Source organism: Silurus aristotelis (assembly GCF_946808225.1).
Source record: "Silurus aristotelis genome assembly, chromosome: 14".
In the NCBI taxonomy this organism is placed as follows: Eukaryota; Metazoa; Chordata; class Actinopteri; order Siluriformes; family Siluridae; genus Silurus; species Silurus aristotelis.
The window spans coordinates 13,383,914-13,519,824 of record NC_139587.1 but is presented as its reverse complement, the minus strand read 5'-3'; the positions used below and the strand labels follow the sequence as shown (position 1 = coordinate 13,519,824).

General features: G+C 38.3%; 8 protein-coding genes across 20 annotated transcripts; 5 read left to right on the top strand and 3 right to left on the bottom strand.

The window, feature by feature from the left end:
* The first annotated feature begins 6,087 nt into the window (after window positions 1-6,087).
* Window positions 6,088-10,960, top strand: tspan6 (tetraspanin 6). The gene is made up of 8 exons (XM_083560427.1): window positions 6,088-6,447; window positions 7,683-7,871; window positions 8,078-8,152; window positions 8,231-8,326; window positions 8,746-8,901; window positions 9,019-9,102; window positions 9,729-9,806; window positions 9,965-10,960. Exons 1-7 carry the CDS (start codon window positions 6,157-6,159, stop codon window positions 9,795-9,797), a joined length of 960 nt encoding a protein of 319 aa, XP_083416553.1. The 5' UTR covers window positions 6,088-6,156; the 3' UTR covers window positions 9,798-9,806; window positions 9,965-10,960.
* Window positions 10,961-11,334: 374 nt separating this feature from the next.
* mid1ip1l (MID1 interacting protein 1, like) lies at window positions 11,335-13,590 on the top strand. Its single transcript, XM_083560484.1, has 2 exons — window positions 11,335-12,007; window positions 12,392-13,590. Exon 2 carries the CDS (start codon window positions 12,450-12,452, stop codon window positions 12,930-12,932), a length of 483 nt encoding a protein of 160 aa, XP_083416610.1. The 5' UTR covers window positions 11,335-12,007; window positions 12,392-12,449; the 3' UTR covers window positions 12,933-13,590.
* An 11,362-nt stretch (window positions 13,591-24,952) lies between these two features.
* bcorl1 (BCL6 corepressor-like 1) lies at window positions 24,953-67,242 on the bottom strand. 8 transcript variants are annotated; one of them, XM_083560175.1, is made up of 13 exons: window positions 63,190-63,559; window positions 59,228-59,309; window positions 56,511-59,129; window positions 55,637-55,672; window positions 55,429-55,591; window positions 49,552-50,028; window positions 34,587-34,783; window positions 34,080-34,343; window positions 33,139-33,305; window positions 32,115-32,260; window positions 28,129-28,206; window positions 27,730-27,898; window positions 24,953-27,647 (listed from the first exon to the last, which is right to left on the bottom strand). In XM_083560175.1, exons 2-13 carry the CDS (start codon window positions 59,231-59,233, stop codon window positions 27,326-27,328), a joined length of 4,644 nt encoding a protein of 1,547 aa, XP_083416301.1. In that variant the 5' UTR covers window positions 59,234-59,309; window positions 63,190-63,559; the 3' UTR covers window positions 24,953-27,325. The 8 variants fall into 8 exon arrangements, with proteins under 8 accessions (XP_083416301.1, XP_083416297.1, XP_083416294.1 ...); XM_083560171.1 differs by lacking the exon at window positions 63,190-63,559 and adding an exon at window positions 67,110-67,242 and having other exon boundaries at window positions 55,429-55,672; XM_083560168.1 differs by lacking the exon at window positions 63,190-63,559 and adding an exon at window positions 67,119-67,240 and having other exon boundaries at window positions 55,429-55,672.
* On the top strand, window positions 66,386-84,131 carry cstf2 (cleavage stimulation factor, 3' pre-RNA, subunit 2). 4 transcript variants are annotated; one of them, XM_083560371.1, is made up of 14 exons: window positions 66,386-67,362; window positions 77,015-77,125; window positions 77,207-77,376; window positions 77,469-77,605; window positions 78,068-78,187; window positions 78,530-78,652; window positions 78,911-79,049; window positions 79,146-79,208; window positions 80,053-80,112; window positions 80,709-80,850; window positions 81,401-81,558; window positions 81,650-81,789; window positions 81,891-81,929; window positions 83,485-84,131. In XM_083560371.1, exons 3-14 carry the CDS (start codon window positions 77,289-77,291, stop codon window positions 83,605-83,607), a joined length of 1,332 nt encoding a protein of 443 aa, XP_083416497.1. In that variant the 5' UTR covers window positions 66,386-67,362; window positions 77,015-77,125; window positions 77,207-77,288; the 3' UTR covers window positions 83,608-84,131. The 4 variants fall into 4 exon arrangements, with proteins under 4 accessions (XP_083416497.1, XP_083416495.1, XP_083416496.1 ...); XM_083560369.1 differs by lacking the exon at window positions 66,386-67,362 and adding an exon at window positions 75,302-75,787 and having other exon boundaries at window positions 77,047-77,125; XM_083560370.1 differs by lacking the exons at window positions 66,386-67,362; window positions 80,053-80,112 and adding an exon at window positions 75,342-75,787 and having other exon boundaries at window positions 77,047-77,125.
* Window positions 84,132-84,504: 373 nt separating this feature from the next.
* Window positions 84,505-90,797, bottom strand: nox1 (NADPH oxidase 1). Its single transcript, XM_083560356.1, has 13 exons — window positions 90,671-90,797; window positions 89,694-89,789; window positions 88,951-89,061; window positions 88,086-88,170; window positions 87,174-87,325; window positions 86,836-87,017; window positions 86,623-86,746; window positions 86,418-86,510; window positions 86,092-86,333; window positions 85,763-85,925; window positions 85,300-85,446; window positions 85,080-85,204; window positions 84,505-84,997 (listed from the first exon to the last, which is right to left on the bottom strand). Exons 1-13 carry the CDS (start codon window positions 90,713-90,715, stop codon window positions 84,871-84,873), a joined length of 1,692 nt encoding a protein of 563 aa, XP_083416482.1. The 5' UTR covers window positions 90,716-90,797; the 3' UTR covers window positions 84,505-84,870.
* Window positions 90,798-91,443: 646 nt separating this feature from the next.
* On the bottom strand, window positions 91,444-107,868 carry xkrx (XK related X-linked). Its single transcript, XM_083560381.1, has 3 exons — window positions 105,397-107,868; window positions 94,920-95,188; window positions 91,444-93,023 (listed from the first exon to the last, which is right to left on the bottom strand). Exons 1-3 carry the CDS (start codon window positions 105,780-105,782, stop codon window positions 92,245-92,247), a joined length of 1,434 nt encoding a protein of 477 aa, XP_083416507.1. The 5' UTR covers window positions 105,783-107,868; the 3' UTR covers window positions 91,444-92,244.
* A 4,161-nt stretch (window positions 107,869-112,029) lies between these two features.
* Window positions 112,030-118,456, top strand: arl13a (ADP-ribosylation factor-like 13A). 2 transcript variants are annotated; one of them, XM_083559883.1, is made up of 10 exons: window positions 112,030-113,020; window positions 113,537-113,635; window positions 113,835-113,905; window positions 114,748-114,997; window positions 115,123-115,228; window positions 115,389-115,594; window positions 116,505-116,601; window positions 116,740-116,992; window positions 117,082-117,186; window positions 117,889-118,456. In XM_083559883.1, exons 1-10 carry the CDS (start codon window positions 112,995-112,997, stop codon window positions 117,954-117,956), a joined length of 1,281 nt encoding a protein of 426 aa, XP_083416009.1. In that variant the 5' UTR covers window positions 112,030-112,994; the 3' UTR covers window positions 117,957-118,456. The 2 variants fall into 2 exon arrangements, with proteins under 2 accessions (XP_083416009.1, XP_083416008.1); XM_083559882.1 differs by having other exon boundaries at window positions 117,079-117,186.
* Window positions 118,457-125,632: 7,176 nt separating this feature from the next.
* Window positions 125,633-129,431, top strand: tmem35 (transmembrane protein 35). 2 transcript variants are annotated; one of them, XR_014536569.1, is made up of 3 exons: window positions 125,633-125,836; window positions 126,947-128,206; window positions 128,277-129,431. XR_014536569.1 is itself a non-coding variant. In XM_083560045.1 (2 exons), the coding sequence occupies exons 1-2, from the start codon at window positions 125,717-125,719 to the stop codon at window positions 127,307-127,309; spliced, it is 483 nt and encodes a 160-aa protein (XP_083416171.1). In that variant the 5' UTR covers window positions 125,633-125,716; the 3' UTR covers window positions 127,310-129,431. The 2 variants fall into 2 exon arrangements, 1 of the variants encoding a protein (XP_083416171.1); XM_083560045.1 differs by having other exon boundaries at window positions 126,947-129,431.
* The last annotated feature ends 6,480 nt before the right edge of the window (window positions 129,432-135,911 follow it).

Genomic DNA, 135,911 nt, shown 5'->3' with positions numbered 1-135,911 from the left:
AAATCTTTAGACTTTTCAATACACTTAAATATGATTTCTCAGCCCTCTGTCCACCACTCCATCTTTTGTTATACACAGAAAAGCAGTTTTGTTGTGCCGTGTTATACAGTTTGAGTCATTTTTCTTATTTGAGATCATTCTATTTTTATGTCTTGTAATGGACATACATAATCTTCTCCCCTTTGTGAATCAACTATATCAAAACTATTGAAACTTTTTTTTTTTTTTGTCATATGGAGATATAAAAACAGACTTATTGAATATTAAGACGTTGTAATGAGCTCATCTTTGTAATGCGAATGCTAACACTGAGAGCACTAAATTATACATTAAGTTGCCTCAAGTTTCTACTTTTAGGTCATGTCCGTGCTTATTTTTTCTGCATTGAAAAATGATACTTGAGTCAAGTCAAGTCAAGTCAAGTTTATTCTATAGTGCTTTTTACAACAGACATTGTCTCAAAGCCTCTTTACAGAAATCAACAGTCAAGGTGAATGGTGTGCATTTATCCCTGATGAGCAAGCCATGGCGACTGTGGCAAGAAAAAAACTCCCTTAGATGTCATGAGGAAGAAACCTTGAGAGGAACCAGACTCAAAAGGGGAACCCATCCTCATTTGGGTGACATCAAGAGTGTGATTATAGTCTTTAAACAATACAGAACACTGGAGAGTGAGAACTAACATGAGCACTGGAGTGTAAGATTATAAGTAATGTTCTTTCTACAGTCTTATACAGTCATTGTGGTTATAAAACTAGACGCTACTGAGCAACTCGTAAAATAGCTCAACATTTGCGATCATCACATTTGAAGTTATGTGCATGCAGAATGCTTCTCTGTTCACCGTGACTGTAAAGTTAAATTCTTCAAGTGACATAGGTCCTGTTTTCAATCTTTTGGCAGAAGTACCTTTTCTGTGTTTAAACTATAACCCCTTTCTGCATTTATCACTAATTTAGCTTTTGGTGTTATATTTTTCACTTTCTGCTTTTGACTGCTGTCTGAGACTGCAGAGGCCATACAAGTTGGATCGGTCTAAAATAATCTCAACAAACCTTCGATTAAAGTACACTTAACACTCAACATGGCAAACATTAGGATTCCTCAGTGTGTTTAGTGCAGGATGTTTAGTCATTCTTTAGTCAGTCCTCTGTCATTAGTAACAGCTTTATTTGTGAAATGTGTATGTATATCAATTAGCGGAAAAGATGGAAAAGATTACAACATTAAAAGTATATATATATCCAAATGCTATAGAGGGTTAGCAAAAACTGCATAGTTTCTGTAGGGCAAAGCCTTGGGCAGAGATTCAGCAACTATGAAATAAGCCCTCATAGCGGCGTGAATGGGTGACGAGTCTGTGAGCCAATTTGCAAAAGGAAAGCTAAAACTAAGGTTTGCCCAAGATATAACCAATCCTTCCTGCTTCATGTGGCTCCATTTTATGGACTAAGCTAAGCCTTTAGGGCCACAAGCAGTTCTAGTTAGATCTATAGTGGCAGCCAGTGCAACATAAGAAGGTAATCTTAGGGTTTTATTTTATCATAGGTTTTCCTATGCAGGAGCTCGTTTTACTATGCAGGAGCTAAGGAATACCCCTTTCTCATTCACTGGTTACTAAGAGTAACATTGTAGGTGCATAAATGGGCTCTTGATAAATGGGCTCTTGATAGAGAATTAGAAGATATGACCACATCACCTCTATCTTTGCTAATGCAGTGTGGGGCTGTGTACCTGCAGACCCACTGCCATATTTACATTTATGGCATTTGGCAGATGCCCTTTTTAAGAGTGACTTACAACTGAGCAGGGGAGGGTTAAGGGTCTTGCTCAAGGGCCCAGCAGTGGCAGCTTGATGGTGGTGGGATTTGAATTTGTGATCCTCTAATCCAAAGTCCAATGCCTTAACCACTGAGCTACCACTTCCCACATATAAGTATTCCTGGCACTGTGATGCTCTTGAAAATGTTTTACCGGGAATCCATGGGTCCTGGCATTCATGTGGATAGTACTGTGACACATACTATCTTCCTAAACATTAACGCAAACCAAGTACACCCCTTCATGGAAATAGTACAGCAGATAATGTGAGGCTCATCACTTGGCCAAATTCCCCAGATTTTAACACAAATGAGTATTGAGCTGGTAACTCTAATTATTCTGCCTGTTTTCATCTGACCTCTCTTGTCAAGCTATTTTGTGTGTAAACTCCAGACTGTGAATTTTCATCACATGGAAGAACCATGCCATGGTTTAAGTCAGAGAGATCACACTTTTCCACCATACTGATGTTTTATCTGAAGCTTTTGTACAGTGTCCGTACTATATTGTGCATTATTCTGATGTCATCAATAGCGTTTTGGAAAGATGCATAAATACATAAACGAATAAATGAGTTTCAAATACAGTGTCCAGCTAATGTAAAGTGTAAACGTAAGATTGCCTCGTGTTCCATTCACTAACATGGGGTGGGGCTTTCGAAGATTTGTACCGCAGTCAGCCACTAGCGGGCCTCAGAGACATTTTGGCTTCACTCTCAAAAACCTTTGTTACAATGTCCACCTCAAGGGACAGCCATGGGTTTGAGGGTTTGCCTGCATCAAATACACCTTATTTCGACTTTTTTGTGTTGTACAATAGAAAAATATAAAAAATCAAATAGATAAACCCATATGCAAAGCCGTGTGCACAAGTTCCGTGATCATGCAAAGGGTTCAAATAGATTTCATATTTTGTCAATGCAAAGCAGTCATTATTAGCCCATTTCCAAATGAGCTCAAAATTGGCCCTAATCATGGACTTGAGAATTCGAACCAAGTGTGAAAATGCCATTGATCTTGCCATCTAAAATGCATATAACTTCAACTGCAACAATATTATATATTAGTGTATATGTACATAAAGGTGAGAGCAAATCTCTGAATAACAAAAGTGTACATAGTAAAAATAATTGAAATTACAGTATATTCTTAAGTGCAAATATTGGTTATGTCTTTGGCACTTACTCTTTTCTGCATTAAAATATTTGATTGGATGATTTTAACTGAATTGTGCACATCCTCACAACTTTTTACAATGGGATCAGCGAGAGCATCCTGAACAGCTGCATCACTGCCTGGTTCGGAAATTTAATTGAAATAAAATTGAATAGACACAAGTCTATATCGGGCTCACTCTTCCCTCCATCGTAAACATTTACACTACACACTGCATCTGCTAAGCCATAGGCATTGCAGCTGACCATACACTTTCCTCTCACACTCTTCATTCTCCTGAAATGTGTAAAAATGTAGCAAATCATTTGGGGACTCACATCCAGATTGTGCCAAAGTTTTTTTTTGCAAACCAATCGACTACTCAATACAAGTCAAGTCAAGAAGCTTTTATTGACATTTTAACCATATATAGCTGACGCAGTACACGGTTAAATGAAACAATGTTTCTCCAGAACTCTGGTGCTACATAAAACAACATAAAGCTACATAACAAAAAAAAACAAAAAAACAACAACACAGAGCTAAGGACTAGTAAGTGCACTCGCCACATAAAGTGCATCGTGTGCAGCCTGTTGCAAACAGTGCAAGACAGACAGTGCAAAGACAACACAAAACAGTGTAGGATAAATACACAAAACACAAAATAGCGCCGACAGTAAACCTGCTGTATATTACACAGTGCGGTGTGTAAAATAGTACTGAGTACAGGAGTGAACATTGTAATTAAACAAAATCTAAACAAAATGGTTTGTGCAATATTTATATTTATTTGTACATATAATATGGGTATGGATTTGTGAAGTAAGTATGGTTGTGTGTTTAAATCTGGGTTGTACAGATCAGTCACACAGTTGTGTGTGTGTGTGTGTGTGTGTGTGTGTGTGTGTGTGTGTGTGTGTGTGTGTGTGTGTGTGTGTGTGTGTGTGTGTGTGCGTGAGTTTTAGTTTAGTTCCATGGTGAGAAGCCTGATGGCTTGAGGTAAGAAACTGTTACACAGTCTGGATGTGAGGCCCAAAAGCTTCGGAACCGCTTCCCTGAGGGCAGGAGGGTAAAAAGTGTGTGTGAGGGGTGTGTAGTTAAAATGTCCATGATAGAGAGGAGAGAGATCCTGATGATCTTCTCAGCTGTCCTCAGCTGTCCTCTGTAGGGTCTTGTGCTCAGAGACCAAACCAGGGAGTGATGCAGTTGCTCAAGATGCTCTCAATGGTCTCTCTGTAGAACGTGGTCAGGATGGGGGAGGGTGATAGGCTTTCCTTAGCCTTCTCAGAAAATAGATGCTGCTGGGCTTTCTTGGTGATGGAGCGGGTGTTGAGTGACCAAGTGAAGTTCTCTGCCAGATGAACACCAAGAAATTTAGTCACGAAGGATACATCGATGTTCAGTGGAGAATGGTCCCTCTGTGCTCTCCTGTAGTCAACAACCATCTCTTTCGTTTTATGAACGTTCAGACACAGGTTGTTGGCTCTACACCAGGCTGTTAACTGTTGCACCTCCTCTCTGCATGCTGACTCATCGTTCTTGCTGATGAGACCCACCACGGTCGTGTCATCGGCGACCTTGATGAAGTGATTCAAGTTGTACATTGCTACACAGTCATAAGTCAGCAGAGTGAACAGCAGTGGACTAAGCACACAGCCCTGAGGTGCCCCAGTGCTCAGTGTGGTGGTGGTGGATATTCTGTTTATGATCTGGACTGACTGAGGTCTCCCAGTCAGGAAGTCCAGGATCCAGTTACAGAGGGAGTTGTTCAGACCCAGTAGGCTCAGCACCTGAATCAAGGAACTGGATCGGCACTCTCACACGCTTACACGCTCACACGCTCACACACACACACACACACACACACACACACACACACACACACACACACACACACGTACGCACACACACAAATTAACAAAATCATAAGCTGTAAAATTCTGTTTGCACAAAATTGCTGTTTTGCATAATTGTTGCTAAAACAATTCAGTGTTTCATATACAGTATTTTCTGATCAAATGAAGAAATCATTTGAACTATTACAAATCTTCAGTTCTGTTGTGTCCTTGGGTCTTACTGTGTCTTACTGTTGTTTGTTTGCACGAAATGTTGCACACATGCACATTATCTAATGACCTTGTTAGTTTTGCATTACTTTTTGTTAATTTGTGTCGTTTTATGTAGCACCTCGGTCCTTTTGTTTCACTGCATATTATATGCACTATTTATGGTTGGAATGACAATAAAGCCTACGTGACTTGATCTGGGATTTTTCTTATGAAGGGCCAAATATCAAATTTGATTGAGGACCATGGGCCGAAACATTATACAAAACTGTAAATTTGTCATAGTTCTCCTCATTTATGATTTCATAATAATTTGAAATAAATAGAAGACCTTATTCTGTGATCTGCTTAACTAATGCTGTTTTATAAATTACATAGGACAAAAAAAATCTAGAAATCTAGAAATGTATAGTACATACCTAATACAGTTCATATAAATAAAGCTATTCAAGCTATATTCCATATGCTTGAAATATCTTCTAATGAAAGACATAAATCTGGTCCATAGTTTTTATTTAATTTTTTGCCCAAATTGGGATACGACATATTGGCTTCTATTCTCTACATTTAATTTAAATTGATTTTTTGCAGCTTAAAAATGAAACAATTCCATTCAGATTTATTTGTATAGCGCTTTGCACAATGGACATTGTCTTTTCCCAAAGCAGCTTTACAGAGATAAATAATGTAATAACTGAAAAAGTAAAAAAATAAAAAATTTCAAATAAAGATCTGTGTTATTGTTTTTTCTATTTTATTCCTCAGCTCATGGCATGATGTGTCGAATCAAAACTCATCACAGTCCAACATTATGACAGACCCTCTTTTTGGGCATCTATGGTCTAATAATGGAGTTGTAGTTTCCTTGAACACAGGTATTCAATACGAATATTATTTTTAGAGTATAAATATTACCCAAATAATGCCTAGTAATAAATGATAGTTACTGGAGTATTTTTGGGGATGTTTTCAAAATGCCTGTTGAGGTGTGTTTCGGTGACCCCCAATAGCATACAAAACATAACATGTACTGTGAGTGTTGGCCAACAGAGAAATCAGGCTCCACTCTACTAATTCCGAAATGTCCTTCATGTTCCACATGTTCTTCCTTTCATATGTTCTTGAAGGAGTCTGTGTTCTGCATTGCTCTCTCTTCACCCCGGAGCAAGAGCACTTCACACACTCTTAGGACATTTCCTTCCCTCTCGACCCCCACACACACACACACACACACACACACCTTTCCAGGGGGAACAATCTTAGTTTTTCCTCCCCCTTCTTACTATCCGCTAAATCAGCAACACGACTTTAAACTCGAAATGTCTCCTCCATCTCGAAGACTGCAAACCAAACCCGTTATAACATGTCTGAAAACCTTTCTGATTTCCTACAGCCTTATATTTTGGGTAAGTTGTTTATTTTGTTTAGTTCGCAACTTGGATGAACGGAGCTGGAAATGTAGCCTGTTTAGCTTAGCGTAGCTTAGCTCCGGTGTGTAGCACACAATAAGCCTGCACGCTCACTGCAGACGGATAGAACCAGAAAAGCTGTTGTTGTTGTTTTTTTTTTTTTTTTTTTGCAAAACTTTTTATTATTATTATTATTATTATTTTATTTTTTATCTTAGCCAAAATATAGTTTTAGTGCAGTTTCCCCTTTCGAGCTCAAAAGTTTGAAGGGACATGTCTCTTATTTAAATGCTCTTAAAGAGCTAGCTAACTACAGCACATTCTCCACATACAGTTTTTCTAATCAACAGGTTGTGTTTCATCGTGTGATTCATTAAACTACTGATTTAACCCCGTAAAACTAAAACACAGACACAATGGAGATGCTTTAAGGATAGAACGAGATAATTGGAGAAACAGGCGTCCTTTTGTTTGCTGTAAACTCGTACCCGCACTAATCAGCATTTATTTTGTATGGTAAAGTTTACTAAATAGCAACACACGTACTTTAACAATTAAAAATAAGTTATTTTTAAATTGTAAACGTGGCATTAATGAGTTCAGAGTCCGCGACCGTGTTATTTATTACTCTGAATAATTTCACCTTCCTTGCCAGATGGCCTGGAGACGACAAAGAGAAACAAAAAAGCTGAGATGTTCCCACAAACTGTTTTTGTCAGACACCATCAGAAACTAGTGCTTTAATCATAAAAGTGTCAGAAATATATTATGAAACACTGCATTGTCAGATAAAGTTTTCAAGATTTAAGAGTTTATCATATGTGCATCAAACAGTGTTACGTCATACAATAAAAGTAACTCTGTGAATCCTGACATGCATCAGAGACTCAAAGGAAGCAAAACAAAAAGTTGATGCAAGAACAGAAGTGTGTGCAGTGTCCTGTAGATTGGATCCATGTTGGTATTCCCATTGTAAAGGGTGTTTTGGTGTGTAAACATAAAAACAGTAGTCAATGTTGGTGTTAATATTTGCATCAACTAAAATGTTTCTGTCTCTGTGCCTCGTCAATCATTTTTTCTCTCTTTGGTTCTTACTGTTTTTCTTTTACATTTATCTATGTCTCCAGTTCTTATTGTTCTTGTCTCACCCCCTTCTTCATAATATCCCTGTCCCTGTTCTTGCTATATTTGTCTCTGTCCCCAGTTCTTACTGTATTTGTTTCTGTCCCCAGTTCACAGGGGTGATCCTGTTAGCAGTGGGGGTCTGGGGGAAGGTTAGTCTGGAGTCCTATCTCTTGCTAGAGTCAGACATGAGCACCAATGCACCATATGTCCTTATTGGCACTGGTGCAATCATCGTCATCTTTGGCCTGTTCGGTTGCTTCGCCACCTGTCGCGGCAGTCCGTGGATGCTGAAACTGGTCAGTTCCAAAATTCCTTAGACATGTTAAGAAATGACGTTTTTTAATGTATGTGCTTCAATAAAAGAAATGTCAAGTTAGTTTGTGGAAAGTTCCCCAGTATTCTACCATTAACCAAATATTAGCTCAACTGTTGTATTTGCTGTTAAAGGATAGAATGATTTGAGAGATTTTTGGTCCATGTGTTTCTTATATTTGTTTTACAGTATGCCATGTTCCTGACTCTGGTGTTCATGGCCGAACTTGTGGCAGGCATTTCTGGCTTTGTTTTCAGACATGAGGTGATTTAAATTGGTTTTAGCAGATCTACTGAACAGTAATGTAAACTGAATCGTATATTAATGAAATTTCCTCTGTAGATTAAAGCAGTCCTTAATGATGTCTACTGGAATGCTGAAAAAAATTACAATACTACAGATGACAGAAACCAGGCAGTGGATTCCATGCAGAGATCTGTAAGCATGTTTGTGCAAACACTTGTATTAACCTGTAAAATACTTGTATTAACCTGTAAAATCAGTATTCACATTAGTAGCATTGAGATTTGATTTGTGAGATTTTATATATATATATATTCTTTACATTATTGTTGAGTTTAATTAAAGAAGATATTTGCTAAGAGCTCTTAGATCACCAATCTTGGTCATGTTTAAAAATAATTATTCTTAAGCTTTTCATTTGTGATGCATCTTTATGTTTTTTAAAGATCTGTAGCCCTTTAATGGTTATGTATTCATTATGGGGAACTTGTTGTGTAACACATGCTCATTGAGTTGTGCTTCAACATTTATTCAATAGTTTGTCAGTTTCCCCTTATTTTTGCTGATTGAAATTTGTAATCATGCCAGTAATGGTGTAATCCTGTGTTTTATAGCTGAAGTGCTGTGGTGTGTACAACTACACTAGCTGGGCACAGACAGAGTACTTCAAGCAGCATGGCATACCATTAAGCTGCTGTTTGCCACTGGCTAACTGTACCGCAGAAAACCTCAAAGATCTCAACCTGGCTCAAACCGTGGTATATCAGCAGGTGCGATTACAGTGAGCCTCCTGTCATTGATGAAATTTGGATGAAATAAAACGTACACTTAATGCATTAGAAAATAAAGTGAGAATTTAAACCATGTTTGTTTGTTTCCTGCTGCAGGGCTGCTTTTCTCTGGTGTCAACTGTGATGGAGTCTAACCTGGGAATCATTGCTGGGATATCTTTTGGAATTGCATTCTTCCAGGTAAAAGCACATTTATTTTGTTTAACAATTATTTATAAAGCAACAGATATTTGGAAAGTTGAATGATATTTTGAAGCTGCAGGGATATTTTAAGCCTATTACCTTTTGTACAGTACCACACCCTGCATCCAAACCTTTCTCCAAATCCCCTAGTCCACAAGCACAATGCCTCATGAAACGAAAGACATGAAAGGAGCGCAGCAGTGCACAAGCTCGTTGCTTCCAGGTTACTAAGAAGCTTAATAGTGTTGACACTTATTGACCTTGTGGAACCAGCTTAGTGTGCGAGTGCTCATCTGGATATAAAGTTTGCAGCCACAGCAACACTTTTACAAACCGAACCGAAACATCATTTGAAGCTTTTCATTTCACAAGGTCAAATTTTCGGCTTTGTTTAGCGCTGTTCCCTGTTCATTTAAAGTATATCCTTACACATACAAAACAACTGACAGGCAGAAAAAAAACCACACTTCACATCCTAATTGATTATAGAGCCCAAGATAGTGATAGAAGTTTTTAATCATCGCACTAAATCTGGTGAAGTTGTGCTTGGGGTGAATGTAATAGTGATTTGTGGTGAAAATATGTAATATTGGTAAATAATATCTGTTTAATGTTTATCACAGCTTATTGGTGTATTCTTGGCATGCTGTTTGTCACGCTACATCACCAACAACCAGTATGAAATGGTCTAGGCATTCCAGGTAAGTTTCTGCAAAACTGTTGTAATGATAATTTCTAGTATTTTCACTTGATTGATCCCATTGTCTACATGATCAAATGGTAATAATCATTTTATGGATTTTTATGAACGTTTTTAATTAGTTGAGTTGAACTAACTTGTGATTCTTGTCTGTTGTAGGATGGAAACATGGTCACCTATGATAGACGACACAAAGGGAAGCCATATAGTTTTAGAATTGTTCTTCATTTTAGAAAATCTTCCAGCTACCTTTTTCTTTTTTTTCCCTTTTTTTTTTTTTTTTTTTTTCTTTTTCTTTTCAAGTCTTGGTCCATTGCAACTAGTTCGAAGAGAAGGATTTCATTTGCTACACAGGGGATCATGTCTTTTGGCAGTTTTTCATCTTGATGCAATTTTGTGCCTTTTTCAATTGGTAAGTGGAATTGCTGAAAAAGATTCACAGAAAGTGAAGCATGTGCAGATCTTGTTCAGTGGGAACTTGACGAACTTGTGAACTTGATGGTATATAAATTGACTGACTTTTATTTGTTAGTTGGTCTTAATATTATACAGCTTATTTTTTCAGCTCACTAAATGGCAAATTGTATTTGCTAACAAAAGATCAAAATAAATGATCTTGAATAGAGGGGAAAATTCGGGGTTATGTTGATGTATGGTGGCATTGTCAATTCAAGCTATATTTAATGTGATGTTGCCTTATCAAACAAATGCTGAGCTGCAGACCCTTCTTTTGGGTCACCATTTAATAAGAATATAAGGTTCAATGACATTAACACAGTGATGTATCATAATGAGTCATTGTATTATATATGTAATGGTTTTGTTCATTGAGTGACTTTATTATTATAATGTATTTAGTTTATGCACATTCCCTGCAACACAACAAATGAGAGCACATTTGTCCTGGTAGAGTATTTACTCCAAAGTAATTAGCTTTTTTTCCTCTTTTTGTGTGAAGCACTGGCATTTCCAAGTTCGCTGGAGTGACACATGACCTGATTCTTACATTTCATTGTCTTGTATGTCTGTTAACATTTTAACGCATATCGTATCTGTGTTGTGCTCTGTCAATGAGCGTGCAGTGTTAATTTCCTTACTTTAAGTTGTGTGGAAAGCATGTATTGTACATCATAAAGAATAAACAAGTGTAAGTTATGTTTTTTTTTTTGTCTGGATCAAATCAGATATGCTGTACTTGGGTTTTGATAGATAGATGGATGGATGGATGGATGGATGGATGGATGGATGGGTAGATGAATATATTTTTTTAAGTTCTGACATCAGCTACACAAGGTGGCAGCATTGAACCTGTCTTTACAATCAAACAAAAATTCTCCAAACTGGTCATGTTCATGATTTTCTCTCTTTCTCTCTCTCTCTCTCTCTCTCTCTCTCTCTCTCTCTCTCTCTCTCTCTCTCTCTCTCGCTCGCTCTCTCTCTCTCTCTCTCTCTCTCTCTCTGTATGCAGTGTAATTTAATGACAAATCTTAGCTATAAGAGGCAGTGAGACAGACGATCAGATGCTGATTATTGAAGACGCGATCAGTAGTGATCAGGGGTTCGTACATTGTCAATGCACAATTGATAGATATTTAAATAGATTTTATCAAATGTTTTTCAGTCATTTTATTTATGCAGCTAGTAGGTGGAGTATGATTTCATGACCCAGCATCGGGAATAGTTAAAGATAAATAATCCCCGTTATAATGCTGGAGACTTCGGAACAAAATGGCAACAAGGCGTTTGGAAGCCGATAGAGTCGTTTCTTATCTGTCGGTCTGCTAAGCCAAATTTGAGCCGACTAACTAAAAGAAGCCGGAATTCCCAGCACTACTCCATCTCACTGCACACCTCCTCCTGACCGACTCCAGCGATCGGGTTTACAGCGGAGACCGGCTCAGACCTGACTAACAGCGACTCATTGGTCGGATTTGACAAGAGGAAAAATAGCATCTCAATGCAAGGGCGTATCCCTAGCATGACATGTTGGCTCTGGATTGGCTACTGAGACTGTCAGTCATGCTTTGGACGAGACCTCATTGGACGAGTCGTTCACCGGCGGCGAGTCATCGCTATAAAAAGCTCCTACTGCAGTTCCTGATAGAAGAGCTGCTTATTCTCCGGGTTATAGGGTCGAGAAAAAGCTGTAAAAACAATCGGAGATCCGCGTATAATTGTGTTCGAGGTGACTGTGTCATTCAGGTTAGTCTTCTAGGTGTTTATTTATTTATTTTCTGCTATTTCCTTATTTGTTCAATGCGATTGCATCTTTGCGTTAGGAGGTGGCTTGGTGGCCCTGAAGGGCTTGGTCATCCTACTGGTTTAAACACGAACTCTAGTTTGAGATCATTTTAAAACGATTTCCTCGAAACGCATTATTATTGTAATTTATTAATTAGTAAAACAAGACGCGTAGCTATTGTCATGTCCGAGATAAAGTATGGGATTAACACAAGATTTGTATGTATTCATGCTCAGCTAGTGTGTGCATGCCTAATGAAGAAACGCTGTTCTCCATAGCGTGTGTACATCTGGCCATTTCCTGATTACACAAACAAAAAGTCTGGTGCATTTTTGCCTCGTCAGGTTTTCAGAGCCGCCCGCAGAGCTGCACTGGCACTCCGTTAACTGTTCGAACTCCACCATGATGCAGATCAGCTCGGACTCCTGCTTTAATAAGCACTCGCTGCTTAACGTGATGAACCGCTTCCTCGCGGCGACCAACAACATGGACGAGACCATCATGGTACCCAGTTTGCTGCGAGACGTGCCTCTGGAGGAGCAGGAAGGGGACACCTCGATGGACAGCAAAGGTGTGCTGTCCTTCCCGAGCAAGCAGAGGGACATGTATGAGCACTACTTGTTGCTCAAGTCCATTAAGAATGAGATGGAGTGGGGTTTGCTGAAACGCGACATGGGTGGAAGTGCCAGCTTCCTGGAGATGGCGGTGAAGCAGGAGGAACAGCAGGTGCCAGCCGGACCAGCAGAAGACGGCGCAGATTTAGAAAGCCAGTTCCACTTCCACCTCCGTGGACTCTTCGGGGTCTTGTCCAAGCTTACAGACCAAGCAGATCACCTCACAAACCGCTACAAGAGAGAAATAGGTGGCGGGAGTCTGTTACGGTAGAACTTAGATTATCTATAAGCTGGACTGCTGGTATTGAGGGATCACACTCGAGCAGTGGACTCGACGTCTAGTCTTGCCTGCGGGGCCTTACTTAACTTTTTTGCTTCCAAGCAAGACCTGAACCATTTCCCAGCCGCACAACTAAGTACATTAAGTACTGCTTTGGTGGAGGATGAACGGAAAAGCTATGTGATTTAATTTTTAAAAGAATTTAATATTCCTGTTAGTTTCATTGTGTCCATATTTCACTAAGTGTATGACCAGGCTCCCTTTTATAATACCATGGCTTTCAAAGCAGCTTTAAAAGCATGCTATTGCTTTGGTTAAAGTCCTGTAAAAGATTGAGCTGTGTTGGAGAAAACTTGAATGCTGGTAATTCTGTTTCTTTCATCACATTAACCTAAATCCTGTAGAACGTGGCCTGGTCTGAGGTTTAACAAAGGTTCCTTTTAGCTTGCGGCTTTTATTCACTCTAACAGAAAGGTGTCCCTTGGGTTCTGTTTGCTATAGAAAAGATGAATGTTTGCTTGTCTGTTTGACCTGAGTACTACTGTCATACTTTATTTTTTATTTCTATGTCTTTGCCCTAAATGTTTACTTTTTATATAAAATGATTAATGAAAGAGTATAATAAATAAAGCAGACTTTTTACATTGGACTTTGTGTGCTTTTGTATGTACTTGGTATTTACTGGTAGACTGTGGCAATCTTATCTCACATGGAGCTTCTTTCTGTGGTATATTTAATTGAGCTTGAATGGAATTTGCCCTGCTGCTTGCATGTACGAACCCGAAAGCTGCCTCACTGGTAGTCACTTGCCGAACCGTTTCTGTTGTGCAAAAACCTAATCCAGGTGTTGCTTCTAGCATTGTTTCCAATTCTTTGGACACCGCAACCAGGAATATAATACCTTCATAATCATTACTTGCCTTGTCTTTCCTTAAACACCTGAGCCTTTCTCCTGGCATTTCCCCATAGCAACAGTTCTCTCAAGCGTGGCTGTTCAGATAATGTTTTCCTCCACCAAGGTACAATGGTGATTTAAACAATAGAAGGTTGGAACAAACATGAATTCAGTGCAAGACTTGTGACTTTACTGTAGTTTGGCTTAAAGAATTCAGAGCTAAACTATCTGATAAACATGGGCCGATAAGTGGAGGGAAATCCTGTATGTTTGACACTGTAGTAAAATGAATTAGGATACCAAGATAAAATTTGTTTGTTTAAAAAAAAAAAAGTGTAAATGCTAATGTTTATAACTTCACTGTTACTAACTTTGGTTCCAGTTGTTTAATTTTCTTTCAATTTTTTTTCACTAATTTCTTGTAATGTTGTTTAAAAAAAATCTGTGCACTAAACTTAAATGTCTGATTAAAAAAATAAAGATATCAGATACCAGACAAAATCTTTTGTTTTGCTATGCTTTCTCCTTGTGTATATGTAAATTTACTAATGAAAAGCTAGTACCTATAGAGCGTCTTATCAGTCATGCAAGTCTGTTTGACACCCATACAGCTTGCTTTAGTATAGTGTGTTTGTGCTTGTACTCCTCCTCTCTCTCAAAAAAAAAAAAATTGGCCATGTGATTCCATTAATTTTGGAGGAGAAGTTTCCTGTTCCCAATATTTCCTGGACAAACTGGTTTTCAAACCCCACCAAATTGCTCCATTGGTACTGACTAAATTAATTACAACACCATGTATTTGCTGTTGCAGTATCACAAAGGTCACATTTACAGATACACAGATGTGATGTTTTACTGTCTAGCCTGATACATGCATCGCAACTAAAGTAAAAAAAAATTGCTGAATTAGCATCTAAGAAAAAGGACTGGATTTTGAATATGTTTTCGTATTTGTGTTGAGCCACTGACACGGATACCCACAAAAACATCTCTCTGATTTATGTGCTGATGTTGACGGTGTATGAAAAGGTCATTGCAACGTGAGCTTGTTTCTCAGTCCAGTAACTCATCTTGATTTAAGTGATCCTGAGTGCACTGGGAAAGACGGGAAACAAATGTACACTGGAAGTGCCAGTGTTCCTGATCACAACAAGACTGCATGATCATGCTGGCAAGACTTGGCACCGAGTTCACCAGACAGCTGTCTGGACAGTATTTATGCTCTCTGGCACTCATTAAAGTCACTTTCTCAACAGCAATAAACTTAATGACCTAATTATGCAAGACGTGTCCACACTGTCTTTGTCAAACAACCAAAGCAACACACATTCTCCAAGTAAAAGTAGTGGTGATCTGGTAAATCTTGGAAATCTTCAAATGTTAGTTTTAAAGGCCAAGGAAAAATGAAATGTTACCTTAATGCTTATTATGACTGTTCTGTTTTTCCAAAGCATAAAAAGGTAGAGTCAGTTGCTAAAGTTCCTGACTGGGGTTTAACAACAATAATTTTAAAAATATTATAATTAATTGTGATTTTGCCTGGCAGACAAGTCATAACTCAGAAGATCAGCTGGTATTAGGCCATGCTCACCCCACTGGCTTTAACAATACTTAGCCTTGTGTCTACAAGAAGTGCTGGAACGGGTGTATTACAGCACAGTGTCTCTGCCTCAGCCCAACCCTACACAATAATGACAGAAGCTAGTAATCAAACCAGCATATACAGTGCTTTGGCAATCATGGTCAGTACACAATATGTTTACCAAGACTTAAAAATCGTGTGGTGGAGATGGCCTGATAACTCTGCAAATAAAGTATGTTTACTGAGCCTCAGTATATACACAAGTATTTACTGTTTCTCCCTCAGTATTCATTGACTGGAAGCGGTATTCAGAGTATAATGTAAATGTGCTATTCACTGCACAATCACTTGTGAAGGATTTCATGCAGATACACTTTATGCAAAACAGTTGGATCCAGTGAAGGATCAAAGGAAATACAGTAGTACATTTTGTGCACCCTATGCTCATATCTATGCTCATATCTTCTTTTGAACATGGTGTTTTCCCATTTTGCAGATGTCCTTCTTACTGAGCTCTTATTGCCCTTATAATGTACCCCCTTCTGCAAATTGTCATTTGACACGTCTGGCTTAACTCCTGGCTCAATCCAGAACTTCAGTCAGCAAAAAGCAAGCCTCGATACTATTAATAACTATTTCCCTGTAAAACCTTTGAATAACGTTACACGTGACCCACAATTCTGAAAACAGCTCTTAGTAATTAGATTGGTGCTATATTACACATTAAAATTTAGATTTACAGAACCAATAAATGAAAAGCAAATTTCTTAGATGGTTCCCTTCTATTTTAAGAATCTCTGCTAATGTTACCCTGTCTGATACTGAGCCAAAATGTCTAGGTCTCCTCCTGCTACAATTAGACTACATGATCATGCTCCGTGCAGCTGATCAGCAAAGACAGAATTTGATTGGTACACCATGCTGTTGGAGAAATGTCCATTGGTTACAGAGAGTGGGTGTGTAGCTCAGCTGGAGGTGTTTAGGGCCTAACACACACCATCACCTTGGTTCCCCCCCATTCAGGGTTTATGTGTCCCCATTAAAAAAAGCCATTCAGCATAGCACCTCATATCTCTTCAGCTCTTAACTGGTCACAACTAGTTCATCTCAAACAGTAAAACTACATAGTTTTCAAATTATTCTCACTTATAATTCACCTTAATCACATATGTATTAATATTTATTATATATTTATTTATTTATTCACTTAAAATAAAATATGACTAATATAATAGTTGGTTCCTTTTAAATGAATGTGAAAAGAATGATTACAATGCAATTACTGACACAAGATACTTTGTTATATTGACTTTTCTCAATTTATTTGCATGAAAATACATGTAAAACTTTATTTAAGAATAATTGGCAAAAAAATTGTTATCTGTAATGTGACCCTATCAACTGCATGGACAGTTTTTATTTCTTGGACAATTTGTAGTGCTGATATTTAATTCTAAACAGACAAAGTGTCTAAATTCCATGGCAATTAAAAGAGGGTCATATCGCCTTATATATTGAGTTAAACATGCTCCTGAGGCTCCAGTGACCACTGTTCCTGCCCCTCTCCCCCCCGTGGATCTTCCCACTTCATCCAGGCCTGCCTGGATTGGACTGTAGTTGATGTCAACAGTCTCCTACACTGACTCAGAAATACACTTCGCTTTTGATCATCATCACTGCACCCCGCAACATTGTATACCCGCCACAAATGGACATTCGGTGTAACCCAGATGAGGATGGGTTCCCTTTTGAGTCTGGTTCCTCTCAAGGTTTCTTCCTTATGCCATCTCGGGGAGTTTTTCCTTGCCACAGTCGCCAGTCGCCACCGGCTTGCTCATCAGGGACAAACTTACTCATAAAGAACATATTCATTTTTAATCACCGCATTATCTGTGTAAAGCTGCTTTGAGACAATGTTCATTGTTAAAAGCGCTATACAAATAAAAATGAATTGAATATATATATTTGTCACACTTCAATAATTGAGATCATCAAGCAAATTTTAATATAACACAAAGATAACCCGAGTAAATAGTTTTTAAATGATGATTTCATTGATGTGAAAAAGTAATTAAATAGAATCTCTCTTACTAAGTGAAGCATGTTTAATGATCTTAAAAAAAAAAAAAAAAAAAAAACGCAACACAGGCTGCAACCTAAGAAAATTCATAAACAGATAAGAAACAATGTAATTAACCTGTATAAATCCATACAGAACTCAGCTTGAACCTTTACTGGAACTGCTTGAACTATATATATATATATATATATATATATATATATATGTTATGAATGCTTTTTATTGTGGATTAGAAATGACTCATTACTGCACATAGAAAAGGATGGGTGTTTTGAATCTGATTCCAGTTTCTTTCTTATGTCATCTCAGGAGGTTTTCCTTGCCACTGTCCCCTCAGAGTTGTTCTTGAGTGATCTGTTTAAATGTATTTCCAGATTTTTGTTAGGCTGAACTAAAATGATTTCTAATAAAAAGACTACATTCTCATTTACCGATTTTTAGTTTACTATAGAAATTAATTCTAGTGAATAATCAATTCTCCACAAGGGTAAAGGAGTTGTGATGCACAGCACGTGCCGGTCACTCAGCACTTCTACGCTGCTGAAGTGGACAATTGGAGGCCTGGAGTTGGGGACTTCACTTTACTGAAGGTCACTGAGCTGAAAACCCTCTTTTGAATATAATATAGGAGTACATGTGCTAGGTCAGCATATAGTACATTTTATGTAGTATATCCCATGTATCAGCCGTACTGCCAGTTTGATTCATGCAATAAACTTTCATGGTCAACGTGTGATTCGGCACAAAATGCTGTGCTGGATTTTCTCATGTGTGGATAGTAAACTGTCAGCTATGAATAAGGATTGGCAAGTACATTATGATAAATGGCACTAGGTACTTACCAGTTATTTTAATTATACCTATATATATTTTTTTTCCTGGCAGTTGTATACGGTCAGAAATATTTACAGTTCATGTCCTATTTGAGGTTTTGTAGTAACATTAGCGATAACCTGCACCGGTTTCGTTCTACAACTGAAGAGCATGTTCGATCTTCAAGTGTAGACACATTCTTTACCTATTTTTCTTATTATATTATAGTGATTTGGATTTGAATAATCCCAGCGATGAGCAGGTATATTATTTAACATGTAAAAGGTGTTTCCTTTAACTTCCCTATCTTTAGAACAGAAGTATTAGAATGTGAAAGGGCAGAAGAGGAAGAAGGAGGTTCTGCCTGGCTCTTAGTTAAAAAGAACTCCCAGCACCTCGTTTCGAAAGGGGATTCTTACATAATCTTAGTATAAACCCAAAAAGTGGAGGAGGGTAAGGAGAGGGTGAGGAGAGGGTAAAGAGAGGGTGAAGAGGAGGGGAGGGTGAGGGTGTAGAGGAGGGGAGGTTGTTGAACTCATTGAACTTTGCAACAGCAGACAGAGAATAAATAGGGACCCATTTTTTTTTTATCTGGGGCTTTGCAGTATTTAATTGTGATACTTTTGATTTTTTTTTATTATTTTGACATCTTTTGAAGGTGGCGTCAGTACATTCTATTCTAGAGTTGATTTCTTCCCTGATTTATCTTCAACAAGCGCTTGGTCCTGGTCACACTTGCGCTGTATCCGGATCATCGTGCAGTCACGCCCTGCTGAGAGTTCCTGTAGCGCTCACACTATACTTTCAGAAAGAGGAAGTCAGGCGTTGTTTATTTGATTTATTTATTTATTTTTGGGTAATTTCACCAATCTTATCAGCGTATTACTTTAATAGCAAATGTAATTTTATTAATATTATTATTTTTTACTGTTGTTATACTGTTTTATTCTTATTCTTATTATAGAATTGTTTTTTTCTTACCTTACTTACACTCGACCTTTTTTTTTTTTCCTTCCCTCAATTACACAACATACCAGTGTAACACCTCTAACAGAAAAGAGGCGGACTTCTGCTCGGTGAGACTCGTGCACCGATTTCCGACCATTTAGAGAGAAGAGCCGGAAGACAGCTTGCCAATAGAAGAGCCTGATCTCAGGGGTTTGGCGGAGTCCTTGAATATCAAATCCCTCTGTATTCCCTAGACAAGTGCAATATCTAGGCTACAACATAACCGCTTTTGCACCCTACCTAGTGCACCACTAAGTCTACACTGATTTGATTCATTTTGTGGTTGAGACGGTATCAGTGAAACCTGAAGCCGGGGATGAAATCATAGGTTTCCTAGAGTCTGAGATCCTAAATCCATATTTTAGCTCTAGATTAGATTTGTACGGTTACTATGCAGCGACGTTGGACACATTCTGTGTTATACATACAAATGCAAGATAAATAATATTGTAGTCAAGTTCGGCTCATTTAGACAGGTTTAGGATTTTTTTTAACGAACCACTAAATGATTGTAAAGAAGCAGATAAACTAGACAGACACTAACTATAGGCACAGAGTAAAAGAAAATACACTGTCTAGTCAAAAAAAAAACAAAGACAAACATTGCCATGCGTCAGTAAGATATATGAAAACAGTGAAGCACATTCAAAGATTGTGGAGTTTTCATATATGCAAATGATTAACAAACCAATCCCAGTTACAGTTCCTTCAGCTTGGTAGGTGATGGTTTTGGTGAACTGGAATTGTTCTTGAATCAGTTCTCTGTCCCGTGTATGTACACAAAGCCACACCCTGATAACCTACAGTAGTGAGTGAGTTTGTGAGAGTCAGCGTTACACAAGCTTATCATCACCTCACTTTTCACCAATGTAGTAGGCTGTTTATTAAGACATTACTTCATTAGTTAAATTATAAAAGGGAAGAACGTTGTGAACAGTGAACTGTAACTTTATATCAAGACAAATATGCATTAACAGATGGCTACACTACTGGTATTTCCCTGACAGAAGTCACTGATTTATACTAAACCTGAAGAAAATAGAAAATGTAAATAAAAACAGACTGTAATAATTCATAAATCTTAGACTCATATTTCATTTACATTCAATCACAATAGATCTAATGTTTAAACTGAGGTAATGTACCATATAAGAAAAAAGTAACTAAGAATTTGATGGCTTTAACACATTTGATAAAAAAAAATACATCTGGAAACTGAAGACAGAGATTCCAAAAGTACACACCTTTTCCTCAAGTAGAGATACACATGTTTTAAAGACTCTGTTAAAGGTTAAAGTACTGACTATACTTTTTCCTCAAGTTAAAGTAAAGAATGATGGGCACTGGTATGTACTTAAGTAAAAAAAAAAAAAAACATTACTACTGCCTGTTTTAGTGTCATGCTGGTAAATGGACCTCATATTATATTAATATATTAATACAAAATAATTTTAAATGTTATCTAATGAATGTATTCAGGCTGAACATCTACCATATAGAACACAAGCAGAGAAAAGATGATGATCAGGTGATCAGTAATGTTCTCAGTCATGTTTACATCACTGACTGTCTCATCCACGTTAGCTAGACATCTTTTTGCTTTCTGCCTTGTTTATTGTTAGCTTCATAGGCTAGTCTACATCTGTTAAAAAGCCGCACAATGACAAGAAATACATGACTACATGCAATGAAAAAATCGCTGTTTTTTTTAAGCATTCAAGATAAAATAAGAACATAAAGAAATCATTCTCATGGCTGGATCGTTTTTTGTTTATTTGAAATATGAATAATAAAAAGGCTAGCCTATTGCACATTTAACTCACCTTCAACTCACCTCCCACCTCAACTGTTGAATTTAGCTCTTCATATTTAAATCACTGCACACATTCTTTCTGCATGTTAAGTTTTTTTTTTTTTTAAGGCATTTTTTTTTTTGCACTGGTTCAGACCAGTGGCAAAAAATGACCGAACATTGCTCAAAATACAAGTTAAGGAACTAGTCAATACTTATAAAGAACAATCTTATTTATTCTTTATCACCGCATTATCTGTAAAAGCTGCTTTGAGACAATGTTCATTGTTAAAAGTACTATACAAACAAAAATGAATTGAATTGAACCATGGACTACTACAAGATTTCACATGTAGGCCTTTTTTGGAACACTTATTTTAAGAATAAAGAGAATCATAGGGTGATGTATAAGAGTGGAGGAAGGTGCACACAGGTGCACTATGTTCTATGTAGGAGATGCAACCTGAAGGAGATTGAAGACTGTAAGGTGTTGGCAGGAGACAGTGTAGCTAGGCAGCATTGGATGGTGGTATGTAGGATGGTTTTGGAGGTGAAGAAGAGGCGGAGATTGAAGACTGAAAGAAGAAAAAGATGTTGGAAACTGAAGGCGGAAGACTGTAGTGTGAGGTTCAGGGAAGAGGTCAGACAGGGGCTCGGTGGTGGTGAAGAGGTGTGGGATGATTGGGCAACTACTGCAGAAGTGATAAGGGAGACAGCAAGAAAGGTACTTGGTGTGGTTCATCTGGAAATAGAAAGGAAGACAAAGAGACGTGGTGGTGGAATAAAGAAGAGCAGGAAAGCATAAGCAGGTTGACAAAACAGAATTGGGATCAACAGAGTGATGTGAAAAGTAGGCAGGAGTACAAGAAGATGCGGCAGCAGGTAAAGAAGGATGTGGCGAAAGCCAAGGAAAAGGCATGAGAAGTTGGACACTAAGGAAGGAGAAAAGGATTTATACCGATTGGCCAGGCAGAGGGACCGAGCTGGGAAGGATGTGCTGCAAGTTAGAGCAATAAAGGATGGAGATGTAAATGTGTTGACTAGTGAGGAGAGTGTGTTGAGAAGATGGAGGGAGTATTTTGAGCAGCTAATGAACGAGGAAAATGAGAGAGAGAGAGAGAAGGTTGGATGGTGTGGAGATGTTAAGGAGAGATGGCAGTGGAGTTTTTAACAAGATTGTTTAACAGGATTTTGGAAGGTGAGAGGATGCCTGAGGAATGAAAATGGAGTGTGCTGGTACAGATCTTTAAAAATAAGTGAGATGTGCAGACCTGCAGTAACTACAGGGGAATTAAGTTGATCAGTCACACCATAAAGTTATGGGAAAAAGTAGTGGAATCCAGGCTGAAAGAAGAGATGACCATCTGTGAGCAACAGTATAGTTTCATGCCGAGAAAGCGCACCACAGATGCATTATTTGCTTTGAGAATGTTAATAGAGAAGTATAGAGAAGGTCAGAAGGAGTTGCTTTGTGGATTTAGTTTCTTTGTGGATTTAGAGAAAGCGTACGACAGGGGGAGAGGAGTTGTGGTATTGTATGAGGAAGTCAGGTGTGTCAGAAGAATGTGAGGGTGGTGCAGGACATGTATGAGGACAGTGTGACAGCAGCGAAGTGTGAAGTAGGAACGACAGACTGGTTCAAGTTGGAGGTTGGACTGCATCAAGGATCGGCTCTGAGCCCTTTCCTGATTGCAGTGGTGATGGACAGGTTGACAGACAAGGTCAGACAGAAGTCTCAGTGGACTATTATGTTTACGGATGATATTGTTGTTTGTGGTGAGAGTAGGGAGCAGGTTGAGAAGAGCCTGGAGAGGTGGAGGTACACGCTGGAGAGAAGGGGAATGAAAGTCAGTAGGAGTAAAACAGAGTACGTGTGTAAATGAGAGGGAGGGCAATGGAGTGGTGCAGTTGCAGGGAAAAGAGGTAAAGAAGGTGGAGTTCAGGTACCTGGGGTCAACAGTGCAAAGTAATGCAGAGTGTGTTAGAGAAGTGAAGAAAAGAGTGCAGGCAGGGTGGAGTGGGTGGAGAAGAGTGGCAGGAGTAATTTGTGATAGAAGGGTATCTGCAAGAGTGAAAGGGAAAGTTTATAGGACTGTGGTGAGACCTGCGATGTTGTATGGTTTAGAAACAGTGGCATTGAGTAAAAGACAGGAGGTGGAGCTGGAGGTAGCAGAGCTAAAGATGTTGAGGTTTTTGTTGGGAGTGATGAGGATGGACAGGATAAGAAATCAGTTTATTAGAGGCACAGCGCATGTAGGACGTTTTGAAGACAAGGTGAGGGAGGCGAGATTGAGATGGTTTGGACATGTGCAGAGGAGGGACATGGGGTCTATCGGTAGGAGAATGCTGAGGATGGAGCCACCAGGAAAAAGGAAAAAAGGAAGACCAAGGAGGCGGTTTATGGATGTGGTAAGGGAAGACATGCAGGTAGTTGGGTTGAAAGAGGCAGATGTAGAGGACAGGGGGGTATGGAGACAGATGATCCGCTGTGGCGACCCCTAATGGGAGAAGCCGAAAGAAGAAGAAGAAGACATATAGGCCTTTTTGGGCATCTCCTGTTTTTCTGTTACAGCTACGAAATAATTTGATTTCCTAATGTATAAATAAATATGGCAAAAAATACCCCTGTCAGTATTACTGCATCTCAGATATGTGCAATGTTAAGGTAAGGGGTATGTTTAAAAATAACATCCACTTGAAGAGCAGGAACCAAGGTTTTGCCAGCAGAACAATGCCCAGAGCATCTTCACACAGTGCATCTCAGTGGCCACCTTCTTTCATTGCTCTGAGGGTCTAGTTTTGATGCCATTATGTCCGTTGGATGCACTTTCAGTGGTGGACTGGAGTCAGAATAAACACTCTGACTGGTCTGTGGCTCCACAGCTCCATACACAGCAAGCTGTGATGAACCGTGTTTTCTGACATCTCTCGATCAGAGCCAAAGTTGACTTTTTTCTGCAATTTATGCTTAAAGAACTCCTCTGTGGTGCCCATGATCCTGTTGCGGGGAAACTAATTGTCCTTCCTTAAACCACTTTTGGTAGGTCTGAGCCATTGTATACTGTGAACATGCCACAAATCCTGCTGTTTTGAAGATGCTCTGACTCAGTCAAGTCACTTAGAGAAAGACCTGCCTATTTCTCCGACTTACAACACATTTACTTTGAAAACAGACTGTTCAATCTCTGCCTTATAATTTCCACCTATTGGCAGGTGCCATTGTAAAGAGATAATCAAATGTTATTCACGTCACCCATCAGTGGTTTTAATGGTATGGCTGTGCAAATAAAATGAAATTTCGGGCTGGATTTGAAAGGAATTATCCTGACACTTAGGGGAATCCTTAGGAGAACACCATAAATCTTACATAAGTCCTTCTGAACCCCTAGAAAAAAAACATCCTCAAAGCATCAGTGATCCATGTTCAAATTTTACAGTGCCTATGCTTTCATACAGTCTTCTTTTGTTTGGTGTACATGTTAATTGTGCTATAATTTGTCCATCATACCTGTTGGAATTATATTGGTGTACGGTAAAATAAATCTTTTGAGATGGAACCAGTAGATTTTGAGAACCGAGAACCTTAAAAATCAAGTATACTGTGCATTCGTCTGGAGTCTGTAGTCTTTAAACCCTGTTTTATCTCTTTCACCATCATCTTCACTGTGTGGAGAAACAGAATGCTCATGTGTCCAATTCCTGGCAAATGTCCAACTTGTTAAAACGTGTGAAATTTTCATTACAGCCCTAAAAGCATTTTTATATATATCTATTACATGATTTGTGCAGGTTAACAACAACCTTTCTCTTTAGTGACATGGTGACGGATGACAGATGAAAGTTACAGGTTCAGCTTCATATTTATACCCCAGGGAAACAGAACATTGTTAAAGGCAACAACACAATTCTTAGACAATAAGGACAAAAAAAAAAAAAAAATACATTGTCAACAATGGCAATCTTTTTTCATTGATAAAAATATAAATAGTTTACAAGTGTCAATCCTGTTTGCATAGGTAATTTAATTTGTGTGGTTTATTTTTGTATTTTATTTTTTATGAAGGGTACCAACATTTCAAAGATCACTACACATAGGACTCATGCCATAAACTCTCACCCCTCTAAACAGCCTAATGTGGTTGACCTCTGTCCTCTGTGATTACATCTCTACTTTTGTAACTTTGCCCTGTCTCATTGCTTCTAGAGTTTTGAGGCACAGTGGCAGTTTCTCAACAACTCAGTCAATGACTAAATCACAAGTGGCTCACTGCTCCTCAAAGCAATGCACTATATCAGAAAATAAATACATCCAATATACATCCTTCTATGTCCAGTGTTCACTCTATCCAATAGGCTGATATCTGAGACTCAACCTATAGACTTATTACCATTAACTTTCCATCGTCCACTGCTCGCTTTCAGCAGTATAGTGCATTTTTTTTGTATTAAGGATATTTTACATCTCCAATTTATACCTCCAGGGACATAGGCAGCTTGTTATGTTCGTCTTTCTAAACATCCATTTAGCAACGTGTTAACCAGGGCCAATGTATGTATGCATTATAACTTTAGCTCAATTCTTCTTTATAATTGTAAGACCTTACAATTGAGCAATGCTAGTAAATTACACTGAACATTACAAGCAAAACTTGACAATCATGCTTTATTCTGGTCGATTTCCTTCAATAAGGATTCAGATAAACATATCCCCTTTGCTTATCACACACACACACACACACACACGCAACAAACCTTCAAAATCAACTACTCTGTTCACGGCTTGGTGGATTTCCATTGGTAATGAAACTAAACTCTCTCTTTACATTTCTCACTCTTCAGTTAAATAGTATTTATTGGTTTCAGTTCAGAAAAAGGTCAATGATTGTCAACACAAAATCTATCTTAGCACCAGTACAATAAAACTGTACTTTTGCTTGTTAAAACACTGTTTGGAGTGAAGGAGAACACAACATCCATAGGGTAAAGGGATAATTAATTGTACATTTCAAATAAAGCACCAACCATACAAAGCAACTTTCATATATCATTTGTCTGATACACAAAAAGTCGAATATATTAATGACTATTAAATTAAACGCAAACGGTCAAAACCATGTAAATAAAACACACCATGCACCACAATGCTCGCCGGAACTGGGTACACTGGGGAAAACAAGCTTAGTAAGAGAGGTCTTCTCTCATGACCTTGAACTGAGCAAGGTGCTGGACAACATCCAGAACAAAGTCCCTAGAAAAATCTAAAAAAACCAAAAAAACAACAAAAAACAAAACAAAAAGAAAGCATTCCACAGGTTTGCTTTTCATCTTGATTACATGAGGGCCTTCATACATTTATATCCAACAATCTCTTTAGGTTTTGTAAACATAAAATAAAACTCCTCATAGTTAATGTATACGTCTATACCTTGTCTTGAAAATCAGAATGACCTTGGTTTTATAAATACAATCCTTTGCCTGCTACACTGCAAAGAAACCAAGATTAATGCAACTAGTCGAGGTGTTGGAAGCAGAGCTGTGGTGGCAACAAGAGCCGAGGTACAGTGAGGTAAAGGAGGACAGGGCCGATTGACATATGTTCTGGGTTAGGGGTCCCTGCCGAGAGAGTGCCAAACAGATAGAGAGAGACTCTCGCAGGTTTACAGAGGAACCATCTGTCCCAGAGTCCTTCCTGCCACAATGAGCTGACCATAAACCTCTTAGTTCACCAAGATAAAACAAACAGAAAAATGCCATGGGCACCCTATTCAAACTATTCACACAACCTCAGGAATAAACAAACATTAAAACATATTAATGATAAATTACAACCAAACTGGGCTCACCCTGATGTCAATATATACATATGTATTTACATATACTTAAGTTTATACATATAAAAAGATTTGAGAGAAGTTACTGGACAGTGAAAAATACCTACAGGTCGGAACAGAAATTGCCTTTGCTTTGATAGAGTCCTCCCTCCTCCTGCAAGTTATTCGAAGGCAAGTCAATCTAACAAGGCCCCTTCTGCTGCTGTAAAGAAAGGTATTCTGCAAGAAGGATGTGTTCTGCGAAGGATCTCATCTGTATCCGATGAGCCGTTTTTGGCGGATAGTGTACATACAAAGTGCTGGTTTTAGTAGCAGTGCATCTACCAGTAAATAAGGAGGCTTAAATGGCCTGTGGACAGCGACTCCCTCATCTCAGGACATCGCTATCGGTTGCAGAGTTTACCTCTGACCTCTGAACTCTCATCATCATTGTCATCATCTTGTAGCAGCTGGATGGATGAGCCTAGCAGTCCCTGTAGCTCTGGTACACAGCGCACCAACTCAACTGTCTCGTCCTCCTCATCCTCCTCATCGGTGGGTCGGAGCTCATCTGGGGCCATGCACGTCTGACTAATGCTCACCTGCCTCCACAGCTCGGCCCTTGTGAGGCTCACCACTTCAAACTGAGGATACCTTGCCCGAAAGATGCGAGCTGAGACCTTCAGGCGCTTCAACACATCCATCAGCAGAAACCAGTTGCAAAAACTGTAAGTGTAGAGACACAGGCTTAATAAAGAAGTGCATACGCATGAGCAACACTGACAAAATCAGGTGTGTGGTTACTCACCCCTGTGTTAACGATACTTGAACATGGTAGCAAGGTAATAATGGTTCAGAAGAGAACTCAAACAAAAGGCAGTCGTTGTCTTTATCCTTTCCCTGCTCTCGCCATTCTTCCTCGTCTTCCTCTTCAGGCTGAGACAGCAGGAAGTCCCAGCAGGTCTCATGATCCGTCTCTAAAAAGGATTCACAGATACAAACAGAATGATAAGATGACATATCCCTGTGAGTAGAATGTCCAAATGCTCCCCCTGTTGGACATCCAATACAGTCAAACTATCATAGATACAAACAAATTCATTCTTGACTGTATTGAGCTGACCATGGAACAAAGAACGAAATTAATAATCTGACCTTTCACCAAATGGATGTAAATTTTGAATTATGCATTTAAGGAGTGTCCTACCAAACAGTGAGCTGCTGTAAAAATCCCACTGCAGACCTGGATCCTGATCAGGGCGTCCTTCTAGGTCCGTGAAGTACTCTGAGAGAGAGAGAAAGAGAGAGAGAGAGAGAGAGAGAGAGAGAGAGAGAGAGAGAGAGAGAGAGAGAGGTGTACATGCATGTTAACGTTTAACCGAACTCTATTTTGACTGTCCAGTCCGTTATAAAATAACATTAGATTACATTAGAAAATAAATATAGGGAGACTTTCAGATGGGATTATTTCCAAAAGCCTGTTAGAATGTGCAACAATGCTAACAATGTGATTAAAGATGCTATTAACATAGGGACTCCCATCGAGTACAACATTTTTACTTTAAAATTGATATTCCATGGGCTAATCACATTTCTCTCTTTTGGCTGATGCTTGCCTTTTAATTGTAAAGTGACAATTTAGTCAGGAAACTGAGCAGAGGCGTGTTAACGGCCCTGATCATGGGCCCAACAATAGCAGATTCATAGTGCTGTGATTTATACTCACGATCATCTGATCAGCAACTCCAAAAAATCTAATAAATATCCTGTAGTCTTGAGAAGCAAACGGCACATTTTCTTTAATTCAATTCTATTCTATTTGTGCAGCGCTTTTAAGCATTGTCAAAAGCACAATTATATATATATATATATATATATATATATATATATATATATATATATATATATATATATATATATATATATATATACAGCTTAAAAATTAAGGGGACACTCAATCATCACAGTAGAACACCATGTGAGTTAAATTCATTGATATCAATCTGTCTGAGTAGGACACATACGTGATTGTGAATCAGTTTCACCAACTTTGGTGTAAACGGATGTGATAACAGAGATAGGCTTAGAGCAAGACATGCCAAAAAGGGAATGAGTTTCAGTTGGTGGCTACAGAAAATTGCTCTCCCCCTATCCTTCCTGACTGATTTGCCTACAGTCCTGTCAATACTAGCATCGAGCAGTACCAGTAACACAGTCAGGTTGCATTGGTGGTTCAGCTCCTCCAGGATGGCACATCCATGGAGGAGATACCAGAAGATGAGTCGTTCCACAGGGAGAGATGGAGAGGCCGTAGAAGAGCAATGACCCAGCAACAGGACAAGAATCTACTCCTTTGCATGGAAGGAACAGGAGGAACATTGCCTGAGCGCTACAAAATGACCTCCAGCAGGCTACTAGTGTGCATGTTTCTGACCAAACTGACAGAAACAGACTCCATGAGGGTGGCATGAGGGCCTGACATCCTCTAGTGGGACCTGTCTTTAAAACTCAGCACCATGCAGCTCGATTTGTCAACAGAATTGGCAGGGTCACCATTTGCAAATTCACTCTGAGCACATGTGACAGACATGAAGGAGTCTGGAGATGCTGTGGGGAATTATTGTGCTGCCTGCAACATCATCCAGAATGACTGTGTGGAGGCAAATCAGTGATGGTCAAGAAAGGAATATCTTTGAAAAATTGCACAGCCCTTTACATCCTAGCCAATAGTTCCTTTGCTTATGTTCGGTGCAGGGATTAAATCCTCAGAGCTATTATCTGACCAGACATTGGTGCAGTGGGTCCTGGGTTTCTCCTGGTGCATGACAACGCCCATCTTTATGTGGCCAGAGTATGTAGGTAGGTTCTGGATGATTACGGCACTGATGCCATTTATTGGCCCTCATGTTATCCAGGCCTAAACCTAAATAAGAGCCTGTGGAACACTATGTATCTGAAGCAGACAACAGCACTGACTTTCCAGGAGTTACCAATTCCCTGATTGAGGTCTGGGAATAGATCACCCAGGATACCATCCACCATCAGGAGCATACCCTAACGTTGTCGGGAGTGCATATAGGCATGTGGGGACCATACACATTGCAGGCTTTCATTAGGAGTTGTTGCGATAAAATACATGCTTGTTGTTCAATGCTTGTTGTTAAAATACAAGTTAATCTGCGTTTAATAAAAAAAAAAATTGTATGCCGATTTTTGGTGTGATTTAGAATCCAGCGCTTAGTGGTTTGATTTTGTATTTCACTGACTATTGTCACATTATTTTGTTCTCAACAATTTAAACAATATCTATAAGCACAGACTTTCATATATCATATATATATATATATATATACACACGTATAAATTTGTTATTTAAGTGTTCCCTTAATTTTCCTGAGCAGTGTATAAAGGTTCAGCATATACATTAATAGATTAATAAATATACACCTAATAGAGCAGACCAGGTGTGATGATTTAAAATACACAATTTTCTACATTATGTAATACGGTGCAATATAAAATCCTGAAAAACATAAACACACCTCTGGCTTGTTTATTAGCGATCTAAATTTACATTTAAATTTCTGTGAAGCGGCTTTGTGTTTTGTGTATTTTAGGGCTGAAACGATTCCATACATAACTCAAGTAATATAAGAAAAAAAAAGGATTGAGGCAAATTGTTTGCTTAGTTCGTTTAACTACACAAGGAGCACTGTGTTTCCCCATGGATCATTATTACTGATGCACCACCCACTAAACTCTGGACCGCTCTGGGGTCTCATTTAAAAAAATTTTCAGCCCCGCTTTTAAAAAATCACAAACTTTTGTATGGAAAACACAGAAGATGCTGCAGAATGAAAAATAGAGGAACGGCAAGAAAACAGAGAGGGGCAAGGAAAATAAAATTACAGAAAGTTTCTAAAGTTTGCGTCAATTTCAAACTAAAACATAAAAAATACACCGTACAGTACTTTTACCTTTTTGAAGTAATTTAAAATTAATTTAAAACATTTTATTTATGACTTTTATGTAGATTAAAATATGTATATATTTGTATTTGCATTTTGATGCAATATGGCAAATCAAATGGGTTTAGTTTTCACAGACTGCAATTTCAGCAATAAAAATTACTCTCTCATTTTAAGAGACCCGTCCTATTTTCTCCTGTATATTTAGTATTGTATTTAATGAATAAAAATTATTATTATATTATTACTCGATTATTATTATAAAATAATCGATAGTTGCAGCCCTAGTGTATTCAAATAAAAAAATTATAATTGGGCACTATAAAGAAAAATGAATTGACAATGAGTTAGAGAATCTCTAAAGGGGAATCTAGCGTATTAGCTAAAACTTGCTGCCACAGTCATAATAGAACTCGATTCGGCATACCCTAATACTTTTTTTTATTAGCACTTTGTATATTTTATATTGTGTACCAGCTGTTACTAAATTGAGGGCATAAATCGCAAGATGTGAGTGAGATGTAGGCTGTTCGAGCACACTTTTAAATTGCTGTTTTCAGTTGTCAAACTAGTAAATCAAGTAAAAAAAAAAAAAAAAGCAAAAAGCCAATATTTCTGTTCATTTGTTGCACACTGCTATAAAAAAAACCAACCATGGCTACAGTATAAGCTGACTGAGCATTAATCAACCCTATTTATGGTTCACTTATGCTTCACGTTAAGTTAATGTCCAAAAATAATTTGTCTTTGCATGTTTAAAAGTGATGACACCATAAATTAAATAATTTTGATTGTATTTACAGCCCAAAACATGAAACATATTGTGCAAATTGTCAGACTGTACAATTGAACTTAATATTACTCTTTTCTAAAGCTGATAACTTAAAATATAAATGCAAGGCCCATGCTGAGACACACCTGTATTTCAGGTAACTGCTCAAATCTGTTTTTTTTTTACATGTGAAATCTCAGTACTGATGTGCAGGATTTCTGTATTAAATCTCTAAATGTAATTTAAGCATGGAATACATTTAGTTCCAGTTATATATTAAACATAAACAGAGGCAGGGATAAAATAATATAATAATATACCCTTTTCTATGTTCAGAATGCAAGCAACAAGTGATATTAACTTCAAGACGAACTGCGGTCAGCTTCTGGTTGATTTAATAATACAAATTAATTATAAAAATTAACTGTGATTAAAACAATTGAAAGCGAATACCTTTGAGAAACGTTTTCATGCTGGGACTCTGGGCCAATTTAACAGCTGTTTGGCCAGAATAGGTGGCCAGCGTTGGATCTGCACCATGGTTTAACAGCATCCACACTGCTGCCAGGCTATCGGCCGCTACTGCATCATGAATGGGGCTGCAATGATTCACAGTAACATCGAGTTTAGCATGATCTTTATGTACACACCAGACAAAAGCTCCCTTACTCTGAATTTACACCGGATGAGTAACATTTTTATCAGGTTTCACAAATTCCCATTCACACTGGAACATTGGGCATTTCAGCCTTGGGTAAGTAAATTTACTTTTGGCTACATTGCAATTTTATTTTTAATTGATGGAATAAGTCGAGTCTGAGAGCCACCAGTAAACCCTTTCTAAACTCCTGTTAGTTAATTGCACTCAACTGCTACTCAGTACTGTGTTAATGTCTGATAAATTGTATCCCATTTTGTAACTCGTTAGTATACAGAATTATCCAACACAATACAAGAACATCAACTAAAAACTCCACTGTAGTAGATGTCAAACTTGCATTAGTAAGCAGACTTTTGTTCATATAGTGTGCCTGCATTAATACTGTCTCCACGTGTGTGAAGATTAGCACCAATACACCCATAAAGCATGGCAGACCATGGAGTTTTTAACTTTATGCAAATGACAACCTGGATGGTCCTTTACGTCTTCGAACAGGAGATTTTCAGTGGAAAGGTTGACTCATCAAACCTCATTTTTAACCTCTAATAACCTCCAACCTCTTCTATGCTTTTTTTTAATCCAGAGTGATCTGCTAGAAGCTCTGGACAAGTTAGAAACGACCAAACTGTTTTCCTAAAAATGTGTCATTAGCTAGAATTTAGTGTGCCTCTAACGCAATGTTAACTCTACACCCTAAGCGACCAGTGTGAATGGGCCTCAGAATTAGACTTTTAAAGTACAATATAAGCAGGCCTATTAAATAGTACAAAAGACATTTGATCAGCTCACTACTGGTGGTGTGTTTCTTTTGCTCACCGTGTCCCATCTTGTGCACTACAATTAACATCAGCTCCATGCTTCAGCAGCACCTGCACAATGTGTGTCCATCCCCGAGTGCACGCCTCATGCAGTGCTGTGTAGCCAGCATTGTCCCGCCGGTTCACCTCTCGCACATCCTTTTCTAAGCAATACAGCACCACTTCCTTTAAGCAAAAAAAAAAAGAAGAAGAAGAAGAAGAAAAAAACAGAATAAAAAAAACAAAACAAAACCAAAAAAAACAGATCCTGACTTTTGAACTTTATGCTGGAAACAATCTGGTCCTTTTCTTCTTTGGCTTAGAGCAAACAACATCCGTTATTTCCATAAACAAGCTGAAAGGCTGACTCATCAAACCACATTACATGTTTCCACCATGCATCATCATGTCCACTTCAGATGAGCACGATCTGTGGATGCTGGAACTGACTGTGTTTTTTCAGTAATGGTTTGTCAAAAAACTTTTTAATGCAGCATCACCTGAGATGTAAAATATATATATATATATATATATATATATATATATATATATATATATATATATATATATATATATATATATATATATAAAAATTAACTTTGATTGATTTAAAAAAAAAAAAAAAAAAAATCTCTTTGTACTGTTTTTAAAATTAAAATATTCTGTTTTAGTTGGGAATTGTTTTTTTTTGGGTTAGTGTCATTTTTACGATCATTTTCCATCAACTCCATCCATAAGCCTAAATAGCTTAATACACTAGTAAAACAATCAAGGCAGCAGTAAATAGTTATACTATGGGAATAAAAAAACTAAAAAAAAAAAAAAAAGAACAAAAAACAGCAAGATTTGGGGTCATGGATTTGTTTCCTTATGCCCTGTCTGGTAAAACTAGTACAACAAAGTACCATTTGCCATATTATATTTGCCACGGATGTATATGGAGAAAAAAAAATTCTATACCTGGTATCCCAGCCTAGCAGCTCTTTGTAACAAAGTCTCCCCTGCATTTTTGTTCACAATCAATCGGCGAACCTCTGGAGGTACAGGACGGCTTGGTGTGGATTCTGGGACCCCACCCTTTCCAGGCCCTTTCTTTTTAGAAACAGGAGATAATGTATCCTTTGGAGCTGAGTATGGTGTGGAAGGTTTTTTGGCCAAAGGGCTGTCATCATCTGTGGAGAGGGATGAGGAGCGCTTCCCCGCAAGGCCTCGTTTGATCTTGAGCTGAAATGAGGATATCAGGTAAGGAGAAAGCAACAAGAAGCAAATAATATTAAACGGATAGCAGAGGTTCAACTACTGAGAAAAAGCAATGGATGACTTTTGTAAGAATTCCATATGTCAGCAGAGGGCACTGAAAGACTAAGTTACAAATAAGCACTTTCTTTCATTAGAAAATTATCAACAGAAATCGTCTTTTTCTAAATCAGATGTCATTTATCAACAGTAGATAGTTATTAAGCCAACCTTTTTCTGTTCCTCAGTATCACACAAGTGCTTGCTTTTGAACTTCCTCTTTCCTGGAGGTTTGTCGTTGCATTCTGGGGTTGATGAACTCTCGTGAAGTCGCATGGTCCCTGAGCGGGTGTTCAGGGACTTTCTGGGACTGAGGTCAGGATTGGGGTCTTCACATGGTAAAGTGGCATTAAGAGGAGGGTCCACATCTGTAAAAACAAAGACTGTCCTATAAGTCGCCATTCCTACTCATTTTTACTAAAGGATGTGCTAATGACTATATATATCTGGTTATCTTTGGCTAAAGTAATAATGTGAAAGTTTAAATATAAAACAAATGTTACCGGTAAACCACCTGACAATGTTAACAAGCAATGCATAAAATTTTGAAGTTTGTGTTGTTGTATTGGTAATATATATATATATATATATATATATATATATATATATATATATATATATATATATATATATATATATATATATATATATTTGTGTGTGTGTGTGTGTGTGTGTGTGTGTGTATGTGTGAGAGAGAAAGAGAGAGGGAGTGTGTGTGTGAACATATTAGTATACACCAAATTTGTTTCAGAAAACATGATACACTCATCATATAGCACCAGGTGAGCAAAGCATTTTGTTTAGTATGTTACTCCACTACATCAAGGAAAAACCCACACAGTTTGGTAAAATAAAAAAACAAAATATAAAAAAACGTTGTGACTCGCTGCACTTAGACATACATAGGTTCTCTGAAACTGTAACTGAGGAGAGAACACAATTCTTTTGAATATTCCAATTGGTGTTTTGATGGTGGTGTTGGAGTGCTGTTTAAATCTGGTTCTGTCATAAGAGTTCATTTGAGTTGGGTAAGGATAGAGTATGTATATCAGTATAGGATACGATCAAGAGCCCTTCAATCCTGTATAATTCTCCCATTTCAGCAGCACCACTACTACATAATGCATGAGCATGTCTCAGACCATAACCAATTTTACACCATGCGTGAGCACCCCTTAGTCCATCACCTTTTCTACACGCTGCATGAACACTCAATAGACCAGTGGTCCCCAACCCCTGGCCCGTGGACCAGCACCGGTCCGTGGGTCAATTGGTACTGGGTCGCACAGAAAAAATACAAAACATTATTTCCATTTTATTTATTATCTGATTCTGAACGGCTTTATTTTGGAAAATTACCGGATTCTCTCCACCACATCTGTCTATGACTCACTCTTGATGCATGTCATGATACTTGCCTCGGCCACATGTCTTACCTACATCCACTACCTTCTTAAAGGGGCTGCTCCGGCCGCTAACACATAATACATACAATACCGCTAAATTAAATCCCCCAAGCTAGCAAAATAAACAAAAGACAACGCAGTGGATTTATGTTTATTATTATATTTAGAAAATATCAGTTTTTATGCCGTTCGTATAATTTTGTTCTGTTGTATTTATCCACCAAACCTTAAAGGCCGGTCCGTGAAAATATTGTCTGACATTAAACCGGTCCGTGGCACAAAAAAGGTTGGGGACCGCTTCCATAGACAATCACCAATTCTACACCATGCACGAGCACCCCTGCTTTTTTGTTTTGGTTTTTTACAGTCACAAACATGTTTTCTTTGTGTAACGAACACCTCAAACTGATTTGTATATTTTCTCAAGTCTGTCAAAACCACAAATGCTGACACTAAAGATATTCATCTAGCCTATAGGGCAGTTTTATTGCATTTTTTAATCAGCACAACAGTAAATCTAGATATGTCTGTAATTTTTAAACATAAACTGATGTATATCACATATGTATTCAGACCCTTTGGAAAAACAATTGACCGATCTTTTGATTGTTGCTGAGATGTTGACTGGAGTCTACCTGTGGAAAAGTTTATTGAATGGACATGATTGTCCATGATAGAAAGGCACACTCCTGTCTATAGAAGGCCTTACAGCTGGCCATTAGCCAAACCAAAAGTTTAAAGGAACTGCCTGTAGAGCTCAGAGACAGGTTTGTTGCAAGGTACAGATTTTGGAAAGGGTTAAAAAAAATTTAACAGAAAATTCCAAAGCGCACAGTGGCATCCATAATTCTCAAATGGAAGAAATGTGGCACAACCAGGACTCTTGTAAGAGCTAGTCGCCTGGCCAAATTGAGCAATCGGGGTGAAGGGATTTAGTAAGAGAGTTGACCAAGAAGCGGATGGTGAGTCTGACTGAGCTCCGGAGATCTTATTTGGTAATGATACAAAGTTCCAGAATGACATCCTCAACAAAAAGCCTGCACTTAGCACCTCCGCCTGGGCGAAGGTTAAACTTCCTACATGACAAAGACCCTAAGCACACAGCCTAGACAACACAGGAGTGGCTTTTAATTCTATGAATGTCCTATAAAAGGTGGAGCCAGAGCCCTGACTTGAACCCTATTGAACATCTCTGGAGAGACTGGAAAGTGGCTGTCCACCAACAGTCCCCATCCAACCTGAACAGCTTGGGAGGATTTACCAAGAGGAATGGCAGAAAAGGTGTGCAAATGTGTAAGTGTGCAAAGTTGTTTAATCATACCGAAAAAGACTTTAGGTTGTAAATACTGCCAAAGGTGTTTTAACGAAGTACTGATTAAAGGGTCTGAATACTGTACATGTGATATTTCAGTTTTATTTTTTTTAAATAAAAAAATAAAAAAATAACGTACATTTCTAGAATTCTGTTTCCACTTTGTCATTATAGGGTGCTACGTGTACCCCCAGAACTCATAAGTCAGCAGTTATAAAAATATTCAGATCACACCGTCTGGCACCAACCATCATGTGCTGGGTCCAAACACTGAGATCAAATGTTTCTCCCTTCTGAGGTTGATGTGAGCAGTACCCTAAGCTGTATACGCCCAGATCCGTTTCATTTGAAGCATTTCCCTCTTGCCACATGATTGGCTGATTGGTTATTAGCATGAATGAGTGTGTACAGGTGTTTCAAATACATTTCTCAATGAGTTTATTTACTTTATATGGGGGTCACACACACATTTTATTCTGATTTTAAAAGCAAATTCCCTCAATTTATAAAGAAACCCTAATTTCTTGTTTGCCTATTTAGAGTCACTGACTAGCAGTTTCTAATTTAAAGAGTTTGCTGTATACATTAAATTCTCAAACTGAAACAAGGGTTATAATAATTTTATTATTCAAATCAGCCATAATCCAGGACTCATGTTCCCACTGATATTATTTGTACACTGATAAACCCATATTTTATTTACAATAGAACATAGAAAACATATCAAATGTTAAAACTTAAAAAAAAAAAAAAAGACCATTTTAAGGAAAAGTTTTAACTTTAAAATTGATTGCAATAACATCTCAAAAAAGATGTTGCAGAAGCATCAAAATACTGGGAAAGTAAGTGGTACTAACAAGGTAGAGCTGGAAGAACATTTTGCAACTAACTAAGTTGATTGGCAACAGGTCAATAACATGATGAGCTTCTTCGAGAGTCAGAGTCTCTCAGAAGTAAAGATGGGCAGAGTTTCACCAATTTGTAAAAAGCTGCATCTTTAAATGTTCCTCAATGTAACTTGCAAAGGCTTTAAAAATATCAACTACAGTACATATCATCAAAAGATTCAGAGAATCTGGGGAAATCTCTGTGCGCAAGCGAAAAGGGTGAAAATCAATACTGGAAGCCCATGAACTTCAGGCCATCAAATGGCACTGCATTAAAATCAGGCATGGTTCTGTGATGGACATTACTGCATGGGCTCAGGAATACTTCCAGTATCACTGTCTGTGAACACAGTTTGTCGTGCCATCCAAAAATGCAATTTAAAGCTCTATCATGCAAAGGAAAAGCCATATATGAACATGATCCAGAAACACTGCTGTCTTCTCTGGGCCAAAGCTCATGTAAAATGGTCTGTGGTAAAGTGGAAAGCTGTTCTGTGGTCAGACGAATCAAAATTTGACTTTTTTTTTTTGGCAACCATGGGCCTCTAGGCTAAAGTGGAGAGGGACCTTCCAGCTTGTTATCAGCGCTCAGCTCAAAGGCCTGCATCTCTAATGGTATCGGGGTACATTAGTGCCTATGGAATAGGCAGCTTGCACATGTGGAAAGGCACCATCAATACTGAAAGATATCCACATTTTAGAGCAGCATATGCTCCTATCTAGATGATGTCTTTTTCAAGGAAGGCCTTGCATATTTCAGCAGGACAATGCTAAACCACAGACTGGATCCACAGCATGGCTTCCCTAATAGTTAGGATTTTAATAATTGAAAATATCAGATGTATCGCCAAGCTGCCACTCTTGGGCCCTTGAACAAGGCCCTTTAACCTCTGTGCTTCAGGGTCGCTATATCATGGCTGACCCTGTGCACTAAACACAGTTTCCTAACATTGCTTGGATATGCGGAAAAAAAAGTAATGCACATGTAACAAGTAAAAAGTGCTCTTTACACCTTACCCCGTTTAACTGAAAATATTTGCTGAATCTTGAAATTAAAAATACGCAGGACCCAGGAGCGTTGAGCGGTTAGAATTTTATATCAGTCAATAATCGGACAACATTTCTCTCCCAAAACTCCAGCAACTGGTTTCCTGCCCAGATGTTGACAGACTATTGTTAAAAGATGATGTGATGCTACCTGTGGTTAATATGAGTCTTTCCCCACCTTTTTTGAGACGTGTTAAAATTACCTTTTTTTTTTTTCCTTCTTCTTAAAATGGTATATTTTCACAGTTTAAACAGTTGTTTAAAGGATCTGCAAATCATTGCATTCTATTATTATTTACACCGCATCCCATTGGGGTTGTAAATAAGAGTTGAAGCTAATAATGCTCATTGTAAATTGTTGGCCAGTTCGCTGTGAAACATTCTGATGCCATTTTTGTTTGACGATTAACAAAAATTTATAAAAAACTTTCAAAACCTACATTCAACTCAGCTTTGCATTGCATTGAAAATAGACATTTTTTAAAAAGAAATTCAGATTTAGATTCCCAATGCTCATACCAGAGGCTGAACCTAGATATATAAATCTTTTTCTTCCAGACGATATGATTCACATCACAAAACATAGTATATTACACAATACATAACCGATACAACTAACAATATGATGCACTACTGGTATGCTGTGATTAGGTTTAGGCCCCAATCTGGCCCAATTAAATTTATGTTTTCCACCACAGAAAAGTCTACAGGACAGAAAACTTTGCTTCAAAAGCAAGTTTCTTGATAATATGACAAGCTTCTTTTTACTTGTTCAAAAAAATAGAAGAAATAACAAACCACAATAATACAATTAATTAATGGAAACCTTAATTAAACACTCAACTGTGTTATTCAATGCTCCAATCAAGTAGAAATAAAAAAACAGTGTAAACAAATTCAAAAATAAAGTTTAAAAATAAACGCAGTCTGATTCAAGGATTTGTAGAGGAAAAGTTCTAGAGTCAACTGAAAGTCTTAGCACCCACGGTACTAAAATAGTAAGTGTAACAATCAGTAGGCAGTCAGAGAAGCAATGCAGGGAACAGGTGTAAACATAGAGGTCTGAGTGGTAAGAAAGGGTGAGGATATACAGTGCATCAGGAAAGTATTCACATTGCTTTACTTTATCCACATTTTGTTATGTTACAGCCTTATTCCAAAATGGATTAAATTCATTATTTTCCTCGAAATTCTACAAACAATACCCCATAATGACAAAGCGAAATAATTTTATTTATTTTTTACATAAAAAGAAATCACATGTACATAAGTATTCACAGCCTTTGCCATGACACTAAAATTGAGCTCAGGTGCATCCTGTTTACACTGCTCATCCTTAAGATGTTTCTACAACTTGATTGGAGTCCACCTGTGGTTTCATTCAGTTGATTGGACATGATTTGGAAAGGCACACACCTGTCCATATAAAGGTCCCTTAACCTCTGAGACAGGATTGCATTGAGGCGAGGATCTGGGAAAGGCTACAGAAAAATTTCTGCAGCATTGAAGGTCCCGATGAGCACAGTGGCCTCGATCATCCATAAATGTAAAGGTTTGGAACCACCAGGACTCCTCCTAGAGTGGGCCTCCCGGCCAAAGTGAGCGAACGTGGCCTTCAAGTCAAGGAGGTGACCAAAAACTCAATGGTCACTTTTAAAAAGTTCCAGCATTTCTCTGTGGAGAGAGGAGAACCTTTCAGAAGAACAACCATCTCTGCAGCACTCCACCAATCAGGCCTGTATGGTCGAGCGGCCAGACGGAAGCCTCTCCTCAGTAAAAAGGCACTTGACAGCTTGCCTGGAGTTTTGCGAAAAGGCACCTGAAGGACTCTCAGACCATGAGAAACAAAGATTGAACTCTTTGGCCTGAATGCCAAGTGTCATGTCTGGAGGAAACTAGGCATCGCTCATCCGCTCATTTTAGGGATGGCCAATACCATCCCTAAAATAAAGCATGGTGGTGGCAGCATCATGCTGCGGGAATGTTTTTAGTGGCAGGAACTGAGAGACTAGTCAGGATTCAGGAAAAGATGAATGCAGTTTAGAATGGGGCAATGGTTCATCTTCCAACAGGACAACAACCCTAAGCACACAACCAAGATAACAAAGGATTGGCTACGGGACAACTCTGTGAATGTTCTTAAGTGGCCCAGCCAGAGCCCAGACTTAAACCTGATTGAACATCTCTATAAACTTCTAAAAATGTCTGTGCACCAATGCTCCCCATCCAACCTGATGGAGCTTGAGAGGTTTTGCAAAAAGAATGGGAGAAACTGCCCAAAAACAGGTGTACCAAGCTTGTAGCATCATAATAAAAAAAAGACTTGAGGCTGTAATTGGGGACAAAAGTGCTTTAACAAAGTGTTGAGCAAAGGCTGTGAATACTTATATCCATGTGATTTTTTTCCTTTTTATTCAAATAAAATTTGAAAACATTTCAAACACACTTCTTTCACATTGTCTTTATGGGGTATTGTTTGTAGACATTGTAACATAATAAAAAAATGTGGAAAAAGTGAAGCGCTGTGAATACTTTCCAGATGCATTGTAAAGTGACAAGTAAGTAGCATGATTTTAAAATAAATCAGGCATTAGATGGTAATTCTGTGGAAAGCAGCATGCTGAATTTAAACCTGTAGAGGGTTTTATTTGGAATACCATAGAGAATACCATTACATTAAATAATCTGAGATTTTATCAAAAAGATTGATCAGAAATTCAGTGCCGCGCTGAAAAATGTCATTGCCGGGCAACAATGCAGTGACTATAGAGAAAAGTTCAGGATACATTTTTGATGTGCTTTTCGAAAAGAAACTTAGTGTCTAGAACAATTCTAAGGCTCTTGATTTGGCAAAAGAAAGGTATCAGATAGTCATCGATGCAGATGTTAAACCTGTGTACTTTCAATAGTGTGGACTTGGAGCCATTGAGAAGAACCTAGCTTTTATATACATTTAATTTGCGGAACTTGCAAGGTCAGCAATGTCTGTAAAGAAGCAGGTGAGAGAAGCAAAGGGAAAGGTGATGGCAGATTTGATGTAAAAACTGTGCACTGTGTAGATTTGACCTTCGTGGTGACCTAGAATAAACAATGGAGATAAATGGCTCAATGGCAGGTTGTTTTTTATTAATATTGAGGTCTTTTTGAGAATATGTGTAACTGCAGTTTTATATGAAGGTATCATACCACAGGCGAGGAATGAGTGTATTACTGCAGTTACTGCTTGATCGCTTACGCATTTTGTCTCAGCCAGCTCAGTTACATCTGGTGCAGCATCAGAAGCTGTTTTCACTATTGGCAAAAACCATGTGAAGATGAACGAGAGGATGAATTGTTACACTCGATGTTTACAACAAATTCCCTGGATTACCATGAATAATGTTAATTTTATCGCAAGGCAGTCAGCTGTCACACCGATGACAGTAAGAAAAAGAAGTGCTTCAAATGATATACTTCCGAGTTACACTGATAACTTGTAGGGTGAGTCTGTCGGCTTAGGAATCATGGAACGAAATGAGGTAAGTGGCTTAATGTCCACCCAGAGTTTGCCAGGAATAAAGGCAGATGAGGTAAACTGCGTATGGATGATGTCAGTTTAAGAATGTAAAAATTTCAAGAAGGCTGCAGTAGATTGTTGAGATGTAGATTGAGAAGATGATTCTCATGTTGCTTTCCTTATTAACTAAAAGTTAATGCATAATAGAGTGGGCCCGCAGCATCAAAGCTCTTAACAAAGCAGGTGATGACCTGACCATTCTTAGCTCCTCAAGATTGCAACTGGTGGTTTACAGCTGATGAAGCTCAAAGGTGCAGAGTGAACAAACAACACTGTTCAGTATTTCAAAGACTAGAGTGTTAAATATTGCAGAAAAGGAATCATAATGCTCAACCAGGTCAGCAGGGGAGGCATAGCAGACAGGACTGGGGAGGAAATTGAATTAACCTGATGAGGTTACTTTGGTTAATGTGTCTGATAGATTGTTTAAAAGAACAAAAGCAACAAAAAGCAGACTTTTATGGTCAGAGATTAGAAAAGTCAAACTGGGAGATTTGGAAGTGTGAAATTGGATGAAGATGGATTGGACTGTAGTTAATGTCAACAGACTGCTACACTGACTCAGGACTACATTTCGCTTCTGATCACCATCACTGTACCCCGCAACATTGTACATCTGCTATAAATGGACATTCGGTGCAACCCAGATAAGGACGGGTTCCCTCTTGAGTCTGGTTCCTCTCAAGGTTTCTTCCTTATGCTATCTCGGGGAGTTTTTCCTTGCCACAGTCGCCACTGGCTTGCTCATCAGGGACAAACTTACTTATAAAGAACATATTCAATTAGTCACCACATTATCTGTGTAAAGCTGCTTTGAGACAATGTTCATTGTTAAAAGCGCTATACAAATAAAAATGAATTGAATTTACGGAATAATCCCATTACAGCAGACTGGATGTATATGGCTTTGACTGGATATGGCTTTGCTATACAGTATGTTCGAAAATGAACAAAATCGATTAATGCTGGGACAGGGAACTTTTTAGCTTGATGGGGAAAAGTCACTGTGCAGTTGTGAGGTCTCAGTCAGATACAACAAAAAGGTCAGTCCAGCTGGATATTTATGAGGGGCAGCGTTTACCAGTTTACCATTACAAAATGATGTCAATATAAAATAGGATGGCAAGTCTGATGTGAATAAAGAAATATTGTCATACATGTTATTAAGTTACACTAAGATCAGGTAACAGAGAGACATAAACCTAGTCAGAGGCTAGTGGCAGGTCATTTACTAATTCAACCATTGCTATCTCTGTGCTATCATAAGTGACTGAGATACTGTGACTGTTTTTATATTTATGTCAAATGTCAGCCTTGTCAAGAATATACCTTATTTATTCTGACAAACCACTACTGAGTAAAATATGGCCCAATTTAATCTACATACTCCTTTGAGTTATAAACATGCAAGCAAGCAAAGTACATTAAATGCTTGATTAATTGTATTTAACTTTACAATAAGCACAACATTAGGGCTTCAACATGCAACTATTATATCAATTATTCTTCAAATGAATCATTCATTTGGATTATTTTCCCACCTGGATGTAACTAAACAATCAAAAAAAGAAAGAAAGAAAAGAGCCTTCTATTGGATAATTACTGCAGTGATTAACCCTAGCTGATGCAGTAAGCAGTTGTTAATTTTTTTGTTGTAAGACATAGCCTACGATTATGAAAAAGATCTTACTCTGCTTCAAGAAGGTTTAAATTATTAGCCTGTATCAAGCAAGGAAAACCACTAAGAAGATTGTTGAAACTACTAAAATTGGGTTATTATCTGTCCAACATGTTATTAAAACTTGGAAGGATAGTGGTGAACCATCATCTTCAAGGAAGAATAGGGTGGTCAGAATAGAATCTAGATTGATTATGATAAGAAATTCAAAAATAAAATAAAAAACAGCAGTAGAGGTCAAGACTATGCTGAATAGTGAAAGTAAGATTATTTCCCCAATGTAAAGAAAACTGAAGGGATCGAGACTAAACAGTCGTGTGGCCTTAAGAAAACCACTTGTCAATGGAGATTTTCAGGAAAAAAGCTTCAAACTGCTAAGGAGCATAAAGATTGAACTCGAGTAATATAAAAGGTGGTCTGCTGAATCCAAATTTACCAGAGTGAAGGGTAAGAAGAAAGGCAGATGAAATGATGCATCCACCATGCCTAGTGCTTATCATACAAGCCTGTTGGGAAAATGGGGAAACAAGTCTGTGGGGGAATTTGGGGTTGCTACCGTTGTTCAGGTTTAGTTTAGGTTTTACTGAATGGCCAGGTTTTTCAATCAATAATTTTTTCCCCTCCCTAATAGCCTGGGCCTATTCCAAGATAAAAATGCCAGGATTCATTGTATATCTTCTTCTTCTTTCAGCTGCTCCCATTAGGGGTTGCCACAGTGGATCATCCGTCTCCATACCCCCTCTTTTAAACCAACTACCTGCATGTTTTCCCTCACCACATCCATAAAACTCATCCTTGGTCTTCCTTATTTCCTCCTTCCTGGCAGCTCCATCCTCAGCATTCTTCTAACGATGTACACCATGTCCCTCCTCTGCACATGTCCAAACCATCTCAAACTCGCCTCCCTCACCTTGTCTCCAAAACGTCCTACATGCGATGTCCCTCTAAAAAACTCATTTCTAATCCTGTCCTTTTCACTTCCAATGAAAATCTCAACATCATCTTCTCAGTGCCACTGTCTCTAAACCATACAACATCGCAGGTCTCACCACAGTTCTATAAACTTTCCCTTTCACTCTTGCAGATACTCTTCTATCACAAATCACTCCTGCGATCACCTTTCTCCACCCACTCCACCCTGCCTGCACTCTTTTCTTCACTTCTCTAACACACTCTCCATTACTTTGCACTGTTGACCCCAGGTACTTGAACTCCTCCACCTTTTCCACCTCTTCTCCCTGCAACTGCATGTCAATTTCAATGTTTGTATATTTATATATATAAACAATATATATGTATATATTGTTTAATTATTATGCAAAATTAAATTAATTATATATTCTAGATGCTTATATCTTCACAACTGAATGTCTATTTGTAAGAATGGTTGTCAATTTGCCAACTGCTGTTATCGTTGAAAAACAATACAAATGTTGATTTACATCGTCGATACTCAACTACTTTTTTTGTTTTGTTTTTTTTACAGAAAGAAACAACCCTGCATGAGTGAATTTGTTCAAGAAGAAATCCCCCATGCACTCAACAATAATCTTAATAAAATGACAAAATAATAATAATCAGTTGTTGCAGCCCTAAAATTGGAACAGTCTGGAAAAAAAATCCACATATAGCAGTACTTTTTTTCAATAAAAAAACAAAAAAGAAATATCAAGTTTTTTAAATACTTACTATTTAGACCCTTTACTCAGTTAGTTGAAGAACCTTTGGCAACATTTACAGCCTAAACTCTTTTTGGGTATGATGCAACAAGCTTTGCACACCTGGATTTGGGGCCATTTCTGCCATACTTCATGGCAAATCCTCTCAAACTGTTCAGTTTGGATGGGGACTGTCGGTGGACAGCCTCTTTCAGATCTCTCCAGAGATTTTCAATACGGTTCAAATTGGGGCTCTGGCTGGGCCTCTCACAGAGTTGTCCTTAAGTCTGTGCTGCCACCATCATACTTCACTTTAGGGATGGTTTTGATGGTGGTGGTGCTGGTGATAGGTGGTGCCTTGTATCTTCCACACATAACGTTTAGAATTAAGGCAAAACAGTTATTAGCTAACAGCTATTGCAAGAGTCCTGGTTGTGCCACACTTCTTTCAATTGAGAATAATGGAGGCAACTGTGCTTTAGGGATCTGTGCCTTACAACAATACTGTCTCTGAGCTCTGCAGGCAGTTCCTGTGACCTCATGGCTTGTTTTTTTTTTTATATGATATTCATTGTCAGCTGTGAGGCCTTTTATAGAGAGTTGTGTGCCTTTCAAAATCGTGTCCAATGCATAAACCTTTCCACAGGTAAACTCCAGTCAAAGTGTAGAAACACCTCAGCAACAATCAAGAGAAGCGGGAGGCACCTGGGCTAATTTTCAACTCTTGTTGCAAAGAGTCTGAATACTTGTACTGGATGTACATGTGATATTTCTGATTTTTTCCATTTAGACACTCAGACATTTCTATAATTTCATTTTCACTTTGTAATTATGGGTTACTGAGTGAAGATTGATAAAGAAAAAAAATCCATCTAAACAATTGTAGGCTGCAGCATTAAATTGGAAAAAAAATATGAAAAAAGCTATACAAGCTGCACATTGATATATCCAAGTTTCATTTCTATAGAATTGTCTCTTTAGAAGATATACCTTAAATGGTTGCTGAAATGTTAGAGGTGAAATACTGTGTATATACAAAAGAGAAGTCCAAATCAAATCAATATTTAGTGTGACTACCCTTTGGCTTTCAATTCTTCATTTTGCACACTTTGACAGGGATTTTGTAGGATCAGAGGCAGTTGTATAATTAATTAATAATAGAAAGCAGATGCTTTGAATAATTTCATATGTAGGTTAAAACACAGGCTATTAACTGAAACAAAAACAGGTGTGTGAAAACGGGCAAAGTAAAGGACTGTAGATGCAGTGGTCAACTAAGGAAACTTAATGCAGATTATGAAAGGTACATCACGCTTACTTCACTTTAACATCGGAAAATGTAAAGCAGTGTCAACAGCAAAGAAATGGTAGTAACCAGTGGGACACAGGTATACCCATCTGTCCAGAAGTGGTCTTCATGGAAGAACTGAGGCTAAAAAGCCATACCTCCATCATGGAAACTAGACTAACTCAACTATGCACGCAGGAATAAAATGTCTGCAGCTACTCTATACAGATGAGCCGGAAATATTTGGCTGCTGCAGCAGGCAAGTTGTTTGTCAAAAGGCTGGAGAGCAATTCAATAATCAGCAGGCAACAGTGAAGCATGATGGAAGTTTCCTGCAAGTTTGGGGCTCCATTTCTGCAAATGGGGTTTGAGTTTTGATCACGATTTTTGGTGTCCTCAATACTGTGAAATACAGTCAAATACTTATCCATCATGCAAGACCATCAGGGAGGCATCTGACTGACCCCAAACCAGCCTTCGCTTCCCATGTGCATCAATGAGCGTTGGCCGCCCATGATCCTGTCGCCGATTCACCACTGTTCCTTCCTTGGACCACTTTTGATAGATGCTGATCACTGCAGACCGGGAACACCACACAAGAGCTGCATTTTTGGAGATGCTCTGACACAGTGGTCTAGCCATCACAACTTGGCTCTTGTCAAAGTCACTCAAATCCTTACGCTTACCCATTTTTCCTGCGTCTAACACATCAACTTTGAGGAGAAAATAATAAAAAGATAAAAAAAATAAAAGTTTTTTTACTCACTGGTCATAATGTCATGCCTGGTTGGTGTGTGTGTGTGTGTGTGTGTGTGTGTGTGTGTGTGTGTGATTCTATATATATATATATATATATATATATATATATATATATATATATATATATATATATATATATATATATATATATATATATAATTTTATTTATTTATTTTTTTTTATGAGAGAGAGAGAGAGAGAGAGAGAGAAAGAAAGAGAGAGCGAGAGAGAGAGAAAGAGAGAAAGAAAGAGAGAGCGAGAGAGAAAGAGAGAGAGAGAGAAAGAAAGAGAGAGCGAGAGAGAGAGAGAGAGAGAGAGAGAGAGAGAGAGAGAGAAAGAAAGAGAGAGAGAGAGAGAAAGAGAGAGAGAGAGAGAAATTCAGAATAAATAAATTCAGAAATTATGTAAATATTCACTGAATGTCTCGATGACATAGTAGATTTTTAGCAATATGCAATGAAATATAAATCAAATGAAGTGAAGTTGCACGCCGTAGTGTACAGCTTTTCTATACATCATACGTTAGTTAGTTGTTCAAACATTTTCATCAACTAGGATCAAATAGTTATCAGTCCTAGATACAGATCAAAGCTAATGATTGTGCTTAAGTTTGGATGTTGTGCATGATACCTCAGAGAAGACAGTTAGTTTAGCCTATTGTCTACTGGCAAGGCATGACTCAAAATTGCCACCGAGTCAAAAGAAAAAAATGACAGCAGAACCTTCCTAAGTGCAATTGACATCCAGTCAGACTTCAGGTACACATTCAGGTGTTTCAGAGACCATAACCTGCTGCAAGTTGCCACTTCATACAGGAATATATCCAAAGCATACCATGCATCAGACATAGCATTCATTAATTTACACACATCTGCAGAAAAAGAACCCTAGGATTCCCCGCAATATCTGCTGCCCTAGCAGCCAGTGTTAAGATATCTATAACCTATTGTGCCCCTAAAGGCCTAGCAATTTTCTTGTGGCATAGAACAGTGATTTGCTTAACCAGAGAAATCTAAGGGAGAGATATTGGTACACCTGTGATTGAGCCTTATACTCGTCTTAGGTTTACTGGATGTAAATTTGGATAGTGGCTCTTAAAGGGTAAACTGCACAATAAATAATACAGTGTCGATTCTATAGACAATTACAGCGCAGCTCCTATCCAAAAAGTTTCAAGAATTAAAACTCTTACTGTTAGAAGGGTGGCTAAATATCTTGCACTCAATGCATGAATAAAGTAATGGTTGATTATGCTAAAATATTGATTTTATCATTATTTTATCCAGCAGTTCCTCCTGGAGGATTTAAACAAAATACAAATTAGAGTAAAAGTTTGTCATCATTTGCTGTCTTTAAACAAAGACATTACATTAAGAAATGTAAAAAAATAAAAAATGAAAAATGAAAAGAAATAATAATTGTGTAGCAGCAGATAAAGAACATTCCTAGTGGTAAAACAATAGCAGCAAACTTCTCACAGTAAATTAATTTGAAAAACAGGAAACGAAAGTTATAAAAGTCATAAAAGAACGTTATTGTACTTACCTATTTCTTCATTCTCTCCATCCACCAAACTCGCCTCATTTTCCCTGTTGGCTTCCTTTTCCTTATCTGTAATGTACTCCCCATTCTGGTACTTGCGGTTCCTGCATCGCTTTCTCTTTTTTGCAGAGGCCGGGTCTCTTCCCTCTGCTACCTGAGCAGATCTAATGTTGTCTGTGTCCCCACCTTCAGGCAGAGGATTAAGACGAGGCCTGCCCCGAGGTCGCCTTAGTGGGAAAGCAGGATTCGGCAAAACTGGAGAAGTGGGTGGTTCTGGAGGAGGAGTAGGAGGAGGAGGCGGCGGAGTAGGCGGAGAAGCAAAGCTCCAGTCTCTCAGCAATGCATAGTCGGTGCGCCGGCGCCCTCGTTTTGGCCTTGGAGAGGACACTTGCTGCAAGTTAGTCTCCTTAGTGGGCTGATTAGTCTTGGTGAGGGAAGCAGGGTCCACCCGCAAACTTCTTGCTGAGTGGTTTTCAAAATCTAGAGAAAACAGCAAGGACAGACATTGAATAATGCATCTCCCCCCCCCCAAAAAAAAGAACCACTATTTAATGCATTCATATGTAATATTTGCTTGGTAAACAGTGAAAGGAAATAAGTATTCAGACACTTTTATTTTATTTGGTCTACACGCGCCTGTAAAAAAAAATTGTGATGTATTAAACCAAGGTAAACCATCCACCCTGTGTGAAAACAAATGTTTGTGAAAGAAAAACATTCACAAACATTTTAGGGAAAAATGGAAAGTTAGTGTGAACATCATTTTATAATTGGGGATGTGGCTATGCCTAGAATAGCACAATCACATTCAATCTCGTGTTAAAAAGTAATTATAAAGCGGTCATTGATGGAATTATTCCGATTAATTACAAACAAAGATCAGGATGAAGATTTTCTTTACACCTTCTTGGGTTCATTTAAGTGGTTCACAAAAAAAAGTTTATAAAGCATGCATGGTATCTCACCTGTTGAAATGTATCAATTATGAGTGGGGTATACAATAATTCCCAAAACTATGGGGGTCCAATCTTTTCCACACCAAATTCATCGGTTTAAATCTAATGATTTTCATTTTCAATGACTATCAGGTGTTGCCCTTGATTGGTTGGAATGAAAACCTGCCCCCAAACCGGCCCTTTGTGGAAAAGATTGGACACCCTTGCATATGATGTACCATTGTCAACAAATAGTTAAATTGGACCCCGACAATTGCAAAAAATTCACCAAGAACAGAAAGTCCCTTTAAAAGTTCTGTTAAAAAAAATAAATAAAAAAATAAAAATTAAAAAAAAAAAAAATTTTTTTAAATGACAACTTTGCAGAGAAGTTGCCAAGAGAACTACAGCAACATTAAGGAAACTGTACAGAAATATTTGATGATACTAATAATCTCTGAATGTGATTACAATCTTGACTATTATTCACATAACTGTGGTATAAATCGAGGTGCCTAGACGGAAGCCTCTTCTTACATCTTGGCTTAACTAAATAAGCCCAACCATGTGGCAAAATGTGTTATGGCTCAATGATACTAATTTCAAAAGTTGTGTTAGACTGAAAAAACTAAAAAAAAAAAAAAAAAAAAAAAAACCCCACCAAGCCAACGATGCAGCATGGTGGCGGCAGCTTTATTCTTTACAGATGATAGCCAGAACTGGGGCTTAATCAACGCAGACTAAAATCATGTATAAATACAAATTGACTTTAGTGCAAACCTTCAGGTGTCTCCTGGAAAGCTAAGAAAAACATTGCTATCAACAGGACAATGCACCAAAAAATACATTCAAGTAAAAAAAAAAAATGGATTAAACAAAGATAAAAAAAAAAAGGTCACAGTTGTACGCAGGCGATGCACAAAAAAACTGATCGAGCCAGAATGTTTCAGCAAGAAAGAGCGGTACAGTAATCCCTCGCCACATCGCGGTTCAGCTTTCACAGCCTCACTGTATCGCAGGTTTTTACATGGAACTTATCCAATTTTGTTTTGCGGATTTTACGCTGTATCGCGGTATTTTACGGTATATAGGTAGTATTGTTGAGTTGTTTTTATTATTTTTGCGGTAAAATAAGCATTTTCTAGCCAAAAAAAAAGGCTTTCAGAAAAGCTGTAATGCTCTTCTTGTGTATGCAGTACATACATTTCATCATCATCACCTTTATCATTGTTAGTACTGTACACTTAATTCCTCATCATTTTCATCATTCAAGTTGTATCTTCACTGGTGAGTCCCTATATAGAATTTTTTATCTTAAAATTACGTAGGTTTAAGAATATTGACAGAGTTTATGAGCAGAGGGAAGGTTTATAAGAGTGTCAGGACTGTTTATAAAATCTTAAGATATACAGGTATTCTGTACACTTACTGTATACATATTTGGTTGCCACTTCGCAGATTTTCGCCTATCGTGGGGGGGTCTGGAACGTAACCTATGGGACAGGCGAGGAACTACTGTATTGCCAAGTCTGTATATGCGATCCTGATAGTCTTTAAAAGGAATGAGTGAAATAAACAACAAACTAGTAGTTTAGCATATACACGCTTGTCAAATGTCCTTCTATTCCCTAAAAAGATTTATTTCACTTAATCTGTATGTGTTGTAAGTTTACAATGAGGGTGGAAAAAAGTAATAGGACATGTAAACACACACACACACACACACACACACACACACACACACACACACACACACACACACACACACACATTATCGAGAATGCTATACCGTGCTTTTTCCAATTAATGTTTTTTATTATTTAAATCTTAGGCATGGTTTATTCGTGTTTATTTTTTCTAGTACTTATGAGCAGTGACAACAGGCTAAACACACTTTTCATTAATGAATGCAAGTAACCAAACCTTTTCATTAATACAGTTATATATTCAAGTGATTCCGATGGATGCCATTATGGTTAGTTATTCCAATTTCCTTTATTGGCAGTTCATTACACGATTCCAATCATTTCAGGGAAAAGCTATGTACCATAGCTTAACGTGTGGCAAATTTTAAGAGGTTATTTTCCACACACTCCATTGTGTTTTCAGGTTAGACTCAAAACAATGTGACAAAAGCCTGTTGTCTAATGAACGTTAATCTTTCAGTCTATTAAAACACCATGTACACAAGCATGTAATAAGCACTGAGAGACAGAAAAGATTCACTATGTGACAAGTAGTGCCTGTCAGGGGCTTTAAAAGTAGATTTTTCATGCTGGCTGCACAATCCACTGAGAAAATTTCAATTGGTCGGCTTCAGATTACACAATATGATAAGCTTTTAATCAAGTATTATGCTGTAAAGTTTAAAAAAATGCACTAACATTTAATGAAACAAAATTTAATGACAATTTTCAGAAACCAATAGAGGAGTGTGCAAAATTCTTTTGACACTTCTTATTATACAACTTATTCACCTCCTTTTTTTTTTTTTTTTTTTGGCTGCAGATTTTGGTCTTTTAAGTAATGTTACATTGTTAAATAAAATATATTTTTTTACTGCCATCGAAATTTCTATTGCCGAAATACCCCCCCCGTTTTACTTTCTAATTTTTTTTTTAATTCACGCAAAGATCATCACTATTAAAAAAACTTTCATAAATCCATTGGAAATGCTTCATTTGGTTTTCCTTACCAACAAACAAAAAAAAAAACAATCATAAATGAGGGCAAATTTGATCAAATCTGATTTCAAGTAAGATGATCAATGCCATGAAAAGGAATTAGTTAATTTCACTGTATAACTGGGGTCGCTGCCTGGTTAAAATGTTAATTCAGTTTCTTGGTCCATTCTCCTCTAATAGAGAATAATGTGTAATACCGAAGTACTGAGAACAGCCCCATATATTTTACTTCTGTCCTTTAGACCACAAGATGCAAACCACTCATCAGCAGTAAGAATGAGAATCGTAGATTGGAATTCACAAAGAAAAATAGACCTCTATCAACATGATGGAAAGGGCAAAATGTAGAGAAAGAAAGGATCTGTTCATGATCATAATCACACAAGCTCATTGTGTCAAGCACAGTGCAGGTGTCATGACTTGGGCTTGCATAGCTGCTGTTACTGATGTACCTTTTAATGACATCAGCAGAATTAATAAAGAAAACTACAGAAATAGTATTTTTGCAGTTTGGGGAGAAAAACGTCTAATCTAACTCAGGGGTGTAGACTAGAAAAGTAAATTCCCCAAACATCGCTAGCGCTATGGATTCTTTACGTTCAGCTTTAAGAATTTCTCTTAAAAGGAGAAAATCCTGACAATTCCACATATCGAGGGAGTGAATGAATGAAGGATGGAAGGAATGAAAACATTTGTTAAAGTATGCTGAAATAAGTAGAACAGTTAAGTAGAACATATCTTTAAAAAATTTAATATTAAATGTAAAAAACACACACACACACACACACACACACACACACACACACACACACACACACACACACACACACACACACACACACACATTACCCAAATGGGGTCTAACAAATGAAAACTATTTAGTTACATGTTTCCTTTTATTTAATTTTATTTAAAACAATTTGTACCAATTTAATTGATTACTCAATTTAATTAAAAGTGCATTGCATTGATTTGATTTATTTATTTTTTTTTATAAAATATTATAAAATATTATTTTAATTATTATTTAACCAAGCAGGCATATTTAAAATTGTTTAATAAGGTAATAATTTTGATGTTCACAAAATGTTAAAAACTGCATTAATAAAAAAATTACAAGCAATTTTATCCTGTGCATTTCTTCCCCCGCTGTCTGGCAATCTGATGGACGAGTCTGGGTTTGGTGGCTGCCAGGAGAACGGTACTTGTCTGACTACACTGTGAAAAGTGTAAAGTTTGGTGGAGGCGAGATTTATGATGTGGGGTTGTTTTTCAGGAGTTGGGGTTTGGACCCTTAGTTCCAGTGAAAGGAACTCCTAATGCTTTAGCATACCAAGACATTTTGGACAATTTCATGCTCCCAATTGTGTGGGAACAGTTTGGGGGCGGCCCGTTCCTGTTCCAACATGACTGCGCACCAGTGCAAAAAAAAGCAAGGCCTATAAAGACATGGATGAGCGAGTTTGGTGTGGAAGAACCTGACTGGCCTGCACAAAGTCCTGACCTCAACCCAATAGAACACCTTTGGGATGAATTAGAGCAGAGACTGCGATCCAGGCGTCCAACATTCCCATAAACACACTCCTAAAGCTTGTGGAATGCTCTTCCCAGAAGAGCTTAAGCTGTTCTAGCTGCAAAGTCAAGTCAAGTTTATTTCTATAGCGCTTTTCACAACAGACATTGTCTCAAAGCAGCTTTACAGAAATCAACAGTCAAGGTGAATGGTGTGTATTTATCCCTGATGAGCAAGCCATGGCGACTGTGGCAAGGAAAAACTCCCTTTAGATGTTATGAGGAAGAAACCTTGAGAGGAACCAGACTCAAAAGGGGAACCCATCTTCATTTGGGTGACATCAAAAGTGTGATCATAAATCTTTCAACAATACAGAACGCTGGAGAGAGAGAGAACTAACATAAGTACTGGAATATAAGATTATAAGTAATGTTCTATATGGCAAAGGGTGGACCAACATAATATTAAACCCTATGGATTAAGAATCGGATGTTGCTCAAGTTCATCTGCATGTGAAGACGTGCGTATACTTTTGGCAATATAGGCTGTGTGTGTGTGTGTTTGTATATATAAAAATATAAATGCATGTGTGTGTGAATATGTTTCTCCACGATCTATTTTTTTTTCTTAAACCTATATTTATTTCGACTTTTTTTTTTCCATACATATAAGTGTAAATACGAACATGTTGGATATAAGTCTCTGAACACTTACTTCCCCTCACTGCAACAGAAAATCAATTTGTTACCAGGTTTGCTGCACATAGGTTGCTCCGTTTTAGCAGAAGCACCCTTTCCTTTGTGAATCTTGGCCCCCATCTCAAGGACTGGACATGTGCTCTCCTTCAGTGGACTCTCCTTCAGTGGACTCTCCTTCAGTGGACTCTCCTTCAGTGGACTCTCCTTCAGTGGACTCTCCTTCAGTGGACTCTCCTTCAGTGGACTCTCCTTCAGTGGGTGCTTCTCTGCAGTAAATAAAGTTCCCTTTTTCTGCTGAAAAATAAAAACATATCAAAATGCTACATTCTCCCCCGTCAAACAAGTAGGTTTAAATACAAATGGTGTTAATGATGAAATGTCTCTTATTATTTTGTTAAATATTTCATGATTTTGCAGAATCATTTGATGATTATATTCTAAGCTGACATTTTTGTAATATTTCTTTCAAAACGTTGGTCTATTTTCACTTTGGGTAATGTTTTTTTTTTTTTTTTTTTACATTAACCACAATTCACCTGCCGTTCACCTGCCCTCTGATAATGTTGCCAATGGGATTTAGCCCTTTTTACACCTCTGTCTGAGAAGAGACTGATGGAGGAGTGCTTTAGTCACTTACTTTACAGCTTGCTCAGCTTTTCATATGTACATTCTGCGCAAATAATGTTCCAAAGCCTCGCTTTGGCTTGCTAATAAGTTTATACAACTGTTAGAACCATCAAACTCATCATCTCTTAGAAAGCTTATTAGCCAAACAGAGTCTCTGCATCATATAGCTGCGTTTTATTACAGAACATTGTACTGTATTTAATTAATTAATATGCCATTAAAGTTCCTGCTCTTACTTTCCAGAGATAACAGCAAAATCTGACCAATATTTCTTACGTTTGAGATCCTTTTTTTTTTTTCCTAGTACACACTATTGTTACTGCACAGAAAACAATGGTAATATAAAAACAACAAACTAATTTGCACCAGAATGGCTAAGCACATAGCACATAATTCAATATAAACATGTTAAAAGTGTTTTGCTTCCATTTAAGCAAACAAATGGAATTCAAAAGGTCAACAATACAGGTCAACAATAATTCTAGCTGATATAAAGATATCTTACTTTTTTAGAAGTAGGGGCTTGAACTACTGTGGCAGTTTCCTTCATCCGAGTTTTTTTCTTCTGTGCTGGAGTCTTTTTTAATGTTTCATGAGAGCTCTTTTCCTTCTTCCGTGGTTTCTTCTGTTTGGTGACAGGTACTTCTACTTTGGAAACATCTTTTTTACCACCATTCATTTTTTTCTCTTCTTCTGCCTCCGGGGTAGTCTGCTGCTGAGGGATGGATATACTCTCCAGCTTTGAATTAGGAGCGAGTTCCTTTTGTACTACAGGGTCTTTGCTCGTTTTCTTTTCTGGATCTGTGGCCAGAATGCTTTCCTTCTTGCCTGCTTTAATACTGGATGCACATCTTTTCTTAGGTGTGCTGAGCTCTGACTTTTGGCCTGTGAACGTTTCAAATTGCTTTGCCTGTTTGTCATGGCACTTTTCTTTGGGCACAAAAACAGTTGTGGCCTCCTGCCTACTGTCTGCTATTGCATCTGTAAATGGGGAATTGCTACCGGTCTTAGAGTCTTGAGTCTCTGAGGTTTCACAGGGTACAAAGCCAGTGGCCACACTTTGTTGCACTGGAAGGTTCTGAGACCTGCTGAGCAAGTTGACCACCTCAGCCTTCCTGGATCCCACAGTTGACAGGTTACAGTAGGTTTCACCAGTCAGTGCAGTGGTCTCGAGAGCTTTCTGCTTTACTATTGACTCTAGGTTGGATAGGGGAGAATGGGTTTTCTCCCACTTCTCTTCTTTTACATTAGATGGGCTCTGTTCACATTTTTGAAACAAGGTGCCATCACAACTCGAGTTGCCTTTGACTTTGGATAGGGCTTGGCTCTGTGCTGGTCGCTTCTGCACAGACATCCCCTGAAAAAGTGGTTGATGCCACAGTGGTTTGCCTGGGGTTGTATAAGGAATCCCTGCTTTTCCACCTGAAGTCCTAGCGGATTGTGGGTTTGTTGAAGTAAACAGTGGCTTGGATGAAAGCTCTTGCCGTCCAGGGGAGGTAGTACTAGCAGAGAAACTACCAGCTTGCTTACCACCTTTGTTTGACCGATCACCTTTAACTGCAAAAGATGTCTTTTTCCCTCTGGAAGCCAAATGTTCACCTTGATCAATAATCGAAATGGTTTCTTGCTTAGCAAATATCTGAACATCTTCAACAAATGCAGCACTTTTCCCGTCCTTGCTACGCAAGGTAGAAGCAAGAATAGGGCTTGCTACACCTACATATGTTCCTGGGACATTGTTTATGGAACCTTGAGCTGAGGCTTTGTCCCATGATGCACTTGGTTCCATATTCTGATTGCTGAGTTTTGAGGTGGATCTCTGGGCCGAGCCATTTCGCTGGGTATCTGGTAAAAGAGGATAATTAGAAGCAGAACCAAAAGTGGAAGTCTGAGGCCTTTTGGAGGTGTGGGAATTCTTTTGATGAGACTCAAAAAAGCTTTGATCAGCTGTGGCGGTCAGGCTATTTTGAACATCCTTACTGCTTTTTTGGCGCTTGGATTTTGAAGATAAGTCAAGAGGTACATCTCTGGCTTCTGGAGGACACAGAACATTGTGTTCTTCAGTAGATGTTACAGTCTTCGCCTTCAAATAAGCCACAGAAGTCTTTTCGGTTTCTCTATATGGGGGACATTTCTCGACAAGGCTTAGAAGCCTGCTCTGAGTGGTAATGTTGGCCAGTGCTGAGCTACAGCAGATGGCAGCAGTGGGAGAGATAGTATAATGAGTCAGTGGGGCTGAGACTTGTGTGGCCTGTTGCGCTGGGAGAACAGTAGCTGGGCTAACGGCAGAGGAAATTGTTGATTTGTGCTCTCCTACACCTTTGCAGCTCTTTAAATTAGAAACATGCTCACATCGGCCTTTAGATGCTGATGACAGCGATTTCTTCTCAGCTACACCTCTACCCACAGAAAACTGAAAAGGGTATGTTTTGAGCCTTGGTGTTACACTTGAGCCTGAACACGGCACTGGACAATCCTTTTGAAACTGACTAGCTGTGGCTTCTCTCAGAGCAGCAGTCTGGCCCAATCCTGGAGGCAAGGTGATCTTACAAAGAGAAGAAGAAAAGTTTGCAGATGGAAGGAAAGCAACAGGTTGGCCTGATTTGAAGAGGGTTGAACATTGAAATCCGGGAGAAAGGCTTATAACAGGTTGGGTAGGTCCAGTGTTATGAGGGCCTTTCTTATTTGGGTTCCCACTATTTTGAACCAAGTTCATCAAGTCCTCTGAGCCAACCTTTTTACCACAAGGCCAGTGCTGAGTCGGGCAGACAGCAGCCCCTTCAGCCTGGGCTTTAGTTGCTTCTGCCCTGTCAGGTAATGGCATGCTAAAAGAATCAGTGCTGAACACAGGAGCATTGCTGCGAAGTTGGGAAGATGCGACTTCAGGACAATGGTTTGAATTGCTGGTCTTGCTAGCCTTGCTGGCATCTGAGCAGACACCAGGCATTTTACAGTCTGAAGTGGTCTTTAGCTTGTTCTGCTGACCGTGAGGCACGTCTCCTCTGAGTTCAGGAGGCAGTGTCTGCTGTGGATTTCCCACCATGCTCTCTGACAGCTGTGTAAGGGCACTGCTCTCTTTGCTCACTTTGCCTCCATCCCTTACATTCATTGGTGAGGGATCCACCTGGGCAAATAATGCAAAATATTTGGGAAATTAATGTTCTCTGTATAACTAAAACATTTTTGAAATATGCACTCTTCAAAAATCACGTGATTTATCACCTGCATAGGCGTTTTTGATTTATTTTTTCAACACAGCATTCCTTTGAGTGTGACGACAGATGTACGTTTATAAGGATTTCCTCTATATGTGGCACAAAGATAAAGATGCAGGAAAAACATCAGACAAGGACAAAACCTGCAACCACTTCAGAAAATGAAAATGTTAGTCATTCAAATATTCAGATCAGTCCATGCAGCAATAAAAAAAAGAAGAAAAACATATCCATAAAAGACAATGTGACGCACAGTACCTTGCAAAACTAAAACCTTTCAAATTTACACTGTTTAAAAAGAAATTATCAGTCTGTACTTTAATCTAAACAAGATTTCTGAGAGCACATGTATGAGCTCACTTTAAAAAGATCCTCATTCTGATACTTGGTGATAAATTTTAGTAATGCAAAATAATCTGTACAAACATTAACACTCTAATGACATTACATTACTTAAGTATCTTGTCATTAAGGGCAAAAATATTTTAAATCATACATGCTATAGCTTGTCTCTCAAAAATCTTATAAAAGAAAAATTGAAATCTCTGAAAATGATTGTTTCTTAAAGGCTGTGAATATATAATCTCTTACAGCTACAAACACATTGTCTTCCAGGAGGCCAGCAAAAACTTACGTTTTTTTTTTTTCCATTATAAAGGCTTCATGAAAACCAACAATAAAATTCAAACAAATATTTCCAAATTAAGAATGCAGTGGAATAGATATGTAAAAAATTTGACTTAAATAGGCAAAAGGCTAAAACTGTAATGATTTCAGAGACCAAGGGGCCAAACAGTAGACAAAAAACAGTTCTATCATAAATTAGGAATCAAATGTTTAAATACTTTAGTTAACGAAACACATAAACCTGTCATTATTGCATGTAATATGCATTTAAGAACAATTGGTATTACTTTTTGCAAGTAAAAGAGCTGTAACTTTAAGGCCAGTGGTTGCATAAACCTCAGCTTTTTCTCTACTATGTAATGTTAAGAATCAGGGCCAAAAGGCTAGATGAAGACTTCCTGTAAGAGAGGTTCCTAACAAAAGATGTCACAATTTCCTTTAAACTGAGACTTAAATGAAAATATATTTGCCATAGCTGGTGTCATATAATATAGTTGGAAAAATAAGAACCAAATATTTCTATAATCCAGTCAAAAATATTACTAATGTCTGTTTATTACCTGAAAGCAGGTATTATTTTTTAAGATAGATCATCTGAACTGCAAGCATTATCTTTAACAAAAAATAAAGAAAATAAATCATTAAAAATGAGGTGTATCAGCTTAAGATGTTATTTAGACCCAAAGAGAAGTGAGTGCCTGTGTTCACTGGAACACATTGCTCAGAGAGACAGGGGTGGAAAGGCATCCTAAATCAGTAAACCCATTGTTTTCTCAGTGTTTGTGATGAAGAAAACCTCAGATATGGTAAAATCTACAAACTCAAGGAGTTGGTGTATGATGTTCGAATTAGAATCTGGTAAACTACGCAAAAATAATAATAATCCACAATTGGAAAAAAACTGGTATCAAACCAAATTTCACTTTCTTTTTCCCTGACACCATGATCCTTTTGCTGTATTCTTTCAGAGTGAACATGACCAAAGGTACACAAAACTCCATGCATGACAGTTGGTGGATGAAGGTAGATAAATATCTAAAGGAATTTATGAAAAATTGTACATGACTCATTCGTGCCCAAAATTCAACAAATTTGGTCAATCTTGAAATGTAATCTCCAAAATTCACATTTCTAAATAAAACAACACAATATCCATGGTTCTATAACCACAAAAAAATCTAATCGAGTATAAAAGCTGCAAATTACACTCAAAAACATTATTCTCATTGGTCACAGGTGAAGTCCTGCATTATCACGTGCCATTGAATTCACAGAGGACAATTTTAGCTCGTCTCAATTTTGATAAAGAAAAAGGAATAAATGTGATAGAAATCATATTTGTCTTAAAGCCTCGAACAGCGAGGACAACAATTACCACAACGAACGACTATATGATAAGAGCAAGAGAAAGCCCGGCTGAAACTTGGCTTCATCCAATAAACAATGAAGGAAGACGCTTTTCTAGGAACACACACACACACAAACACACAAACACACACACACACACACACACACACACACACACACACACACACACACTTATAAAAAGACAACCAAATCCGAGTGCTAAATGTAGGTCTTAATAAGTAACTATAGTCCATTTAAGGTGCTGGTTACAGTAATAACAGTGCATAATGTCTTTGACTGGCGCAAAAAAAAAAAAAGATGTGTGCACCTGATGAAAAGGAGAAGCTCGTCCACAAACACGAGTGATAGATATGAACATTTTTTCTTGGGGGGGGACGAGGGTGAAGCCTATCTGTCCCGCATACAGTCTGTCTGTCCGGCTGCACGCGCGCGGTTCTTCTCGGAGGTCAAGTCAGTCTGGCTACCGGACACGAGTGGGGAAGTGTGTGTGTGTGTGTGTGTGTGTGTGTGTGTGTGTGTGTGTGTGTGTTAGTAAAGTTGATCAGCTCGCACGAGTTCTCGTCGTGGCCGGGGTTTGCTGCTCTACTGACCACAGCTCGTAAAAAGAATGCCAAATGAAAGCTGATTAACCGCGTTGGTCAATCAGCCAAGGGCGCAGCGAGAGTCTGGTTCTCGTGTCCCTTTTTGACACGGTCTGTAGCACGGAAACGTAACAAGGCAGGGCAGAGAGAATCCACCCTCGGCTCCTGAGCCCACTCTCTCCCGGTGTGTCGGCAGCGCAGCCCAGATCTCCCTCACACACACACACACACACACACACACACACACACACACACACACACACACACACACAAAGGAGACGCTACAAGGATACAGGATGCGGGATTGCAACCAAGTGTCGTATGAAGAACGCCGATTTTTCTCCCACGGGTTCAAAATGGTCTTTCGCGAGATTAAATGAATAAAGCCTTTTGCTTTAACTCTTAACTACTCGCTCGAACGAGCCTGATGAACAATTAGGCGATCAGATCCCAACAATACAGAAAGACGCCGCCGATTCTCAGGTGGAAATGTTCTGGTTTATTAGATTTCATGTTTATTATTTAAATGAGGCCAATAAATTCAACAAACTCCCCGCGATCCGAAAGGGTGAGGCACCGACACACCGACGTGTAGTTCTTCTGAACGGGATTTTTATCCGAGAAACACTTCGGGCAGAAAACGGAGCAGTGTTGTTGATCTGCACACTCGTGCGGCCACGACGGAGGGAAGAAGAAAAGGGGGAGAGAGAGGAGAGAGAGAGAGAGAGAGAGAGAGAGAGAGAGAGAGAGAGAGAGAGAGAGAGAGAGAGAGAAACTAACCCCACGTCCCTTCCGATGGACAGCAGTCCCGCTGATCAGCAACTAAAAACGCCTGATAATGTCAAAGGCTTAATAAAAAAGACTGATCGCATCTCTGGGTGAACACGGGTGTGTTTCCTCATCGCACTACATACACACCGAGAGAAAAGCAGACAATATTTGTGAGGCTGAAATCACCCACATGAGGAAGACATCGTACTTTGGGCTGAACTCTCCACGTTTCCCCTGCAATGGCTGTTAGCGGGGGGGGGGGGGGGGGGGGGAATGTACAGTGGGTTAGTTAGAGAGAAGTACCGAGTGTAGAGAGACGTCTCTTTACTCAGCAATGTGCTCTACGGTGAAGCTGCAACGTTCAGATCCCTGCGCAGTAAAGTCTCCTCGGAGCAACTATCGATCTCTATTACACTGTTGGCAAATGTTAAGGACGAGCAGTGTGTCATCGCACAAAAATATCTCCGATACGGTATTTCATTCGTCCCATATCGGATCGATCCGGTATCCGCGGTGGGAGACCCTAACGCAGCCCAGACCCGATGTCTCTGTCCACTGAATAATTCTCAAAGGTAATTAGCGAGCAGGATAACGATGTCAAACAGTACAAACAAACACCAACCCGTTGGAGCCACATTAAAGGAGCTATTGGTGCATCGACAGAGGAGGATTTTAATCCCGTTGGTTGCAATTCACTAAGATCGACGATTGTCGGTTCCGAAAGTCCGTGGCGGCGGCGGTGGTGGTGGGAGGGGGTTTCGTCAAGACGAGCCGTGCTGTAGCTCACAGGCTCTGGTCTGGTGGGAAAGAGGGGGAGATGGAAGGATCGCTAGTATGGGAGTTGTAGTACTCGAAACCCCACCCCCTGGCACTGCAGGCTCCGAGAAGGGAGGAGCAGGGACTGCAGGTACCGGCATGCACCGCTCGAGTCCAGCCGCTCAAGGGGAAAGGGGATCGCAACGGTGCGCTAAACTGAAGAGGAGAGAGAGGGAAAAAAATCTTCCCCAAGTAACAAAGTGGAAATATGCCGCCTAATTGCGAATCCACTACGCCGCCGTAAGCGGGCGGGAAAAGAAAGAAAGCAAGAAAGAAAGAAAGAAAAAAAGGAGAGAGGAAAAGAGTTGAAAAGGTGCTGGCTGATTGTGTACCTCTTCACGCGGAGTCGCGAGCTGTGAACTAACACACTCCGGCTCACGGTTCCACCGATCTCCACACACACACACACACACACACACACACACACACACACACACACACACACACACACACACACACACACACACACACACACACACACACACACACACACACACACACACACACACACACGACAAGCCGAGCACGAATATGCGTTCAATAATGTCCTTCATATGGAATATTGTCTACATAGTTTTCGTAGACTTGCGCCCAGAGCCACATTTTTTAGAAAACAACTTTCTCTTTGCGTGTTTCCCCACAAAAAAAAACAAAAACACGAGCAACAACTGCCTTCCGAAAAGTTCATTCAAGCGGTTTGTAACTCAAGTACAGAAATACCCTTCGACATCCTCGTCTACATGCTCAATCCTCAAGTCTTCTCATTCTCCCAACAAAATAAACTTGTGGAAACTGAGAAGATCTGTATGAGATATTGTATAATATAAAAAAAAAATATTTCCATTGCATTTAAACAACGTTAGAACCTCACAGGTGATCTATAATTCTGTATTTCCTTTAGTGATATGGGCATAAATATAAGGCCGTGTAAATATGTTTTATCGACAATACTTCATCCTTTTGTGGTCTATTAAATAGGTCATCATTAAGAAATTACCCAATATGCTCCATATGTATATCCCTTCATCAGTTGGCAGTTTGTCACTTGTGTGCAGAAAATGGTGGTGAGTTGGAGTGTTACTGGTGGTTCACAGATCGCAACTTCACATGCAGACATACACAGTCAACCAGCATGCCCTCAACTCCTTTTACCCCTCCTGTTTTCAACAGATCCTAACTACATGTGCCCCGTAATTTTAGAAGATATTTGACTAAACTGTGTGCACTATAAAAGTAAAAAAAAAAAAAAAGGCATGGTTTAAAAAACCTGCATCATCTGAAATAAGACTGCTTAGAAAACAACTGCAGGTTTCAATTCTGCCCATCTCAATATGATAAGCACCAACTTATTCTCACATTTGTGCCTCAGAAGGAAAGGCTGAGGTGATTCACAATACATACAATATGCCTCATACATACTGAGTTTATTTTAAGAAATACAGAGATAACACACTGTACTGAGGGGTGTCTATTCTAGTGATTTTTATTTGTATCCCTAAAATGTCTCATAAATCTTCATTTAAAGCATCTATTGTGAATTAATGTGTGAATGGCCCAATGACAATTGTAATATAATCCTTATTGAAAGCTATCACCACTAATAAAGAAACATCATTGTTCAAGTTTCAAAACAAGCAATCCTTACTGTCCAAATGTGCATTCTGTCCTTATCTTGCCTGCCTCTAGTTACATCCTAACTCTCCCTGGTCATGCATCCTTTTTCCCCTTTCATCTTCACACAGTCTACATCATTTGGGCTTTGGCCAGACAGAGTGTGACTTTACAAGCACAACTTTTACAGTGTGCTGAACGCACTGCTCAATGAAGCTTTTATGTTTGCGGGTGCAGCGAGCGATTAAAGGCCAGAAAACAGAGAAAAGGCTTGTTTTCTTGCACAGGGTTTAAGCACTTTTCATTCATTCATTTTCATTCCATTTAAAACATTTTATTCTGGGGTGGGCCCTGGATTGCACACCAGTCCATCATATAACAACACACACACACACACACACACACACACACACACACACACACACACTCGCAACCTGCAATTTGGAATGGCCATTTCACCAACTGCCATGTTTTTGAGAGGTGTAAGAAAAGTACAGGCAACCGAACAACGACTCACAAAACTCCACACAAGACATTAACCCAAGCTCAAAGAAGAGACCCTGGATCTGTGAGGGGGCAACATGGGCCACCATGCCACCCTGCTCATCATTCCGAAACCATTTTTTTCTTTTCCTCGAAAAATAAATAAATAAATAAAACATTAATTCTTCCAAATGCACAATAACAGACCACAACATATGTCAGTAATTAGGCCATATACCTCCAGGGGCTGTGTTCAGCACAGACATATTTTTGATGACAAGCAAATAACTATGTACACACGATAATAATGCGCTGATGTGCCAAGGTCAGACTTCCCAAAATGATACACCTTGGATACCAAAATATTTTGAACACTGATCTGTGGAAATGAATTAATACGAACACAATATGAACATGTGCCTATACCTGCGGAACATATAAAAAAAAACACAAACAAACTGGGAAGCATTGCAATGCTAACTAGAGCTCAAATAGCAGATGATGGAAGTTCTAGACGATAAGCTATTTATCTTCCTTAAGCTCACAAACACAAATGTGTGACCCTCAGCTACAGGAAAACACCGGCCGTATGTCAACACACACACACACACACACACACACACACACACACACACACACACACTTCAAGACAGACAGCTGCCTCTCACGTGTTTGTCTGTTTAAATACCTATAGTAAGAGAATGTCTTCAACATGCATGACACACATATAGCTGATGCATAATAGCGCAAAGCGCTTGCACACACATGTATATAAGGACAGAGAAGAGAGAAAGCTACATGCTCCGACCTTTTCCACTTATGGACTGAGTGTTTCAGTGTGTGCTTCGACCAGCCTGTGTCTCTTTACAGCATTACTCGGAAGTGACATTGCTCGGAGTGAGATGTCTGGTCCCCAAAGTGTTCGTGAAAACGAGCGACAGGTCAGTGTGTGTTTGTGTGCGTGTGCCTGCGAATCCACGTCCAAAGTTGGGCACAAAGGACAGTCCTGGGCACTGGCCTGTCTGACCTGCTGACGGAAGGGATCTCCGGTTAGCAACCTGATTTAGTGGCACGAGTGGGCTTGAGCACGGAACGGTGTCGTGGTGAAAGGCGGATCCGCGGGATACGGGACAGCATGGCATGGCATGCCTGCGACGGGTTGGAAGCAATACCGACCTTCTTGCGATCGTGACAGGTCGAGATGATGCAAACCGCTCCCGTCCTCACGAAAGCATGATAAAGTGGCCTTAATTGAGCACCCCCTGCCCTGCTTTGAGCTCGGGCTGTCGCTCTCATCGCTTTCGTAGGCCTGAAAACACACGCCACAGCGGGTCCCAATCCACCGAGGGCTGCAGATGAGTGACCATTAGCTATCATTAGCCGCACGCAAATTTGAAACCTAACGGTAGACGCTACTTTGCAAGGCAACGCCAGATAAGCGCTGGTCGCAGTTAGAAGATAACAGAGCCCACTGGGCTGTTGCAAAATCGGGACTTTCGTGCACTTGCGCAGCCTGCAAAGTTTCCGGAGTTGCCCGTAGCCGTGCACGGCGTTTCGTAGTGCCCCCTTTAATGCCCCTCGTTCGCCAGTAGCGCCTTTGTTAATCGCATGCTGCTGCGCCGCCTGCCTTACCTCACTTACCTAAACGGCCCGGACGCCTTTTCTATGCCTTTAAACAGGAAGTGCTCACGGACAGACCGGGAAACCGGGCTCTGTGCTCGCGGCGCTCGTCTCGGTTTAACGGTGTGATTTGGCGAAGGATTCAGAGGCAGCGTGAATTTTGGGCTTCTCGCCGCGATCTTCCCTCATCGCCAGTTCTCGACCGCAGCAGCTGGAGAAGAAAAATCGCGCTTCCTGGGTCCTAAAGCCTGACGGCTCGACACAGGTGAGCGTTCGCTACACTGTGAGCGGTGCTCATAGAATAAACCGGATTCGTGGAATAAACCTTATTTATGGAATGAAGCTGATTTCATTAAATAAACAGGATTTGTTTGTTTATTTATTTGAGGCAAAACATCGTGCGCGTAGATGCAGTTAACAAAAGACCTCATATTCTTTTCTCGTTCACTTTCAGCGCTTCAGACGTCGCCGGCCATGAGTTCTGCCTAAACTCCTTCTTTATTTCTCTTTTATTAAATAAAAAAGAAACGATCCTTAATAAAACTGCACACACACTCTAGTCTACCTTTACACCATGGCTGTTATCAGAATGATCTCTCAGATAGACCAAAACATACAAAAGTGTTTTAATGAACACTTGATGAATGGGTAAATATACTGTAGAACAGACCACCTGCATTTTGTGTGCGTGATTCTTTTTTTTTTTATCTTTCTAAAAAATAGTATTGGGTGTTTTGAATAAATTGTATTAAGTGCTATATATTAAAAAATGTATATAAATCTACTTAACATTTGTAATAACACTGTATATATCCATACAGTGAATCCAATCCCAAGTTGATCTGGGGCAATGAATCTGCATTTTATATTCTGCAGAAGGTATTTTTTTTTTAGATGTTTTATATTATTTATATATGTTTTCAAGTTATTGTATTGTACTATTGAGTTCTTTAGGTAGCCATTAGCCAATATTGAATCTAATCTAATCTAATCTTATTTTATCTAATCTAATCTGTCCTGGAGGTTGAACGAATGAAAAGCCGAATGTCTTCAACAATAAACTAAATATTATAGTGCACATGTACTGAGCGCGTCTACATGATCCTGAGTGATCTAATGTAAAACCCTTATATTAAACTTATTGGGGGGAAATGTAAACAATGCTTCGTCTATATATGTTTCCCCAAATGTATTTCTTGCTGTTTTAAACAGATTGTTATTGATCCTGATGCCATTAATAAATGCCCTTTCCTTTTTACACACTTTTGATCCTTTGTTCTAAAAAACTCCAGTGGTTTCTCACCTTGTTGAAATTGTCTTCACATTTTTGCCCACAATCAGAGAGACTGCGGGAAAGTCAAAGAGAGGGACAAGCGGAAGCAAACTGACACACACTCACTGAAAACAGGCCTCAATCAGACACGTATTCGCGCGATAACAACGTCGGGAAACTGAATTCCTTTCTGCAAGTGTTATCGGTAATCAAGTCACGATATCGATATCGGTTTGCGATCTCATAGCATTTCTGCAATTCCTTGTCAGATGCGCTAAATTTACGTGTTGGGGTCTAATGTTTGCTTCACCAAAGTTGACATGACACGTGAAAGTGCAACGGAACTCTTTATGGAAACTGTTGTCCAAATGGGTCTATTGCGGGTTAGCATGAATTATAGGAGTACAAATTATTTTTAAATAATTATTAAAATCTGTGCATAATTGTCCAAATTGACATTAATGCCACAGTAAATAATATATATCGTTATTCTATTTAAAGAATTGGGCGTAATGTTGTGAACATTATCCTTTGTAAGAGTCTATGTCAGGCCGTTTTCCAAGCGGTTCCATAGTGTAGTGGTTATCACGTCTGCTTTACACGCAGAAGGTCCTGGGTTCGAGCCCCAGTGGAACCAGACGTTTTCTCTCAATGAACGCTTTCTAAAATCCTCACTGGTCTTCCTTTTCGACATGTTCTGGCAATAGATAAATATTTTTTCAATGCCAGTAGCTATAAATACTGTACTTTTGGTGCCACTGTAGATAATAAGCATCTTGCAATCAAACGAGTCATCTGATAGCAATATAAACCAAATCTCCACTCGTGAAAAAAAGAGCTTTCGGGTGAGATTAGGATTCTGATATTGGTAAATAAACAGCAGGAACCCCCCTGAAAAAGACCTGTTTTTTTATGCCGATCCATGAGTGCTGTTCCTCCCCCAACGTTATTACAACAGAAAACCGGACAAACACACGCACTCGCGCGCACAGTGAGCGTGTGCGCGCGCGCGCTTCACTACGTATAGACCGGATTAATTGAAGCAGATGTGACGGGTTAAGACTAATTCTGGTATGATGCACATGCAATGTGCGAGGAGTAGTGTACATGCAATCTTAAAAATCAAATTTTACCTCGATCGGATCGCTGGTGTAAATAAGATCGAATAAGACTTACATTTAGCGACCTCTACTGGTTACATCGAGTCGAGTCATTCAGTGGCCTGAGCACCAATGTAAACTGCTGATAGACAGATACAATCTGTGTGAAAATGTGTACGAATATGCTGATTGTAAACATGACTGAGAACAGAGACAGTCCTGATCACCCGATCATCGTCATCTTTTCTCTGCTTGTGTTCAATATGGTGGATGTTCAGCCTGGATACATTCATTAGGTAAATAAATTAAAAATATGTGTCGTATTGATATATAATAATTAGGTCAAATTTAATGCGGTAATAACGCGTCAAAGCAAATTTATTTATATTATAAAAAAAAACTCCACCAAAAAATTATTTTTAATCACTAAACATTTGTTTCACTGATGCGCCAAGTCTTAAATCAGCACCCAACTCCGCAATGATGCACACAATGAACTCTCTGGGGTCGACAAACGTGATATTTTCTTTTTTCATTATAACGCCGAAACGATCTTAAATTACTCTGTCTTTTTTGATCGTACAGATAAGAGCAATACATCATTCGAATCTGTAAATGGTCTATTTTGTCACTCGTAATAACAATTAACCCTGGTCTTTTGTAAAATAAAGAAAACAGACAGGGGGCGCTCTTTGCCATCTCTGTCATCTCTCTTCACAGACACATAAATTAAACAATCTCAGTGAATACTTGATTGATTACTTGATTATGACTTACAGACATAATAATATGAATAGAAAGCTAAAATGTCTATTATAAATATCTATATAAAAATGTCTAGCTAAAAAAAAAAAAAAAATTATGTAATCCGTATGAAAGGTACAAGAGGTACCGTTTCTCTGGTATCACCTTATTACCGGTGTTAAAAAAAGTTCCGTTTGGTGTCTTGATGATTTACGTAATTTATTATGATTTATTTAAAAACCCCTCAGTTACTCAGTTGATGTGTGTACTTTTGCCACCTCTGGTGATCTGACACACCAATCAGAATCTCAGGAATTTATAAATAGGCTCTGCAGGAAAAACGGCAATATTCCATCTCCTTAGAAAATAATGGGGAGTATAGTTATGTGACATGTCAAACCCCTCAGCACAGTACAGAGAGTTGATTGCTGGGTAATATAGTGCAATCTTGTGATGTCATTGACCCCCATCTTTACAAAAATAATGGGAAACTTAGACGTGTAATGTATGAAAATGCTGGGTGCATGATCGAGAATGGTTTCGCTCGGCCTGCATTGAAAAACTAATGTCCACGATCGAATTCCACACTGGCAAGCTTTCCTGAAGAAAATGTGATCTGTAGTTTGCCGCTGTAATCTTACATCTTACAGGTGTGTGTGTGTGTGTGTGTGCGTGTGTGTGTGTGTGCGTGTGTGCGTGTGTGCGTGTGTGTGTGTGTGTGTGTGTGCTTATTAACAGCATACAGTGTTTTGTTACTGAAATCATACTCAATTCATCAATATGTGAACAACTTCTTTCTAAAAAAATAAGTGGGTCTCATCTACTGTTACTGTTTCAGCACTGTAGGGAAAATAGACTTTTGTTAATTATCATTGTTGTATTTTACTGCATCTATATAGATTCCTGATTTAACACCTTTTGGTGATATTGTTTTGAACTGATCATTTGAATTCTGTGTTCTGAAGGCAGTTGAATAGTCTGAATAATTGTTAGGGTTTGTGTGTTAGGCCAAAGTTTGATCTTGAGAGATGAGAATATTCAGACTGAAATACTTGAGTTTAACCTATAAGTTTGACCTCTCCGTTTTGAAGTTTGTATTTATAGTTCTGAGAAAATGAATTTATTTTAGCAGTCAGAACTATAGAAACTATAACATAAGAAGTGGGCAACATTTTTTACCTGATTCAGATTATTGATTTGGAATAATATGGCTTTGTACTGTAAAAGCCATGTACTGTATTCATTAAAAGATCATTCACTTATTGCTGATATATTTTGTTAAGATCGCCACGTCACAATTATTCAACCCCTATATAATATTGTTGTTTTTAAAGCTTTCTGACTATTTTGATGGCCTAAAGTGGAGCTGAAACATCATTAAGCCTTTGGGAACTCTATAACGATCCTTCATTTGCTTCAGCTGTGAGAAAATTTCCAAAAGATTTAACATTCCAAGAGACACCATTGGGAGCATTATAAGGAAGTTTAAAACTTATGGAACAGCTGCAAACCTGCCTGGCCATGGAAAGCTTACAATTTTATCAAGGGCCCTTAGCAACTTAGTCAGGACAGCTTAGAAAAACCCCCGTGTGACTGCAAGACAGCTACAAGTGCTTCAGTGGCAACTATAAGACGTGCACTGAATAATCAAGGACTTCATGGCCGGACCCCAGAACGCACTCCACTCTTGACCTCAAGGAACATCAGGAGTCGACTAGAATATGCCAAGAGGAATTTGGATAAAACTACAGAGTTCTGGGAGACAGTTCTATGGACTGATGAAACCAAACTGGAACTTTTTGGACATATGGACCAGTCTGGCATGCAAAAGGTCAGGCTTTTGACCAGAAGAATACCATCCCCACGGTCAAGCATGGAGGTGGGTCAATAATGATGTGGGGCTGTTTTTCTGGGGAAGGAACTGGCAATCTTGATTGTGTACCTGGCATCATGGATTCCCAGAAATACCAGGTCATTTTGAAGAAGAACGTGATGCCTTCTGTTGACAAATTAAACCTTAGTGATCATTGGATCTTCCAGCAGGACAATGATCCCAAGCACACCTCCAAATCATCCAAAGCTTGGTTGGGGAAAAGATGCTGGAGTGTCCTGGAGTGGCCTTCTCAGTCACCAGATTTAAATCCAAATGAAAATCTTTGGTGGGATTTGAAGAAGGCAGTTGCAGCACGGAAGCCGTCAAACATCAATGAGTTAGAGGCTTTTGCACGTGACGAATGGGCAAAGATTCCAATCAAGAGGTGTAAGAAGCTTGTCAGCACTTCTCGAAAAAAGCTTGTTAGAAGTTATAAAAACTAAAGGGTGCTCCACAAGGTACTGAAGCTGGGGGTTGAATAATACTGCACATGCTCAGTGTTACAAGACTTACAATTTTCATTTGAACTTCAAAGTTAAGTCAACTTCTGCTGTCAAGATAACTCAAATATGTATCAATAAATATTGTTTGTTATTTCAGGAGGTTTTTTTTCCATTTATTTTCATTATCTTTCATCAACATCACTGTATTGTCAATTGAGGTGAGGGGGTTAAATATTTCTGATTGTGAGTGTATATATCTGTGAAAGTAATGGTAATGCTGAAAGTCATATATAGAGACACAAAAGTGGGGTTTAAATGTGTTGCACATTTTTATGATACAAAGTTTACTACTGTAGCATTTAGTATTTGTTAAATACAATGTAGTGATCTCGAGGGAAATTATTAATTTTTATTAGTTTTTATCCAGGCATTCATTTTCATTCAGTTTTTTTTGTATAGCACTTTTAACAATGGGCATTGTTCCAAAGCAGCTTTACAGCTGTTTAGCTATTAGATAAATAGGTTAAATCATTTTAATTTGTTAGTGCCTATAGGTTTAGTACATATAAGTTTATCCCTAATGAGCAAGCCAGTGGCAAAATTTGAAAGGAAAAAATCTCTCATCTGGGTGGCACTAAATGTCCATTCATTATAGTTTTATTATTGTTGAGGTATACTGTTTAGTGTACAATTTATTGAATGCACTTAAATTCAGAATTTTTCATGCCAACTCTAGTTTTAAGCCATTGTAACAGATGGTTTATGTTAATTGCAGTCTAAATCCATTTTCAGTTATTGAGTTGCTCTTCATGAATCTTTAGACTGTTCATGTGGAACCATGTTCAGCTGCACAGAGTGGTCTCCAATTAAGGAGAACTCCATCTAGAGGAAAGGTGTCGGGATGGATCAGGCAGATCCGGAAAGAAAGGGGCAGGATCACTGAAGCATATTTAACTTGACTTTGAGAGGGAGGGAGAGAAAGAGAGAGACAGAGAGAAGAAGAAAAAGAGAGGGATGACAGGAAGTGAGTAACAAGGATTATTAGGTATCCTTATTGTTACCTACAAGTCAAAGACACTGTACAGTTTGATCAGGGTGCAAGTAACTCCAGCAAGATTATGGCAGCATAACTAAAAGTGACACAAACACTCACAGTGACTATGCAAACAATGTTTCAATATCTGATATACACCAATCAGCCATAACATTGAAACTACTGAAAGGTGAAGTGAATTAGTAAGGTAGAATCCACAGACAGGTGTGTGTTAACCAATTTTAACAGTCAATGCGGAATGCCAAAAAACCTCCTTATTTAAAGTGGAGGGTTGACTTATTTAAAGTGGCTGGAATACATTGATGCATTTGAAGAGAGAAGGCCTGCAAGTGGTGGCAGTGGAAAGAAAAATTTAGGGAGATTGTATGATGAAGAAACCTTGAGAGGAACCAAACTCAAAAGGGAACACATCCTCATCTGGGTGGCACCGAATGTCCATTTATTATAGTTCCATCATTGTTGAGGTGTACTGTTTCATTGAACTGTTCATTGATGGGTGCTTAAATGCAGAACTGTTCATGCGAAATGAAGTCCTAATCCACTGAAGCAGGCAGTGTTTATATTAAATTACAGTCCAAATTCATCTTCATTTTTTGAGTTGCGCTTAGTGGATCTTTAGACTGTTCATGTGGAACCATCCTCACTGCACAGAGTGGTCTCTAATTGAAGAGAACTCCATCCATATGTTAGGCTTTGGGGTGGATCAGGTGGATCCAGAAAGAACAGGATCACTGGACACAGGTACCGCAGAAGCATGTTTAACTCGACAGAGATGGGCGCAGGGAGGTTGAGAGAAAGAGACAGAGAGAGTTAGTTATGGCAGCATTACTAAAAGTAGCACAGACATTCACAGTGATTTTACAAACCATGTTTCAATATCTGATATAAACCAATCAGTCATAACATTGAAACTGTTCATGGCAGACCTAAGTTATAGACCTCGGCCATTGTAGCAGACTGTTTATATTAATTACAGTTTAATTCCATCCATCTATCTGGCCATCATGTGAACAGTTCTTGACACTCACCACTTACCTAAACATTGTCACAGACCAAGTACCTACTTCTTGTAAAATCCTAGTTTTGCAAGCAGAGTATCAAAAACATTTTTATTTACATCAGGTCAGCCGTATAAATCTTCCTTGTGCAGATTGTATATGAATGTGATATTGTATGTCCGTCTTTCCTGCTCTTTCCTGCTCTCATATTTATTCATAGATTTGGATAGTTTGTTGACATTTTTGTAAATATCGGAGCTGTCCAGGGTTCTGAAGCTTCTCGTTTTATTGACACGCATGTTTCATAAAGCAGTTTAAATCTGTTTTTTTGGAAAACAGAGCCATGTTGAGCACCACAGGGATGCGGCACTGGTTTTATATTTGGCTGTATGGATCATTTCAGGTCACTACATTGGAAAAGTGTATCTGTAAATCTGAAATCAAGAGGTAGGACTGCCGGATCAGCATATAGAACTTGTAAAATAAAACAAAAAATAAATTAATTAAACATTATTAGTTTGGATAATGTAGTACAAAACATTACAGGTATCCCTTTTTCCTTAATCAAAGAATGAACTCCAAAACATTTTTCAGGTTGGACTTAGTATTTATAGTGACGTTTAAAGCACGAACAACACGTTTATCTGCCTTTTCAGTTTTAAAACAATGAATCCAGAGATCAAGTCATCTGACAGTCACGTGCATTAATTCGCGCGCGCACGCTCGTGTGTGTGTGTGTGTGTGTGTGTGTGTGTGTATGTGTGTGTAAAAGCCTGAATGAAAGGGAGGTTTTTGATTGGCTCATTGCAACACTTTGTAGCTTAATCAATAGGACATGCAATGTGATATAGACACTGATAATTCAGGAATCAGGACACGGTAATAAGAGTGTGTAAATGAATGCTGTTCGTTTATTAATTTATTGCAGAATAAACACTGGACCTTTACACACGATAGGTGGCAGCACAACCCACTTTTTTTGTCTTTCTTTTTTTGCAGACCACCCTGAGACTTTTAATTTAGAGGGAAATGGGCTTGGCGGCCATTTTGGAAGTCATCTAGTGTTCTCCGCTTCGCTTCATTCACACGCTGTTTTCAAATGAATTAAGCTCCTAAAGTAGAAATGATGGCGAACGTAGCGACCGCGGTGGCCGCAGCTGCCGGAAGAGACCCTGCTGTAGACCGCTCTTTAAGATCTGTCTTCGGTAACACACAAAAATAACCTGTTGTACATTTTGTTTTGTTGATGCGCATCAGCCAGCTAGCGGAGCTAACCAACATGGCTTCTGATTCTCTAAACTGATCAATTACACGCTCATTCAGCGGCGTCTCTCTGGTTTACAGGTTTTTCTTCCCCAAGCAACAAGACAAATAGTCGCCTCTTACTGACTAATACTGTTTATGTACTAAACAGGTTGTATTAGAGCTCGCTGGCAAGTTTTATTCGCATTTATTTGTGTCTGCTGAACGATCACATGTTAAAATCATTCGCTTTTTTCGAAACTGATTTTTATAGTAGACGGGGATGTGCTTTACTTTTTACCATACACGCATTCATACACCAGCTCACTTGTGCATGCTCTAGTTTCCGGGATTAACACCCTGATTAGCCCTAATAGGAGTGGTTATGGCTCCGGGTTTCTGATCGGAAGATCAGATGTTCAAGCTCCAGTCACCCCATGCTGCCACTCTTGGGCCCCTGAGCAAGAGCCTTTACCCTCTCTGCTCCACTCCAGGTGGGCTGCATCATGACTGACCCTGTGCTCTAAACCCAGCTTCCTACCAAGATGGGATATGCGAAGAAAGAATTTCACTTTGACAAGAACAAACCTCAATCTAAACTTAAATCCACCTGATATGTAGATCCCCCATGTCACAGCAGAACAGCTCTGGCCATGGACACAAGATCTGACACTGGTATTTGTCCAGCATGTATCTTGGATCAGATTAAGATCTGGGATGTCAAGTCAACACCTTAAACCTTAAAAAAAAAAAAAAAAAAATTCTGAACGTTTTTTACAGTGTCATTGTTCTTTATAATGTCGAGAGAGGGACTTTGGGCAGGTTCTTTCCCCTGAATATCTGGAACACCCCCCATGACCTGCTGTTTATAAAGTTTTCACCAATGTTGCACTTGTCAAAATTGCTTTATCCTGCTGAAAGAGGCCATTTTTAAGGGGGGCTTTCCATCACATATTTGGAACGCCCCAAGAGACCTGCCATTTTGGAAGTTTTTCACTATTTGGCACTTGTCAAAATCGCTCCACCTTTTTTTTCTTTCTCCCTTGGCCATTTTTCCTGTTTCTAACATGTCAGCTTATGAGAACTGACTGTTCATGTGCTGCTCAATCAACATCACCTGTTAGTGCTTTTAATGTCATGGCTGATTGGTGTATGCAGAGGTATCTTGTAGGACGAAACCATGTGTTTAGCCACCTATTAACCACCTGGTTTTGTGTCCTAGTGGGGAATATACCATATGAAGCAACAGAAGAGCAACTGAAAGACATCTTCTCAGAAGTTGGACTTGTTGTCAGTTTCAGGTATTGCCATTAAATCAGATGCAGCATGGATTGTTTGCTTGTGTTACCTAATCGAAGGACTAATACAGACTGCCATTGTAGGTTGGTATATGACAGAGAAACAGGAAAACCGAAAGGTTATGGCTTCTGTGAGTACCAGGACCAGGAGACGGCCCTCAGCGCCATGCGCAACCTCAACGGTCGAGAGTTCAGTGGCCGAGCTCTGCGTGTTGACAATGCAGCCAGTGAGAAAAACAAAGAAGAGCTCAAGAGTGAGTATGCTTAGTAAAATCCTTTGTTTTTCCACAATAATGTGATTGATGAGTGAGAGAGACCTGTACTCTGTGTCTGCTTGTTTTGTGAGGTTTGGGCACTGGAGCTCCCATCATTGAGTCACCATACGGAGATAGCTGCCCATCTGAGGAGGCTCCAGAGTCTATTAGCAGAGCTGTGGCTAGCCTGCCACCAGAGCAGATGTTTGAGCTTATGAAACAGATGAAAGTGAGTAGAAAAGCAAATGAGTAAAATCTGGACATTAAAAGATGCCATGATCGTTTTTTTATATATAATCAGGTAATCTGTAGTTGTGGCATAACCAGAAATTCATGACTCTATGAGGGAGAAATGCAGCCATTTAACCAACACATGTCAACAAAGCTCTTAGGATGGAGATATTTATGCCACCAATATCAAGTGCAGTTCTACAGTTCTTTCACTCTGCCTGTTCATCAGTGTTGGAACCCTGCTAAGACTGGCACTGAAATAAATCAGACTTTCAAACTATGATGTAGTGTGTGAAATTCTATAATGTTATGTAATAATAACAATAATAATAAATATATTTATTTTAACCATGCCATACTTAGATACTTGTTAGTAAAGCTGAGCGTACCATCTCAGTGTCAGATATGTGTGTGGGAAAACCTTATTAGGATCATCACACTTAATTTCTTTGTTCTCCAGCTGTGTGTTCAGAACAGTCCACAAGAGGCCAGGAACATGCTCCTGCAGAATCCCCAGCTAGCCTACGCTCTGCTGCAGGCACAGGTCGTCATGAGGATCGTAGACCCTGAGATTGCTTTGGTGAGACCTTAAGAGGCATAGATGAGTTCTATGTAGACGCCATGCAAAAACCAATATTTCAAGAGTGGACAAAAACGGTTTTACTAATATTGGGAATAATGTGACATGAAGAAAATGATGAAAACTCAAACTTCTGTGTGGGCATGTAATAAGATGTGCTTTGTAGTTTCTCTGAAAGAATGCTTCATGCCTTCAATTGCTTATTTGTTTTATTGCCTGTTCAGAAAACAAATCTTCAGGAAAACTATTCTGATCCAGATAGTATATTGTGAATGTGTATTCCTACTTTTATTATTGGTAACCTTATTTCTGTATTAGTCAAAGCTTTTGTTTTCCTTACAGAAAATGCTTCATCGACAAGCTGCTGTGCAGCCCATAAATCCTAGCAGCCAGTCAGGGCCTTTGCCAGTGTCTAATCAGCCTCATGCTCAGCCCAGTGCTCCAGTGTCCCAGCCCCAGGCCATGGTGAACAGTTCTCTCATTTTCACTTCCTATTATTATTACGTCACTTATACACTCCTCCTACAGTTGTAAAGAGCATCTTAAATTGTCTGCGTTATCATATTTTTTTATGTGCTTTATTAAAGGGCACAATGTAAAAAAAATTATGTATTTAATGTAATATACTGTATATATATTTATTATATATTATTTTGAATTGTGTATACATATATTACAGAAACCTACCGTAAATATCAACGTTTCTTAAATCTTGTTTCTCAGCCAGGAATGCATGTGAATGGTGCTCCCCAGATGATGCCACCTTCTCAAATGGGAGGTGGAGTACCAGGGCCAATGGCAGGACAGGGGCCAATGCCAGGACAAGGCCCTATGCCAGGACCAGGGCCTCTGGGGCCTGGAGGTAAATTTGGTTACCCCTTTGCCATTTGTGTGCATGTGCAACTTACAATCGTGTACGTTCTGTGTCAATGCTGCCTTTATTGCCTCTTTACTGTAGGTGGAATGCAGCCTCAGATGGGGATCCCCCAAGGAGGCCCGGTTCCTATGGACAGAGGTGCAGGTGGGTTATTTTAAGCTTATTGCAAATCTTTATATAAAATTAAATATCAGTGTAATTCTCATTATTTTTATGTATTGTGAAGGGATTTGATTGTTTTTTTACTTGCACATGCTGAATGAAAGTTGAAACGCTTCAAAAATAATTTCATATATTAACAAAGTCAGTTGTTCAACATGAAGTAACTAGATATATAATATATATATAATGTGTATATATATATATATATATATATATATATATATATATATAAAAACGTTCCTTGTGTTCTTATACATTATCATTGTGCAATTTTTTATAAGCATTATATTATAAAATCAGTTTAAATTCAAACACACTCTCTGCCAAAATTTGTGATAACCCTAGTGGAATAAAATAAGTGCTTAAGTAATGGAAAATGAGATCAAATGAGAAAAAATAAGATGATTAAAAAATGATTGGTCTGAATTTTTGCTTCATAAAATACTATCTTACAAAATGCTTGTAATTAAAAAATATTATATGAATTTTGTTCAGTGCCTCCAATATTTTGATCATTCCAGTGTGTTTATTGTATATCATTTGACTGTCTGGTTCAAGAATTAAGTCGTTTTTAGAGAATTAAGAATTGTAGTATTCTATGATACTCCTTTAGTGTTTTTAAATCTTATAGTTACTAAACATTGATACTACACTAAATGTCTTGAGTAATGAGTATCAGGAAAATCATGCGCTGAAGAGCAGCAATTTTGAGAGCAAGTTCAGTGTGACTGATGGCTTTTAGAATTGTTCCGGAGTAGTATCTGCAGGGGGTGCTGTCTACTTTCTCAGTTTCCTTTCCTGTTTCCTTTACCTAATGCTGACCCAGGAAGCCTTCAGGACTCTCCTGTAGGATCATCTGGGCCAGCTGCTATCGAACGGCCACAAGGTATCACCAGCCAATGTCAGTGTTCTCGCGGATGAGACCAGCTGGCTTTCACGCTGCTCATAGTCTCATTTATAACTATGAGCACTTTGCTTTGCTTGAGGACATGTTGTTCAGTGCTTCTACATTGCATTATCTCTTCTCACATGCAAATTTTATTTTCTCTTCTTGCCCTTTTATTTACAAGTGTTAAATGTTGAAAACAATTCAACATGAAAATGATTTGGAATTGATTTCCTGGCTGTGCATGTCAGTCTGATTCGTTTTAATTTCTCATGTTTTTTAGTTTAAGCATTTACCCATGATTCATAGTTTAAGTTAAAACAAAAGGTTATAACACAAGCTTGAGTTGGCTTTCAGAATTCGTTTGTTTTTTATTGGCATTACTGAAGAATAATAGTAATGTGGTGCTTAAAAAAATTATATATATTTTTTATTTATTATTTTACATTTTATTTTCAAACAGAAATAGAAGACACATGTAGACTTCTATTATAATGTATTCAATTCTTTTAAGTGGATCACCATTAATCCATGCTAAAGATTAGATCGCTAATTTTAATTATAATTTTTTTTTAAATTATTATTATTTTTTATAGTGCCCATGGTAGACCCACGGGCTCCTATGCGAGGAGCGCCACCAGGACCTCAAGGGATTCCACCGAGAGGTCTTCTGGGTGATGGGCCTAATGATCCACGAGGTGGATCACTAGTAAATGTGGGAGGAGAAGTAGTGGAGCCGTGAGTATGGCAGATTACAGTAGTTGTTGCACACAGTTGGATATGAAACTCTATCTATTAGTATTAAATCAAGGTGACTGTTCTGATAACCAAAAGCCTTCAGAAACCGATGACAAGCCAAATGTCCTCGTGAATCTGTCTGATTAATACCTCATTTTCACTAGACATTACTGCATACACAAGTGTGAAATCTCAGCCTGTGTTTAAAATCTTGATGATTGGGACCACTCTCAGCATTTTAGTATTAGATATTATATAAGACATTACAAATATTAAAGTTTATAAACTGAGATTTCTTTTTTCTGTCAGTTTGGTCAGTTTCCAATTCTCTCCCACTGGTTTGTTGCCACTTATCATGAACGATCTTCCATATTAGGGGGGATGAGGGGTAGCTCCTGGTTCTTTTAAGGCACATGAAGCCAGGCACTGTATCTTCTCAAACTACTTCATTATCTGGGTGTTTTTAGACCTTAAAGTTTGTGTTCTTTTTATCAGCTGGTTTTTATAAACAAATGATATCTTGGTTATATTTGTGTGTGTCTGTGTGTAGCCGTGGTTATATGGGAGGTCCTCCACCACACCAAGGCCCACCCATGCATATGGGCCCTCCAGAAATGCGTGGACCCCATGACATGAGAGGGGCACCAATGTTGGGAGAGCCCAGGGGCCCTATGATGGATCAGCGTGGTCCACCCATGGACTCTAGAGGTAAATGATAGTATGAAGATGAGTTTAATGTGTGAAACAATTGTGTGCATGGAAATTTACTTGATGTTTTTCATGTATCTATCTTTTTAAGGCCAAATTCCTCCAGGCCGCGATCCTCGAGCTGTAGAAACTCGGGGTCCTGCGGCAGGCCAGAGGGTCCCAGTAGCAGGTGGAATGCAGGGTGCTCCTTCTCACGCAATGCCTTCAAATGCTCCGCCATCTGCCCGACCTGTAGGCCTTTGTTTTCTATTGTGTTGAAATTCTGTATTTTCATTTTGTAAAAACTGTCTGCTGATTTAAAAAAAATAATAATAATTTTCTCATTTAAACAGGGTCCTGCATCTGAGGTGTCTTCACAAGATCACGAAAAGGTAAGTGTGGCGCATGAAGACTCTTCAAAAACATATTAGAATACAGGAGATAATTACCTGGTAGTTGACAGTGTTAACGTGTTAAGCATAATTGAGTGAGAGATGAAATAATAAATAATAGTATGATGGTTTATTCTGATGTATTTTCACTATCTAAAAGTAGCGGGTATTAGTTTCATAGATGTATGAAGCAATGTTATGATGCAGACACCTGACAGCAGCAAGTTATTTATACTCTCGTAGTTTCTGTAATGCAGACGCTCCCTACGTTACAAACGAGTTACGTTACCATCAATATGTTCCTGAGTTGTTACTGTGTTCGTTATTGACTACACATATCTCCTAATGATGCAAGAGCTATAAATACTATCAAATAAACAATAAAATATACGAAAACAAATAGAAATAATCAAAATACTGTATACAATATTTAGTTTGAAATAAAAAACTTGATAAAAACATTCACTTAAAACAATATATTCGCCCTAGTCCAGTGCGCATCATGTAGACTCGTTATGGTTGTCCTCCGTTTGAAATTTTTTCGACTTTGAACAAATTTCACTTTGAGGACTGGTTTGTTCGTATCCGCGAAAGTTCGCACAGTGGTGTGAGCATCTGTACTGAGAGACCAGCAGCATTACTACATCCTCAGTCATAAAAATTTGGGCTAGAAGAAAAAGCATCATACACTACTACACAGTAGATCAGTACACCGCTTCTTTATTATATGATCTATTCCAGCTGTGTGGTTAATTAGAATGAAGGAAATGGAACCAGTAAAATCTTTTAACCACATAAGGTAAAATCCAAAATCTCTTACATCTTGTTATGCTTTTACTTTTACTTAAGATGAATGTGAATCCACAATTTAGCCAAAAGTATGTGAACACCTGACTATCACACCCAGACAGTTTCCCTGAAACGGTTACAACAAAGTTGTTAGCACACCACTGTGAATGATGTCTTTGTAGTCTATTGCATTACAATCTTCCTTTCCTGTAACGAAGAGGCCCAAACCTGTTTTACTATAACGCCACCAAAAAAAAACCCACGGTTTTCCAACTCAAGTGTCCTGCACAGAGCCCTGAACCTCACCCCAAAAAGCACCTTTGAGACAAATTGGAACACTAATTGTGCACCATCCCCCCTCGTCTGACACCCGTGCCCAACCTCACTGATGCACTTGTGGCTGAATGAGCACCAATCCACAGACCTACATTTCAAAATCTAGTGGAAATCCTTCCCAGAAGATTGGAACATGATTTAATTTTGAAGCAGGAACCATCTTCATGCAGAAGCTTTGGAATGGGCAGATAAGGGTGTGGTCAGGTGTCTGCCTTTTTTTGTGTATCTGAAAGCTTTTGTATAGGAATGGTATTTTAACTCTATTAAACTGGGGCACTGCACTGACTACAAAAGAGATGCACATCCACTTCAGAACGTGTCTGTTTTAAGTCCAGTGGCCTCCAAAGCAGCAATGGAAATGTACAGTCATTTTTATCCTCCTTATTAATCTAGAGTAACTGATTGCAAATCTTGTCATGTATTTTTCCAGGCTGCTTTAATCATGCAGGTACTCCAGCTGACCCCCGAACAGATCGCCATGCTTCCCCCTGAGCAGAGGCAGAGTATCCTCATCCTGAAAGAGCAGATTCAGAAAACTGCTGGTGCCCCTTGAAGATTTGGGGGGAAAAAAGCCTGAGACCCCCCCCCCCCCCTTTTTTTAGTCTTTTTTCTGTTTATAAGAAATCTGTTAAGGAGACAATAATTCCTGCATCTGTGGGCATGTAACATGACCTTTTTTTTTTTTTTTTTTCCCGTAAGCAGTTGCTTAACATGCCATTGTGACTTTTCTTTCCAGGATGTTTCCACTGCTTGAAATTTGTAAACCTTGAGACAAGTTCCTTCCTTTTGTTTTAAGGACTGAGATAAGCATACAATGTGCAGACCATACCGATTGTTATCTTCTCTGTTTGCTATTGAAGGTCTAGGACGTTCTTTTTGTTCATTACAAGTTGCTGTTTTTTTGGAGTGCAAATGTGTAGTAATGGGGGCAGCAACTGATTCAAACTGCAAAAGAAACCTGAATCTGATCCCACTAGAAGACAAATACAATGGGTAAAATTTGTTTATTTTAATAATTACTAAAACTGTGCTGGTGATCTGAATGTTTTTGTTTTTCAATAAAATACTGAGAAAGAAGTGTTGCAATGGCTAGTGCAAATACAATCACAGTTCATGCCAGTGCAGGTAAAACAGTCAAAAATAAGGAAGTATAAAATAGTGTGACTAATCTGACGTGGCTGTAATCAAATAGCACTTTATAACTTTGACTTTTTTACCACATCTTTTTTTTTTATAAATGTCCTGGCAGTTTTTTGTGAAAATAAACCACAATACATACATTAACAACAGAAGCAAAATCACGTTGTAGATGTTTAATAAATTCACTTATCGTTTTCCTTGTAACTACACTGTTGAACTCGGAAAAGCAGTTACTTCCTTCATACCAGATGACTTCTCATTATCAAGACAAGAAAGCTACACCCAGATCAAGGAAACCACCACAACTTGGTTATAGTCACAAGTACCTTTATTTGTCATACAAAACAATAAAAAAAAAATCACTTTTAAGATGTGTCCAAGTTAGATATTGGATATAAGGTGATAATACACATTTTGATTGTGATTGAAAGCAAGAAAGAAAGATAAATGCAGAAATATTTACTATACTGATAACATCCACATGCCAACATTAGAGATAACACAGACAGTGGTTTTGCTGTGGAGAGCTCAGCTTAGGACATTTTTGTCTCTGCAAAGTAGTTTGTTTCTAAATGATTTCAGGGCTCCACCTGAAGAACGCCATCAAGGCTGGAAAAGGCATGGCGCACTGAAGGGCTTGTCCTTCTGGTTAAACTAGTTGCTTTGCAACAACTGCTCAAAAGTTCTCTTTGTTGAAGTAAAATCTGGTCTTCCGCAAATCAACTTCAGAATATTTCGCACATTTATTTTCCAAATCTTTAGCCAAGGCGGCCGGGCCACACAGGAAAGTACCGACTACTGACCTGCAAGCACAGATAATAAAACAGATAAAGGATATTTTGTCGGACACAAGAGAGATGATCACGTTTTAAGTACAAGACTTACGAGGGGTTCTCTTGTCGCACTTGCTCAAATTCCTTGTCCCAGTTTGGTCTTCCGTAGTGAGTCTTCTGCTTCAGACCAGTGATAACATCAGTGTCTTTGTCAAAATGCACCATTACATGGGCTGCCTAGAATTAGAAAACGAATAGCAACTGTAGCATCACAACACAAACTTCATATTTTGGATTGTAATAGCAGTTAAAAAAAAAAAAAAAAGACATACATGTGTATGATCCCATCCAGTAAGAAAGAGTTTGTATGTAAGAAAGTCCTTCATGTCTCTCTCCTCCATCTCTCTCTCAAGCACCTGAAGCAGATCTGCAAACCACTCAAAGGCATGTGTCTCTCTGCACAACCAGTAAAAGTAAATCTGTAGGGAATTGTAGCACAAGTTAAAAATGTGCCAAACGGACAGCAATCTGCTCAAAGTTGCCTTTTCAAAATTTCTTTTAATGATGTAACAGTCATTTTTATTAGGAGGTCATTTTTCCGGTATGTAAAAAGAAATGAAAGAATTATGCTACAATGCCAGACTCCAGTCCTGGAAAGTCACAACACTACAATAATTGTAATAAGCCTGATTCAACTCATCAGCAAATTCCCACTGCCACCTGGGGCTCATTTTCTAGTGTTAGAGAAAAACGAAAAAAAAAAAAAGAGAGAGAGAGAGACTTGTACATTCATACCTTCCTGGTGCGTAGCTTGGGGTTGGAAACTTTGAATTTATACCAAATGGACTTCAAGATGGAAGCAAATGGAGTCACGCCAATGCCGGCACCCACCAGCATGCTGACCTCGTAATCAAACACATCTTCACTGGCTGTTCCAAACGGACCGTCCACACCTAACCTAAAAGTAGATCTTGCTGAGATATAGAGCTTCTCTGTAGAATTTATTGTTGGCAGTTATCTGATAGTAAACTGATTTATTGTGAATGACTTTGTTGTGAATTGATTTATTTGTTGGGTGGTAAAAACAACCACCCAACAAAACAGCAATAAAGTGTGCTGCTTACATGGGTCCTTGACTCCCTTCTGGTAATTTTTCTACCATGTTGATGAGCTTCTCGGTCCAGTCCCCGACCGATCGTATGTGTAAACTGAAGAAGTCCTCCTCAGGTGCTGAGGTCATTGTAAATGGGTGCCATTCGAGTTGTGAGATGGCTGGACAGTTCACAAAGACATACTGTCCTACATCCATTTTAAATCCAGACTTCACTAATTGCAGCTCCAGGACTTTGGATGGATGCATCACAATCTTGAAGAGCAATTGAGACAATATCGACTGTTAATAAACTACTTATACATGTTATATTTTTACCTCTTATGCCTGAGAGCTTACCTTTTTGTAATTTACAGCCTGGACATATCGAATAAAGCGCAACACCCTCTCACATATGTAAATGACCATAGGACCAATCACCCACATCCAAGTCTTGGAAAGAACATAAAGAAATGGACGTTACGCAGCAGGAACAGCATATTGTTTTCATATTCATTTTATATATGTACTGTACATCCAGTATCTGTAAACAGGTTTTACCTACCTGAGGAAACCCTCCTGCAAACTGAGGAATGGGACATTCAGGAATGTGACCCCACTTCTCTGGATAATCTTTGCAGTAGCTAGTGTTGTGGAATGGGACGGCCATCTGACTTCGCACAATGCGCCTGCATCAGACACAAAATACAACTTGAGTCATTAATTTGCAAGCGTGCAAATACAATTCCTTTTAAACACTGCCATCTGAATGCCTCACCCTGCCCCATGAAAGACTAGGCCTGCAAAGAAAATGATGAAGAGGTGATGGGTGTACCAGAACACCTCAAAATAGCTTCGCCGTATCACCTCCATCGATGATGTAATCATGAGGATAAGAGCGAGGGTGATCACAACTCCTGTAAGGCCAGCAATGGTAGTGAAAGCAAATAGGAGTGGTGTCTAGGATATAAACATAACACTGCTGTTATTGGCATGCACTTGCAGAAATAGAGATGTTAGAATTATTCACTAAATAAACACCTTTAACATATTTTAAACTTTAGAAAGCAAACAGTATATTCTATAAAATATAAATTTGAAAGTGGTCAGATTCACCGTAGAGTCAGACTGGATCGGATTGAGGAAAGTGGTGTGATCTTCTTCCTCATCCTCCAACATGGAGAGATTCCCAGCAAGGGGACCGTAACGTTCATGACGGCAACCAATGAACCATTCCACATTCAGCAAATGGGCAATGGTGTGAACCGCTGGACAGTGAAAAGACACGCCATTGATAAATATATTCATTCCTAATTCAAGTCAAAAAGATTTCAATACACACGCAAGAATCTATTCGTAAATCTGAATTAGAAGCTAGTGGCACATACTTCTGTGAAGATTTTGTACTTTGTAATTACTTTGTAATTTTATTTTATTGTACTTTACTTTTGCTCATTATTAGTATTACTCTTTCTGAATATTATACATATCTTGGTTTTAGATTCAGGGCTGTTTTTGTGACACTGTATTTTTGTTTTTATTTTATTGGTATTATTCCTGGTGCAGTAATAACAATTTTACTTATGGGATCAGTAGTTTTTTTTGCCTGTTTGCCTGTCTCTTTATCTGTAATTTTGCAAAGGATCTTTTACTGACCATTAAATAAAAAATAATTAATAACAAACCCCTGAAGAAACATTATGTTACATTGTACATTTTTGGAATTATGTTGGTAACTAAGAAACTTTCACAGTCTGTAAAATATATTTCTGTCTATAATTACAAAAGTCTATTTACTGTTGGCAAATATTTAGCAAAACCTTTTTTCCGCATTGCTGCTTAGGTGTAGAAGGGGTTTACAGTCCTGTGCATGTACACTGAAAACTGAGCTTATCAGAAATAAAATTCTGAGGTACATTAGGCAATTATGCATTGTTCAGGTAAACAGATTTTTTTTTTTTAAGCAATATGAGTAATCAGTATCGTTTCCTGTTAGTTTTCTAGCCAAGACATAAGAACAGCGCTAACCAGTCATCAACCCAATCATGTAGGCGACCAGTTTGTGGAACGTAAGATTTTTGTCCAGCTGTTTCCGCAACGTTCGTCCACAGCACTGTAACAAAAAAAAGCATTGTGTGAAAAAGGTCACAGGCAACCTGCTATCTCAAAAACACTACCACACACCCACATCCACACCTTTCATTAAGGGCCAGTCATTACTGTATATTTACTGACCAACCAGTAACTTTACCTGTTATCAACTTTTCATTAGGGATTATGTTGATTACAGTATAAACACACTCAGATACAAAGCACACATAATAAGCACAATCCAGACAGAAAATTACGATCAACATCAGAGTTCAAAGTAATTTTATATTATAAATAATTAAAAATTAAAATAAAAAAAGTTTATATTTCATTATTTACACTGAATCCACCAGATTACAGGTGTAAAGTGCAGTGGCAGAAAAAAACCTTGTGCTGTGCATCAGGTGGAAAAAGGTTTATTTCATCTGTTGGATTTGCTTTACATTATTTCTTCCTTGAAGTTACCAGTGTAATTAGATTAATTGATTTATGTTATATGTATGTGCTAGTTCATGATTTATTGGAGGAAACTGTTAATAATAACATCAAGCCCTGTTTATCTGAAACGTTTGACCCTACACTGAAAAAGGTTGGAAGTATCTTGAATCTGGTCAAATTCATCTAGTAGTTCTGATTATATTACAAAAAACAAAACAAATATAAGAATATTAAACCTATTTTAGGACATTATTACTCACTTCATGCTTGTTTTCTATTGCCAGATCATTTAGCTTCTTTCTAGAAATAAATATTTACAATATGCAGAATAATCTGCTAAAGGAACAAGATTCATTTAACTTACCATGAAGGAGCCACGGATCAGAGACAGCAGGTTGCGACACACGGGCAGGAGGATGAGCATGCAGTTAAAGTTGAGAACAGCAGCTGGAGCTCTTGCCCAGGAGAGAGCAGACTGAACACACACACACACACACACACACACACACACACACACACACACACACGATTCAATCTGTAAAGTATGATCCGTTTAGATTCATATCCAAAATAACTGTATAGTCTGGTGGTGCAAAGCAGCTCTGAAGCGCATTCTTTATGAGGAGTAAATATACACCGATCAAGCAATATTTTTTACTCTCAAAACAATAGTTTGTCATTTGTCATCTCATTTGCCTCGAACAACATTTGTTTTATTAGACCTTTGGAATCTGGGACTATTCAATTCGCTTTGTTTGTAAAGTTTGTTTAACAACAGACACTGTCCCGAATCAGCTTTACATAATTAACAAAATTATGAATATAAATAAAATATTTTTTTAAGATTATAACGATTATAAATGATCATATATTAGTTCCTATATGTTTATCCCTAATGAGTAAGTCAGTGGCGACAGTGTAAAGGAAATACCCTCCTTGAAGCTTATACACATTGGAACAAAATGCTGTTTCTCCAAGACAATGGTGCAATTTGGTGCTGTAGTAATGTGAAAAAGTTGTGGAATAAAAGCATTACATGTTTGATGCACTTTGTATCTTGTCTTTTACAATAACTTGTAGCGTGTTTTTGTGTGGATGAACTCTTACCCCGATCAGCACACGGGTGTAGAAGAACTGAGGCCCCGAGTCATAGAAGAGATAAAAGTGAACGAACAAGAAAATGTTGATGCCCATCCACACCACCTACGAATATAATTACAAATTATTAGAAAACACTTGGCTGTTGTCCCTGGATTGTTTCAATGGCAAAGAAATCGAATTAGCTCTGACCCAAAAACACCGGCTGAGCTGGTCAAACTGGTAAACATATCTTTGTCTGCTGCTAGAAAGCAGTTTGCTGAATTAGTGTCAATAATGCTAGATAGGTTGCTTGAACAAAAATAACAACTACATGGGGCAGTATTAGTACCAGCACTAGCAAAGTTAAATCTTAAGAGATTGCTGCACTGTTTTTAGCTGGATAATGAAAAAAATCTGCAAAAGTCTGTCTAAACCTGAGGGTGCCCAATCTTCAACTTAAACAGGGCTAAAAAATAAAAATAAACAAAAAGCATAATGCCAACTATTATATTAAAATCAAAGTTGCAATGGTTTATATTGTTTCTAATTTAATTTTATTGGAAAAAACAAAAAACAAAAAAAAAAAACAGAAAGCATTGCTTTGTAATCTGCTTAACCAAGACAGGTTTATTTTCAAAATTCTAGTTCAGTGAAACGTATAGTACAATGTGAAACAATCAAAATTTCATGTACAATAAAGTTTAATACTAAAAAGTTATTCAGTGACAACTATTAATTGACATGAAGCTTGTGTTTATTTATTTATTTATTTTTGGTGCAATTTTTCCAAATGGCTTCCCCCTCCTTTGTTTTCCCCCATTTTTAAATATATTTATCACCACAGGTCAACTTTGGCCTAAACAGGTATCTCTGGTCTAAACATTGTAGACATTCTCAGCTACAGTGATGCCCTTATCTCAGATTGTGTTTGGGACACTGAGACGAACCAAAGACTTGGTACATTTTAGTCAAATGAATAAAAACAACTGGCAATAGCATCTTACCAAAATAAAGGTTTCCAGCCCATGGTTTACAATCCAGTTAGCCATTAATGTGTTGAGTGGTGAGAAAGAGAGGAATCTTCAGCTCGAGTGGCAGCAGGTAGGTGTGTGTGTGTGTGTGTGTGTGTGTGTGTGTGTGTGTGTGTGTGTGTGTGTGTGTGTGTGTGTGCACACGCAAGTGCTTGAGTTATAAAGCAGCACTGTGCACAGACTCCGCCTCAGGCTCCACACGGAAACCCAGGGCAAAAAAATAAGGGTCAAGTATTACATTGATGACAGAGTTTAACTGTAAACTGTGCAAACACGACACCTTTAACCTAACCCACCTAACAGAAGCTTCTTATTCAAGAAATTGTGAAAGAGATGTTGGGCTTACACTGGGATTTGGAAAGGAAACAAAGAGAGGGAAAGAGAAAGACAGACTGACAGAAAAACACAGCCTATTCCTTGTAAATGTTATAACTAAAATAGCTTCTGACTATTTCCTGCTAAAATACAGAATACACTGAGCCATAATGATTAACCTTTAGTCATAAAGATGAATGATATTATAATCACCTTTATCTCATGCTATAATCTATAAATTATTCTTGTATTTTATATTAACACAACATAGGGAATCATGTTCCCTCCAGTCAAATGCCTTGAAAACCTCTCATTACTCAAAGCAAAAAAGCAAAAAAAAAAAAAAAAAAAATTACATTTTAATATTTTCACATTAACTATTGTGTCAATTAATATAAGAAACACATTTTTGTAAATAAAAGCCACTTAAATTAGACATTCAAAATATTTTATTATCATTATTATATTCAAGTTACAATCAGCAGAGGCACAAAATTCAGGCACAAAACAAGCCAAAACAACAAAACATCCTCACAACGTTAACTCGATAGTTTTTTTTTTTTCGCCACTTAAACACGCCTTTGTGGTCTTACTTTTGCAGGAAACCTACAGCTAATTAAAACTGAGGTATATGCTCGTGCCCAAAGTGTTTTCCCGTAAGTTATTGAGGAAGGGAATAATTTTTCACTTATCTCTGCGATATGCTTCATAAGTTTCAAAGTGCACTTGAGGGGAATGAATGGCTGGCTTGTGTTTTTAAATAAAGCAGGGGATGCCCCCAAATGATCACATATACTCCATTCTTGAAACAGACATCTGGCCTTTTTCCAACATACCTGGGCTAAGCATTGACATTTCAGCCCTTTTCTTTGGCTGTCTTTGTGAATCATTTCATTCTTTGCAACATTCTTTGGTATTTAGCAGCCAAAAAAAACCCAGCTCACTACAATCTCATCCCCTGCTAATGCGCACCACAGTAGTGAAAGTCTAAAATTACAGCAGTGAAGCTTTATTTTTTTTTTTGTTCAAGGCCATTTCAAGGCAAATCAAAATAGTCATGCAGAGGATACTCTTGGAATCACATAAGATTTATTCTTTACATGAACTGCAGCAATCTCTGTATAGCTCCCACTGCCCTTATCAAGGCTCACATGATGTTCCTGATCATGGATTCGTGCAAATATGCAAGGCCTGGGAGGGGCAAATCTGATCAAATAAATTACAGGGGAAGGTCAAGCTGCCTCCATGTCCTCCAATATATCCGTTTCCCGTGCCCCCAGCAGAGTTGAAGGGTCTGGGATTGGTGGGACCTGTGGAACCAGTGTGTGCTCTTTTCTCCAGCAGCAAGCACATTGCAGGCAGTCTTCTACGTTGTGCTTGAACAGTTTGCGTGCCGGGTGGCAAAACTGGTAGAATAGCAACATGAAGAGCACAGCGAGGCCATAGCACACGATCAGTTGCACAGCTAGCAACGGTGCACATATATACTCGTAGAAGTCCGATTTGAAGAAGTACCAGGCAACAATAAGTCCCACGTTTTCAAAGAAGCGCAGTGTATAGTATAAAGCCAGGCGACTCCAGCGAGGCTGTTTCTCTATCAGTTCCTGCTCCGCCAGGTTCAACTGCACAGCTGACCAGCAGAATATGTTGATGCAGGCATAGAGCAGCGTAACCAGGAACAGCACTATACACGTGCCCAGCTTACTAAGGTTCTTATCAACGTTTTCAGGCAGTGAGGCTTTCCGTGCCCAGAATTCCACCCACGGCTGGAAAAAGAAAATGAGCAGGTTTCCCAGTCCCACGAGAATCACCCAGTAGGTTAGAGCTGTGCTGAAGAGTACCAGTGTGGTGACACGAGTGGCGATCTCCAAACCACGCCACAGCACCATGCACAAATATGTACCAACTTTCATGTTCACTTTGTATTCGTCATAACGGATCTGGATCGCCAACACACTGCACACCAGTGCTCCGTATGTGATTGATATCAGGGAGATGATCATTAAGGTAACTGAAAAAAACAGAAGCAATTTAGTGCAAAATATATGAATATTCATTTTGTTTCTATACATATTAGCATTTGCAAAACTATTTCCAGTCTATCCTTACTTTATTCTTACTGCAAACCTTTAAGCCATTTGTTTTGCCATGGGAAAACAAATGAATAGCATCAATAAAATAATACAATAAGAATCATAGCTGAATTCAATTATTTATTTTACTATTTCATGATAATGCCATAAAGTAAATCTCTAAATATCAAAACCAATCAAATAAAAAGAGATAGATCATAATCAAAATGTCTTTTTTGGACAATCTGTTAAATACGTTTTATATTTACATGATTATAATAATTACACACACACACACACACACACACACACACACACACACACACACACACACACACACACACACACAGACACAGACACACAGTATACATAGTACGTGTGTAACGGTACATGTATTCATACCGAAATCTTTCAGTACAGAGCTTTTGGTTCGGTACACACGTGGACTGATTGCAATCATTTTTTGTGCAGAACATAGTTCCCTTAGGTTCGTATTAAGTGGCGGACAGCAAGTTTGTTTAGTCGCCACCTCGCACTTGGTGTGCATTTTTAAAATCTCCTTTTAAGAGAAATTCCTGACAATTCCACATATTGAGGAAGTGAATGAATCAAGTTGATCATTATCTTAGATCATATCGCGTCCTACATGCGCTGTCCCTCTAAAAAACTTATTTCTAATCCTGTCCTCATCACTCCCAATGGAAATCTTAACATCTTCAGCTCTGCTACCTCCAGCTCCACATCCTGTCTTTTAGTCGATGCCACTGTCTCTAAACCATACAACATAGCAGGTCTCACCACAGTCCTATAAACTTTCCCTTACACTCTTGCAGATACCCTTCTATCACAAATCACTCCTGCTATCACTTTTCTCCACCCTGCCTGCACTCTTTTCTTCACTTCTCTAACACACGCTCCATTATTTGCATTTAAGTCCCCAGGTACCTGAACTCCTCCACCTTCTCCACCTCTTCTCCCTACAACCGCACCACTCCACTGCTCTCTGTCTTATTTACACACATGTACTCTGTCTTACTCCTCCTGACTTTCATTCCCCTTCTCTCCAGCGCATATCTCCACCTCTCCAGGCTCTTCTCAACCTGCTCCCTACTCTCACCACAAATCACAATATCATCTGCAAACATCATAGTCCATGGAGACTCCTGTCTGACCTTGTCCATCAATCTGTCCATCACCACTGCAAACATGATTGGGCTTAGAGCTGATCCTTGATGCAATCCAACCTCCACCTGAACCAGTCTGTCGTTCCTACTGCACACTTTACTGCTGTTACACTGTCCTCATACATGTCCTGCACCACCCTCAAATACTTCTCTGACACACCTTACTTCCTCATACAATACCACAACTCCTCTCTCGGCACCCTGTCATACGCTTTCTCTAAATCCACAAACACAAAATGCAAATCCTTCTGACCTTCTCTATACTTCTCCATCAACATCCTCAAAGCAAATAATGCATCTGTGCTGCTCTTCCTTGGCATGAAACCATACTGTTGCTCACAGATGGTCACCTCTCCTCTCAGCCTGGCTTCCACTACTCTTTCCCATAACTTAATGGTGTGACTGATCAACTTAATTCCCCTGTAGTTACTGCAGGTCTGCATGTTTCCCTTTTTTCTTTTTATATTTATTTATTTATTTATTTATTTATGTGTATATATATATATATATATATATATATATATATATATATATATATATATATATATATATATATATATATACACACATACATACATATACACACACACACACACACACACACACACACACAAAATATATACACATATAAAATATATAAAAATAACTTGCCTCTAGCAGGCAGGAGGATGTATTTCTCCTGAATGGCAGCGTACAGCTGGAGAGTAAGCTGAGGTGTGGAACCAAGGAAAGCCTGGATGACGGCTGTGCGTTTGAAGGCATCACGGTGGACGGCCAGCTTGCGCTCCGAATGACCAATCTCCCATTCCATTGGAGAGCCGACGGCTTTCCCGTTTTTTAGTTTCATCTTCCTCGTGATGGTGACATACGGCTCCTCTTGCCTGCCTGCCTTAAAGTAAACTACCAAAGCTTCTACACACCTGGAAAGTAGAAACAGAGAAGGTCTGATCAAGTGTGCAACTTGTAGTTAAAAAAAAATATGAAAACCTATAGGGGTAACATGGTGCTACATTTACACATGCACCAATTTTAATCAACAGTAGGTGTTCCCACTGGTTGCCACAGTAACATATATGGAAGGGTGGAAAAAACTAACATTAGATTTTTGACCACAAATCCAGAGAAAGGCCATGAGCTCTAATTTCTTCACTTTTATTGGTTGTCACTGTATGAAGTCACTTTATATTTGCTAAAAGAAATTTGTCCCGTTGCTGGACACACCCACGTTTTATCACTAGTGGTTGTTGTCGCTAATCTCATTTAAAATCTCATCCAAAATTAAAAAGTCTCTATTTGCTTTTACGCTGCGCCACTGCATCGGTGAATGTATCTTTAGAACGTTTCTGACAAAGGATAAAAAATAATAGATTTTTTTAAAAAGTGATAAGAGTCTTGTGAAATCACAAGTAATATCAGGATGCAGGTAATTAATTAAGATTCTCATAACAGAAGAAAGTGTGCCTAGTCACCATGCTAGTATTTATCTATTTAGAATCAAATGAAACCTATTATCAAGAAGTGTTTCCTAGTTTGAACACTAGATGTTGCTATGACATAAAAACTAATGCAACTCATCCAGGCTCCCTGCTCTCACTACGCCAAACACCAAGTGTTCATTTGACACTTTTGGCTTTTAGCTGGAGACTTAAAGGAAAAAAGAAGAAAAAAAATAGAAAATGCAGAAAAATGTATGACAATATACATATTTTATTCCTTGACTTGTGTTTAATCCATCAGGAGTCAGTTGCTACAAGTGCCAGGAATCAATTGCCTGGAAAAGTGAAGATATACAAACTGCCTTTTACTCAGCTGTGTAAGCTGAGAACTAATACCACAGACAAGGCTCGACGCTTTCTGGCTCCACAGACTTCTAATGAAATCTCTAATGAGCAAGAGCAGACACCAGAGTCCGATACCAAAATCTTCCCAAGACTTTAGCTTTACTTTGCATTAGTTCTTCATTCTGAACATCCTCTGCTCTTATTTAAAAAAGCAACTGCTTATGACACGGTGAGAGAAATCTGCAAAATCTTTACATGCACAATATTTGTCAATCAAGAACATCTCAGTCCTGCTGGAAGAACAGACCATCCCAGTGTCGGTGTCACTGTGCAGCTGCTCCATCAGACTAAACACATTTAAACATTCAGCTGACTTTTTAATGCTCAAACCACACAATTTTATATAGCAGTGATATTCATTTCTAATATTTACTTCAAAAAGATTGCTTTTGTTTGTACTATAAAATGATGAAATGAAATTACACAAACTACTAAAACATTCTACTGATCTCAAGATTACTGTACATGCTTAAAAAAAACAAGTCCAGTCATACACAGGCCTCTTATCTCACAAAAATAAACTCCACTCTCGGATGATAACTTGTTTTAGAGGAGCAAACAGTTTGAATGCAATGGTCCATAACCGATAAAACTAAATTCCCTTGCAAAGTTTAAAAATAGGCATGACAAAAATCCCGACCCGATTCACTAAAGTAGTTTTCACAAACCGTAAAATGAAGAAAACGAAAGAAGAGGCACAAGCAGCCTTTTGCACTGTTTACAGATACCATAGATCTGGAACATTCATTCACATGCTGTCTGGAACTTCATCAAAAATGCTGAACACATTTTCACAGCAGACAAAAACCCAACACCAGTACACAAACCATGTTCCTGAGAAAAAGTAGAGCTACAGTCAGTAAAATATCACTCCAGTAAAAGTGCTCCCTTTAAACTTTAATTTGAGTGAAAGTATAAAAGTATTTGCCTTCAAATGTACTAAAGTATCCAAAGTACTGATTTATTATGGCTAAAATGTTCCGATTATCATTTTTGTCACAAGACTTACCGTAGACTTATTTACCGTATTTTCCGGACTATAAGCCGCTACTATTTTCCCACGTTTCAAACCCCGCGGCTTAAACAACGAAGTGGCTAATTAATGGATTTTTCCTGGGTTTTTCCCGGTTTCACAAACTTCATGCCAAAAAACTGAGCACCAAAACATTAGACCAATGAAATAGCTGAACGGGTTAAGGTGAACCAATGAAACTCTTTATATTAAATCAGATGCGCTCCCACTGAATCGGGCCGCACCACATCATAAATATGGATGAGGTTCCTCTGACGTTTGACCTGCCGCTCACTCGGACTGTCTACAGGAAATATGCATCGTCACACTGAAAACAACCGGGCATAAAAAAAACGCACTTCACCTGTGTTCTGAGCTGCATGGCATCGGGAGAAAAGCTTCACCGATGGTGATTTATAAACGTACGACGATGCCAAAAGATAAACTCTCAAGATAAATAGTTGTAAAAAGGAAGGAGGAAGACAGTGAACAATGACTTTCTTGGTCGGCTACTGTTTAGATACAAGCCGTTGTAACGCGTTGAGTCTGGGTCATGGGATAACTCACTAACTCCAGTTGCAACAGAAATCATAAGCACAGACAGGTTTCCAAAACTCGTGCTTTTTTTTTATTTTTCTTGGCAACAGCGTTACGGGTTAGTCAAAGAAACTTAGAAATGAGCATCAGAAAATAATAAAAAAACATATTCCTCGGTCTTGCACACATGCAGTAATACCGGGAAAATGCGGCGGCAGGCAATTCCCAAAATGCCGCTCTGCTCTTAAAGAAGCCACAACATATTTCACCCGTTACACCGTGTAACAGACACTGTCTTTCGTTAAAGCCTGTGTAAAGTTCATTAGTTTCAATGTAGACACCTGCGGTTTATAGACAGGTGCAGCTTATTTATGTTCAAAATAAAAATCTTTGTCAAATTCAGTGGGTGCGGCTTATATTTGGGTGCGCTTAATAGTCCGGAAATTACGGTAATAAAATCAGTTTATGTAAAAAAAGACTCTAAATGTTACTCTTAGCACACCAATCTATTAATAGAATGATATGAACGAGTTAAACACTGATATCCCTTAAATTTTTCATAAACCTAAACCTTCTTTTAAACTATTATTAAATCTTGTAAACAAGGTCTCGGGTGTTGTGGCGAGTTAGACTCAGGAATGCATTTGACTAAATGCTAACACTTCAGTAAATTGCAGATAAGTGAAAATGCTACTCAAGTACAGTATAGAACTACATCTACTTTGGTACTGTCCACCACTCACCAACACGAATATCGAGAGAAAATGTATATTTCAGACTCCGGACCTTCAAAGAGTAACTGATGGTTTTGGCTCAGAGCTTAAGACTACATGAGCAATGTTCATTCCTCAAAGATGATCATAAATCCTCAAAAGATAGCAGGCATAATGCTACAATACAAACCAAATTATATGAAAGAATCTTGATTATCTACAGAAACACAATTATTTAGAGACTCCGAGCATAACCTCAGAGTTCAAGAGTTTCCAAGAGTAGGGGTTCCCTCATTGTGTGCCTGCAACAATACAAATCTCTCTCCTTAAAAGGTTTGATGTGCAGGAGAATAGAAGACTGAATTACGTACATGATTTAGGCATAGTTCTCATACATCAGTTCTCTCTGTCAGAAGATGATATTTGTTTATAATGATAATGGGTACTGTAATGTAGATTTAGACACTTGCATTGTGTCTGTTAAACGTATAAATATTAGTGTTCACAACATGGTTATAGGGTTTTACTGAATAAAAAAACCCAATTTATATTGAATTAAATTGTCGATTCTGCAGTTCAGTGGTCACACCCGTGATGCGTCATGTGGACCGACAACACATCTTTAAATATCCCGAAGGTATAAACCTAAGAAAGAAGTTGGTGTTGATGGATTTATTCCCAGGTCGTCTTCAAGTCAGTGCTTTTCATACTGGCTGCTTTGAATGCAACTAGATGGTGGAGTTGCTGTTTGCATAATTTGTTTGTCTCTCGCGTATGCTGCCTGACCTGCCTTTAATTGTACAACCTTGAATAATAAAAGTATCCTTTGTCAGCCGTAGATGGGAGAGGCACTGGAACAGGTGCAACAGTGACTGATAGCAGAGAAGTCCTGGCTAAATGACATGAGCGAATAACTACGTGTTTAAAGAAGGTGCAGCCGCCATCTTTAAGTTTATGTTCATGGCATTTAGCATACGCGCTTTACCAGAGCGATGTACAAACGTGCTTTGAAGTCTCAGTCAATGAACAGATCAACACTGGTTCACTAGCTTGCAGACTTTAGATACCATCAGCCTAAAACTAGGCTGAATTACAGCACAGTTTTTTAAATATACAAATACAGAAAACAAAACAGGGAAGCAGCTCTGGTTTAAGTGTTTTAGGAAGAGGTAGGTCTTCACCAATCATTGGAAGTCTTTACCCATAAGCTACTTTTTTAAGAACTAGTAAAGAAAGATATCCAGCTCTACAACACCTATTATAACTATAGGTGCAATTTCATTTATATTTACAGTCATCCAGGAGTTGTATTTAGAGAAGTCTTAGCTACTTTAATGACCCAAGATGAAGGCGTAGGGATAGGAGTGGCTGTAATTCAGAGTTTAATAGTGCAAGACTTAACAGGCAGGGGATTGTGTTATGGCTGCTCTAAACCACCTATAAAATACAACAAAAATTAAGATTCAATCAAATGACGCTCTCCTGTTGTTTGCACAGCTGCAGTACGTGTTGCTACGGGTTCTTAGGTGTCAGACAAGATCTACATGAGTAACTTAATTATATAAAAGAATTTGAAAGCCTTCAAAATTCAATTACAGTTAAAATGGAGTATTTTGCCACTTGTTGGCACATAAACTGATACTGATTAGTACATGAGTGAAAATGATTCAGAAGTGCTTTAAGTACCAATTGACTTGATTGATCACAATTTTTTTTTTAAAAAAGCTTTAACATAAACATGAGACTCTTCGTTTCTGGCACTGAGACTGATTATTTCATTCCTGCTTATGTAAACACAGGTCTGGTTAATGGACCCCACACAAGTGTACACCCAAATGTTACATGCAACATGAAGGAAGACACTTCTAAATCTATAAATTTGTCCTAATGCATCAACCTTTTTTTTTTTTTTTTTAACAGCTGGCTAAACATTCTCACCAAACTTTATACATATTATTATACTCGGTGTGATTACTGTAGCTGCTAGTCATAGCGATTATCAGCCTGATGAGTCATCATAAATCTCATTTCATAAATCTCCTTTCAGTGGAAATTAAAAAAAACATTGCAGTGTGTGGACAAAGTGCAGGGTGTGAACAAAACTGGAAGAACAGCATATCAAATCCAATTCTGAAGGAACCACAAGTGAAAAAAACATGCATGTATACCTTTGGTATTACACCAACACAACTGTGTCTTTAATGACTCATGCCTAAAGCTGAACATGGTCAGGATCCATGTGGCCAGTTCTTTTTGTTGCTCTGTTGGTCCAAACATATGTAACCGGATACAGGTGATGATGTAGCATTATGTCATCCAGATGCTGTTCTAGTACCAGTAATAATTACACTGTAAAACAGGATCTGTTTAGCAGCCTGGGAGAAGTCTGTCAGCACAAAGAAAATGTACGATTTGTAGCTAAAGTTTTGGATTAGTGAGTCATTTCTGATAATGGAGGCATTCAACATTTGCATGAAACCCCCCCCCCCCCCCCCACCCCCCACGCACACACACTTTTTTCCATTTCCCGCCCATGTTCACAAAGCTCCAGTACCATGACCTCCAGTGACGCAAAGAAAATTTCATCTAAAATTACTAAGTTTGTTAGTGTTACCGTCAAGAGACGTGCAGAATAGTAAGGAATGCTGGCGCTCTCAGTACAGAACAAGCAACTTCAAATAATTGTGTTACATTTCAGACAGCACATTTTTTCAGAGCTAGCTAACGCCTGTCTGTCGAAGCCTGTAACCGAGCTCCCAGATTTGCATCACCATTCAGCAGGGGCAGATTTATAGTCTTTGGAGCTTAATGACAACTAGATTTATCCTGAGTGACTTTATCGTTTTACCACATCAAGAGTACTCTCCTTGTTAGAGCAGTGAGTTATAGAGATCTGTATAAAGGCAGGCAGATGCTAACATTTAGCTTATCCCCAGTCGAGTGTACTGAATGGATGGTGTTAGCTGAATCAGTTAAAATGTGGTTTTGCTCTCATGATCTTTATATATAGCAAGGTTATATTAAATTTCAGCTGAAACTATTGCTATTAGCATTATATATATACATATGTATGCTTGTCAAAAGTTTGGAAATGCCTAGAATTGTACTGTTTTTGAGGCACGTGCATGTCCCTTTTTGTTCTGTGCATCAACTAGATAAAAGGCAAAGAGAACCAAAAATTGGACAGTGAATTAATGGGAAAATGGTCTGTGAACTGATGAATTAAAATTTTATAATTTTGTCTCTAAGAGAGGAGCTTTAGAAAGAGAACAGGAGAAAGGATGCTATTAAGACTGCCTCACAGCCACAATCAAACATGGAAGTGAAAGCTAATGGTTTGGGTTTGTTTGAGAGCAGGGAAGGTTGGAGAATTATTCTGGGTGAAAGAAAAACTGAACCATCATGGCTTCAATTTCATAGATCAATGCCATGCAATTCCAGCTGGACTGCAACTAACTGAAGCCAACTACACCATACAGCAAGAGAATGACCCGAAGCATATGTAAGCATATTTTAGAGAGACAGTTGTTTGGAGTGCTGAACATAATGGAATGGCCTGCCCAGTCAACACACATGAATCCTATTTTATTGCTCTGGGATGAAGTGGATCACAAGGTCAGAAAAAAATATTTAGGAGAGAGAGAAGTACGCACAAAGTTTTGCAAAAGGCATGAGCAAAGCATTTCAGCTGAATGTTTGAAGAAACAAACTAGAGTGTGAAAAGCTGTTATTGAGTACCAACATCCAAATCCAAGACTAGGGGTTTCCATTGAAAAGAAGATTTCTTTCCTTGTGCTGTGCGTCAGGTGCTAAAGCTGGCTTCAAAAAACAGAAGCATGAGTGCTGCCAGCATTGCTTTAGAGGTTGCAAAAGCGGAAGGTCGGCTTTTCAGTGCTCAGACCATACAAGTCAGTTTGCATGGCTGTCATCCCAGAAGAAAGCCTTTTCTACTTGTACTTTTTTCAACGGTGTCTGCACATTTTTTTTTTACTGCTATAGCGTTTTTATTTATTTGCTGTCCATATACTTCCATGTTTATCTGCACTTGTCAATTTGCACACTTGCTACTATTTGCACTTCTGGTAGATGCTGTACTGCATTTTGTTGCTGTGTATTTGTACTATGAAATGACAATAAAAGTTTATTTTGTCTAACTCCAGCAGCTCCATGATGTCATTATAGAGGAGTGGAAGAGGATCCCAGCAACAACCTGTGCAGCTCTGAATTTCATGGCCAGGATTGGACATAGTTTTGACATGTTCACTTAGGGTGTACTGACTTTTGTTGACAGTTATTCAGACAATAATAGCTGTATGTTAAGATATTCTCAGAGGACAGTAAATCTGTACTCTATACAAGCTGCACGTTGACTACTCTAAAAATATATAGAAGTTTAATTACTTTATAGTATTGTCGATTGAGAAGATCTATTAAAATGGTTGAACTGTGAGGGGTGTACTCACTTTTGTGAAATACCGTATGAAGTACAGTGCCCATGTCATTGCCACAGATGTGTGAAAAACAGAAGGCCTGCATACAGCGTTCTCAGGCAGCTCAAACCACAAATCACACTATTGTAATACAGAGCAAAGGCATGTTTCAATTTCTACAATTTACTAATCAACATTAACTTGCGTGTGTTGAAACTAATCCAAATGTTAGTTTCTGGGTGGCAGATACTTTCAGTTAACGTCAACTTTATGATGGTGAATTTGTGAAACTCATTCTGCACTAAAAGAAATTAGGAAGTTGTATTGATGCATGCAACTTAACTGCATCAGTCAATCTAATGATACTAAAAAAGATCTCCATTTAAGTGGGGGAAACTGAAATGTTTTTATCGTTTAAAAAAAACACAAAACAATCTTTATGTGTTTACTGAAAAGTTATTTTACATTTATAAATCACAACAGACAGGTTGTATAGTAATATAGATATTACTGTAGGAATACAGAATACCATTTCATATATTTTCTTTCTTTTAATCATATTGAACACTGGGTACATGTGAACATATTTGTTATGATATTAAAAAGTGAAAAGTGTTTTTCTCTATTCACAATCTAATATTTTCAGGGGTCGACTTAAAAAAAATAAAAAAAAACGACCTAAAACGATCAAAATAGGTATAAATTATGTCGATAATTAATTAAAGTGATGAAAAATAAATAAATATGTCACTTCATATGTATAAAGTAAGTTTACACTCATACACTTATTTATAAAAGCACTAAAAGTGCTTTTTTTTTTCAAGATTAGGTCTCTAACAGTTATGATTCCAGGTTAACACCCATGGTTATAAAGCGCCGACCTCTGAACTTTAGGTTGCCTGTAAGTGACCAGCATCAATAAAATAACTGAACACACTCACAGACACACACAGACCTCATTCTGTACTGGAGATCTTTTTTTTTCTAAACTGCTTTTCTGTACGATTAAAAACTTTAGCCAATGTTTTTACTATGTTCTATAACTCTTCTAGGTTATTGGAAGAAAGAAGTAAAAAAAGAAAGTAATCGACTATTGCAGCTTTAAATAACAGTTCAACTAAAAAATATAATTCATCCTGTTATGAATGTGCCGTCTAGTGCACTGGCCTAATGTGTTGTTTTTTTTTTTCTCTTTTTGTGGAATAGATCTAGTTTTACTCCTACCTCCTTAAATTGTCTAGTCAGTTGTGTTTAAACCACTAGCCAAGAACTTACCAGAAGAAAAATCACATGGCTATGTTCAGCAAATCTATCGTCATCTAGGAATTGTAGTCATAACATCCGCTTGTAATAACTAAGGAACTATGAAGCAATATTTCTACACTCAGACTTCACTGGAGTTCAATGTGCATTATATAGTCATATGCAATGTTTAAAAATGAAACTAACATGAAAGCTGGTACTGTAAAGAACAACACATACTGGACCAGTTTATCATTATACATATAGCCTACAATAGAGTAGAACGAGATAATGCAAATTTCAAGTGTGAGAGTGTGTTATCAGACTGTCCTCGTTTTAACCAAACTTGGACACAGTCGGAGCAGCACATGGCAATGAATTCTATTTAAGCCTGCCATGTGCGAGTGTGCGCATGCGCTAAACCAAGTCAGACAATCAGGTTTTTCAAAAGAGCACTGGGCTCGATTTAAAGGCTCAGGCAAATACTTGTATATATTAGGGCTTACAAGTATCTACAAGAACGCAAAGGCACCGCCTAATGCCCAAACCTTCCGTACCGCGCCATTCTGCTGAAATCAACACGCCTGTAGTTGTTACAGGAGCAGTTACACAACTGGCACTGCAGAGGGCGATAAAGAGGTCGAACATTTTAAGAACGTTTCTAGTGACAATACTGAATCATCAAAGTATGAAAGCTGGAGTCAGTCGTAATGTGCCTTGGGGAAAAAGCTCATCCAAACATTTCCAGAACAAAAGAGCAGATGGAGCCACGTGCATCAGCCCTGTTACTCAAATACTTCTACTTGTATAAGAATACACTTGGCCCAAGCCTCTGCCTAGGACAGAGGACATCTGCCTCTAAAAATACAGTCTGCGCTTGTTATAACCGTGACACAGTTTTTCGGTGCTCATCAGAAACCCCTGGCAGACCGCTGTCACGGACAGACTGCAGACTTCGCGTGAACTCCACCCGCAAAAGGCTTGTACAGACCACGTGAACGTTCGGGGTTCGTCGGCAGCTGGTACATGAATCATGTGACCAAATGGCACGTGCGCCTGTGTTCTCAGATAACCGCTATAGTATAACCACTAACCATCTACCACAACCACTATAATTTAACTGTTCTTATCATTTATACACGTTTTTGGGAGTTAACTCTAAGGTTTAATCGATCCCGCGTGACCCTGAAAAACTGTGGGCGGACCACAATCTATAGAAGTGATGCCAATGCACTTGATCTATTCTGTAACTTTAATTTTACTCTAAACTGAATTTGCCTGATAGTTCATTAAAATTAGAGATGAGAAAAGTTGGTCACGTGACTACATGCCGACGTCTGTGTCTGTTTCTACCTGATGATCGGTCCCATCTGGAGCAGGTGCATGAAAAGCACAAGAGGACGATCTCTCCCCAAATCCCGATGGACGAAGGTTAAGGTCAGCTGAGTTAGCACAGAAGGCACCAGGATAAATGTGATCGTCAAGCCCATCCATATGACGTCGTCGCTCGTGTGGTACATGCTGGAGAGCACCGAGGCGCAGATGAACTCGGCGCAGTAGAGGACAGTCGCCCACAGCACACTGAACGGGGGACGGATTTTGCTGTGATTGATCACCAGCACGACTTCGTTCTCGTTCGGGACCGCGTGCTGTGCGATCTCCGAGATGTCATCCTCCACCGCCTCGTCCATATTGTTCGTATAGCCAAGCTCGGGATGGTGCTCGTGTTTACTTTTCATTTCGATTTACAAAAAAAAACAATTACATTGGAATCTGGAAGTGAAAACAAAAACAGACCGCTGGGAAGGGTTGCTCAACCGCTCTTCGTGCTGATTGTAAAATGTATTTATTTTAATTTGGTTCACGTGGCTTTGATCGTAACTCCATATTCCAGCGTATTTGTATTACATAGTGTAACAGAGAAGTGTGCTGGGCTTTATTTCACCAGGAATCACGATCCTGTTCATGCTGCGAATAAAGAATTCCATTACCAAGTTTACAGGCTGAAGTTCTTGTTGATCGAGCAAAACACGACCTGAACAGCCTGGGGATATTTCCCGTTGGTGCCAGCGCGTCTCCTTCTCCTCACTGCACAGTGGTCCGGGGTCTTCACGCTCTCAAGGCGTTGTTCCAGTGAGACGCCCTTCGTTAAAACATTTCAAATCGAACCGCGTACTTTAGTAACGCACGCCAGGAAAACCACGCACATGAAACGACGCGCTAAACCCCCAAAACCCATTTCGTTCGTCTGCTGTTTATGATCAGCACAACCAGGTGCGCGTCTTCCTGACGGGCGTGTGCGCGCTAGAGCGCTGCGTGAACGCTCCTGCGGGTCCCTGCGCCCGCCGGTTAAAGCGCCAACGCAACGCCCCGAAGAGCCAGAGCTATGAGGACGAAATAAAAACATTGGACGTGACTGATGGCAGCATGTTGTTCGATCTATTTCTATTTACATAATGTAAAACACAATTATATCTAACACTTTTTCAGACTGGTAGCCATGTCATAAAAATACACTGCTCACTTCTAGCCACGTGGCTTGGTAGGTCAAAGGAACAAGAAATCACTTCAATTTGATTCCAAATATCACATAGAATCAAGTGGAAAGCTGTTCTATTCCACTCCTTCAACTGAATTCCATCATGTGCACATGTTTGTGCATCAAGACACCTTCTGACAAAGTCACATAGTGAGTGCATGTGATAAATACCTCATAAGGCCATCGTCGGTTTCTTCTCCTCAGTACAGTACACCATATGCAAGTACTTGTGCAACAGCTTGTGACTATGGCCAGACCTACACATGTCCGGTCCTCCCAAACTGTGTAATGACTCCTAACTTGTCCTGTCATCTTGTTGTTGCTCTAAATGCATTTTTTCCTACGACTGCTCTGTAATTTTGCTCAGTGGCAGGATTCACCTCTTATTTTTCTCTTTGTTTACCCCTCATATTTAGCAGCAGTCAGATTTCTGGATCACTTCCGGTCACTTAAAATGACATAAAGATAGTAAATCTTCAATATCTTGAATATTTTATTGTTCAGAATTCTGCACTATTTCTTGGTTGCTATTTCAATGTAAGCAAATTTGGGATAGTGATATATTTGTGATATTGGGATGTTAGCTGATGTTTGCAAAAGGTCAGATTTTTCCATGTCTAATCTCGTCTCAGCCAACACTTTGCGCAATTTAAAATGGATAATGAGATTTTGAACAAATTTATGGAGTCTATGCCAGCTCAAGTATACACATTCAGTAAATGAATGCAGTCAGAGAGATATTTGTTCTTAGGGCATTATTAGCGAACGTGACATCATTTAAGGACTTGTAGAGAAGAACTTGTATTTCATGTGATTTAATTATATAATATTATCTTGAGGTCTATTAGTGTAGCACTGCATCTTTTGTTGCCTTTGGTCTTCTCTTGTTACCACACACAATGGCCCAGTGGTGGTGTAATGGCCACTGCTCTGTGTCTGGGAGTGTCTGTTTTCGTAAAAGGTTTTGGTGCATAATAGTATACATTACTCTACTACATAGATTTCAAACCCTGCTTCTACAGTGCCCATGTTCCCTGAATTAATGTAACTATTTCAGCAAATCACATAACAGCTTTTCATTGAATGAATTCATTGTGCTAAAGAAAGGTAAACACTAAAGTGCAGGACAGGATGTACTCCAGGGCCAGGGTTGGAAAACTGCACTCTATTAAATTAAATTGTATAGTAAGCATGGCCACTGGACAAAAAACCTTAGTAGCGCTCTAAGGTCCTTTACTTTATCTGCTCCTGCATCACTATATCACAGCTGACCCTGCACTCTGACCCCAACATCTGTGAAAACTGTGAATGCAAAAAAAAGAGTTTCAATGTACTGTAAGATATATTTACATTTTCTATTACAGTGCAGTAGAATTAGAGTGTGATTCATTACCATCGCCTTAAAGATATACTAAAGTAAGTGCTTTTAAAAATCATAATAAATGATAAATTGAATTCTAACTGTCTTGGCGCTCATAAATTGAAATAGCAGGGCTTATTCTGTAGCAACTATTTTGGTTAGGATATACAAGTATGTGTGAACAGCGGTGCAATAGTTACTGATTTGCTTCTATTTTTGTCATGACCAGCTGCTACAGGATGATCCTAACCAACAGAAGAAGGAGCTCTGTTATAAGAGCTAATGCAGTGCTAATGCAGTTATGTTTTCTTTTTTTTTTTGGTTGTTTGCAACATTATATTCATGAGTGCATAGGGGAAAATGGATCTGCCCTCCTGTCATTCTGTAATTTCATCAGATTTGAAACTAAACCACCAGCAGCCATGTATTAATAACTCAGCATCCATAGCTGAGAGATTCTGTTGGATGCTTGCCTAATGGCTTTTTCCTTGTTAGAGTCAATTATTTTGAACTTAATGGCCCACTAACCTAAGATAATGGAGAACACAAAGCATAGTAACAACAGAATTGATTTTAGGGACCTCTGGTGGCCAGAAATAGATCATACTGTATATTTAGAACTAATGGCCAGAAATCCAATCCAGTGTATCTTACTGTGGTTTTGTCTTAGGTGGTCTGTTTTTCTTATAAAACCGTGTAGTGTTCTGTCATGACCCTATGCAAGGCTCCCATAACATCACCCTCCTTTGGCCATTCTTGTATAAAGGTCAAATGACCTTTACTTAGTTGATTTAAATTAGTGGTAGAATTACAGTTACATTCCTATCTGCCTAATGATCAAAACTGTACACAACAATGATTCTGTTGTTTTTCTTTTTGAGAATGGGAGTTGTTCAAGTTCAAGTTCTGATATGTTATTTGCAATGAATAATACTTGTGATGTTGCACTCTACTGAGGGTGAGAAACTTAACACAGAACACAGTGTTGCAACAAATCCTCCCTCCATTGCTTCACAAATGTTCACAAGTGACACTTGTCTTATTGTAATTCAGGACGAAGCCATTTGAATGGCATTTAACAGGAAGAAGGCACCTCTTGACCTACATTGAAGTATACCTGTGCAATTACCTTTTTGTCTAATGATATTTAATCAAAGCACAGTAGTTGTGCCCCAAAAAATACAGAAATCAGAAACGTACCACCAGTTGCCAGTCAGTTCAACACAATGCTTTAGGGCTCTTATTTAGACACAGCACAGATACTGCATACTGATATATAGTCCATGCAAAAAAATGTGTGTCATACTGATGGCTAGTAATAAAATTGTCTTAAGTGAAATCTTTTATTTACACATTTTCTATTGACTTACTTTGCAAATAGTTTGATTCTGCCACAAACATCTTTAGAATAGACCCATAAAGAGACACTTCTAGCAAAGAAAAGTACTGTTCATACTGTGTGATAACGGTGTTATGCCTAGTATTTTACATCACAGTAAAAAAAATCTTGGTAGCAGGCACTTCGGTGGTGGTAGCTCTAGTGGTTAAGACTCTTGGTAAGTAACTGATACGTCTGGGGTTCAAAACGTAGTATCGCCAATTTTCCACTCTTGGGCCTCTTCACCCTCTGTGCTTCCTAAGATCGCTGGGAAGAAAGATTTTCACTGTGCTGTAATGTACATCTGAAAAGCTAAAATCAAATGTTTTAATGGACATTAGAACCACATTTAAACATTTTAAAATTCAGTTAGATGGTGTTTTAGATCTGTAACTGGATTCATAAATGTCTCAAATAGTTGTCAGTAAAACTGTTTGCATAATCTATCAGATACATTATAGTGTAATCAATAACAGAGGCAGTGGCAGGAAAGCTTACAGTTGTAGATGCAGCCCAATATTTGCCAATTAATTCTTATATCAAATATAAGCATAAATATGTGTGTACATGATGTCCTACAATGGACAGGTATTCCATTCAGGTTGGATTCTTGCTTAGGGCAACTAGGGAATTACAGCTCCTGACAACTCTCAACTGGTACGTCATTCCACTTATATCCACTCTACAACTATTGGAATCTGCAACTTTTAAAACTATAGTCACAAAAAGTAATGTTTGTTCACCATTAGGATGGTATGGCATGTCTCCTACATGAAATTTTCCGAAGACAATTAGTTGTCTAAGGTACAGTATGCATCAGATTTGTCCATCTTCTTTAAGTAAATTGCTGCTGTGTGCTACACAGTAACAACAACAACAACAACAACAACAACAACAATAATAATAAAAATAATAATAATTATAATCCTGCACCCTTTAAAGCAGGTTTGGTCACACACTGCTCTAGCACAAAACTGTATTTGTGTTATAGCTGTTGCTAAAGATGTTAAGACATTAGACTTCTGATCAGAAGGGTGTTCAAAGCTGCCACTGCTGGGCCCTTGAGCAACCTCTACTGCTTAGCTGTTAAATCAGATAATTGTAAGCTGCTCTGGATAAGATCTGACAAATGCCATGAATGTAAATAGCAAAATTATGATTTGCAAAAAAAAAAAACAAAGTGAACTAAAGAACAGAATGGGAAAGAGGACCACCTTGATCTTCATCTTAATAGGCTTAATAGGCTAATGGATTTTAGAATTCTAGATCTTGCTATAAGCAAATTAATATAAGACCATATGAGCAAAGCTTTTTTCTTAAGGGAAAGATAGACACATATTACATATCATGTTCTTATGAGTATTTACAAAGTCATTATGTTATTTTTTGAAGATCATTCAAAAAACCAGCACAGGTAGAAGTGTGTGAAAATGCTTCCTGAACTGAATCCTGGCATTGTCACCTGGAATGTACAATGCAATCAGGAAAGAAAAATTGATTGAATGAAAAACTTGTTCATTTTTAATATTTAATTATTTAGCTGACATCATTTGCTGAACTTAAACCTGACAAACTGAAGCAACCTCAGATCATAACATTGCCCCCACAGGCTGGGATGGAAACAGCAGGCATGATGGGTGCATCACCTAATCTAACTTTCTTCTTGCCCAGATGCTCCCATCACTCTCAAACAAAGTAAATCTGGACTCATCAAAGCAGATGACCTTTTATCATTGCTCCAGAGTCCAATCTTCATGCTAAAGCAAATTGAAAATTTTGGTTTAGTCCCAATTGTTTAGTCGTAATTCCCTAAATTCTCTTTGCATTGTGTATGTGGAAATGCTCTTACTTTCACAATCAAACATAATTGTAAGTAATACTGTGTTTTCTATGATTTAATTGCACCAAAGTATAAATGAGCTCTAAACGCAATAATTCAAGATTTTCCATTATCACACTTCTTGTAAAAAACAGCAGGCTAATGCATTCATTCAGTCTGGAGGTTATAAAAGCATGCACTAGCATTATGTAGGTTTAGCATATATCTTGTTTTGGATTTGTTACTATTTGTTACATTAGGAAGGGCATCCAGCATAAAAACATGTGCCAAATCAAACATGCGGGTAATCTGCTGTGGCGACCCCTAACGGGAGAAGCTGAAAGAAAGTTACTCTTGAAACCTATACAGACTGAGGTAAATCTACCAAATTCTTATGTGGCAGTTTGTGTTTTTGTAGTTTGAGTGGTGGCTCAAGTTAAAAAATCAGAGGGGCTGCTGTCTCTCCTTAGTTTAGCCCATGTGCAGTGATTTTGCCTCTTATAATCACTCTTGAGGTAACTAACAGATTTGTACAATGACCTCTGGATGTAGAAAGGTGTTCAAACTAGTCAGATGATTAGATTTTAAATCCTGTAAATGCCACAGTCATCTATGTCCAAGAGAGCAAAAAATTGCCCATGCTGTTTATCTGGGTGTGTGAATGAATGTGTGAATGATAGTATGATTGAGTATGTTGCATATGTTGTATTGTGGTGATCTGACAACCCAATCCAAGGTGAATTCCTGCTCTACACCCAGTGTACTCACAATAAAGCAGTTACTGAAGATGAATGATATATGCTTTTTATAAAAAGCTTGACATTTGCTACTTCACATTTCCTGTTTACTTCGCTTGCATAATAGAATTAGGGATTAAGAGATTTGCCAAGTAGCAAAAGCACAGATTAAAGCAGTCCCAAACTAGAAAAGGGGATGTGACATGCCTGGAATGAAGAATAGAAGAATACTTCCTGCTAAAAGCTGAAAGATACTATAAAGTTCTATAGCAACTCACAAAAAAATGTATACTCATTTGAGATAAATATATTACAGAAGAATATTGCAGGCTTTGGGGAACAGGTTACTTTTAGCTTTGACTGCAGCTCTAAAAAGCACATATAGATTGATGTGCACATTGTGATAAGATGAAGCAAACAATGATATATACTACAAATAATAAGTCATCCCTTAATGTGTGACAATGTTGGAAGGGGGAACAGCTAGATATCCAGGTAATTCTTACTTCCCAGGAGTTTAAGATTAGTGAAATGTAACACAAAGACTGTGAAAAGCTCTGGAATGTATATCCACACACCCCCATGTTCTAACATAAGTTGTAGAAATGCATTCAAGTAATGAAAGAGGAATGCACAAAACATCACACAGCATAGTTTATTGGTCAATTCCATAGACAAGAACTCTCAAATAGACAGTTAATTTGTTAAAAGAGATCACCAGTAAGGTGGTTGTTTACAGTCAGGTGCCAGCTTGTCCCGTCAATTTTTCCCAGGTGTTTTTACATTGCCTTTATCAACAGTAACATACCACAATATGGCAATTACCTGGTATCATATAATTCATAAATGCTGTAAGTGAATTGAATTAGAGTTCATCTGAAACCTTTAACACTGTATAGATTTTTTTTTATTACAAGTGAATCTCTATTTGGGTCAAATAAACAAACCATCCCCTGCTAAATAAGGAGAGCAGATGTCCCTGAAGTTCACATGATTAGTAGAAACTATAAGCCTACTTGGCTCCTCCCAAATGAGGTGAAAGGATTACAGGAATAATTTGAGCCAGATTAAGATTTCATTGCACTTTGCACAATGCCAAAGACGAGGAAAATGTAAACATGCAAATAAATAAGGACATATTAATGTAAGTAAACTGGCAGTTTATAAAAGCATAAACCTTTATAATATCTGTATATAATATATATTTGTTTCATTTTTTGTGCTACTGTAGTTGTGTTTACCTCACCTTTATGTACATTTTATTTGTACTTGATTAAAAATATAAATGCATTATATATATATACATATATCTCTATAGATTTATCAGCTTTAGTGACCATTTTTTTCTAGTTATAATTCATTCTTATATAATGTCTATATGATAAATATGTAAATAAGATATGTTTCACTCCTGCAATTAATAATGAATGCAATTGATAAATTTTTACAAGTGATGCTTATGGCTTAAAGATTGCTTATTACATTTATTAAATAAGGCAACACAGCATGTGGCTATTATGATACGTCTTAAGCAGTGAAATCAAATCTTATTAACTATAAAGAATCGTATATAAGTAATTAGCTTATTAAGTAGATATCTAATCAACAACCAACAGTCCAATAGACTGTCAGGGTAATTTATGTTATAATCCGTACTCAGGTTTGAATCAAGAAGATGGTGCGCTCTTCCTCAACTCAATATGTTCAATTTGATGAGCAACTGTTGCAACTGGGTTTCCAAACTGCAGCAACCCATGAGGTAAAATCAGTACTATGTATTATTTTCAATGGTGTTTATTGGCTCATTTGAAACATACTGGAATGTGGCTCTGGGCTACTCCTGGCACTGCAAAGCTGCCACAGTTATGTCAGCAAGGGGTTCCTTTTTTTTGGCTTAGTTCAGTTATAGTGCCAAAATTATTAAATGGAGATAGTTTAATACTCTTTTCTTTGTTCAGAAAAGTTACTATGCTGGTGGTTGGTCTTGACAAGGCTGGAAAGACAATGTGTATCCGGGGGATGCTAAGAGGTAAATATCAAATAATGAATAATAGCTTACAGTCTTAAAAAAAAAAGAAATTATAAAAGAAGGTAATCAACATCCGTTACAAATTAGGAACAAGTAACCTGAGGTGACAATAAAACCAGCAGATTTCAATATAATTTCACTATTGTTTTCTCCCAAAAGTAAAACAACATTCACATGCCATGCAGACAAAACAGGTCTGGCAGTTTGGTTTTCAGGCACACTACTGTGTATCTACATCATGGCAAGAAGAAAGGACATCAGCCATGACCACAGAGAAGTAGTGGTTAAAGTCTCTCATTCTGGCTGTCAAGCATGGTGGTGGATAGGTTATAATCTTGGCTTGTTGTGCAGCCACAGGCCCTGGAAACCCTGTAGTCATTGGAACCATGCAGCTTAAGCTAGATGGAATTGGGTCATTCACCAGGACACTGATCCCATTCAGACCAGCAAATTGACATCAGAATTGCTAAAGAAGAAAATAATTATGTTGAAATGGACAGGTCAAAGTCCATTTAATTCTAAAGTCAGGATCTTAAGACAGCTGTAAATGAGCAAATGCCCTTAAACATCAATTAACTGAATGGATAACATTTCTACAAAATAATAAACCATTCATTATACTGAGTATAGGGTGTACTTATTTTTCCCATTTTCTGAAAAAAGACTACATATTGTCATCTGAAGTTATATTTTTCTCTATAGAAGTTCATGAAATCACACAATTATTTATAAGTCCATGATTAACAAAAAAAAAAAAAAACAGGAGGGTGTACTTTCCCCGCCCGACTACATTTAAATATCGATGAAGTTCACAAGATTTTTTATGTCTATTTTTTATTTAGCTCCCCATGGAGAAGTGAGTCCTACTCATGGATGTGTCCGTTATGAGTTAAGGTTGGAAAACTTCCTAGTGAATTTGCTGGATATGGGTGGAAGTCCTGAGTTCCGCTCATGCTGGAGGGAATTTTATGGTGAGGCCCATGGAGTCATTTTTGTGGTGGACTCCAGTGACAGACACAGAATGAAAGAGGTCAAAGAACTTCTGACTGAGATGCTGAGACAGCATAGAGTGGCTGGAAAGCCCCTGTTAGTGTAAGCCATTATTTAGATACTATTTAAATGTTTAATGCTTTTTAAAATGATTTAAAAATGAATGTTAAAAGTGGTCTCCTTTACATGTAAATGAATTCATTTCCACAGACTGTTCCTCTTTACAGATTAGCCAATAAACAAGATAAAATGAATGCCTTACTTGGAAGTGAACTGATTGAAGCCCTATCCCTGGAGAAGCTGGTCAATCAGAGTCGGTCTCTGTGCCACATTGTGAGTAACATATTGGGTTATAACAAAAAATATATTAGCAGAAATTGAAAATATGTCTGAAATAATATAGGTACTAATATTTCATAAACTTATGAGATGTGATTTGGCTCTTAAATTATTGAAATTACATGAGCAGTGATAAAGTTTTTTCACATTAAAGGAGCCATGCTCTGCCTTAATGGACCTGCGGCGATGGTCAGACAGGAAGACATTGCGAGGCCTAAGGTGGTTGCTACGGGCTGTGTGCCTCGACTACCCAGATCTCTGTACTCGTATAGATAGAGACAGTGGAATACCACCAGAAATGGAGGAGCGAGAAAGAAAAGGAAAAGCTGAAAAAATTCAGAAGAAAAACAAAGTTCAAAGGTACCTTTTGTTTTCAAAGACTCTTGCAAATGTCTTATATTTTGGTAACATAGAAACCTTCACAGTATGATGTGCAGTGAAATGCTTTTATGACTGTAGCATTGACAGAGGAATTTACATCGACCAGCAAGTAATGGTATAGTTAGGAGAAGAAAAAATATAAAATAATAAAAATATAAGGAATATGAATGACAGATAGCAACAACAACAGACTATATGTGAAATAAAATGCCGATGTGTGCAGTTGTATGTACAATGCAATGCTGAGTTATTTGTGGTGAAACTGCTAACACAAATATTTATACATATGAGGTAACAAGAGAATTTTAACAGGAATGCAGGGTGTGTGTTGTGTAAACAAATCCAAGGTCTAGTCCTATGTGTTTTCCTGGTTCAGGATCTGAGTGGCCTAGAGGAAGAAGCTCTTCCTTATTCTTCCTGTGTTGTTTTTTTTAGGACGAGTAAGTGCTTTCTGGGTTGCAACAAAAAGACGAGTAGACAATTGTTTAAATGCTTGAGGTCCTTCACCGTCTTCCTGGCCTTGGCTTAGCATTGCTTGCGGTAGACAAACTGCAGGTCTGGGAGCTTAGTGCTTTCTATCCTGCTTGGTGGTGTTCCCAAAGTAGGCTGTGATGCTTTTATCAGCCTGTAAGGATGCTTTCTATGGAGCAGGTGTAAATGGTACTTAGCAATTAAAAAAGTCCCTTAAGCCGTAAGCATCTAATAGTGTAAAGACACTGACAGGCTTCACCAGGGTGTCAATATGTGTGTGTGTGTGTGTGTGTGTGTGTGTGTGTGTGTGTGTGTGTGTGTGTGTGTGTGAGAGAGAGATATATATACTGTATTAACTAGCTACAGTGTGCTAGGTGCTAAGGCTTTCAGTGTGTACTAAATGTTTTGACATCTACAGACATCAAGGCAGTAAACCAGACAGTCACCTTGCACAGTGCCCTCTGGAGGAAGAACAGAAAAATGGAAACCAACTCCAAACAATTAGGTCAACCAAGGTAACTCAAAACACACACACACACACACACACACACACACACACACACACACACACACACACACACACACACACACACACACACTGTTCTGTGTTTTTTTTTATTGAATTTAAACTAGAATACATCATTTGGTTACAGGAGAATTTCCTTCAAAAGAAACTGAAGAAAAAGAAGATGAAGGTTAAAATTAAAGCAATAAGTGTCAGAAATGACTTAGATAAAAAGTGTAAAGAAAAAGAAGTGGAGGGAAATGAAGCAGTAAATAATGTTAGCAGTCAGGAGGAAACAGACAGTCATGGTTTGTTGCCACAAAATAAAAGGAAGCTGAAACCCAAATCAAAGGTGGAGACTTTAGATCAGCCTGAGTCCCAGGAGTCCATACCCTCTAAAGGTATTTAACTCAGTATTACACTTTCGAATCATTTTAAGACAATAATAGGCATGATGGGCTGACTTCAATTTGATTCAATGCTACAGCAGGTAAAAAGAAGAAAAAGGTGATAAAAGGAAAGCGAAAGAACAAGATCAACACAGAAGAAATTCCTGTAAATTATAGACAGCCTGCTGATCTCGCTGCCACTTTTGGTGAGTCTCACTGTATTTTCACTTTCTCTTCACTCTATGTTGCCCAAGAGTAATTGTTGTGACAAATCATTTCAGCAGCTTTCTAAGTTAGAAATCGTAGCCCAACATACCAGAGCTCATCAACTGTATTACTTCTATATAGCTATTGTGCATTTGCTATTAATTGAGTCTATATGTCTGATTATATTTACTTTATTTGCCTGATTTCATGTGCATTACCCTTAAGTGCCATGCTTAGTTTAACAAAACTGTGGTAACAATGTGTGTAATTGTTTACATGTTGCAGTCTTCTATGAAAAGACATTTATTCTACATTTTTGGGTTAGGGTTAGGGTTAATATTATCAGTACCTGACTTTACTAACACCCGTGTGGCTAATGAACATAAATGTCTACAAGCGCACACACAAAATCTTCCCAGAAGAGTGGAAGGAATTATAGGAAATTGGGCAAATTGGGACTAAATGTGGAATGTGATGCTCAAAGTGCACATACTATACTTATGACATGGTGTCTATAAACTATTGTCAATATAGTATATGTTAATTAAAACATGATTATTTGCTGCATTTTTGGCTGCATGCCAGAATTCAGTTAAAGGAACCTTCAGGTGTTTCCTAGACATAAATATGTTCTGGGGTGAGCATCTTAAATCTAATATCTCAGCAGACTAATTCACATTATTTGTCTGTTTTCTTGATAGATCTTTACAGAAAAGCCATTTTGGCTTTAAAAGCTCGACAGGATCAGAGTTTGGTGCCGGAACAGTGAGAAGAATGGAAATGCAATGGCAGGACATTTTATGAAGGTACTGGACCACAAAACTACCATCTTTAGGCATCTTCACCAAGACATGAATTTCTACATATGCATATTCATTTGAGTCTTTTTTTTTTTTTTGTATATATAAAACTGCTTATAACAAACTGGAGGCTCTACTCTCTTCAAAAAATATATATTTTCAATATTGAAAATATTTTAACATTTTTCAGGTTAGCTTCTCACTGAGACATTTCAGAAAATGTATTTTTGGTTTGCTTTTTCTTTTTTAGCACCAATTGTTTAATTGCAATTAAGTTGTTATTTCATGAACTGTAATCAAAATGTATGCTTTCTCCTGAAAGAAACTTCCTAGTTTATTTTCAATCACCTATTTAACAATTATATTTTAGAGGGTATAGTGGACTTATTATTATGGTTTATTTATGATATATTTGTATTATTTGTTTAATTTACATGATTGATTTTATTTTTACAATGTTATTATAGTATATTTGATCAGTTCAATAAGCTTTATTTATTATTATTATTATTATTATTATTATTATTATTATTATTATTATTATTATTATTATTATTATTATTATTATTAATAATAATAATAAAAGCATTCACTGCTAATATTAATCTTTCTGCCAAGCTTTTGTTTGAATAAAAACATGACAAGCATAATGTGCCTCCTTGTTGTATTTACTATATCTGTGAAACCTGAATAATGTACTCAAGTCATTTACATTTCTAGTGTTCTAGGTATACATGTAATTTTCAATGACAGTTCCTCATATGTCTAAAAAGCTCAGAATAACCATAATATGAATATCTTATATTATTTATATCTTATATTGCCAGTGTTGCCCACTTGGGCATTGAGTTTCATAATAAAAAGCTAACATGTATACATGTACAATGTAAAATGAACTAACAATCATTATTTACCAATGTAAATACTTAACATGACATGACATAATAGACATAATCATGTATTTTGCTGCATGTATTTAAACATACTTTTAGAAAAAACACATGATAATTGTGTTGTAAATAAGGTCACTCATTTTGAATGTGGTTATACATATAGCTCTCATGGACATGGTCAAAGCAGAGGTTTATGTCTAGGTCAATAAAACCTTTAGTTTCCCTTCTGTATCAGAGGTAAACTTGATGACCTCCTTATTCACCTGTATCTACTCATGTGATGATATTGTATCACACTTTGGCCCAAACCTTGCTGTTTGTGTAGCTCTTTTATAGGGTGTGTGGATTCGCTACTAACCACTACACCAAAGTGCCTTCCTCAAAAGCCACATGCATATTTAAAAATTGTGTCAGATAAAATTAAATCAGTAAATGAAGTTTACTACATAATGGGTTTACAATAACATTAGTCAAGTCAAGAAGCATTTATTGTCAATTCTACCATATAGCTGACACAGTACACAGTAAAATGAGACAACATTCCTCCAGAACCCTGGTGCTACATCAAACAACATAGAGTACTTGCCACATAAATGCATCAGTGCAAACAGTGCAGACAAAAAACAGTGCAGACAGACAACACAAGACAGTGTGAGACAGATACACAAAACACAAAACAGCGCTGACCAGTAACCTATTGTATACTCTGATTATACAGTAATGTGCAAAAGAGGACAATAAAGGACTATAAACATTCAATTCAATTCAATTCATTTTTATTTGTATAGCGCTTTTAACAATGAACATTGTCTCAAAGCAGCTTTACACAGATAATGCGGTGATTAAAAATGAATATGTTCTTTATGAGTAAGTTTGTCCCTGATGAGCAAGCCGGTGGCGACTGGCGACTGTGGCAAGGAAAAACTCCCCGAGATGGCATAAGGAAGAAACCTTGAGAGGAACCAGACTCAAGAGGGAACCCATCCTCATCTGGGTTACACCGAATGTCCATTTGTGGCGGGTATACAATGTTGCGGGGTGCAGTGATGATGATCAAAAGCGAAGTGTATTTCTGAGTCAGTGTAGGAGACTGTTGACATCAGTGTAGGAGACTGTTGACATCCAATCCAGGCAGGCCTGGATGAAGTGGGAAGATCCACGGGGGGGAGAGGGGCAGGAACAGTGGTCACTGGAGCCTCAGGAGCATGTTTAACTCGACCGAGAGAGAGAGAGAGAGAGAGAGAGAGAGAGAGAGAGAGAGAGAGAGAGAGAGAAGAGGGTGACAGGAAGAGAAGGATATGGATTATTAAGTGTACCTATTGTTGCATGAGAGTTAAAGTCACTGTGCAGTTTGGACTCCGGCAAGACTCACTATAGCAGCATAACTAAAAGGGAGAACCAGAAGGCAACACAGACATGAGGGATCTCTGGGATAAGAGACGGCCCACCACACCACCATCAACAAACCTGAGTGAACACGTGAATGTGAGGGGACGACAGCGTACAAATATCCCAGTTCACCAAACACTCTATATCAATGTTCCCTCCAGATCTGAGCCTTTACCTGAGAAAAAATCTACTGATTAAAGGCTTGACTGAATAAATATGTTTTCAACCTCGACTTGAACACTGAGACTGTGTCTGAGTCCCGAACACTGATAGGAAGGCTGTTCCATAACTGCGGGGCTTTATAAGAGAAAGATCTGCCCCCTGCTGTAATCTTCATTATTGGAGGAACCAACAGATAGCCAGCACCTTTTGATCTAAGTAGGCGTGGAGGATCATACTGGTACAGAAGTTCACTCAGATACGGTGGTGCGAGACCATTAAGTGCTTTATATGTCAGTAGTAAAATTTTATAATCAATGCGAGATTTGATTGGGAGCCAGTGTAGACTGATTAATACAGGGGTGATGTGGTCATATTTCCTAGATCTAGTGAGGACTCTTGCTGCTGCATTCTGAACTAACTGAAGCTTATTTATGCACCTACTCGCACACCCAGACAGTAAAGCGTTACAGTAGTCTAATCTAGAAGTAACAAAAGCATGAACTAGTTTTTCTGCATCCTGTAACGACATCATATTTCTAATTTTAGCAATATTTCTAAGGTGAAAGAAGGCGATCCTGGTAATATTATTCACATGAGCCTCAAAGGAAAGACTCGAGTCAATAATCACACCAAGGTCTTTGACAGCCGTACACGCTGAAACAGAAACACCATCCAGAGATGTTAGGTAATCGGAAAGTTTGCTTCTAGCTGCATGTGGTCCTAGTAAAAGTACTTCCGTCTTATCTGAGTTTAGCAGAAGAAAGTTATCGAGCATCCACTGTCTAATGTCCTTTACACATTTTTTAACATTGTTAAGCTGATCTCTCTCATCTGGCTTTGCTGAAATATATAGCTGTGTATCATCAGCATAGCAATGGAATCTAATACCATGTTTATGAATAATTTCTCCAAGAGGCAGCATATATAAAGAGAAAAGCAGAGGGCCTAAGACAGATCCTTGAGGAACACCAAACTTTACCTCAGAGAGTGTGGAGAACTCACCATTAACATCAACAAACTGATAGCGATCAGTCAAATAAGACCTGAGCCAAGAGAGAGCCGTTCCCTTTATTCCAACAACGTTCTCAAGTCTAGCAAGTAGTATAGTGTGATCAATGGTGTCAAAAGCTGCACTAAGGTCGAGCAAAACAAGTAAGGAGACAAAACCCTGATCAGAGGCCAATAACAGGTCATTTACCACCTTAACTAGCGCCGTCTCTGTGCTATGATGAGGCCGAAATCCTGACTGATACATTTCAAAAATATTATTCATAAGTAGGTGTGAGCATAACTGCTGTGCTACAACCTTTTCCAAAATTTTGGCTATGAAGGGGAGATTTGATATTGGTCTGTAGTTGGACAGCTGACATGGGTCAAGGTCAGGTTTCTTAATTAGGGGGTGGATAACTGCCAGTTTGAAGGATTTTGGTACAAAACCAGTGCTAATGGAAGAGTTTATTATTTTTAAAACAGGTTCAATTACCTCTGGAATGATCTGTTTAAAGAAACTTGTAGGCAAGGGATCGAGAATGCAGGTTGATGATTTTGATGAGGAAATTAATGAAATTAAGTCATTCTCGTGAATAGGAGTAAAACTTTGTAATTGATTGTCTGTTATAATTACACTGCTGTCTACAGGGTTACTTGTAAAATAATTTGGCTTTATATTAACCGTCTGGATTTTTTGCCTGATGTTTTCAATTTTATTATTAAAAAAGTTCATGAAATCATTAGTACCTAATGATGGTGTGCATGTGAGTGCAGTGCTTTTATTCCCTGTTAATTTTGCTACCGTGCTGAATAAAAATCTAGGATTATGCTTGTTATTTTCTATGAGGGTGGAGAAATATGCTGATCTAGCAGCACTAAGAGATTTTCTATAAATTAGGAGGCTCCCCTTCCATGCTATTTGAAATACTGTTAATTTTGTTTGACGCCATTTACGTTCTAATTTTCGAGTGGTCTGTTTTAAGGTGCGTGTATGATCATTATACCACTGTGCTAATTTTTTCTCCCTGATCATTTTGGTCTTAAGGGGAGCTACATCATCTAGGGTATAACGTAATGTTGATTCTAGGTGTTTAGTGGCCCAGTCGAGCTTTGCAGGGTCAGACGGAGATCTATCTAATATCGTAATTTCTGGAAGATTGTTAATAAAACGCGCTGTTGTAGCTGACGTGAAAGTACGCTTAACACGATAACGTGGTGAAGTAGTAATGCAATGACTGAGGCAAATTTTAAAAGAGATGAGATAATGGTCTGAAATAGCTTCAGACTGTGGAATTATGACTACGTTTTTTATTTTTAATCCAAATGTTAACAACAAATCGAGAGTGTGTCCACCACTATGAGTGGGTCCTATAACATTCTGATTAATTCCAACTGAATCTAGAATGGACACAACTGCTGCTCTTAAGGAGTCTTCCTGATGATCAAAATGAATGTTAAAATCACCAACAATTAATGCTTTGTCTAGAGAAGTAACTAAATTTGTGATGAAATCTGCAAATTCTATGAGAAAATCAGAGTAGGGCCCTGGGGGTCTATAAATAATAATGAGTGGAATTGTCTGACTGGACCTGCTTTCAGACACTGAATATTTTATGCTGGTGTAAAGAACTTCAAATGTTTTACATTTGTGTTTAGTCTTTTGTGTGACGCTTAGATTATTATTATAAATAGCTGCGACTCCGCCTCCTCTGCCATTTAGACGGGGTTGGTGTATGTAACTATACCCAGGAGGACTCGCTTCATTTAATGCTAAATATTCATTTGGTTTAATCCATGTTTCTGTCAAACACATTATTTTAAACTCCTGGTCGGTAATAATTTCGTTTCATTCGTAAACATGAAGGAACAAACACAATGCAGTGCAAAAACAGCAGTAGCAGCAGTCGAGAGGTGCAAGAACAGCTTGTAAACAGTAAAATATGATAAAATATAAATAATAAATTGTGGTGGATTTGGATTGAGATGAGTAATGAATGTGTGTTGAGTTCAGGTTTTACAGTTCAGTAACACACAGTTGAGTGAGTGTGCATGTGTGAGTTTCAGTTTTATTTCAGTTCTGTGTGTTGAGGAACCTGATGGCTTGAGGGAAAAATCTGTTGCACAGTCTAAATGTGAGGTCTGAATGCTTCGGAACCTCTTTCCTGACGGCAGGAGGGTAAAGAGTGTGTGTGAGGGGTGTATGGAGTCATCCACAATGCAGTTGGCTTTGCGGATGCAGCGTGTGGTGTAAATGTCGTGATGGAGGGGAGAGAGACTCTAATGATCTTCTCAGCTGTCCTTACTATCCTCTGTAGAGTCTTGCAATCTGAGACAATGCAGTAACCAAACCAGGTAGTGATGCAGCTGCTCAGGAGATGGTGTCAAGTGACCAGGCGAAGTTCTCCACCAGATGTGCCATAAGAAATGTGGTGCTCTTGACAATCTCCACGGAGGATCCTTCGATGATCACTGGAGAATGGTCGTTCTGTGCTCTCCTGAAATCAACAACCATCTCTTTAGTTTTTTATTCAACGTTCAGAGACAGGTTGTTGGCTTCACATAGAGTTTTCCTCACTTCTGCTGTGGATAGACAGAGCACCTGGTCATTGGGAGGAGAAGTGGTCTTCCTTGGCTCCACGTTGTTCTGCACCTTTTAGTCTTTTAGTGCATCTGGGAGGGAGGCAACACAGTCACAAATGGGTGAAATTGTCTTGTAGTTCGTGATCGCCTGGATTCCCTGCCACATGCGCCGGGTGTCTCCGCTGTCCTAGAAGTGGCTTCGCCTCTTTGATGGCAAGGGACAGTTTGGCCCTTGCTGTTCTTAAGGCCAACTTGTCCCCTGCTCTGAAGACGGAGTCTCTTTTTTTTTTTGCAACGCACGCACTTTTGCGGTCATCCACGGCTTCTGGTTGCCGTGTAGTGATAGTGATGGTTTTGGAGATGGTCACATCATCAACGCACTTGCTGATGTAGCTGGCCACTGATGATGTGTACTCCTTCACGTTGATGGAATATACCCAATTATAAATTATACCCAATAATTTGTCACAATAACTACCAAAATTAAAAAATTGCTCATCTACAAAAACTCATGTCATCTTTTTGTTCTTTGTCTACTGTTTCCCTTTTTCATACAAAACATAGAAATACACATTCTATATGCAAAAATGCAAAATGTTTGTTCCTTCAGGTTCCTTTTTTGGATATGAACTACATGTAACTGACTCAGACAGCCTAAAATCTTCTACCCTTTTTCCTCCTAATGAAGTCCTTTGTTGTGTTGACAGAGTTTTGGGCAAGTGTCTTGATTTGACGTCATGCTTCTCCCAAATAGATTGGATGCATTTTTCTGTAATTACAATTATTACAGACATTTATAAATATCAGAATGCATTTAGTGTGAAATATTAGCCTTGCTGTCACAATATCTCAAAAGGGATCTGTATAATTCATGTCCTTTTTGCCCTGTATGGGTTTGTAGTGACATTGTGTATATTAAAAAGGAAGCTGAAACATTAGAGTTACATTGAATACAGGGTATACATTTAATACAAAGGCTACAAAGTCTGCCTAACTATTTTAAATCTTCCATTCATTTATAAAATAATTTTTAAAACTTGTGTATGGAGTTGTGTTTATTTGGAGACCACTCTGTGCATCTGGGGATGGGTCCATATGAACAGCCTAAAGATCTATAAAGAACTATTAGGATAGATGTGGACTGTATGTAATGATTATAAACTGTCTTCTACATTGGTTTAGGACTGCAGTTTGCATGAACCGTTGCATGTAAGTGTCCAAAAGCACATCATCACAATGATGGAACTATAATAATCGGATAGTATCTAAGTTTCTTCCTCGTAAAGTTTTTTCTTTCGAGAGTCTTCACTGGTTTGCTCATTAGGCATGAACTTATAAGGAGCAGAGAGAACTTAAAGGCAGTAAGCTTATACATTCCAACTTTATCACCTCTTTATCTCTGTAAAGCTGCTTCGAGACATTGTCCATTGCCCAAGTGCTATACATATTAATAAAACTGGTTTGACAGTTCTCATCTGGATAAGAAACCGCGTGTAAACGTCGTGGAAATGTTTTAAAAGCATTGTTTCTTAAACTAAACCAAACCTAACGTAGTCGATGTCGCCCTCTAGTCGGGAGTCTGTGAGGCCGAGATGGCGTGCCGCCATGTTTGATTTGGGATCGCTCCTCCCCCTCAGCATCTTCATCAGGACACTGAGGAGAGCGAACACAGCGGATGTTAGACGGACCTGGACTTTTGGCAGTGCGGACCGAATATGGCCTCACCGAGGACAGTAACCATCGTCGCCCTTTCTTTTGCACTAGGCCTCTTCTTCGTCTTCATGGGAACGATTAAACTCACGCCACGATTAAGTAAAGATGCCTACAGTGAAATGGTGAGTGTGACTCTAATTGCTTTACGGGTTTCTCCTTTTTGGGTTGGGTATAGATACGAATTTTCATTCATTTTAATGAGCTTTAAATGCTTCTTGTGCGAAATGCGAAATGGAAAGAGGAATCCGAGAAGTACGTTTAGAATAATCTACAGTTCTACAGTATGGAATAATGTATTATTATTTGGACTGTAGATGTTTATCTATTGTCTTGTCTTTATCGTGCATATACTGAATAAAGCCGCAGCACCGCTGCCCTCTGAGCCGCATTACTGTAATGAGCTCTTCACTCCAGCTTCAGGTCCAAGCTATTGTTTGATACAGTGCTTCGTCAGGTCAGGAGTTACCTTCTACAAAACACTGTCACTGCATATGCTGTAAGATATATCACAACTGTACACGAGTGGATCGTCGTTGGAGTTACATGAAGCACAGTATTGTGTTTGAGCTCCGCTCGGACTATTTGCTGGAAACGGAGCGTTTTTACAATGGCGTCGCCTTCGAGCAAATTCTCTGGTGCACCTGCGGATGCTGCTGAAAGTGAACTGATTTTTGATAAATTTCATCATGAGCCTTTTCAGTAGCGAGTTACACAACAGAAATGTGTACCTTTATAGTGTTTTAAACGATCCTTTGTTATGGTGAAAACGGTCAAATTGCTAATAGTGCGTGTTAAATTGAATGTTCGAGCTTGCATTGTGCTATTGTGTAGTAAGCAGTAGCTTTTCAGGTTATATCATTGACCCAACGAAAGATAAAACAAAATAAACAATAATAATAATAATAATAATAATAATAATAATAATAATAATAAAACGGTTAAACACCCATAGAGGAGATGAAATCCAATCTGGAGAAGATGGCTATATCGAAGGATGAAGATTTAGCCTAGTCCCTTTGTGAGATTTGCAACCTTCTATAGTCACAAGAGCAGTCAGTCACAGAGTTTGTAGGAATAGTTTATTTAGTAACTTCGACAACAGAGCGAACATTTTAACCATTTTACTTTTTCAGTCTATTAGCATGTTTCAACATCTACCACATTTAAAGCCATGCTGCTTTTCTGTTTCTGTTGTTAAATTCATTTAACAATACTTCTGTTCATTTTTTCAGAAAAGGGCATATAAGAGTTATGCAAAGGCCCTGCCAGGTTTGAAGAAGCTGGGCATCACTTCTGTGCTTCTGCGCAAGATCATCGGCACTGTGGAAGTGGTGTGCGGCGTGGTCCTGACGCTGGTGCCTGGAAAACCAAAGGATGTTGCAAACTTCCTGCTGCTGCTGGTCATGCTGGCTGTGCTTTTCTTCCATCAGCTCGTTGGTGATCCTCTAAAACGCTACGCCCATGCACTGGTGTTTGGCATTCTGCTCACTTGCCGCCTCCTGATCGCACGCCAGAGTGATGATCGGCCCGAGAGAGAGGAGCGACGAGAAGAACAGGTCAATGCTCAGGAAAAGAACAAAATCAAAGTTTCTTAGCTTCGCTTTTTCTGACTGTAGGAAATGCAAACCAGTGTGGACATTTCCTGAATAACGTATCTGCTGAGACAAGTGAAAGGTGTTCACCACAAAAGACAATTTACAGTCTTTATGTCCATGCAAGCATATTTTAGGCTTTAATTCGAAAACCTCATTCTTAAACACTGTCCCTAAGAGTGAATAATCAGGCTAGGATTGCTCTTGTTAACTCCTGCTCCCTTTTTTCCAACTTGATTTTATGTTATTCTGCCCTATGAAATGCTAAACTTGGGTTTAAGGGAGTTTTTACTATTATTGCTCTCATTATTGTGACTATTTCTGTTTCTGACACCCTGAAATGAGTAACATCTTGCAAAACATTTAACATTGATGCAATGCGAAAGATTTAAGATTTTCTTTTCTCACAATAGGATGTCAAAATATTTCAGAGCATGATACTCTGTGGTTTTATTGTAAACCACAACATGATGAAAATGTACCTGTTTGTGTATAAAAGATTTGTTGTTTTGTGTTGGGCCATTAACTTAATTCATTATTTCTTCTTCTTCTTTTATTTTATTTTTTTATAAAAGTTTTTTTGTCAACTACATTTGATTTGGTAACTGTCACTGTGTTCAATAAAGATATCCTCATTCTTCACATACTGTATTAACCTCATTATAATAAACCACTGGCCGTATTATGAATTTAATTAAAGGGCTCTACATTTAATTAAAGGGACGTTAATTTAAATTTTTGAAACTGTGTGAAAAAGGTTTCAAAGTTCAGGAGATAAAATGCATTCAGGGGATTCCCGTGCTTCCATTATTTTCCCCTAATTATGCCTAAAGCACTAAGCAGTGGTGTTTTTCTCCATCTGTCCGAGAGTCTTGTTAGCATCATATCTAAAGAACGAGAGTTTAAATATTTGTAGGAGTTATGCCAAATTAGATTTTGGAAATTCACATTGATTCAAGGTCACAACTAGGTTTATTGTTGTTCATACAGATGCTAGTTACATATTCAAGTTCAGGAGCTCAAAACCCATTTTCTGGCTGTCTACAATTTGTCCCTTTGCTCCATTTGTCTGTCTGACATTAATACTGTATTTCAAGAATGAGTGGTTTAATAGTTGTAGGATTTATAGCGAATTATTACAGTAACCAGCAGATAAACATTAGATTTTGGAAATGATCCAAAGCTTCAAAGTCACAAAAAGGTTGAAATATTAAACAGTCTGAAGTAGATTTTCTTTAGTAAAAGAGTAGCTTCCTTTCGGTTTGTCGTGCAAGACGGGAGGAAACTCATAAATATGATTATTTAGCTTTAAGTAAATTTCGGGGCTAGTACATGAATACAATTTTACAACAAGATTAGGCTCATTGGCAGCAGTGACATCTGCAATTGATGCTGTTGCCATGATGTTCTTTTTGTTTCCAGTATTTGTTTGTGGATTTAAAAAATAGGATCAAATTAAATGTAATAAAAATAAATTATTTTCTTAAATGTTTTCTGAATAGTTCACATATAGAACCCTAAGATATTACATTTCAGATTTCCTGGTTTGTACACCACACTGAATTTGATTATTTTTTAAATAGCACATCCCCAGCTATTCTATACTATTTTATGCCACTGCAAATTTGCCAATGTTTTTTATTTTAATACAATTTTTTTTAATTATACTTATGTTTAATGTTGTGGAGTGTCCTTATGATAAGTTCCTGTTACAAAATAAGCTCAGATATACAGTTATAACAGTTATAAGCTGCCAGTCTCTAACTTTTTTTCTCATGAAGAAAAGAACAGCTTGTTTTTGTCCCAAGAAACCATACAGCGTTCAGATTGAAAGACTTTCCCATATTGGAAAACTGACTGTTACAAAGTTTTGACAAGAGCTTTACCATATCAACGATTGCATGAATGTGTGTTTTTTATTTTTATTTTTTATATAAAGTGTCCATCACCTAACTCACTGCATGTAAGTTGCGAACAAGCACATTTATATAAAACTTGTTAATAATTTACAAGTTGTGTTGTTGAAAAAATTAATCAACACCTCCAGACCAATTAGAATGAAACTTTTGACAGCTCTGATATAAACTGTTTTAATGATTTACTGAATTAAAAGCTACATTGGTTTTATTTTCTGTGTTTATCCATTGTTTGTATTGTGTTTGCCATTTATTCAAGAGTGCCTACTCTGTACTATGGTATGGCTTGAGTGCAAAGAGCAATCAAAAGGAAAGAGGCTGTGAGACATTTCGGAGCTCACGTCAGTTTCCAATCCATACGCATTCATCTCTACTGTCCAATCCCTGATGAGGTGGCTGGGTAGTTTGGATGATTCAGAATTGGAGAGTGTCTTTTCTGAATTGCATTTTTTTATATCAGAAGCCTGTTCAAATGCAAATATAAGTAAGCCTGTACTCTGTATGATGAGATACTTTTTTTTACAACTGCATGACTCAAGATCTCAATTCACTCACAGTGAACGATGCTTCATACTCCATGACTGGCTTAAAGTTTAACGCAAAATAAAGCCCCAAGTCGCTTTAGGCTGAAAATGCTAGAAGACAGTGTTAAGATTGAAAACTTGCAATGAAAAGGAGTGGAAAAAGAACATGGACAATGCTTTAGCCATGACCATGATCATGTCCAGGTGTGTGTTATACAATCATTATTTCACTTACTAAAAAGCTGAAAATTTTTTAAGTATATCGTATGAATTTTGAATTTGATATTACTAAGAAAGCTTAAAAAGAAAACAAACCTGGAAAAAAAAAACCCTTCAGGGATATATTAGAGCTATTAGAAGTGGTCCTTGCATGGTGTACCTGTTCGAAGCTGATTAGTTGAGTCTCTTTAAATATTCCACCTACATATTATCAAACCACTTTAGTGATAGGGATGTTTAACAGCGTTTTTTGATGTTGTTGTTGTTTAATAATTTTGTCTGTGGAAACTTTAGTGAGCATTTACAACATGCTACTTCTTGCACGAAGTCTTTCCAGCATGTCTTAAATAATCACACCTGGGGCCCTATATGTTTTGCATCTTTTTTTTTTTAACATTATATCAATGTTTTACATTTTATAGTAAGAATAATATTCTAATTAAAAAATTAAGGTTCGGAGTCTGCTCATTACGATAATAATAAATCTGTTCTGTAAAACAAATACAAGGATTCCTTTGGTAAAAAGATCAGGGCTATTATGCTGAAGATTTTTGTAAATATGTCATCTGCAGACATTTTGAGTGAACAGGAGGCAAGTAGACAGTGAAGAGAAATTAGCACACGCAGGACTCGTTGAAGCAGTGCTAGCAGTTGAAGGTTTCAGACAGGATTGCTGGTCACTTCCTTTTCAAACAACTACGATTATTTACCCATTTAAACACTGAAAGTGTTATCTGTTGACAAATGTAATAAATGGTTATAATCATTTACACTTGCATTTACAGAAACTGTAATGGCACTCATCTTTCCGGTGAACTATTCTGCTTTATCATTTTCACGGCCTGGTGTGGTGTGATAAAACATTTTGCAGTACATCATTTTGCAGTGTGTGTGTGTGTGTGTGTGTGTATACATGGGAAGGTGTCTTTGACTGCTTTTGCCTGCAGGCCAACCAGATGCTCTTGTAAACCTAAGTATGAAACAGTGAATAGCACTGTCACTGTTATATGACACCAGTGATATTTTTGAAATGGAGGATTATTTCAAAATGGCTAACACAAGGGGAAAATGCTGTTTGGCTAAAATGTGCTAAAAACGAGAATAATTGGAACAGAGGCAGACTGAAGTTATTGGCGTGCACGCACACACACACACACACACACACACACACACACACACACACACACACACACACACACACACACACACACACACACACACACACAATAAAAATGGTCAAACACAATCACCCGTTAAATAAAATTTGTGCCGTTTAAGTTAATTTGCAGTAACGTGTTATTAACATGCTAATGTTAACAGCCCTAATGTAGGAAATGACAAAATAATATCTTTAATTTCACAATCTTTAATTTTTTTGCAATATGCCTTCTATTATACTTTGTTAAAAAAAAAAATAAAAGCATTTTCATGGTTATAACTGTAAAAAAGTATTTCTTTTAAAGACTGGCCTGCCTGTGGGAAAATTTTATAATTTCTATGTAGAGAATTATATCAGTCATGTTCCTTCAAACATGTAACACATTACTTATGTTATTTGCTTTAACATCTTCCTTTAATATAAAAAAAAATGTACAGAAATACATTTCATCACACCTGGCGTTTTTTTTTTTTTTTTTTTTTTTACCCGCACTTAACATATTGATATATGAATCTGCATTGTGTAATTTACCTACACTGCATGAAGAGTTTGTTCTAAAGGAAATGTTTTTTTTTGGATTTACACAGCATCCTGCACATGTCTATGCTAGACCTCTAGAGGGCATCCTCACCCGAATTCTAGGCCTCCTCTTTGGCTATTCACTCATTTCCAGCTTGCACACAATATAAACTAGATCGACTTTAGCATGCAGTTTGATGGCAGTCTGTGGACGTTTTCAGCTCACTGATTTCCTGCATGTATTGAGAGAGAAACCCTGCCCCCTATCAGTACTAATTGATATCAGCTGCTTTAGTCCTAATTGATGGCCTATAAAGGCTTCTCATTACTAAGGAGGCACACAGGAAAGACTTCATGATGGGTAAAAGCAAAGAACTCTCTAAAGATCGTCGTAATCTTATCTTTGAAAAGCATTTTGATGGGAATGGTTATAGGCACATTTCCAGAATGCTGTATGTTCCTGTGAGCACTGTGGGGGCCATTATCCAGAAATGGAAAGAGCATCAGTTCACCATAAACCAGCCACGATCAGGTGCTCCACGTAAGATCTCTGTCCGAGGAGTCCAGAGAATAATCAGGAGAGTTCCCCAAGAGCCAAGAACCACTCGGGCAGAACTTAAAGAAGACCTTGCATCAGCAGGTACTGTTGTTTTAAAGAAAACTATAAGCAATGCACTGAACCGCCATTGCATCCATGCACGCTCACCACGCAAGACTCCATTGCTGAACAAAAAGCAAGTTAAGGCTCGGTTAAAGTTTGCGAAAGAGCATTTGGGGAAGCCTGTGGATTATTGGGAGACTATAGTATGGTTGGATGAAAGGAAAATTCAACTTTTTGGCAGTCATTCTACACACCATGTTTGGAGAAGAAATGGCACTGCCCACCACCCCAAGAACACCATACCAACAGTTAAGTTTGGGGGTGGAAGCATCATGGTTTGGGGCTGCTTTTCAGCAAGGGGTACTGGCAGACGTCATATTATTGGAGGCAGGATGAATGGAGAAATGTACCAGGACATTCTGGATAAAAATCTGCTGCCATCAACCAAAAAGCTGAAAATGAAAAGAGGGTGGACATTTCAGCAAGACAATGATCCCAAACACAAGGCCAAGGAAACAATGATGTGGTTTCAAAGAAAGAAAATCAAGTTGCTTGAATGGCCCAGTCAATCACCTGACCTAAAACCCATAGAAAATCTATGGAGAGAACTGAAGTTCAAAGTTCATAAAAGAGGCCTAAGGAACCTTCAAGATTTAAAGACCATTTGTGTGGAAGAATGGGCCAGAATCTCTCCTGAGGAATGCAGACGACTGGTCTCTCCATACAAGAGGCATCTAGAAGCTCTAATCACTAACAAAGGCTTTTCTACAAAGTATCAAATAAAGTGTGTTCAATACTTATTCCCTGTGTCATTTCACTTTATTTATTATGACTCAAATTGTATACTTAAATGTTCTGATTTCTTTGTATAAATTCTATATTTGGCTTGATGGCTATATCTGGTGGAAATTTTGTGTCAATTGCCCACTTAGAAATCCCCTTACTGTGGGGGACATAATGTGCCAAATACTAATTTTCCCCGCTGTACATAACTTTAAATACAAACAAACCTGCTTTATTGTGTCATTTCCATGTGTTATGTCCTTCCATTGACTGAGTGAATATCAGTAATTTATATTTAATATTTTGTATAAAAAGAAGTACAGAACATTAAATAAACACTCTTTGGCAAGACTAAATTAGCTACACCACAGGAGCAAAATCAAGTGGTAAGCTTACAATATTGAAGACAATAATTTGGCTGATTACACAAACTAATGCACATTAGTCACTATGTTATCACTGTTCCAGCCAATGAACACAGCCGATTTTATTGATTCCTTTTATATTTTCTCAGATTCTTGTACTATTGTGGCCTTTGTGGTGGGCCCTGGGTCTATTCTCCCTCTAGGTTTGTTTTTCCTCTCCCCCCCTTCATCTGTTCTTCCTCTCTCCTGGTAAGATCATATAACACACAACTCATCCCTCTGATCCCTCTTACACCAATTTTCTACTTGTATGTCAATAAGCAGCTGTACATCCCTAGAGATACCCCGCCATCTCAAGATTTTCTTATCTCTATAGACAACTCTCAAATCTCCCCCTGTTTTGGCACACAATCTTTGCTTAACCACAGACAACCGACTGTCCTTTATGCCTCACAACATTAGGAGAATCCAGCCATTTCTATACACAATGGCCACTCAGGTGCTTGTTCAGTTCCTTTTAAGCAACCCCAAACTGCAACACACTCCACTCAGGTCAGCCTCTGCTCACCATACAGCCTCCACAAATCACAAATGTTGAGCTCATAAAACTAGGAGCTACTAACCATAAAGACTGTATAAGACTGTAGAAAGAACATTACTTATAATCTTATACTCCAGTACTCATGTTAGTTCTCTCTCTCCAGTGTTCTGTATTGTTGAAAAATTTATGATCAAACTCTTGTAGTCACCCAAATGAGGATGGAAGGTCAACATCTGACAACATCTGATATAAAATGCTGATGCTCATCTACAAAGCCAAAAAACACACCAGCACCTACTTAGATGTTGGCTTTAATTACAATCAGCACTGCACCACATGCCCTCTGATTCTCCAGCACTGCTTTAGTCAATCTACCGTCTCTTAGTATATAAGAAAGGCATGCATCAAGATTCTTTTTTTAGTCTTGGCACCTAGTCTTGACTAACCATTTACCATTTCTCTAAGTACTAAAATAAACACTTTACATTGCCCCACTGTACTAATCTCATCATCAGGGCTTTTACACTGGTGGTACTTAAAATTTCTGACCTGCTGAACTAGGCTAGACTATGTATTTTTGTAAGAGACTTCTATTGTTGATCACTGTTCCTTATTTCTATTTAACATGATAAAACATTAAACCTCAAATTAAGATTTGAATATTTGTATATGTAAATTGTATTTGTATATGTAAACGAGGAGATAATGGTATATGGGAACAAAATTACAAATTTCCTGGATGGGCTTTACAGCAAAAATGTTTTTGCACATCCTAATAACATATTAAAATTAGTTTATATGCATTTGTCTTTTTTTAAATATACATTTTGAGAAGCCAGAAATAATAGAAAATAATATGAAAAATAGAATCTGCTTGCAATGTAATAGTATCACGTTCCGGGGTAATTATATTAAAGGTCCCACAGTCAACTTGGGATCTTAATTATATTGTTTGTCATTAGAAAATCTTTTTCTTTTTCTTTTGGCTGCTCCCATTAAGGGGTCACCACAGCGGATCATCTGTCTCCATACTACTCTGTCCTCTACATCTGTCTCTTTCAAAGCAACTTCCTGCATGTCTTCCTTCACCACATCCATAAACCTCCACCTTGGTCTTCCTCTTTCCTCCTTCCTGGTGGCTCCATCCTCAGCATTCTACTACTGATATACCCGTGTCCCTCCTCTGCACATGTCCAAACCATCTCAATCGAGCCTCTTTCACTTTGTCCCCAAAATGTCCTACATGAGCTGGCCCTTTAATAAACTCATTTCTAATCCTGTCCTCGTCACTCCCAACAAAAACTTCAACATCTTCAGCTCTGCTACCTCCAGCTCCACCTCCTGACTTTTACTCAATGCCACTGTCTCTAAACCATACAACATCGCAGGTCTCACCACAGTCCTATAAACTTTCACTTTCACTCTTGCAGATACTCTTCTATCACAAATTACTCCTGTCACTCTTCTCCACCCACTCCACCCTGCCTGCACTCTTTTCTTCATTTCTCTAACACACTCTCCATTACTTTGCACTGTTGACCCCAGGTACCTTGAGTTCTCCACCTTTTCTCCCTGCAAACGCATCACTCCACTGCCCTCCTTTTCATTCACACACATGTACTCTTTTACTCCTTCTGACTTTCATTCCCCTTCTCTCCATCGTGTACCTTCACCTCTCCAGGCTCTTCTCAACCTGCTCCCTACTCTCACCACAAATAACAATATCACATTGTATAATTAGTATAGCATTAAAAATCACAATTTTATACCATGTAATGTGAAAAAATTAAATCCTACAGAGTTAAATAAACCCTTAATGTTCAGGAAATTCTAGTCATTGGTCTGTAGATTTATTAAATGTTTCTGGGTTTTTTTTACATTAGAAAATCATGGTAGAGAAAACATTCACAAGGTCCTTATTCTATAATACAACAATTCATCTGCTTATTTATTTTATGTAGTTTGATAGTCATATATT

Bases quoted from the DNA above. Each gene is read 5' to 3' on its own strand.
- tspan6 (XM_083560427.1), top strand. From the start codon at position 6,157: ATGTTCTTGAAGGAGTCTGTGTTCTGCATTGCTCTCTCTTCACCCCGG. The intron at 7,872-8,077 runs GTCAGTTCCAAA...TTTGTTTTACAG, and splicing joins GTCCGTGGATGCTGAAACTG to TATGCCATGTTCCTGACTCT. The intron at 8,153-8,230 runs GTGATTTAAATT...TTTCCTCTGTAG, and splicing joins GCTTTGTTTTCAGACATGAG to ATTAAAGCAGTCCTTAATGA.
- mid1ip1l (XM_083560484.1), top strand. From the start codon at position 12,450: ATGATGCAGATCAGCTCGGACTCCTGCTTTAATAAGCACTCGCTGCTT.
- bcorl1 (XM_083560171.1), bottom strand. The intron at 50,029-55,428 runs GTAACAAATTGA...TGTTTTCTCTAG, and splicing joins ACCTATGTGCAGCAAACCTG to ATTTTGAAAACCACTCAGCA. The intron at 32,261-33,138 runs GTGAGCAAAAGA...GAATCATTGCAG, and splicing joins AGTGCACAAGATGGGACACG to CCCCATTCATGATGCAGTAG.
- cstf2 (XM_083560368.1), top strand. From the start codon at position 75,706: ATGATGGCGAACGTAGCGACCGCGGTGGCCGCAGCTGCCGGAAGAGAC. The intron at 77,377-77,468 runs GTGAGTATGCTT...TTGTTTTGTGAG, and splicing joins AAACAAAGAAGAGCTCAAGA to GTTTGGGCACTGGAGCTCCC. The intron at 80,851-81,400 runs GTGAGTATGGCA...GTCTGTGTGTAG, and splicing joins GGAGGAGAAGTAGTGGAGCC to CCGTGGTTATATGGGAGGTC.
- nox1 (XM_083560356.1), bottom strand. From the start codon at position 90,715: ATGGCTAACTGGATTGTAAACCATGGGCTGGAAACCTTTATTTTG. The intron at 87,018-87,173 runs GTGAATCTGACC...TTTATATCCTAG, and splicing joins CGATCCAGTCTGACTCTACG to ACACCACTCCTATTTGCTTT. The intron at 86,747-86,835 runs GTGAGGCATTCA...TGTCTGATGCAG, and splicing joins CTAGTCTTTCATGGGGCAGG to GCGCATTGTGCGAAGTCAGA.
- xkrx (XM_083560381.1), bottom strand. From the start codon at position 105,782: ATGAAAAGTAAACACGAGCACCATCCCGAGCTTGGCTATACGAACAAT. The intron at 95,189-105,396 runs GTAGAAACAGAC...TCTACTTTCCAG, and splicing joins CAGATGGGACCGATCATCAG to GTGTGTAGAAGCTTTGGTAG. The intron at 93,024-94,919 runs GCAAGTTATTTT...TGTTTTTTTCAG, and splicing joins CATCCTCCTGCCTGCTAGAG to TTACCTTAATGATCATCTCC.
- arl13a (XM_083559882.1), top strand. From the start codon at position 112,995: ATGCAAATAAATAAGGACATATTAAT. The intron at 113,906-114,747 runs GTAAATATCAAA...TTTTTTATTTAG, and splicing joins TATCCGGGGGATGCTAAGAG to CTCCCCATGGAGAAGTGAGT. The intron at 116,993-117,078 runs GTATTTAACTCA...TCAATGCTACAG, and splicing joins GGAGTCCATACCCTCTAAAG to CAGGTAAAAAGAAGAAAAAG.
- tmem35 (XM_083560045.1), top strand. From the start codon at position 125,717: ATGGCCTCACCGAGGACAGTAACCATCGTCGCCCTTTCTTTTGCACTA. The intron at 125,837-126,946 runs GTGAGTGTGACT...TCATTTTTTCAG, and splicing joins AAGATGCCTACAGTGAAATG to AAAAGGGCATATAAGAGTTA.